At 34.0% G+C, this 119,399-nt stretch overlaps 14 protein-coding genes and 4 pseudogenes across 17 annotated transcripts; 9 read left to right on the top strand and 9 right to left on the bottom strand.

The window, feature by feature from the left end:
- The first annotated feature begins 556 nt into the window (after positions 1-556).
- LOC120161356 lies at positions 557-2,106 on the top strand. 2 transcript variants are annotated; one of them, XM_039171629.1, is made up of 3 exons: positions 557-594; positions 1,092-1,404; positions 1,910-1,997. In XM_039171629.1, the coding sequence occupies exons 2-3, from the start codon at positions 1,146-1,148 to the stop codon at positions 1,942-1,944; spliced, it is 294 nt and encodes a 97-aa protein (XP_039027560.1). In that variant the 5' UTR covers positions 557-594; positions 1,092-1,145; the 3' UTR covers positions 1,945-1,997. The 2 variants fall into 2 exon arrangements, with proteins under 2 accessions (XP_039027560.1, XP_039027561.1); XM_039171630.1 differs by lacking the exon at positions 557-594 and adding an exon at positions 2,088-2,106 and having other exon boundaries at positions 1,084-1,404; positions 1,910-1,978.
- Positions 2,107-4,008: 1,902 nt separating this feature from the next.
- On the bottom strand, positions 4,009-6,721 carry LOC120161161 (zinc finger HIT domain-containing protein 3-like). Its single transcript, XM_039171422.1, has 8 exons — positions 6,626-6,721; positions 6,519-6,550; positions 6,246-6,287; positions 5,671-5,790; positions 5,248-5,334; positions 4,555-4,643; positions 4,411-4,461; positions 4,009-4,263 (listed from the first exon to the last, which is right to left on the bottom strand). Exons 1-8 carry the CDS (start codon positions 6,703-6,705, stop codon positions 4,210-4,212), a joined length of 555 nt encoding a protein of 184 aa, XP_039027353.1. The 5' UTR covers positions 6,706-6,721; the 3' UTR covers positions 4,009-4,209.
- A 1,080-nt stretch (positions 6,722-7,801) lies between these two features.
- On the bottom strand, positions 7,802-11,892 carry LOC120161372 (annotated as a pseudogene).
- Positions 11,893-15,206: 3,314 nt separating this feature from the next.
- Positions 15,207-15,609, bottom strand: LOC120161102 (glycine-rich protein 5-like). Its single transcript, XM_039171381.1, has one exon. It carries the CDS (start codon positions 15,552-15,554, stop codon positions 15,207-15,209), a length of 348 nt encoding a protein of 115 aa, XP_039027312.1. The 5' UTR covers positions 15,555-15,609.
- Positions 15,610-19,798: 4,189 nt separating this feature from the next.
- LOC120161103 (zinc finger protein GIS-like) lies at positions 19,799-20,299 on the bottom strand. The gene has a single exon (XM_039171382.1). It carries the CDS (start codon positions 20,297-20,299, stop codon positions 19,799-19,801), a length of 501 nt encoding a protein of 166 aa, XP_039027313.1.
- An 11,659-nt stretch (positions 20,300-31,958) lies between these two features.
- LOC120161105 (probable serine/threonine-protein kinase DDB_G0272092) lies at positions 31,959-39,092 on the top strand. The gene is made up of 9 exons (XM_039171383.1): positions 31,959-32,222; positions 32,345-35,664; positions 35,736-35,822; positions 36,303-36,455; positions 37,346-37,509; positions 37,593-37,740; positions 38,068-38,190; positions 38,287-38,374; positions 38,696-39,092. The coding sequence occupies exons 2-9, from the start codon at positions 32,791-32,793 to the stop codon at positions 38,893-38,895; spliced, it is 3,837 nt and encodes a 1,278-aa protein (XP_039027314.1). The 5' UTR covers positions 31,959-32,222; positions 32,345-32,790; the 3' UTR covers positions 38,896-39,092.
- Positions 39,093-41,232: 2,140 nt separating this feature from the next.
- Positions 41,233-42,589, top strand: LOC120161326. Its single transcript, XM_039171602.1, has 5 exons — positions 41,233-41,383; positions 41,475-41,538; positions 41,633-42,042; positions 42,161-42,383; positions 42,470-42,589. The coding sequence occupies exons 1-5, from the start codon at positions 41,378-41,380 to the stop codon at positions 42,487-42,489; spliced, it is 723 nt and encodes a 240-aa protein (XP_039027533.1). The 5' UTR covers positions 41,233-41,377; the 3' UTR covers positions 42,490-42,589.
- An 8,543-nt stretch (positions 42,590-51,132) lies between these two features.
- LOC120161040 (cyclin-dependent kinase inhibitor 3-like) lies at positions 51,133-53,264 on the top strand. The gene is made up of 3 exons (XM_039171345.1): positions 51,133-51,711; positions 52,574-52,780; positions 52,859-53,264. The coding sequence occupies exons 1-3, from the start codon at positions 51,323-51,325 to the stop codon at positions 52,926-52,928; spliced, it is 666 nt and encodes a 221-aa protein (XP_039027276.1). The 5' UTR covers positions 51,133-51,322; the 3' UTR covers positions 52,929-53,264.
- A 1,651-nt stretch (positions 53,265-54,915) lies between these two features.
- Positions 54,916-59,264, top strand: LOC120161175 (probable LRR receptor-like serine/threonine-protein kinase At5g48740). Its single transcript, XM_039171440.1, has 15 exons — positions 54,916-55,047; positions 55,183-55,729; positions 55,812-56,381; positions 56,467-56,535; positions 56,607-56,675; positions 56,760-56,828; positions 56,916-56,987; positions 57,061-57,129; positions 57,236-57,471; positions 57,546-57,757; positions 57,965-58,091; positions 58,204-58,272; positions 58,496-58,685; positions 58,783-58,915; positions 59,007-59,264. Exons 1-15 carry the CDS (start codon positions 54,972-54,974, stop codon positions 59,223-59,225), a joined length of 2,727 nt encoding a protein of 908 aa, XP_039027371.1. The 5' UTR covers positions 54,916-54,971; the 3' UTR covers positions 59,226-59,264.
- Positions 59,265-62,353: 3,089 nt separating this feature from the next.
- Positions 62,354-64,077, bottom strand: LOC120161106 (annotated as a pseudogene).
- Positions 64,078-74,149: 10,072 nt separating this feature from the next.
- LOC120161107 (protein XRI1-like) lies at positions 74,150-76,127 on the bottom strand. Its single transcript, XM_039171384.1, has 9 exons — positions 76,108-76,127; positions 75,649-75,704; positions 75,448-75,567; positions 75,218-75,360; positions 75,061-75,124; positions 74,889-74,991; positions 74,773-74,813; positions 74,593-74,676; positions 74,150-74,415 (listed from the first exon to the last, which is right to left on the bottom strand). Exons 1-9 carry the CDS (start codon positions 76,125-76,127, stop codon positions 74,153-74,155), a joined length of 894 nt encoding a protein of 297 aa, XP_039027315.1. The 3' UTR covers positions 74,150-74,152.
- Positions 76,128-80,341: 4,214 nt separating this feature from the next.
- Positions 80,342-83,427, bottom strand: LOC120161108 (annotated as a pseudogene).
- A 3,327-nt stretch (positions 83,428-86,754) lies between these two features.
- Positions 86,755-88,627, top strand: LOC120161253 (RPM1-interacting protein 4-like). Its single transcript, XM_039171518.1, has 4 exons — positions 86,755-86,912; positions 87,419-87,982; positions 88,102-88,296; positions 88,394-88,627. The coding sequence occupies exons 1-4, from the start codon at positions 86,907-86,909 to the stop codon at positions 88,421-88,423; spliced, it is 795 nt and encodes a 264-aa protein (XP_039027449.1). The 5' UTR covers positions 86,755-86,906; the 3' UTR covers positions 88,424-88,627.
- A 3,400-nt stretch (positions 88,628-92,027) lies between these two features.
- On the top strand, positions 92,028-95,020 carry LOC120161252 (FHA domain-containing protein FHA2-like). Of its 2 annotated transcripts, none has more exons than XM_039171517.1 (3): positions 92,028-92,847; positions 94,299-94,453; positions 94,656-95,020. In XM_039171517.1, exons 1-3 carry the CDS (start codon positions 92,217-92,219, stop codon positions 94,863-94,865), a joined length of 996 nt encoding a protein of 331 aa, XP_039027448.1. In that variant the 5' UTR covers positions 92,028-92,216; the 3' UTR covers positions 94,866-95,020. The 2 variants fall into 2 exon arrangements, with proteins under 2 accessions (XP_039027448.1, XP_039027447.1); XM_039171516.1 differs by having other exon boundaries at positions 92,031-92,847; positions 94,287-94,453.
- A 2,656-nt stretch (positions 95,021-97,676) lies between these two features.
- LOC120161255 lies at positions 97,677-100,381 on the bottom strand. Of its 2 annotated transcripts, none has more exons than XM_039171520.1 (3): positions 100,023-100,381; positions 98,287-98,391; positions 97,677-98,021 (listed from the first exon to the last, which is right to left on the bottom strand). In XM_039171520.1, exons 1-3 carry the CDS (start codon positions 100,165-100,167, stop codon positions 97,819-97,821), a joined length of 453 nt encoding a protein of 150 aa, XP_039027451.1. In that variant the 5' UTR covers positions 100,168-100,381; the 3' UTR covers positions 97,677-97,818. The 2 variants fall into 2 exon arrangements, with proteins under 2 accessions (XP_039027451.1, XP_039027450.1); XM_039171519.1 differs by having other exon boundaries at positions 97,680-98,078; positions 100,023-100,373.
- Positions 100,382-104,744: 4,363 nt separating this feature from the next.
- Positions 104,745-105,764, top strand: LOC120161109. Its single transcript, XM_039171385.1, has one exon. It carries the CDS (start codon positions 104,745-104,747, stop codon positions 105,762-105,764), a length of 1,020 nt encoding a protein of 339 aa, XP_039027316.1.
- A 1,837-nt stretch (positions 105,765-107,601) lies between these two features.
- Positions 107,602-110,074, top strand: LOC120161335 (galacturonosyltransferase 8-like). The gene is made up of 3 exons (XM_039171610.1): positions 107,602-107,911; positions 108,075-109,322; positions 109,608-110,074. Exons 1-3 carry the CDS (start codon positions 107,738-107,740, stop codon positions 109,881-109,883), a joined length of 1,698 nt encoding a protein of 565 aa, XP_039027541.1. The 5' UTR covers positions 107,602-107,737; the 3' UTR covers positions 109,884-110,074.
- A 2,051-nt stretch (positions 110,075-112,125) lies between these two features.
- On the bottom strand, positions 112,126-114,106 carry LOC120161336 (annotated as a pseudogene).
- Positions 114,107-119,399: the final 5,293 nt, after the last annotated feature.

Below are 119,399 nucleotides of genomic sequence, written 5' to 3' on the forward strand. Positions count from 1 at the left end.
ATCACTCAACTATTTTCTAACTTATGTTTTGGTCACCAAAGTTTAATTTTTTTAATTTAATTACTTAACTTTCAAATTACTCCTAATTTAATTACTCTAACTTTCAAATTTATTTTTTTATTTTAATTATATATTAATAATATATTTTTAAAAAAATTATGTCAAAAAATTATTTATAAAATAAATTAGAATGATTAAAACATAAGCACTTTGAAAGTTGAGTAGTTAAATTAAAAAAAAATTAAACTTTATTGATCAAAATAAGAGTGAGAAGATAATTAAATGACAAATGTTATAATTTACCCATAGAAACACTACCTGCAACAATTGTTAAGTTTTTAATCAGATGGTACTAAAATGAAATAAAAAATAAATGTCAGTATGATTTTGAAACAAATGAAAATTTAGATACTAAAACGAAACAGAATTTGATAGTTTAGTTACTAAACTTGTAGTTTACCCTAGATATTAAGGCAAACAAAACCCCTAAACCCCCACTCCCATCTTACTTCGCTTTTCTTCCAAAGCATCAACCTTTAGAATCTCTCTCGATACTAAGCTATCAACCTTTGCTCTTATCGATCTGTTGCAAAAGTGATTTAACTGATTGCTTTTGAATCCTTTACTTAATCTTTTCGTTAAATTTTTTCTAATTAGAAATCTTTGAAGCTTCATACTTTGTCGAATCTATCTGCGAATTCAGGTTAGTAATGATCCAAAAAAAATGATAATTTTCCTTACCAAATTGCTGTAACATTGTTTTGGAAGGTTCTGGTTTTGGTGGTAATCTATTAGAGGATTTGGCTTCGTTTAGACCTGTATTAGATTGATGCTTCTGTTTTTCTTCTTCAAAATTGAAATTCATATATCTTCATCATGGTTCCTAGGTTTTGTTGGCATGCTCCCAAATAATTTAGTCAGACACCAGATTCATAGGATTTTAAAGTTCGGTTAGTTAAAATTTAAAAATGTTCCAATCACCTGCAGATTGGGTAATGATTTCTGGGAATTCATTGCCCTTCTGTAATTCATAGTACTGTTGCTGTAATGATTTGTGGGGCTTTCCTTTTAATCAGGTTACTGTTCATCAGGGGATAATATTGTTTGTGATTCAAAAGAAGTGAGATTTTATCTGAAAACCTGTAATGGGAACTGAAGAGACAAAGGACCCTCTGAAAGGGGTTGATTGGAAAGCAATTGGTAGTGAGTTGCAGAAGGATCCTAGTGCTGGTGGTAAATCAGCTGTAAAGAAGCGGCTTCCGAAGAAAATTAGGCAAATTCCAGATTGTTATTTCCTTCCTCGGATGTCCGTTCCTTCTGCTATTGCCTTCTATGGAGCGTGTATTGCCGGTGGCATTGGTGCTGGAATGCTACTCGAGGTCTGGATAAACAAGAAAATTAAAGGTACACACCTGAAGATATATATCTTTATTTCTTGAACAAGTGAGAAAGGCATGAAGCTTCAGCTCTTTGAACTTTTATTTATCATTATCATTGTCATAATATGTCCAAAGTTCAGTTGCTCGTTTAAACGAGACAGTCTAGAGAAGAATTGCACGACTTAAAACAGTCTCCAAGGACTGAGGCCATCGTGGAACTCATGTGTTCAATATTATAGGGAAACATATGATGAGAATTAGGAAATAGAAAGGATCAAACATTATCTTACATTTTCCTAAAAGACTTGAGAGATGGGGAAATGTTGTCCGGTCTGGCTTGCCCCTCATATAATCGGCATACGAAGGGTGTTCATAGAAGTCAAGATAATCTTTTCTTTTGTTGGTGTGGGGGGGGGGGGGAGGCGGCTTTGTGTTTATGATAGTAAGTTCATGAAACATGATTTTCGGTTTGCACAAGTGTGCTCTGGTTTGAGGTCAAGCTTATAGATAACGAACTTTTTTTTTCGCAGAGGACGGAGGTGTAATATGGGAATTCGACAAATAATGCTTCATATCGTTAGAAGAGATCCTTCCTCTTGGTGAGTTTGAACATGGCAGTTATTTTGCCTGAGTTTTCATATGCAAACAGCTAGTAATAAGTGTTGGGCTGTCTTTGTGTGTTGATTATTCATTTGCTTTGTTTCACAGATTGAAAATTATACTACAGGATCTATATTGGTTGGTTTTGATGATCAAAGAGTGAAGAATTAGCATAAAATGGTAAATAATGGCAAAAAGTAAATAAAATAGATTGACTTAATGTGAAGGGACAGTCCATATAAATTAAGGGGTGCTTGTTTTGTAAAAGATGGGGGCGCTTTGTTTCTTATCTATGCTCCCCCAATAATTTACCCACACACTTGAAAATAGTGTTGAGATAGAAAATTAATATTCATATGTAAAAAAATCTTTAAAAAAGTGTCTAATAATATTATAATTAAATATGATATTCAAATCTGAGTATTCGATTCTTAGATATGTATATTCTTACCTTACTAATAAAAAAAATTAAGGATCTTATGGAACAAATATTGATTAAATGGATCATTTATCTATTTTTATTCTCAATTCACAGATAATGTAACTCTTTCAAATAAATCGATTAATTTTAGATATTGTAAGATATGATAAAAAGTAACAAAAAATAATTTTAAATTATATCCTATAAATATATGATTAATTAAAGTTTCTTTTTTGGGATAAGCAATTGAAGGTTATTTTTTAAGTAATACGAGAAAATATTCATTTAACGAAAATCGTATCAACAACGTCTTGACAATTACAGATTGAATAAACACAGTCAGGATTATCATAAAATCTTACAATGATCGTCTTGTAATAGTTTGATAAACAAAAGTATCAACAAATGAAGCAACGACGTATATAAACTGATCACATTAATGGCTTCGAGCACCAACCATGGAAGAGAAAAACTTGAAGATCTAAAATGACAAATGGAGAAGACGATCTCCCCTAAAAGACATTCCCATCCATGGAAGCATGTTGAAATTCAGACAAAGAAATAAACCTTTTTCTAGAAAAATACAGACCAAGACATGGTATAGCAACTATATAATCTCTAAAATTTATATATTTTATTATCATTTGGTCATAATTCAATAAATCTTTAAAATTTAAAATCTTATCAAATTGATCATCATTTTAAGAAAAATATGAAATAAGGCTTAAAGGGGATTTAAACTTTAGATCTAACTATAAACGATCGATTAATATCAAATTTTAAGGAGGATATGGATTGGATTTGGAAGGGAACAAACCACATATCTAAAACTCCATAATATCAAGTTAAATGATTATTATTGGATTGAAAAATAATACTTAATTTAAAATATGATTGATATAAAATTTTAAATTTTTTAATTAAATTTAATAATCCTCTTTTATCATCTTTTTATTTTTTGTAAATTAAGCTTTTTAATCTAATCAATAATTTTGAAATTTTATATTGTATATAAACACATTTCTATGTGTCGTTGAGGTATATTTTATTAAAAAATATATAAGTTTAAAAATACTAATAAAATCCGAATCAATACATTGACTATCATTAATATGCACTGATACCAGAAAAGAACAATGTGTTAAAAAGTATATATTTAAGAACAATTAACCAATGATTATTCGTTTGTTAAAATCTGTGATTGTTAACCGTCACTTTTAACAATTTGATTAATCAAACCGTTTAACTTTAACGGTTTGATTAATTAACAGATAAAAATGTAGTTGTTATATCGATTAACATGTTAATTTGGACAATGCTTTTTTAAAAATGTAGACAATAAGAGTAACGTTGACTTAAAAGACTAGCACTAGAAAGCCCTTAATCAACAATCTTTTACCCGCATTGTTATTAATGTTTATGAAACTGTTGAATGAAGTTGTAACATGCATGGCTTTTACTACAGTATGCATTTGGGTGGGATATGATAGTTATGTTCTTTTGACATTTCATGTAATGACCATTGTTTTATATATCCTACGGAATGAGCTGCGGATTATATTTGACAATATATTTTAACTATGGTAGATGATGACCATGAGTTATGGCATGGTCCCAGTGATGTTCCCTGGTATTCAACAAACAAAGGCCATTGCAGACATTTTCATCGACACAATAAAAATATGTATTGTTAAACTTACAGAAACATCAACCGCTGACCCGGTTCAGATGGCAGGACAGTTCCTCATCTGAACTCACAGCAAAACTTGGATATAACCATGTTGACATCGATTCATTCGAAAAAGAACTTCAATGGCCTTTGTAAAATATCATATGTGGACACGGATTGATCGTAGATAAAATCTGATAATAGAGAAAACAATAGCAGGTTTAACTTTGGATATAACAAGTCCTGATCAGCCACTATCTGCTATTCATATGGAAACCCAAGAGGTGAACAACTGTTAAAGTAGACCTTAAGGATTGCACTGTTTGAAGATAGTATAATACCTTATCACTGAAAATGCGGAAAACATCCACTCCCATAGCTTTGTCGAGTTCCTAACAAAAAGAAAAAAGGCAGAATTATAAGACACATGAACATCATCAGCAAAATGGATTCTCGACTTTCAAAGTACGAATAACAACACTGACATTCAATGCTTCTGGGGAGCTATCGATATTAGAGATAAGTTTTTGAAGATGTTCATCCTTCAAGGCTTCACGGACTTCATTGGAAGAAGCTGCGTGAGGGAACATTGTAGATTTAGTGTGACGGGGTTTAATCAGCTTCAGCATCAAGACAATTTTATCTAATGGTTCTCTGGCTCTAACATAATAATATAGATCAAGAAAACATTTGATCATACAAACTAGTTATCTTAAGCTGGATATAATTCAAGCTTCTACAGTGCCAGATGTAAAACATTTGTGTAAACCAAATCTACTTAAAAGCAACACATTCGGCCTACTATAAAATGCAAAAAATATTCTACTACAAGCCAACCACAATGCCTTTTAATGAATTAAGACCACTGTATTTCTCCCATGAATATTCCGAATTCTGGTAGAAAACACAGTTTCTACCGGGAATTTCAATTTATTCAGCCTTTTTCGTGTTCTTTTATTTACAAGTTAATTATGAATCTGATTAGCTTTCCATTATAGCTTTTGCAATTTTTTTGCGCTTGAAGATCTCAATTGTGTAGGCAACTATCAACAAGATGTTTGTGGATAAACTATAATGAGTGGAAATTTTTTCTTTTTCCAAACATACTGCCCACTGCTGCAACACAGTTTTTGAATAAATATCCGAGCTACGATTAGATTTTGGGAAAAAGAAAATACCAATAGCCTGCATCTGCATTATTTGTAGCACTTCACTTGGGTCATCAACTTCTAGTTTCCTTTCCACTTGAAATCCTGGATTACCACCTAATAGATACGAAACAAACACCATTTGAGATTTTGACCGTTCCAGCAAAAGAAGAAATATATAACAAAAAGCATTTGGTTTCAAAAGCAAATATGATGAAATGTCTTTATGTAGGTTCTTAAGAGATGTTACGACATATTGAAGTTCGTAATTAGTGCATATGAAAAGGAAATATGAATAAGGTTCAAAGGTTGTGGCAGACGAGTAATTCATTAAATTTCTGAAAAACTGAAAATAAGCATATCTCCAAGGCTACACATAAAACGGATTATTTGGATTTTCAAACAAAGGAATTTGATCATTAAAAACATGCAACTGCATAACAGAGTTCTTACTGGCTCTTCCTTCAGATAATTCTGGCTTGACATTGGGGGTCATAGCATCAACGGTGGACTCCGACTTGACAGTAATTGTTACAGCATCATTAACGGACCCTGAGTTCAAACTAGAGGTTCCTGCAATATTCAGACACTCACAATAGTTTTATATTAGGCCACTGTGCAACTATGAAGCAAAGGCCAACTTCGGCTAGGAACCATCAAATTTTCTTTTAATGCTGGCTTCCGGAAATAGACCCCTGAGCTATATTATTTTCTGGTTGAACCGAACTTAAGTTGAAATACATATCACTTATATTTGCAGTTGGTTTCTGATTACATAAAGCTCGGTATGGATTACCAAACAGACCAGAAGAGGTGTGTTGATATTACCAAAGCAAATGAAGAATTCTTGAATTTATCACTTCATAGGAGTTTATAGCATCATCAACACCAGAAAAGCAAGCCCAACGCCACAACCTTATATGAACTAACTTCGTACCTCTCAAAATGTACTGATATATAAAAGGACATATTTAGAACATCAAACATTAAAAGCACAAGCATCCTTGATTAAAAGGAAAAGTTCTCACCAGACTTCTCTTGTGTGGATTTCGGTTTCACACTGGGAGTTTCTGCATCATTCATAAAAGCACTTCAGTTCCAGTAAACCCAAATTTTCCTTCTAATCTTTCTCTACAAAACATGAGACCTTACATCATTGTTTCATTTGTTTTAGGCAACACATGTTGATGGAGAAAATTTCAAGTATTTGCCAACATACATATTGAAATAAAAGATGGGATAGAATAACTAAAGGGGGGAGAGAGAGAGAGAAAAGAGAAAAAAAAAATTGGGTGGCATACCTTTATGTGTCTTGAAACATGGCAGAGAACAACTGATAAATGGAAAGAGTAAAATAAACCCACAAATGATGAACAGTTATAAAGAAAGAGGAAACTGAAGTAATTACTAAGGAACAAGACAAGAGGGGAACTTGTACTTGGACTGAGCTTTGTTGCAAACTTCATACTGCCGTGAAGGACCCCCCATTTATTTTCTACTTCTTATGTTCAGGTTTTTCTTCTTGGTATTTGTTAGAATCGCAGAAGTGTTGTCGACAGACGAAAGTGGGGGTGGGCCTAGGTTTGAATTGTTGGAAAAGAATTGGTAAATTACATCTATAGGTCATTGATTTATTAATTAGTTTGCAAATAGGTCCTTAAACTTTAAAAATTCACACAAATCACAGTTAATTTATTGGTAAACAGGTCATTGCAAGTGAAAGTTAACTTGGAATATTTTAATCATGACAAAATTATGACTTTTAAATAATTATAATCAAATCATTTGATTATTCTATTGTAGCAATTAGATTATGTTCAATATAAAATCTATTTGCCTATGATGAACCACAAATTTCATTACAAAATCCGTCTTATTTTTTGTTTGATTCATCATATTAGGTTTCTGATAATCCCTTTCGAAAGTCACAAATCACTTTCAAAACATTGAAATTTATTAAATCAAATAAAGCCCCTAACATCTAAAACACCCAAAACTCAAATCACACATTTGTAACAAAACTAACCAAGTTACCCAATTCCAATTGGATTAGTTGAAATAATCTGCATCAGACAATTGTCACACTTTAGAGAGATGTTAGACATTAATATCTTGAAAGAGATAATATACCCGTGACAAAATACATAGCAAAGGTTAAAAGAAATAAATAAATTATCGTTTTTTCTTATTTATCGTGACTAACCCATTAGGCCTCGTTTTTGTTTAGTTTTCCTAATACGATTTAGTTGTTATTTTACTTTCTTGCACGTCACTCAACCCAATGTGACAGAGAGGAGACCCCTCCTTCCTTCAAACTCACAAGCGAGCTGCAACACATCTTTAAGCCCCGAGTTCATCTTATGCCGTCTCAAGAAGAACAAATCAATTCTAGAAACCATGAAATTATGGAATACAAAATCGTATCTCAGCATCTACAATACTTCTCTATATTCACATTCCTGGCTAAGATCGTATTTGCAGATTAAGAAGAAGAAAAAAGAAGGCATCAACTCTCAAGACTCGAAGAAGTCTTCTTATAAATGCCTAAAAAGGGTTATAACATTTTTAGGCTTCATGTTGCTATGAATCTAGAATTATAAATGAAGCAAGGAAATACCACTTGAAACAAGTTTTTCTACATATAAAGTCCTTCGGGAACCCCTTCTTTCTTTTTGAACATCACCTTTTCCTTGGCCTTCTTGAAGTCTGCATGTGTCACCTGAAACATGGGATTTTTTAAAATCAGACACTCGTACAAATAAATTACTTAATTTAATATATTGAGTACGACTCGTGATATCAGTTCTCTGTGTCAATGACAAGTTCAGTTCTAATTTTTCCAGAACAAAGAGAGGATAAATAGATCTCTTCACAGATTTTGCAAATTATGGCACCGTGTATGCTAATACAGTGGAACATTGACAGTTATAAGTAGTTTACCGGAAACATAACCCTAAAATTGAAGAATGTGAAGCATTCTACTTGCAGAGAACGGATTTCAATGCAATTTCTTCAAGACCTTAGTATCTTGCAGTGCCAAAGGTTTTGACAATTTAGTTTACAGTTTTTTTCCGCTTAAATATAGCTTTCAGCATCTAATTCTTCAAGTGTAACAGAATATTTCTGCAATAAATACTTTTTGCCACTCACTAATAATGAATATTTAGCATTATTTCTCCATATCCTATGGAAAAACTAAAACGTAAAGCAGAATTAGATGTACGGCAATTTGCAAAAGATTTGCAATTTTAATTGCCATCAGCTTTAGATTCTAATACATGCATATCCAGAATGTAATCTTGCAGTATTGAATAAATCTATCAATCAGGTATTCGGGTTTCAGTCCTATTACCTATGGAGCAAGGGTGTAATTTTGTGCAATTAAGCTTATAAGTCATAAAACATACTTGCATATATTTTAAGAAAAGGGGTTCAAAAATTTTATTTAATATGAATTAAACGAGTCTAACCTTCATGCGTCGCTCTCTTAAAGCAAGCAAACCGGCCTCAGTACATATTGCCTTTATATCAGCTCCAGAAAACTCATCTTTAGTCATCACAAATTCTTCCAAGTTGACATCATCAGCCAAAGTCATTTTTGATGTGTGAATCTTGAGTCCAGAGATTTGAAAGAGCAAAACTTTATGAGTAGACAAGAATAATGAAACATATTTGATGAGATAATCACATACCTGGAAAATGCGCCTCCTTGTTTTGATGTCAGGTAGGGGGAATTCAATCTTCCTATCAATTCGACCAGGACGAAGCAAAGCTGGATCAAGACTCTCAATCCGATTTGTTGCAAGAATCACTTTCACATCTCCTCTTGAATCAAAGCCATCTAATTGGTTCAGCAACTCCAACATGGTCCTCTGAATTTCACGTTCTCCACCAGAATGGGCATCGTACCTGTAGGGCAGATTAATGAGAAGGGTTCCAAGTGTATATCCATCGAGGCATAACTGTTTCACTGACTTACCTCTTAGTACCTACTGCATCAATTTCATCGGTGAAGACAATTGAAGGGGAAAGGTCATCAGCAACTCTGAAGTGTTCTCTAACTAACTTGGGACCATCTCCCAAGTACTTCTGAATCAATTCACTGCCAACAACACGTAAGAACGTTGCTGATGTAGAATTAGCCACCGCCTGAAACAACATATAGACATAAAAAAATCAGATCTAACTTTATACAACAAAAGATCCATTGAAGCGCGGTAAGAGTGTAAACTTTAAACCCGTAGATATAATCAATATAAATACCACTTTCATGGTACATGCAAAATCATATATTTCAAGTTCATGTGTCCATGCTTCTGCTCTGCTCTGACTTTCAGAACCTCATTATGCCCGGAAACTAGCACTTATGTCTAGACTCTCGACTCTAGATATGACATGTTTTGTCTCTTAATCGAAAAAGAGAATAACTTGAAACAGAGGGGTTGGAATAGCACACAGATTAAACCACTAATTACTAAAGACAGATGTGCATTAAAAGAGAATTTTTAAAAATATATATATACATGGCTGGAAATAAAAGAATGCACACCTTCGCAAGCAAGGTCTTGCCTGTCCCTATGTTTTAAAAGGCGCGAGGCGCTCCAAGGAGATTAGCTACCCGAGAGACTCAATTTTTGAGGCGCTTTGAGGCGAGGGATTCACGTACGCGAGGCGCTTCTTTTGAGTTCCACATAACCTTTCCCCCTCTCTTGGATTCCAGAAATAATTGTATTCACACCATGATCCCCGTCACCCCTACTCGGCCCTACAGACTGCCACTGGATCAAAACATCATCCGTTTCAGTTTGCAACTCACCATTCTGCCCCCAATAGACTTCTCATTCACAACCCACTTAACAGGCCTAGTATGGTTGGATTTCCTAATTGAAGTAGGTGCAACACCATAGTCAACCGAACGTGCAGAATCATCCGAGAAGTTTGTATTTCTCGATTCCAGACCCACGTGCTTCCCACTTATTTTTGTCCTATTATCACTGCCAACTGGCAGCCCACTAACTTCTAACATACTTGTTTTAACATTGCGCCCATCTTCTTGATCAGCCTTATCTTGGCCCAAGGTGACAACCCCCATGCTTAAACTCCTTTCTCTCCCATCAATACAAACCCCCGACATAATCTGCTGCCCTGGAACTCCACCTAATACTGTCTCCTCAGAACATAAATGGGTCATTGTACGTGAATCGCTACAAGCATCGCCTCGTCGCCTCTCGCAACCTCCGACGACTGAATCGCCGCCTCATGTACTCGCCGCCACCTTGGTGGTCAGAGGCTTTCTTCTAAACGCCTCGCCTAGCGCCTCAGGAGCGCTTTTTAAAACACTGGCCTGTCCCAGGCTCTCCATACAAGATGACTCCTTTTGGAGGCTTAATACCTATGTCCTCATATAGTTCAGGGTGAGTGAGTGGGAGCTCAACTGCCTCTTTAATCTCCTGTATCTGAGCATCCAAACCTCCTATATCGGCATAAGATTCCAACGGAGCCTTTTCAACCTTCATCACTGATACCATGGGATCAACTTCATCTTGCAGAAGCCCAACAACAGAAAGAACCTGAGAACACACAATAACCGAGCATAAATTTCTTTCTGAGAACAATGAAATTGCAAGAAATGGAAAAAGAAATAACGGCTACAAAACCCTCAAATAAAAGGAATTTCATAGTTCATACTAGTATTTTGGATCAGCACTCTGAGATGTTACACCCCATGCTTGAGCCCGTTGAACCCATTTAAGAATTAAATACCTAATCAAATGTTCGTATTTCTAAAGCTCATCAATTTAACCTAAAGCAACAATGCATGACTAAAACCCTGTTATCACTTATCAATTTCACCAGAATTCTCAACATAAGATATTAACTGCCCAATCATCATTCTAAATTGCATCAGTTCTATCAGCTTGTAGTTGCAGATATAAATTCTCATAATTACCCAGCACTAATTCTAAATTACAAAATTAAAAAATGTCACAATAGTTCAGTGTCCTTTCAGACGAAATAGTACTTAAATTAATTTTCTTTTAAGAATCTCATATGAGAAACCCTAAAGCTAAAAATATTAAAAAAGTAAGGGTTTAATTTACCTTTTTGTGCATCAAAATAGCACATCTCCAACTGATCCTTATCCACAAACGATAAAATCCCAACATAATGCTCCGGCCCAACTGACGACGAAACAATTGCATGATTCTCATCGATCAGCTCTTCCAAATTACCCACACTCATGGGTGATCCTCTCAAATCGTCGACTTTAGACCTATCTTCCTCGGCCTTCTCTTCCTGCGGCTTGAGCCGTTCCTGATTAGCAACGAACTCCTCTTCCATAAGTAAATAGTCCTTGACCCGCTCCAGTTTCAACAGCCGAAGCTTACACTTAGTATGCGGCGTCACAGTCGGGAGCCGAGCTGCAGCTTCGGGTCCTTTCTGTTTTCGTTGTTTGCGACCCACCCTAGCTGGGGGTGCCGCCGGCTCAAATTTCTTCTCCTTATCAGAACCATCCTGTTTCCGGTCCCCAGGAAAGCCTGGCCGATTCAGACCGCCGGGCGTTCCCTGACCCATGATTTAGGGTTCTTTTGAACAAGATTTCGAGGATTTTTTGTTGTTGAAATTATGGTGTTTTCTTATAAAATGGAAAGAGTTCTTATTTGTTAATTCTTCTGTTGGGTTGAAATGGAAAATTGGGTTTGGATAAATTGGATCATGCAATTTGTTCAATTGTTTGGGCCTTCTACTAATAACTAATAAAAGAGTATTGGATCACTCGGTCTCGTCCGGGTCGTAGTTGAGCCTTTTAATTTTTAGAGTAAACTACATGAATGGTCATCAAAATTTTAATATATTTACATTTTGGTCACTTTTTTTTAAACTCTATTATTAACTTTTAATTCATTCCAGTCATTATCTTCACATGTCGTTAAGAGATATTGACACGACGCGATGTCTTTTTTCTTTATTCTTTTTTCAATACGTGACTCTGAGCCTACCACTAACCATCTCATATCCAAGATGAATTTCACGAATTAATCCCAACATAACTCAATTCCTCACCCACAAAACTCTGATACTGTCGAAAGATTTTTTTTTCATGACAAAGTGTTACGACAATGATTTTTTATGATGATCTGTTTTTTTCATACAATTTAATTTTATTTAACAAAATGCTTGTGGTTAATTACTATTAAGCTATATATAGAACTCACCTCACAAGTACCCGTAAAGAGCCCACATTAGTAATTCAAGTACTACCATTTGTAGTACCCATAAAAGTTGTTGTGATTTAGCATAAACCAACTTATTTTTGACACAAAAAGATACATTTTTTATATATTCATCGTCACCCAAATACTACACTTCAACAAAAGTTCATTGATGCTAGAAGCCTAGAACTATTTAAGGAAGTTGTAACTTTCCCTTACTGCAAAATAGGTGTGAATATTTCTGGAGGTTAATGACTTTGAATTTGATATTTCGGCTTTTACCCCCAAGTTCATAACTCGAGGCTATTGTATGAACTACACAATATATTTCAAGAAACAACTCCTTTTTTGTTGTTTTATATTCCATATATTTGCCTTTTTTCATTTTCATTACCATAGTAATATATGATAAAATATTCATGACGATGAAAAAAATCAGATAACTTCATTATCGTATTAATTTTAGCTATTTGATATGAGCCTCTTCCTCTCTTAGATGAGAGATAGACAAAACAATCAATGTAGATGTTTCATGAAAGTGGGGTGCTCAAATACCAATATTTTTGTGTTATGTATATATCTGCGTGTATACATATGTATATATATGTGTATTAGTGCATTTATATATATATAAGTTTTGTTGTTTCATGAAAGCGGTGTGCTAGAATACCAATACCTTTTTATGCTATTTGTAGGGATGGATCAATAAGAGTAATTGAGATAGTTATTTAAAAAAATATTATATAATTTAAATATTTTTTTAATAATTTATTTTCAATCTTAAAATTATATATATATTTTTTTAATTTTAAAAATTCACACCTTAACATAAAATATATCATTTGTCCCCTGTTATGTGTATATGTATAAAAGTTGTTTTAAACTCTTTGGTTTTGTTGTTTGACTGTGACTAGTGATGTCTGTCATCCGGCAGCTGATGAAGTGGTCGAAAATCGAATGTCCATTGCAGCCAGTTCACTTCACGTACAAAAGAAGCTGTTGGTTGCTGTCATTCCGGTGCTGATCTAAAGCCCTAACGTACAAAGATCTTTTGAATCTGCCTGCAAAAGCAAAACCCTAAATTAAATGAAAACCTAACAGCTGTAAATTCAAGCGTCTGCATGACAGTAGGTAAAGACTTGGCTATTCATGTGCTGGCCAGCATTGATATTTCAACCCCCATGCATTAATCCGGTCACCAGACCACTAGTAAATTCGGTTTCAGGTTTTGCTGACAACCAAGCTCATAGTAGGTCACCTCATTAATGAAAATTATTTACTCTTACCACCAATTACAATTCAAAAACCGCTCCTGCATTGAGCATATTTCATGCAGTTTTTTCTTTATTGCTTGCTTTATGTGATCTCTCAAACTTAAGGATTTAAATTATAGCGGCAAACGTTATGTTAATTGTATTTATCGTAACTGTGAATATAACCAATTACACAATTGTTATTTTAAATAGTATTATTATCGATGTATACCAACCATTATTTTGATAACGAATTGTTATTTAAATCTTTACTCGATACTTTTGATATATGAATCCAAAAAGTTTGAATATCAGGATAGGTACATGCCCATCTCCAAGTTGTGGCTCTGCACTGTTTTGAGATGATCTCCATGAATAATTCCATCTTCACAATTCGTTTCTGAAAGTTGCCAATAAGACTTTGATTACGTTGGTAAAAGTTCAAATTTTAGAACCTTCAGTCAAGTCGATGGTATAGTTAGTGGGGCCTTGCACCCCTAAAGAAATGGAGAGAAATGTTTTCAGTCCTCTTAAAAGTTACAAATTTTTAACTAAATATTTGTAATTTCATTTTGATTATAAAAAATTATAATTAAGAAAGAACACATGATTTTATGTTTTGGGTTTGAATATTTATAAAGTATATTAAAAATCTAGGGATATGAAACTACAAAATCTTAGACGGTACAAAATTAGATAATCACAAGAAAATATAAAGAAAATATCTAAATCATATAAGAATTTGAAAATTTTAAAGAGTATGATCGTCCTATTATCCTATCGAATCATCCATGATTTTAACTTCGATCTTACAATATTGAATATCTATCTTCATTCAAATTTCATCAATGCTAAATTGATGTTTAAATATATTCTAAATATTGGGATGATTGTTGTTTTTATTACTATGAAAGGTATTGTTGTTATTTGTTACTAATATTCTTTTTATGTCCTATTAAAATTATTTTTATTGATTTTTATAAAAAAATATAACCTTGACCTTTTATTATTTAAAATTTATTATTAGAAATAATATGGAAACTTTATTTTAAAAACATTTAATTAAACATTTTAAATATATATTTTTATAAATTTTAATTATTTAATATAATTTTGATCAAAAATTAAAATAATTAACTAAAAAATCAATAACGTATAACTTTCATGAGAAGGTGACATTGGTTTAAAGTTGTCATGTCACATTTGAGTGTAATAATGAAGTTAAGTTAAGCAGTCAGTGAGGATAAATGGATATCCCACAAATATACAATTTAATGGGACGATAATTAGAATTTATGATATAATAATTGGATGAGATTAAACGCATTAGAATGATAAAACTATCTCAGATTTAGGGTTGTCAGACCCCATAAATCAAGAGCTAGGAGAAGATAAGAGAACATTAAATTCATATGGTTAAAACTAAAACACACATTAACAAACAAAACATAACTAATCAAAGAAGACTATCAATGCTGGCTCACACAGATTAAACTATTTATGGTAAAGCGCCAGAACTATTTCAGGGTAAAGGAAGTGCACCACCGCCAGCTCCTGCTCCTGCTCCACCGCCAACGCCACCTCCTACTCCACCACCAAGGGGATTAGTAAACACACCGAGACCCCCAACACCGCCGCCAAGTCCACCTAGACCACCCATACCGGCACCAACACCGCCGATTGGCAAGCCATTAGAGCCGAGCCCCGAGAAGCCTCCAACGCCACCGAAAGTGACGAAGTTCTTCTTGTCTTCAACTGACGCACCACTAGGACCGGTCGTGGCAGTCATGGAAGTGGTTGTGAGCACATTTCTTGCAGTGGCGTGAACCACAAACAATGCAAGAACGAGCAACGAATACCACTTCGCCATATCTCTTTATCACAACACTCTCTTTGGTGTGTTTCTTGGCACCTGATATGTGTGCATGGAAGACCTCCTTTTAAAGGCTAAGGAAAACAAAGGTGTAGTAAGGGGACAGTTGTGAGCATTGAATGTGTTTTAAATGCGCAGGTACATAGCTTTTGACGTCTTAAATTCTTCAGCAAACGACACGTCCTAACAAATTTATTTATTTTTAATTAGAATCAACCAATTTTTGAATAATGATTTTATTGAAGGGAAAAATAGAATTATGACAGTAGTAAGTCATTCATCTCTTTTTGTTTGAATGGAGAGTCACAATTAGTGTTATTGATAGGTTACAAAGAAAGACTCACAGTGTGTATTGTAAGATTCGAAAGAAGAAGAAGTCTCTTTTTTTCCAATCATGTATGGTAGTTTATACAAAGACCATCAATATTGGTGTGAGACCTAGAGTTATAATAGTTATTTGTAAATTGATATAGCTTATAGATATTGTTTATAGATAGCAAATTTTATTTTGAGAGATAATGTTGAATAGTCAAATAATCATTTCAGAAGACATGTAGCTGTTTAGAGGAAATGGAGCTTTGGAAACTTTGAGAAACAAACTTTGAAGGCCTCAAGACTTACTAGGTGGAGAATATGACACCAGTGATCGTCCGGATGACATCGACCATTAAAGATTTCTTTAGGAACTTCAGAGAAAATATAACGAATTTTTAATACGCTATTTGATCAATTTCGTTATAGTAAAAGTGTTTCCAATTCTAACTTTTGAATGACAAGCCTGATAATATTAGTTTAAGTGGTTGAATGTATGGGAAGAATTTAATTTGGGTAGTTTTGATGGGATTTTAGTTAGGGTACCACAACAGGCGTAGGACTAATATCGGGTATTATAGAAGCGATGATGAACCTCCCAATCTAATTTGTTCCATTTGTAATCATTAAGATTCGAACTCCTGATTTTATTTAAAGGATTTAATGTTTTATCCTACTAGACCAACCAGTTGTTGCCTTGTTTTAATATATTAACAGTAAAAATAATAATTTCACGGATAATACTAAATTCTACTAAAGTTAGGATTTCAAGAATATATGCGTATGCAAAAGTGTAATATTATGTACATCTTAAATTCGTACAGAAATTATATAATGGCAAAGATATTATTGGATAAAAAAATTATATTATATGCTGATTTTTTCGATTTGTACCATTATTTTTGTTATAAAGTGAAATTAATTGGTTATACTGATTTATAGGCAGAATTTGATAGACAGCATTGAAAGCAAATAATAGTAAGTTAATTATGACATGTTTGTAATATTTGAAGGAAACGCTAATTGTTATATTACACATATATTATTGCAATATCGGTTGTATTAGTACGATATAATTTAGGTTTTATATTAAAAAGTAACTTACTGGAAAATGAGATGTTAATATTGGTTGAAATAAATAAATAAATAAGTAAATAAAGGTTAAATAATTTATCGTTTCGTGTAGTTACTGTCTATTGTATTAATATTGATTGAAGTAATTTTGTTCAGATTCATGTAATTTCAAAAATTAGATATTGTCCTTAAAGTTAACATAATCTTTCAAATTTCATATATAAAAAAATAAAGTGAAATCATGCATGGTGTTGTTATTTTTCATATATATATATAAGAGAAAGCTCAAGCAGAAAGGATCAGAGATTGCTTTACGCATAGATAAAATTCTAGGGACCATACACTGAAACAATGTATTTCAGGGAAGAACTATGCGGTAGCAAAAATATTACCCATAATCTTAGAGAAACAAAAATGAAAAGTAAGGTAGCGTCTTTTAATAATGGCAACTGTATATATTCTTAAGACATATGACATGAGACAGTGAGAGACTGAGAAAAGGTTAATGGCGATTGAAATTAAAAATTTAAGGTAGCTAATTTGATAACTGTAGGAGGGTTTTGAGTGTTTTATTAAAGTAAAATAGAAACTGAAATAAAATTAAAAGAAAATTGAATATTGGATATCGAGTATCTGACCTGCAAATTCAGATGTTTTCACGAAAAATATCAGATAATTTTATATTGAGTCAGTGAATCATTGAATCGGGTCATCTGAGTCAAATATTTTTAAACACTCCCAATTATAAACGAGTGGATAATATATACTAGGAGGAAACTCTCCTTTTATAGCTGAAAATCGAAGTAGGGTATAAGATTATTTTAATTTTTATATATGTAATTGCTCGTTTAAATCTTGACACCAAACTTATTGAGGATTTTAATTATGAGGGTATATAAGATAAATATTACATGGACAATATGTATTCGTAGTTTAGGATTTATAATATCATCAATTGAACGAGTGTCAACTCAATCGGTCAATTATTAAATAATTTTTTTATTTTTATACAAATATTAATATTATATTTTTTTCCTGAGAATTGATTTCATTAATTAACTATATCTTAATTTAATTAATAAATACTTGAACTATCCCTACTTCTATATAGATGCCATATATTGGTAGGTTAAAATATAATATATCAGTATGTCGTATATCAACTTAATTGATGTCTTCTTCAATTACCCCTACTTCTGTAATATATATCGATATAGGTAAATTATATTAATATTTGATGTATTGATCAACTAATTTAGATATGATATTATAAAAACTCATTATGATAATGATTTTTCAATTAAATTTGCTTCAATTCATAATGTAAGAATCCAATATAAATATTATATATCGATAGTTATGATTTAAGATATCGTTGATACATTAAATCTTAATTCATTGGATAATGTATCGAATTATATCTACTTTTTTATAAATGTAATGTCAACATTTTACTATTTAAAGGGTCGTTGATAAATGGTATCATAATTCAGTCTAATCAATTTTCTTATATGCAATAATGATTAACATGAAGTTTGAACAATCATTATTGTTAAAAAGGAAAGATCAAAGAGATTTCAAATATTATCCAATTATTCATCTCCAATAACTTGTCCCATCATCCACTTATAAAATTCAAGAAAATTTGCATGTTTGGTTCTCATTTACGACAAGCATATTAACTAAAGCAGATGAGAAAAAAGAAGAGAGAAATTAAGAGTTTTAAGATGGAATTCGTTTTAGTGTTGGTTCTTCTTTTCCCAGCAGGTAAAAAATTCATTGATTTATCGGATGAAACCCAGTATATTTTACGTAGCTTTTACCTACATATATATAGGGTGTCCTATTTAAAAAAAATATATTCGAGAAGGAATTTGGTTACTTTTATTATGTATACTAGAAAAGGAAGTAGCATACAATGCTAATTGTATGTGCATATTGTTTTTTCGAATTTTAATGCATGTAGGAAAAGAAGCAACATGAGAGAGAAATGCCAATCAACTATAACTCTTGAAGGTTGCGTAAACGGTCTCTGCTTCGAATAGTGCATTGCTACGTATGGAGATAAAGCCGGAGTTGTGTTGAGCTAAGAAAGGAGTGGGTTGGACTATTGTTTCTAAAATTTTTAATTTCTTTTTATTATTATTATTATTATTATTTTATAATATGTTTTCATCATCTTTTAAAATCTTAGAAGTTTATTCACTTTAACATAAATCTTATGTTCGTCTCTTATTGAACCTCCTATTACTATTTGCCCGAACTTGTGCAAATTTAATGGGTGATATATATTGGATAATACTCGGTGATATATTCAAAAATATATTTTAGGGTGGATGTACATATGTTATCAACATAAAATTTTTAAATGGAGTAAACTCGAATAAAATTTCAGGGCAAATACCATTAAAAAATTAAATAAGTAATAAAAATTTTTGACTTTCAAGATGAACGCGTACCCATCCTTAAAAAATTATAGATCCGTCGTCTATAATACATTAAAATAATATATTAAAAATTTAACAAGTCTAATTATGTTTAATTCGAACTTTAGATGTGAGAGATTAAACTCAACTTGTATTTTGATTTTTGAACGGACTTAATAATTTTATCAAAGTATATTTTAAAACGTGTAATAGATTAAGAATCAAAAGCAATATTGGCAACTCCTATTCTCAAATTACAATCTCTTTTTGTAGGAAGAGTACAAAATCACAATGAACGTAGTGAATCGATGAATGATGATCCAAAATTTATAGCTACTTCATTTCCCACACCATCTGCAAAAGAATCTAAGTCACGGTATCTTTTTATTGTAAAAAACGCGTAGACAAATTGAAATCGAGGGAATTTGCTCATAAATGAAGAGATAGATCAAGCTTTTGATATTTGCCCTTGTATTCACCCATTCCAATGGACTGATCGTCACCCTGATGAGCCAATCCTCCATTGCCCCGTATGCTCCTCTGCCAATTCAAGTACTCCCGCTCGTCTTCCTCTAGTCGAATATGATGATTTCCATTGCCGTGGAACCCGGTAGCAGCACCGTTCGATCCGAATCCATCCGCGAAATACCGGAAGTTAGCAGCGTGAGCTGCTATGTACATCGGAGAGTGTAACAGGCCTAGATGGTGGTGGCTCGTAGGGGGTGCATCATAGAAGGCCGGAGAAGACGATGAGAAACTGTTATTCGGTTCATTTTCGAATGCTCGTTTAGCCTTCCTTGCAACGATTCTTTCCTTCTTGTGAGCGTTTTGATGGCCTCCCAGGGCCTGAGAACTGTGAAACTTTCTTGAACAGAAGAGACAAGAGAAAACCCTCGTTGTTTCTTGGCTTTGTTTATGATCATCTTCCATGGTCGTGGACACACTGAAAGAAGTGGGATAAACAAGTGTGGGAAAAGTGAAAAAAGAGTGATTATGTAAGAAAAGAAGTGGGAGTTGGAAAACGTGAAGAGTGAGATGAACATAATATAATTGTTGAATGGAGTGCTGCTTGAGCTTGACTGTACATGGGGACTGTATGGGCTTGGGAACTGAAGAGATAAGCATGGGGGTGGGGGAAGTATTTTCCATGAAGTTTCTGCATGCTGAGACCAAGTATGGTATTGGCGGGAATAAATGTTTTTGGATAGGAAATATCGTAATATTTCTCCTCTTCAACACCATTTCCCCCTCATACTCTCTATCATTACAATTGGATTAAATTAGTCCATTTATTATTAAATAAATCGATTTGATTATTCTATTATAAGATTTGATTTGTTCATCATTCAGTGGTGGGGTCTGTTGTGAAATTCGGGTTAATTTCCACCAATAACAGATTCACCTTGAAAACTATTATCTAGGTGACTAGTGTGAAAACGATTGTACTAAAAATCACCCCAAGGTAGATTCCCAGGAAAGAGGAGGGGTCACAATGGTCCCTCTTAAAACCCACTTTCCTTAGACAGAACTACCAAGACAAGTAATTTTAATAGGACAATAATTGACAACAACTATACCCGACAATAGCTATTAAATAGACATAAAAGAGAACACCAAAATATTTCACTAATAGAGGAAATATTACAAAGAGAGAAAGAATACAAATAGCCTTTAAAATAGAAGAAGGCTTATATTTGTGGGATGATTAACTAAGGAGGAGGAGGGCTTTATTTATAACAAAAGAATTTCCCCTCCTCCTTATACACAACCAATGTGGGACTTTTGCCAAAAACCAACAAATCTCCACCTTGGCAAATTCCACACACATCTCTAAAAAACAATCTTTTAATTTGTAACAATATTGACCAAATCTAAACAATGTTTAAACTTGACCGCAGTTACCACTTTTGTCAACATATCAGCAGGATTCTCAGTGGTCCGAATCTTCTGGATTATGACTCCACCTTCTTCTAGAATCTCTCGTACAAAGTGATATCGAACATCGATGTGCTTCGTCCTTGCATGGTAAACTTGGTTCTTTGCTAAATGAATAGCACTCTGACTGTCACAGTACACTTTGATGTGCTTTTGTTCCATTCCCAATTCACCAAGCAACCCTTGAAGCCAAATTGCCTCCTTCACAGCCTCTGTAACTGCCATATACTCTGCCTCTGTAGTAGACAAAGCCACTGTTGACTGTAAGGTGGACTTCCAACTGACTGGTACCTTTGCAAATGTAAACACATAACCAGTAGTTGATCGACGCTTGTCCAAATCACCTGCATAGTCTGAATCACAATACCCAAATACACACTGACCATATTGTTTGTCCTGCTGAAAGACCAAACCAACATCTACGGTGTTCATAATATATCGCATAATCCATTTCACAGCTTGCCAATGCTCCTTTCCAGGATCATGCATATACCTGCTCACAACCCCAATTGCCTGTGAAATATCGGGTCTTGTACACACCATTGCATACGGAACCTTTGACATGTATTCCCGTTCTGCATCATCCTTAGGTGACATGGATGCACCGAGCTTGAAATGAGGAGCAAGAGGTGTACTAACTGGTTTTGACATCTCATTTATGCCAAAACATTTTAGTACCTTCCTCAGATATTCTTTCTGAGACAAACAAAGCATCCCCAATTTCTTATCCCTTGATATCTCCATGCCTAGAATCTTCTTCGCTTCACCAAGATCCTTCATCTCAAACTCCCTGTTCAATTGAGTCTTTAGTTTCGCAATTTCTGTCTGACTCCTGGAAGCTATCAGCATATCATCAACATAAAGAAGAAGATATATATAGGATCTGTCTTCTAGCTCGCGTAAATACACACAATGATCATATTTGCTTCTTGTGTACTTCTGCCCTATCATAAACTTGTCAAATCGCTTGTACCACTGCCTTGGAGATTGCTTCAATCCGTACAACGATTTTTCTAATTTGCACACCATCTCTTCTTTTTCAGCAACTTTGAATCCATCTGGCTGAGTCATGTAGATTTCCTCATCCAAGTCTCCATGTAAAAATGCAGTTTTTACATCCATCTGAACTAGTTCCAAATCCAACTGCGCTACCAAAGCCAACAAAATTCTGATGGAGGAATGTTTTACAACTGGAGAAAATACTTCATTATAATCAACTCCCTCCGTTTGAGCGTAGCCTTTAGCCACCAATCTTGCTTTGTAGCGGATGTTATTCTTGTCAGGAAATCCATCTTTCTTTGCATATACCCACTTGCACCCAATTGCCTTCTTTCCCTTCGGAAGACTAGCTAGTTTCCACGTCTGATTCTTTTGAAGAGATTGCATTTCTTCATTCATGGCAATCCTCCACTTTTTATGTTCTGAACTTTGAACTGCTTCATTAAAAGTGGCAGGAACGTCATCAATTGCAATTGGTGATGCAAAAGAGACCATATCAGCATAACGAGCAGGTTGTCTAATGGTCCTCTTTCCCTTTCTGAGTGCAATTGATTCATGTTGTTGTGGAGGTTCTTGGGCCTGAACCTCTTCTTCATCTGACTCTTCTTCTACCATAGGAGAGTCAACATCAGTTTCTTTACTGGTTGGGACAAATTTGCTTCCTTCAAACTCCACCTGTTTGGGAGTTCCATCTGTCTGCTCCAATTTTTCTGAAGTCACCTTTCTCAACATGGTAGATTCATCAAAGGTAACATCCCTGCTGAAGATTATTTTCTTTGTTTATGGACACCAAAGACGATAGCCTTTCACACCAGAGGTGATCCCCATAAAAATCGCCTTCTTTGCTCTTGGATCCAGCTTTGACTCCTTAACATGGTAGTATGCAGTGGAACCAAACACATGTAAGGAATCATAATCTGTAGCAGGTACTCCAAACCATTTCTCTAATGGTGTTTTACCACCAATAGCAGTCGATGGTAAGCGGTTGACAAGGTGACAAGCATAGACCAAAGCCTCAGCCCAAAATTCTTTGCCTAACCCAACATTAGACAACATACACCGAACCTTCTCCACTAATGTCCGGTTCATACGCTCTGCCACTCCATTCTGTTGTGGTGTACCTCTGAAAGTGAAGTGCCTAACAATACCTTCCTCTTCACAGACTTTCAGAAATGAATCATTTTTGTACTATCCACCATTGTCTGTACAGAGACGTTTGATTTTTCTGCCTGTTTGAGTCTCCATCATCTTTTTCCATTTAAGGAAAAATCCTAGCACCTCATCCTTTGTCTTCATTAGATACACCCAAACTCTCCGGGAAAAATCATCAACAAAGGTGACATAATAGTGTGTTCCTCCCAATGAAGTTGTCTTGGAAGGCCCCCATACATCTGAATGAACATAATCCAAAATACCTTTAGTATCATGGATTGCTGTTCCAAATTTCACCCTCGTCTTCTTCCCTTTGATGCAATGCTCACAAAAAGCTAATTTGCAAGCCCGAGCACCCTTCAATAATCCTTGATCTATCAGTAATTTCAAGGATTTTTCACCAACATGCCCCAAGCGCATATGCCATAACCTGGTTGCTTCTGACTCCTGTTCATCAGTAGAAGCTGCCACTGCTGCTGTCACAACAATTGTACTACCCAGAAAGTAATACACATTGTTTCTTTTTCAGATTCCCTTCATTATCACCAGTGCACCAGAGATAATCCTCATAATCCCATCTTTTGCCCTCACTTCTAAACCTTTTGACTCTAAGGTTCCCACAGAGATGAGATTTCTCATTAAATCTGGTACATAATGGACACCTGTTAAGGTTCTGATTGATCCATCCTGATTCCTCAAGCGAATTGAACCAATCCCAAGTGTGTCAAGAGGGGAATTATTTGCTGTGTAGACAATTCCACCTTTTAGTTCTTTAAAATCAAAGAACCATTCTCTATTGGGGGTCATATGGTGGCTACAAGCTGAATCTAACAGCCATGAACTGGAACAGCTGGTTGATGGCGTAGCAGCGAATGCGAAATCTGAATCTCCATCATCATACTCGACCACATTTGATTCTGAGACAGCCTTCCCCCTTTCAGGTTTACCTTTATTCTTTAGCCTGGGACATTCTTTCTTCCAGTGCCCTTTTTCTCGACAAAAGGCACATTCATCTTTGCTCAATCTGGACTTTGACTTCGATCTCCCTCTACTTCCTTTATTCTGACTCTTGGAACGGCCTCTAACAACAAGAGCTTCTGCTTCGACACTTGTGTTTTCTTGTTTGTCTTTCTTTCTCAATTCATAACTATACAAGGCAGCAGTTACTTCACTGAGAGACACATCAACCTTCCCATGAAGTAGAGTAGTTTCAAGATACTCAAACTCATCAGGAAGTGATCCCATCAACATCAGAGCCAGATCTTCGTCTTCAAAAGTCACGTCCATATTCATCAGATCAGTCACCAGCTGATTAAAGCTAGTAATGTGATCATTCATAGTGGTACCTGGTACATAGTTGAAGCGGAACAGTCTCTTTTTCATGTAGAGTTTGTTCTGACCGCTTTTCTTCAAAAATTTCTCCTCCAGTGCCTTCAACAATTTACTTACAGAAGTTTCCTTAGAAAATGCATACTTCTGCTCTCTAGAAAGACACGATCGAATAGTACCACATGCCATTCTATTGATATTCTTCCATTCTTTCTCCTCAACATCATATGGTTTCTCTCCTTCAATAGCAATGTCTAGACCCTGCTGAAATAGGGCATCTAGAACCTCGCTTTGCCACATGCCGAAATGACCGGTGCCATCAAAAATCTCCACTGCAAATCTAACATTTGTCACAGCATTTCTTGCCAAAATTGAAGATGAAGAAGCGTCTGCCATTTCTGCTACAAATTCTATTTAATAGCTGCCAATGCAGAATGTCAATTATCCCAAGGAAATTTTTCTGATGTGGAAGATCAGCCTAAGCCGCAACCACAGAGCATACTAAAATAAACCAAGAGCTCTGATACCAATTGTTGTGAAATTCGGGTTAATTTCCACCAATAACAGATTCACCTTGAAAACTATTATCTAGGTGATTAGTGTGAAAACGATTGTACTAAAAATCACCCCAAGGTAGATTCACAGGAAAGAGGAGGGGTCACAATGGTCCCTCTTAAAACCCACTTTCCTTAGACAGAACTACCAAGACAAGTAATTTAATAGGACAATAATTGACAACAACTATACCCGACAATAGATATTAAATAGACATAAAAGAGAACACCAAAATATTTCACTAATAGAGGAAATATTACAAAGAGAGAAAGAATACAAATAGCCTTTAAAATAGAAGAAGGCTTATATTTGTGGGATGATTAACTAAGGAGGAGGAGGGCTTTATTTATAACAAAAGAATTTCCCCTCCTCCTTATACACAACCAATGTGGGACTTTTGCCAAAAACCAACAGGGTCTTCATGGGCCAAATTAATCCTACCATATTTAATTCATATATTAGTACAGATGGATGAGGGTGATGCGGTATGATTTTATTTTTTAACAGTATAAGGTGATTATAAAATAATATATATTTTTAGAATATTTATTAGTCATTAACAACACATTAATACTTTACAGATGCAATTACTCGAATCTGAAACCTTTAAGAAGAATAACAATGATTTTTACCTTAATGGATTTAGAATGAATTAAAGGGGTAGGTTTGAGTTTGCAGTATATTAATGAATAGCTTTGGTTTCATTTCTCAAAACTTATGAGAAAACACCCCCACATGGTGGAGAGCGAAGAGTGTGAGAAGAGAGATTAGAAGATAAGTCATGTGAAATGTTGGGATTGGGTGGCTTAAAAGCTAAAAGTTGTACTTTACCCACTTGATCTCTGAAACTGAGTGGGGGATGGAGATGGCCTTTATAATTAATATTCAACCCTTCTCTCTGATGTATGCATGCATATTGGCTCAACTCTCCTACTGCTGCAGGCAGTGAGTGAGTCAGTGGCACTAGTGGTGCGGTTCTCCACCGCCAATCGCATGCAAATTGTCGCATTTCATCCATACCTACCTTTGCTTTTTTCTGAACCAACTGTGGACAACCCAATGCTCTTCAACTCCTCTATAATTTGGTCCCCCGTGTGTTTTTTGGTTGGTTCTATACTTGAACGCAACAAGGAGAACCCATCAATTATGGCGAGTTATAAGATTTTTACACTTGAATCATATGTATTGGATTTCACTTTTACCTTAATATAAAAAAAATTCATTAACTATATATCTTTTTCCCATTTAAACATTTAAATTTCATTGAATCAATATAGATGTCTAACATTTCTGGTATATTTTTTCTAAAGTAATCCTCAACCTTGTGTCATCCCCTGTCCCTCTGTTGTTCTTGGCCTTTTCCCAAATCGACAAACGGTCAAAGGTCAATGATTGGCCAAAAGACCGATTACCACGACCAACTAAAGAAATTTAAGGGATATTTAGGAATTGGGAGACGATCAATCATTGGGTGGACGACGACGATTGAGGTGGCTATTCATCGATGACAAAGACCAAGGTGGTGACGATGATAATGACAACAATTGGTGTTTGGGGTTTGAAATTAAATTTTTTAATGTTATGAGTTCTTTTTTTTTAATTTAACAAAACTTTTAATTTTTTAATTATATATTTTTAAGGTTTTATTTTAAATTAAATTTTAAAACTCTATAAATGTGACATGTGTCAAATAATATAATTTTTTTAACTATTATTTCAAACCAATCACTTAAATGATAATTTTATAACATTGAACACTCATATTAATCAAAAAAAAAAGTTTAGCTACTTAAATAAGAAAATGAATATAGTTTAGACATTTTTTTATATTGAAATTCACTTTTTTATAAAGTTCCAACACCTACAACTTTTGTTACCGCATCGTACTAAAATTAACCCCTTATGTTATTAAAATAACTATTTTTGCTCTATTATTCTTTTAGCGTATTTTGATCTCTAAACATTTTATTTTAATATAATTTTTTTTATATTGTTTGATAAATAATTATTTTAACTCTTATTTATTGTTTTTAGAATATTTTATCCCATATTTCATTTTATTTAACGATACGAGTAAATTGGTACGATCCGTGTAATATAGGGTACCTAGAAGATACATTTCATGTTATAAATTAATTAATATTTTTCGGTCTATGTATAATTAATTTTGAATTTTTATTAATTTAATAATTTGAATCGATTTAATTGTCGCATTAATAAAAGGTTAGATAAGGTCTGGCCCGCGTAAAGTAAGAGAAATGACGTGTCGTCATTTTCAGGCCTAGTAAAGCGATGAGAAAGTGGGCATTGGCCCAATTATTTATCATTCTTCCATTTTTCCTTTGGCTTGTTGAAAAAATAAATATTCAAATTATAGTTTTTATATTTTAAGAATTTTTCGCTTAATAGGTGAGTAACCAATGTTATTTTGTAAGTGTATGGTCATTAGTAAATATATTATTTGACACGTATCATATCTAATTTTAAAATTTTCATTTTAAAATAAAAAACTTAAAATTATAATTTATTTTTTGAAAAATCAAAATGTTCTTAATCTAAAAAAACTAAAACTCAATAAAATTCTAATTTTATATCCCTTCACCTTTGTCGTCAGTTACTTCACCTAATCGGATTTCAACACACAGTGAGAGGAATCGTCGCTTCAATTGTTGGAATCGTCGCTTCAATCGTCGCTTCACCTAACCGATGATAAGAGGATTGAAATTAGATTATTTAAGATTTTGGAGTGTTTTTTTTAATTTAGGAAAAAATGTAAGTTTTTTAAATAATAATTTTAAATGTTGTTTTCAAATATTTAAAAAAAAAGTATAAGCATAACATATGCTAGATAATAATTTTTTAAAAGATCATCATAATGTAAATGGTTAAAAGAATAACATTGAAAAGATTAAATAATACCTTAAATAAAAATTCTTTAAATATCTTAAATTAACAAAGATTATAGTTTGGATATTCATTTTTTTTCATTAAACTTTTTATTTTCTAATTGGAATGCGAGGAGGACGTGGGCAAGCAGATGTAGATTCTAAGAAGCACTACAAAAAGGAAGGAGCAAGACATTTTCGTATAATAAATAAATAATAAGGTATAAATTTTTATTTTCTCTATTCAAGTTTTAAAAGTAATAAATTAATTATTAATATTATCGATTTATAACAAATTAATAATATTAGTTGACCCTTATTCCAATTTACTATAAATTTAACTTTTCAAAAACTTTTGACAGGTGTTATGAAAAAAAATTGACAAAAAATATCTCTTCTTCTACTCTCTTACCTATCTACCTAAAAACCATGATAGCTTCCAACCGCCTTTTATTACCTTCCCTCAGTTCATCCCCATGGCACGTTAATTATTTTGATTCTCTTCTTTCTCGTTCTTCTTCTTTTCTCTTACCTCTTTACTTAGAAAGATTGGGGAATGATCCCATCAAAATCCAAAATTGTGAACCTTGAAAAGTTTCCAAAGTTATCTTCGAAATTGTCGCTCAGTCGGTTTATATTCAACATCTAGTTTTCTCAAAGATGAAAATGCTACGAAACTGGGGCAAGGAACCATTGAATCGATTAATACCCGGCGTCAGAATCTAAAGAGAATCCTCTGTTGGTGATACTCAATCACACATAGTATTGAAAATATTAATGGAATGGGTATTTTTGATTTGGATTATTCACTGAGTGAAAGAGAACAAGGGAGACTCTCATGCACCGCCGCCGTTGCCGTCTCGGCACGGCCCTTCTTCGACACGTCCGCGCGGATACTATCTTTTTAGAGAAAATTCTTAAAGAATTTCTCTTTGAAAGAAACAAATGGAAAAATATGAAAGATTTCAACTGATATTTATAGGTTGCTGAGGACTTTAAATTCAAATGATAACAACTGGTTTATGAGAGCTATCAGAAATTAAACAACTTTTCCTAAATTAAATAAAAAACGTTAATATGTATCTGGACTGATTTCCAGCTTTGTACAAGGAGACAAACTGTTAATATCAGGAGTTACAGGAGTTATTTGATTTAATTTCATGGGTTACATGATATAATTTCGGAAGTTATAACAGCTAAATAATGATGCAATAAACCTGGACTATTTTTTAGTCATGTTCATCTAGACTTTTCAGCTATTACAAAAGAAGAGATTTAATCCTGAAATTTTATGGACGATTTTAACTCTATTTCTAACCTATAAATAGAGGGTTATATTCAGCTTCTCAACTCACTATCAACATTCAGAATTCACTCTCCAAGTGTTTTCTAAACATTCTCTCTGTGTGCTTTCCGATAAGAAAAGCAATACCACCGACAGTCCACACCGATTTCGGATGTACGGAATTTAGAGCGATCGTGTTAATCTCGGGGGACGGTCCGTCTACTGCAATAATTACACACATCGGGACGAATTCGTTTCTAAGGCAGTGGTTATACCACGACACGGTTTACGAATCTATTCCTTTTAATTACTGTTTATATTTCCAGTCAATACTAACTGTATAATTTTGCAGTTCATATATCCAACATCATCCACACATCCACGGTGAGAGCTCCACTGCTCCACTGAGCTTATTATCCCCCAAGTATAATTATTTTAAACTGCAAAGATTTCCCAATAATTTTGCTATTTCACCTTCCAGATGATTTCCCATGAAATTTATGCGTTCAAGATCTGGTAAGTTGTCAAAAGAATCTGGGATCGAACTCAGCTAATGATTATGAGAGAAATAGAGTTCAACCAAGTTGTTAGTTGTTACTTATATTCAACAGCAGAGGAAAAGTCGAATGATGCAAAGGCAAAGATGAAATCAAGTGAAGAGCAAATAAACTTTTCAAGGCTCACGATTTTGGATTTTGATGGGACCATTTCCCATGGCAGCTTCCCGCCGCCTTTTGTTTCGTACACGTCTTCTCTCTTACCTCTCGTAACAATTCCTCCAAGAGTTGTGGCTCCCCTGGTTTTTAATTAGAGAAGAAGAATGGAGAAGAAGCTTCAATTTTTTTCCTTAAACGCCGGTCAAAAGCTTTGGAAAAATTTAGCGTCAAAACGCCGGTGGAAGAGAAGAAGAGCAATGGCAGAGAAAAGAAGAAGAACGCAGATGAAGCTTTAATTATTATCTAGACAAATTTAATGTCAGTTTTTTCTTACGTCTCGTAATTTTTTCTTAAACGCCAGTTAATTTTTTGTAAAGGTCAAAACGCATGTCAAAAAGCTTTAGAAAGTTAAATGTATGAAAAAAATAATCTCACATTAATATTTAATTAGTGTAATAACGAAGGTTAAATATGAGTGACTAATATGTTATACATCGATAATATTAACAGTTAATTTATTACTTTGTGAAATTTTAGTGAAGAAAGTGAAAAATTATTCGAAAATTAATAACCGTTTACGTAGTTTACCCTAAATAACACTCTAAACTAAACTTATGAAGGGCTTGGTTTACTGATAACAGTTGAGACCACTGATACGATTAAAATCTTTGCAACAAAGAATTAGTGTGTATTAATTTTTCTAGAGTATACCAATGATTATGATTTCACGGTTGTTTCATTGAGTTCTTCGATTATTAAAAGTTATAAAATAGTTCATCGATTATATAATGTTACTTAATTGAGTCTCTTGACTAATAAATGTTATAAAATGATCATCCGACTACTCATATGTTTCAAACTCATAATTTTTTGTTAAAAAAATGACGTTTGTCTGAACTAGACGATAAGCTGCTGTTAAGATATGATAAAATTTAATTGAGGAATCATTCGATTAAATTTTATCATATCTCAGTCAACATGTTAACGTCTAACTCAGACGACTGTCAAATCTTGAATAAAAAAATGACGAGTTTAGAAAATATGAATTGTCAAATAATCATATAGATTTTAATAGTAAGTCGGGGGTTATTTTATAACTAAAACATCTTAGAGGGTCATTTATGTATTTTACCTATTTTTTAATGATGAGTGAGTAAAATAAAACTAAAACATAATTTCATATATGATTTTTTTTTTTAAAATAAGTAGGTAATTAAAACAAAAATGTAAAAATAATCAGATATTAACCAACCAGGTTTATTTAAATGGTAAGCAGCTTGATATCGCTTAAATAGTTCTTGAGTTTGAAACCTTATATATGCAGAAAATTTTCACCGAGAGACTCACCCGCCAAAATAAGATAGATAATATGGATCGATCTGAATTAATTAAAATAAAATTTTAAAATCGAAAAAAAACAAATTCAGATATTTAAATACATAATTTACCTTAAAATTTATTATAAAATATATATCTGCCAATGTCAAATTCGAACATATATATTATATAATCACACATTACTATCCAAAGTAATCAAACCAATGAAAAAGCATGCTCGAAAGTGAATAAAGAAATAATAAACTTTAAGATAAAAATTCAAAAAGTTTGGGAGGGTGAACGACTGAAGGCGAAAGGAAAGCAAACTTTACCAAAATCCGAATACCATAACTCCACGTAGGATATAAAAATAATATTTTATTATAGAAGAAAACCGTTACAGTTACTTAAAACTGAAAAAGGTTAAAAGAAAATAATATTGTAACCCATTAGTATTTATTTATTTTAATAATAATTTTAACGCAGAGCTTAATTATCGGCAATGTCAGGTCTCGCAGGCTCGAGAATCGAGATTGTTACCAGCTGCAGCCGTAAGCCTTGCTCTCTTCTCCACCATTTCCAATTTCTTGTCTTTATCAAAAAATTTCTTCATTTTTTCTCTCTTTTCTTTTTCTTTTTTTTCCTTTTTCTTGTTAATGTTTGCCTCTCTCGCTCCAATCTAAAAAGATTGTCAGATCAAGGACTCAGACATGGATTTTATAAAGCAGATCAATAATCAGGTACTGTTTTCTTCCTCTATTTTGTCTGATTTCGTTTTTATTTTAAAATTTTGATCGACATGGTTTGACGCTTTGCTGATTATGATTTTTTTTTTATTTGTTTTTCTTTTTCCTTTTTCTAGGTTTCGGTATACATAATCCTGAGCGACGATCATGAGACATAAGATTTGATTCTTTTGTTTTTCTTTTTAGATTGGTTTGCATATTCTTCGTTTGGATCTATGGTGATCTAATTGGTTCTGGAATCTGCAGAAGAGAGAGGCATTTGTATTCTTAGAATTGTAACTAAAATTTGGCTTTGGATCGAGATATGCTAATATCTTGTGAATAAATTGTACCTAATTTTTGTAAAAGTGGAAGCAGTGACATAAGTGTTGGATTTGATTGAGTTAGCCTTTGTATGCATAGGGGAATAGTAGATTTTGAATGAGAGGTTGTGAGTGTTAGTTGATATGAGAATAGCGTGATTATGAATTATCAATTGGTGGGTTGAAGTGGAAAAGAGTGGCTCAAGGAGCTAACACATTGTTCATGCAAGTAAATAGACACAGGAGCTTGTTTGTGGAACATGATCAGGGAGGCGCCTATCGCATTTGATAAATTGATTCAGCAAGAATATGCATCTGTTGCTCCTTGTGCAAGAAAAAATGCACATAATAATAATATCTCTGTACAGACAGGGGAGGAATTCGCTATGGAGTTTCTTAAGGAGTGTGTTGGCACAAGAGGGATTCCTGCTATACCAGAAGCAGCTCAGATATATGAGACGAGAGTTGGGATCAATCAGAACCAGAACCAACAGCTGGTGTATGAGGACCTAGCCCAAATTCTTGGGTTGCAAAGAATGAATTCGGAGTGTGTTTCTGATATTTCTGATGTTGCTTCTGTGCAAGGGTCTTGTAGAGGGAGTGAAAATGGGTCTTGTGTTGAAAAATTAAGTAAATACCAGAAGGAAGATGGTGATATGGGGAAAGTGGAAAGGAAAGCTTTTGGTGAATTGAGCTGCGATAGGAGCGATCTTAATGTTTTTGCACCAGCTACCACACCCACTTATGGATGTGACTTTCCTAGGTCCAGCAACTTAAGTGGGCAGGGAGCTTCTGATGGATCTCAATCTGAGAAAATGAAACTTCTCTGTAGCTTTGGTGGAAAAATATTGCCCAGGCCAAGTGATGGCAAACTCAGATATGTTGGGGGAGAGACACGGATAATTACCTTTCAGAAATGTCTTTCTTGGGATGAGCTTGTGAGGAAAACGCTAGATGTTTTCAACCAACCTCATGCAATCAAGTACCAACTTCCAGGTGAGGATCTTGATGCCCTTATATCTGTTTCTTCTGATGAAGACCTTCAGAATATGATAGAGGAGTACAACGGGCTTGAAAAGCTTGTGGGTTCTCAAAGACTGAGGATATTTTTGATTCCCTTGGGAGAGCCTGAAAGTGCATCTTCCCTTGAGGCTAGCACCATTCAGCAGAGCAATCCTGATTACCATTACATGGTAGCTGTCAATGGGGTAGTAGATCATAGTCCTAAGAAAAATTATGGTGGGCAGTGTTTACCCAGCGAAGGAAGTCAACCAGGACCTGCTTTGGATCATAACCCTAGTTTTCGAAAACACTGTCCAACTTCAATACTCCCTTTGGAGACTATAGGTTGTCTTAATGCATTCCATCCCTCTCAAGTTTTCCATGATTCCCAATATACAACCAGATCCCCATTTTTATCTCCGCCTATTTCTCCGCAACCTTTCCAGCATGGAGATTCTAAGAGTGTTTGTGCACAAGCAGTTGGTGGTAAATCCTGCAATGAAAGCAACAGTTCCTTCATTACAGCTCAATTAAATCCTGAGAACTGTGGCATAGAAAATCCTAACTATAAGCAAGTTCAACAGTTTCCACCTGCTTTGATGAATTATAATCTTCCCTACGTAAAGGTTGACGCCAGTCAAGCCTTCCAAGCACATAAAGTGCTGTTACAAATACAAAACCCTGATCCCAGCAAAAATCCTGCGTCTCTTTCAGTTTTAACTAAAAATAATAGTGTTTGTTATGGTGTGTCACATGAGAGGCCTATCTCACTTGCTGCTGACCCATTGACTCTGTTGTCAGCATCTGTTGATCCCATGGACTCTCACCCAGGCATGATACATGCATTTTCAGATACAAAGCTGCTGGAGCTTGGAGGAAGGTTCGATTACTGTTCACAAGAAGGAACTAGTCCATCTCCCCCTTTAAATTTTGCAACTACTCGACCACCTTCAAATTTAGTGCAGGAAAGGTTGATGCAACAACAAGATAATATTGGTCTACTGAAGTCCAGGGCACAAAATGATTTGTTAGATAGTGATCCTACATCGGAGTCAACACTGGAGTTGCTGATACTTTCTCCAAATCCTGAAGCTTCATGCAGGAATAAAACTATTCACAAGGGTGCTGGTGATAGCAATGACAAGTGCCAAACAGCTAAAATTAATCTGAGTAAAACCATTTTCACGACACCTGATAATTATGATGAATATGCTACAAGTTTGGATGCCAGTAACTGGTCTGGTAAAGTTGATCCAGTTTTGCATCAAGGTGGAAAGCTTTATGAGTGGAGATCCCCTGACAGCAATATGGTATACAACGACAAATTGTCTAATACAGACTGCAATCAAACATTTGGTGCTGCTATTGATACTTGGAAAGAAGATTCACAGGTCTCCCGGCCTTCATCCTTGGATATAATGGATAACATAGAGCATCCACAGACCTTGGAAAAAGCCACATATGGTACAATTGAATGTTGTGATTTCAGTGGGAAAGTAACTGCTGGACAAGGGAGCACTACTTCATGCACTGACAACCCTAAAGTCACATGCATATTTCCCAAGAACGTGGAAAACATAAGAGGTGAGAGCTCGGTGGGTGATCTTATATCTGTGTCATTGAATGGCCCAATGTTGCTTGAACCACAACAAGTGGAGTGTGTAGCAAGTCAAAAGGATATATCTAAAGAAGATATGCTGTCGAGCTCAACCATTTTGCACCTATCTGCTGTTCATGTTGTCTCTGGTCTGAGCTCAAACTTGCACAAGAATGACCTTCATTCTATGTTACAGAATCCAGAAAAGGATGCTTCTTATAGGAGACAGGTTTCTCTCATTGATGATGACCTTAATTATCCCAATCAGAATGCTGGAAAGATGGTTGCCACTGGATCTGTGCATGAAAATTCAATTGTAGTAGAGTTTACATTTGGTCAGACAGAAACCTCAAGTGTGAATCGATATCAAATCCAGCCAGACCCCTTAGTTATTTTGGATGATGCGATCACAAGTGTGCCTTCTGGTATTGAAGGTTCATCTGAAATGGTCCCACCTGTGGATGTGACTGACAATGATACTGTATCTTCTATTGCTACAGATTTGGTGGATGTCATTCCAGAACCCGAGTCTAAGGTAAGGCGAGTTAAAGGTCGTGTACACCTAACTTGTTTAGATGCTAATTAACTTAATTGTTTTGTCCATAGGCTGCTACAGATGATGATCAAGACAAGGATGATCCCTTCAGTGATGCCATGATAGCTGAAATGGAAGCCAGCATCTATGGCTTGCAGGTTCCGTATCGAACTGATTTATACCTGTTTTCAATAAAAATTTCTTGTATGATAGATGACTAGTTCATGCAGTCTAGTTTGGTGAAAGATTCACCGTTAAATTTTCAACTGAAATATTTAGTTCCCCTGTTTGTTAGTTGAGAAAACATACTTTTTGTTTTATTTGAATAAGATTGCGTTTAGTTAATCCATATTGAAATTCCAATTATGTATATGATTATGGTATCCTCACGCTTTTAAACATGGATAACATGCAAATAACTTATGCATAAGTTTGTGATTTGATCTTCTTTACTGAGCTTGTCCTTTTTTTTTCTTTTTTCCATCTCCTGTCCTTGCCATGATAGCTTTCTTCTCTCTTTTTTTTCCATTGAAGTCTGGTGAACAAATTATCTGCCCCTTGTTAGTCCCTCCCCCGTTTGGCTTTAATCATCGGTTGTAAAATTAGCTTCTGAAGGAAATTTAAACTTTGGTGTACAGGTTATAAAAGATGCTGATCTCGAAGATCTGAGGGAGCTAGGATCTGGTACATATGGTACTGTTTATCATGGAAAATGGCGGGGAACAGATGTTGCTATAAAGAGAATAAAAAAGAGTTGCTTTTCTGGGAGATCATCAGAAAAAGACCGACAGGTTGGTCTCCAGAGATATTTTTCTTTCTTTTCTCCCCTTGTCTTTCAAGTTTGTGATCTTAAAAGTAGGAGAGCTGTTATTGAATCTCATAAGAAGCTTCATAATGATTTAGGGTTCAGATTCGAGGATATATGTCTGCATTAAACACTATACCAATTCATCTTGAAGCTAGTTTGTTGTGTTTCCATTTGTGCTAGTTATTCTGTTCTACAAATTTTGGCTGTCGGAAATTCTAAAGAGGAAAAAATGGAATATAGTTTGCTGGTTAGATAGCTTGGGTAGTGCACTTGCATTTTGGGTTTCAGTAAAAAATCAATAATAAAGGGGATGCGAAATATTAGTATTTTTGTTATGTTATGGAAGTCAAATTCATGGGGTGTAACCTTGCTCTTCTTCCTATTGGTCTATTTTCAGCCATCTTTTCTTGAATTCTGTTGAAGTGTCCTGTTCTTATTGCAATTGGAGATTTATAATCTGCTTTTTTCATTTTCATAAGCTTGTCAGTTCTTGAGTTAAAGTTGTTTTTAGCAGCTATGATATTTATTACAAAAAAGATTAGCTATGATATTTAAACTGTTCTGCTAATCACATGTTTTTATCAAGAAAGGTTAGCCTGTATTTTTTCCATCATTGCTTCAAAATTTAAATAGTCTTGGGAGGAAAGTAGAAGATGACTTCTTTTTCTATCCTCCAGGGTGGGATTTGCGGTTGATTGAGCAATATTAGGGCAACTGACTTAAATTTGAAAGAAACAACTGAAAATATACAGAGAGATTCGAGTCCTCTGGGCATTTTGTAGTTGTTAGATCTTTCAACCAATTTTGTAGTAATGTTCATATCAGTTTGAGTTATTTGCATACCCAAAGCTGATAAATGTTTGGCTGTACCAGATTCAAGACTTTTGGAGAGAAGCACAGATCCTCTCAAATCTGCATCATCCAAATGTGGTCGCATTTTATGGAGTAGTACCAGATGGAAGTGGAGGAACATTGGCAACTGTAACTGAATATATGGTAAATGGATCACTTAGGAATGTCCTAATCAAGAAGGAAAGGTAATATTGATTCTCTCTCTCAATTTTATCTTCCTTCACTCATTAATAATGCACTTACTGGCTGTTTTGGAATTCTTATACAGATCACTTGATATTCACAAAAGGCTCATAATTGCCATGGGTGCTGCTTTTGGCATGGAATACTTGCATTCCAAAAACATTGTTCATTTTGATCTGAAATGTGAGAATTTGCTTGTCAATCTAAGGGACCCACAACGACCCATATGCAAGGTACTCAATCTGTTAAAGACAAACACTGTTCTTGTGGGCATTATGATTTCAAGGTGCCTCACGTGATATTATAAACCATAAATGACCAGAAAGAAAAATTCTTAATTCTTTTTACCCCAAAATTATTTTTGGCCCAAGATGATTGGTGATCATATGCATAGAAAATAGAATTATAGAATAATCTTAAACCTTCATGTTCCCCTCAAAATTAGTCTATATGCTGTAACTTATCAAGTTATCATGTTAGGAACTAGGACGGCTTATGTCGCTGAAAGGTTTTCATTGGCTCTTAACTTGAAGTATGGTTACCGTGTGTTGTTTCTGCAGATCGGAGATTTTGGATTATCAAGAATCAAGCGCAATACTCTAGTTTCTGGAGGTGTGCGAGGAACCCTGCCATGGATGGCTCCAGAACTACTAAATGGTAGCAGCACCAAGGTTTCTGAAAAGGTCAGTAAAGCCATATTCAAGTATATATGTCTTGCCACTGTGAAGGGAAAAATGAGTACACGTTAAAGCCAAATTTATGAATATTTAATTTGACAGGTTGATGTATTCTCATTTGGAATTTCAATGTGGGAAATCTTGACCGGAGAGGAGCCATATGCTGATATGCATTGCGGTGCCATCATTGGTAAGATTTTGATTTACCAATATGCTAATAGCCCTGATTAGTGATTATGATGGAAAAGTCATTGACATGTTATGGCATTGATGATCAATCAAATGTTGTTTTGTTAAAGATGAAGATCACAAAAGGTTTATGTGAGTTTTAGGGTATAAGACTACATTTGCTCTTGCTCTGTAATAGTATAAAACAACATCCCAAACAACTCGTGTATAAATTGAAGCCATATAAAAAACTGCATGCACTTAACCATCTTTCCTTTCCAGTTTTTCACTGTCTGAAAGCTAAACAAAAGCCTTCTGTTTGATTACTGAATTATGACTGCAGGAGGGATCGTGAAGAACACGCTTCGACCTCCTATTCCAGAATGTTGCCATCCTGATTGGAGGAAGCTAATGGAACAGTGCTGGTCTCATGATCCTGAATCCAGGCCATCATTTACCGAGATAACAAAGCGGCTGCGATCCATGTCCATGTTGCTTAAGCCGAAGGGAGCTAATAATCAGGCGAAACCAACGGCCCCCTAAGGTTACGGTACGACTCATCATTTTACACTAGCACCGATTTTGTTATTAGGTACACCTGTAAAGCGTTGGTCATTGATAGCCAAAATTTTCCAAACTTTTCAACATTTGTTGATAAGTATATCTTCATTTGTTTATTCTTTTTGTAACAGAGTAAATTGGGGTCATAGTAGTGAGGCCTGAAAGAAAGCATTAATTGATCTTTCCGACTACTTTACTATTCCTGATTTTTGTTGAAAATAGTGTGTATATATATATATATATGCATATAATTGAATTCTTCTTCTTCTTTTTTGCCATTAATTCATTCTTATTTCTTATTTTTCGTTCATAATCCTGGCCTCTTATTTCATAACCAGCTACGTTGTTATTTTTACCTTATATATATATATATATATATCTAAAGTTGTTGATTGATTTTGATATAATGAGTTAAATGAAGTCATCTCAATTACTGAAAGTATGAGGACAAAAAAGGTAATATTGCTATTTTAAAATTTTTATTTTTGAAACACTTATTTACCTATTTAATAAAATCATCTCCTCTAAAAAAATTTAAACAAACTTCTCATCATTTAAAAAAGAAAAAAACCACACTATTACTTATCAGAATATAACATTTATATACCTGATTTTTTTTTAACAAATTTCATTGTATATATACAATATTGAGCTTCTCTCGTAAAATATACTGCTTTATTTGTTTCCAATCCTCGATTAGATAGTTGTATTGTTGTACGTAGTTTTGAACTTCTTTGGATATAAGAGTTGGATGGGCTAGTTTTCTGCATGGCAAGAATCTGTTCTTTGTCTGCATGGCAAATAGTCTATTTATTCTGCAATATGTTAAATACACCATAAATAATAATAATAATAATTATTGCATTTCAGGATCTACATAATTGTGGGCAGAGAGAGTCTAAAGTATTGTAACATCTCCCCATCTCCCGACCAAAAACATATTCCCATAAAATAAGAATATTATACTCTTTCACATTATCTGTAATATGCCTCCTCCAATCATTCCATTTTACAAACTAATTTCACTTGTAATTTTTTTTTTTGGTATTCTATAACAAGGAAACACCAAGACATTTTAGATCATCTTCTGCCTTCTGTTATGCATTCTTTAATAGGCTACACTCACTAACAGAACCAATATCCCGACGACGGTGTTTCTCCGATGTTTCCGTTCCTTGAAAGTAGTGCTTTTCCGTCGAACTTGAAAGAAAACGACCTCGAGTTAAATGCAGTCCGGACAGTAAGCCATGGATATTTCTTGCTAGTTTCCAGCCCTTTGAGAGAAATAGTTTTAATTTTGTTATGAGTTTAAAACGAACGTGGCCAGACATTCCACCTCACAATCCCATACAATGAGGGAATAAAACAGGGGGGACAAACATATTCTACGTTATTCCAGGGGATTCCATCGCCACCTTTTACGCCATGGACAGCACAGTGACACGTCGTTTCACCTGAGTTTTGAAGTTGAGAAGGAAAGGTGAGGAAACTTGAGACACATGCTTCAACATCTCAGAGATTATCCTCAAAATTTGCTAGTACAGCATTACTATCATACTTACACAAACAGCCAACTATTATGAGCTTTTGTGGCAATGTCTGTCGAATTGTTTTCATGTCAGACAAAACCAGTCATTGTCTTTATCCCCATTGTCATTAACGCTTCTCATACCATTCCTGCATTTAAATGTCCTAAATTATACCTACAATCATCCTTCATCTAAAGGTTTATATTTTATATGTATTCGTGTCCAATATATATCCATATATGGAATCAAATACATTTAAACTGTCTCGTTGTCTAACTCCATCCCAAAGGATCAAATACCAAGCCTCGATTTCACTGTGGATTAAGGATGGACAGAGGGAGAGTGGGTAATGTCAGTCATCCACTTAAAATTTTTAAATTATTATATATTTTAGATTTTTTTATCTTCGATTGAAAATTTATTTTTATCCCTCTAAAATTTTATAAATTAATTCGCTTAATATAAAATCTTAAATTCATCTTTACGAAATCAATGGAAAGTGTCAGTGAAATGTAGTCGTACAAGTGTATGGCAAAGACAAATGCCAACACACACATTCTCGTTCTTAATTAATACTGTTATAAAACTAAATCGCCCCTCCAAAAAAAACTCCTTTCACATGAACCAATATGTTCCTTTCTTGTATAAATAATCCTCCCCATGTTACTATGAAATCTCAACCCAAAGTACCCAACACTTCCCCACTATCTGCTTTGTTGTCTCTCACCATCTTCCTCAAAACCCTTAAATTTCTTTGTCTTCATCTCCACAAGTGCCTCACTTTTTCTATAACAAAGAATCTTTGAAAAACACATACAGACAGAACCAGATAGATCTCTTAAAGCTGTCTATTTTGACCAAGTTTTTGCTGTCTTTCACTCGATTCAAATATTATATAAAGTTCCCAGTTTTCTTCCCAATCAAATACAAAAAACATGCAGGTGAGGTTTGAACTCAGAATCAGATAACATAATCGAGTTGCATTGTCCTGGAAAAGCTTATATAAAATCCCTCATTGTGAATTTATACCAGATTTTTCAGTGGCTCTTTAAGGCAGCTGATGAACAAGGAGTTCAAAATCATACCACTCGTAAAGGTAGGCAAAATCATACCAGATTTTGCTGTCTTTTTTGTTGCTGTAATGGCTGGATTTATTGATTAACATATGTTGTTTCGTTTATTTTTTTCAGATAAAGATGATAAACCCAAAGATATAGTTCCGTCTAAGAATAATAATAGAAGATCAAAGAGTAAGAAGTTTAAGCAACTTATATTTCTGTGCATTAATGATATTGCAAAGGCTTGCTTTTACAGTACTATTTATTTGAAAAAAGTCGACAGCTCTCGTTCAACACATCACCGTCAACAACAATCCCATTCCCAATCCATCATGAAGATGAAGAAAGAAGGATTCGTCGTTGTTAGTCAGAAATCGGATTCGAGCAAAGTGTCGCCATTGAGTGAAGCTCAAGTTGCAGTATCATCGTCGACCAACGAGAAGAAAGACAAAAAGTCCAAACCCATTTCTCATATGAAGGAGTTGTTGAGATGGGCTGCTTCGGCCAAAAAGGAGAAAGGAAGGGGAAAGATGAGCAAAAAGGTAGATAAAAAAAAAGAAGAAGAAAAAGAAAACTTGGGGTTTCGTTGGATCTTTGTTGTTTTTGTGGCTTAGAATTTGAATTAATGAGAACGTTTCCAATTTTGTTTTTTTTTTCCAGGTTGATGGTCGACGACTCAGTATCAGTGAGTCTCCAAAGATTAGTTTTAGATGGGATGCGGAGAGTTGCTCCTCTATTTCTTCTACCATTTCTGGGATTTCGATGACTTCTTCGTCAAGAAACGGTGAAGCCTACAACTTGGTTTCGTTGAATTCAACTGTTATACACGGCTTGAATCGTTGCTCTAGCAGAAGAGGGAATTGGATAACTACAGACTCTGAATGTAAGGCTCTTCCCTCACACACACATATATATGTAACTATGTACATATATATATATAATTTATAATGTTTATATTGTTTTGGACAGTTGTGGTGCTGGAGCTATGAGGGTGATTGAAGGGAGAAGATGAAGCTTGCAGGGTTGAATATGTCCATAGCCGCTATTTTGTATACTTAATGTTCAGGATCTGAAATGTTCAAGTTTAACACCACAAGCTAATGAAGATCACTCTCCATTTTGACTTTTATTTCATTTTCCATTTTACTTTAAAATTAAAAATGCATGTCGATAACAATCACTATCGAATTTTTTAAGGGACCGACCACAATCTGATTTTATATTTTACAGCTTTTTTTTATATATGTTTCAATTGTTTTATTAAGATCTGAATAAATTAAAAGAATATTATGTGCTTAAATATATTAAATTTGTATCCTTTCATAAGTTGAAACAATATTTTGATTAAAATGGTTTGGTTTAGTAACAAAACATTAATTATCGTTATTTACCATAAAATATTTAAAATTTCAAGCTATGTAATTATTTTAAATTCAGGAAGTAGCAATAATGGTTGGATGGGCAAAATTGACGTGACGAAGGTTTGAAAAAAATGGTTTATATGGGTATTGAAAATTTTATTTTTTTTAGAATGATAAATGAATAGTGCAAGGAGAGTCGACCGGAATATTTGACATTTTCGGGAAGTATGCCAGAGTATTTAGCGTCTCTCAGTCAGTAAGTTAACTTTCAACTCAAATAGTCGTCAATTTTTTTAGACGAAAATGAATAAATTTAGAATATATGAATAGTCGGATGACTATTTTATAACTTTTAATAGTAAAGTGATTCAATAAAATAACGCCATATAGTAGGACATCATTTATGTAATTTATCCTAGATTAAAAGACGAAATATTAAGTAAGACTATAACAGAGGGACCAAAACTAAAATTTGTCTAATATTGAGAATAACACATCTACCGTGCTCTTATGTTTTTACCTATTTTATATGTAATAGATAGATGTTACTGTGTCACAAGAGAACAGAAAAGAATCATCGTAACCTTTTTGGACCGTATTTCTGCATCACTTTCCTGCCTCACTAGCACGTAATGTTCCGGCAGCCGTAATTGCAGCAAATCCACGGCTGATCTCTTCTTGGACCTTGGCTCGAGCATCCCCGAGAGGGTCTGCTGATTTTTCTCGTGCTCCTGTCAGTTTGGTAGATACCGTCCCTTCCGAAGTATTTGCCTCCGAATGGTTTGGTTGCTCATCAACCTTCGACTTATTGTCAACCTCGTCAGTCGTCTCTCTTAGCATTACCAGCGGAACTGCTAACACTGGCACTTGAGGGCTGAGCAGAAACAGACGGCCTGAATTGATGAGCTTGAGGAGCAAAGCCAGCCCCCTCTAGATTTTGTATCATGGGCGCTGTATAATGAACATGCAATACATTCTTATCAGCATTGCAAGTCTAAAGTCCAAACTTCAAACCTCGAAAAGTAGCTCCTAACACTTTTAACTAACCAGCAGGTAGCTAAAAGAAGCACCCACTAAGCCAATTCCACAATATGAAAAGTACTAATGGTAGTAAATTAGTGTTGCCGCCAGTTAAACAAAAAAAAAAAAAAAGGAAAAAAAAAACCCTATTAATTGTTGTTCTTAAAATGATACTTGAAACATTACATTAAGATACAATTAGAATTTAAGCCTTTTTTATTCAATTAATTACTTTAATTAGATTTCTTAGGTTAAATTAGGGTATGAATTTAACTTATTTTTATCCAAAATAATAGTTATTGAATGATTTATTGAAATCAAATTCACTTATCAAATTGGTAAAAAAAAATTAATTTTATAAAATAAGTAGATCAAATCAATTTAAGTATCAAATTGAATCTTGAGACTAAGTTCAGATATATAATTGAACAACAAAATGATAATTTTAATCTAAGTTCATGTATTATATTTACTCTTAAAATGATTATGTAATTTTTATTAGTTTGATGTGAATATAATATATTATATGTTTAAAATTGTTTAATTATTTGATATTGAACGTTTATACCTCTGTATACATGGTGCTTGAATCTGAAACCTTAAAAATAACAATAATTATTTAACCATTGATATCATATTATGTAAATTTTTTAAACTACTATTTAGTTGCATGTATTATTTCGTTCGGAGGAAAAGGCTGGTAAATTTTGGCATTGGGCTTCGGCTTTATGTAATGTGGCCTACATGGTTGGGGGACATTCATGGCTCTTTTTCTATTACCGTACCTATAAAATCTTTTGTTTGAATCCGAATTTTTGTTTTGGGCTTTACTTATGTGTGTCCCATCTTGTGGATTCTTCTAAAGGTATAATGCCAAAATTAGCCACCCAACATTTATTAAAATGGTCGTTTTGCTCCTTATTCAACTTTTTAGAGCATTTTGGTCCTCAATATTTCATTTTAAGGTAAAAAAGGTTCCTTAAAATTTGATAAAATAATCACTATCTCTTTTTTTGGGGGGCATTTTAGCCCTCAATATTTTATTTTAGGTAAAAAAAGACTCTTATTTTAAAATGTTAATTGTGTGTTAACTAATGATTTACATTTATAGAGGGAATTTTTTGCCCTAAAATAAAACGCTGAGGGTCAAAATACTCTAAAGAAAATGAATAGGGATCAAACTGACCATTTTGATGAATGTTGGAGGGTGTTTTCGATATTATGCCTATTTCAAATCCATAATGTATGCTCTTCCCTCACGCGCTCTTTGATTGGTGAGGGGAACCATAATTCTGCACCAACCGTGGAGGAGGTGTAGTATTTAATGGAGTTGAATTAAGTGGAAAAAAATAGTGAATTTTATTATTATAGATTTAATTATAGACTGTTATAATGATTATTAGGCATTACAAATAAGAAGCTATCACGTATATTATGTGATGGAAAGAAAAATATCATCAAGTCTCAGTATCTCTTCTACGACTACATATAGGCTAGCTTGCCCAATATTTCCAAGGTGAAGTCTTTTTTTATTTGCAAAAAATGTGCAATTTTGGTTAACATGTCTAATATCACTCACATTGTGTCATGTTTACGTTGAGTTATAGGCTTCATTATCTGTACACTCCTGTCTCATTTTTATTTTTTAAAAATGTACAGGGATAAATATGTATTTAGGTCTCCTAATTTTAATTTATTTTATTTTTTCTATTATCAATTACACTTTATTTTTTTAAGTTGATATCCCGACCCTATCTCTATAAACAATTCTATCACGAAATCCATTATCACATAATCTTATTTTTATCATGAAACACGAGTAGACTAAAGTAACCCTAAAAATTAACACTGATTTTAATTTAGACATATACTCATCATATACACATCTTACTCTTAGCTATCAACACAACTAACGTATATTTATACTTGCAATATATTTAATTTAAATTTATTAATTGTCAAAAGTTGGAATATGTATATATACTCAAAGATGATATATATAGGATTTTATAGTTAATTTTTAAAATTTTAAGAAATGACGATTTTATAAAATTTTAATAAAAAATATGACGATTTTATAAAATTTTAATAAAAAAATTAAAATATATAATAATTTAAAATTTTAAAATAACGACTACCCACTATGTATCGTTACATCGTTGTATATACTAGTACTGCTTCCCCCATGAGAAATCAGTGTTATGATTTGAGGAGCGCCAAATATAAATTCAATTTCGTATATAAGTGTAGCATATATGTTACCATGGTTTTCAGAACCGGACCTGTTAACGAACCGGTCATGCTATCGATTCATTGGTTCAACCAGTCGAATCGGTCCGACCGGTCGGAAGAACCGGACGACGTCATAATTACTTAAAAAATTAAATAAAAATACCAAAAATATTTAATAAAAAATAATTTTTTATATCAAAAGTCATATTCAAAGCAAGTCATAATATATATAAGTTAAAAACCATAAAATCAAGTGAAACAAAATGATTCAAATTAACCACAACATAATATTTAAGGTAAAACATATTAAATAATAAATATAATTATATAACTATAATTAAAAAATAAATTTGGGGTTAAAAAATTCATAACAAAATGATATTGTTTGGTTTATTTAAAAAAAAAATAATTCCACATGGCTAAGAAACATAGAAGAGCATCCCAAAAGTCTAAAGAGTAAAAATATGAGAACAAAACAATCTCACATTGCTAAGAAACATAGAAGCACATCACAACTAACTTCTATAAATAATAGAGGTAATTTGACATTCAAAATCATGGAGCCTTTTGGTGAGCACTGAGTGAACTATTCTTTCACTTCAATCAAACTCGAATTTTAGGCTTCAATCGAGCTTCTAATTTTTATTTGAGTTCAAGCCTTTTTGAGTTCAAGTTTCAATATTATATTTCGAGTTTGAGTTGAACTTGATAATTTTTAGCTTGTGAGTTTGAGTTGAGTTGAGCTTACTTTTAAAGTTTTCAAGTTCGAGTCGAGCTCAGCAATACTTGAGTTCGACTTGGCTCGTTTAACAAACGACGTTGTTTGGTTTAATTTTTTTTTAAAAAAAACAAAAATACTGATTTTTTCCCATTTTTTCCGATTTTCAGCCGATCCAGTTCAAACGGTTCAACGATTCTGACCGATTCACTAATAACGATTTAACCAGTTTAGATTAAACTGGTCGGTCCGGTCTGGCTTTCAAAATAGAGGGAAAGACATGAGAGAATCTTTCGAATAGTTGATTTTTTTCATGATTGCATATAGATTTAAGGGTAAATTACTTAAGTAGTCATTATCCTATAGTGGGTTTTATTTTGACTATTAAAATGAAAATTTTATTAATCGAACCGTTTAACTAGTTAAATAATTAATGAAAATATCAATATGTCGGTTAAATAAACTTGTATAATTACATATTTATTATTTATTACTTATATGTTATATCAATTCAGTCTTAATTTAATTTAATTTAATAAATTTATTCGATTAACCGAATGTTTTTTTATTTTCATTAACCTAATGGTAACGCATGTTAATATGATGACCTGTGTCATCATCTAATTAATATAATTTTTGTTAATAAGTTAACGAGAGTTAATGGTTGAGGGAGTAACTTTTTCATTAAGGAGTCAACGAGAGTTAACGGTTAAGAGACTAACATTTTCATTAAAGAGTTAACGGTTAATAGATTAAAATCGAAGGAAACGATAGCATAAGAGATCAAAATCACTATTTTTTTGAACCGATGAATAAAATCGTTCAGATAAAAAATATAAGAAATCATCCACATAATTTATCCAAAAATAAAAACAAAAAGCTATGCAGAGGTTAGGTATAAAACGAGGAACCAAATCCAAATGGCGCTTCTCCCTTAATCGGTGGGGGGTTGCCTCTGCTCTGTCTGTTGCCTCCTTTGGAGAAACATTAACTTCCAATAATAAGGGGACAAAAAAGTCATTTTCTCACATTATTTTTATTTCATACAAAGATAATTTAAATATAAAATATTTTAATTTGAAAATTCTAAATTATGAATGAGTTGTTATATAATATTAAAGTTTTTAATTCGCATGGTTACAAAATATTAATATTTACTTTTAACTAATATCTATAACTAATAATTGATAAAATACACTTTAAAAATGTATACTATATATGTAACGTGAAATATTATAAAAAAATACAAATAATAATTTGAGTAATCATATACAAGGATGGATCGAAAGAGACAGTCGATCAACCTCTAAAAAATTTAAATTCTTATATATTTTAGATTTTCTTTATCTTTTTATGGATAATATATTTTTATCCTCTAAAATTTTATAAATTTATTTTATTTTAAACTTTTATAAGTATATCTTTTAACATAAGTATATCTTTTTAAAATATATATTTTCAATGTTTATTAGGTTAAATATCATACACTCGTATTATTTTACACAATCTTATTCTATTATGTCTATATTAATTTAATAATTAATATCATCTATATATAATGAGTAAACTATACCATTCTTCACGAAACATTACTCTCTTTCGTTCGAATTTCTCATGTTTTGATCAATACAAATTATTTTTTTATTATTATTATTCTATGATGTTACATTTATTATTATTATTATTAAAATATAAAAAATAATTTAAAATAAATAATAAAATAATATTTTCACTTTTCCACCATTTGCAACATCATCACCATCCTTTTTTGTCACCGTCGATCACTATCGGACTTCACAACTGGTAACCGTTTGATCCCAAATTGTATCCGAGAGACTTGTTTTGACATGATGAGTTTGAATGTAATAGTTGTTTAATCGAAAAATGTCTTAAAATCTGTGAATATCGATTGAAACATTTTGGTTTTCTCACTGTTGATCTCCTATTTGTGGGCTTCGGATCATGTTCCAACAAAATGGATGTCAGATTCACACTTATGGGTCGAGACGAAGCGACCCTTGAAATATGAGACTGAACGACCACCATCTAAGGTGGTTGATGATAGTTGACATTTCGATTTTATCACATTTGATCGGATTCAGAACATGTTTCGAAAAAATAAAGGTCGGAAGCGACCGATAAAATCTAAGATCGAACAACCACCATCTACGACCGTCAACAGTAACATCCAATATCGAAAAACAGTGAACGACCATCATATTTTTTATTTTTTATTTTAAATTATTTTTATATTAAATAATAATAATAATAAATGGCGTGTCATACCAAAATAATAATAAAATATTTCAAAGTGACCAAAACAAGAGCAATTCGAAATTTCAATGAATAAATTAGAAAAAAAATAAGAATACAATGAATGAAATAAAAGAAAAAGTAAATTGTTGATGTATTGCTTACTGATGCCATTCATGGATAAGTTGTCTAAAGAGAAAATAATTTCAGTGACCGAAAATGCCTTATAATATACGATTTAAACCAAATTTTTTTGGATTTACGAAAATAACCAACAAATTCGCAACGCGAACTCAAATTTCACAACACAGTTTCCAATTTCGCAACTCAATTACCGTTATAGGTCAACACAATTAGTTTAATATGATTAGAAGATTTTTTTAGTTCAATATGGTGGTCACACGTCTCACCAAAACATCTCAGTTGCTAAGTCCACGTATAAATCACTCAGCTAAACCTAAGTCTATAAATGAATTGAACAAACACGAGCGAGGGTATGTTCATGTTCGTTCGTTTGTTTAACTTTAACCAAGCAAACGAACTGTCGAAATGATTTTTTTCTTTAAGAGGCGAAATTTTACATTTCGCAACACGAATTTGTCAAATTCGCAACTCAGTTTTCAAATTGGCGAATTCAGATTTTTTACCGGATTTTTTTGCCCTGTTTACCTATATCGGTAATTGAGTTGCGAAATTGACGAATTCGAGTTGCGAATTTGAAAACTGAGTTGCGAATAGTTGTGTTTACCTATATCGGTAATTAGCGTTATGAAAACGTTTTGCAAATCCAAAAAAAATTGGTTAAAATCGTATATTATAAGACATTTTTTATCACTGAAGTTATTTTCTCTTGTCTAAATATGGTTTATCTATAAAAAAAATAATATACAAGGCATGTTTCACTTATACAATTTTATTTTTTCTTTAGTTTATACAATTTTAGGATATTTAAATGAATGAAAATAGACAATTAAGATTAAATGTAGAAAATGAGAAGATATCTAATGAAAAAATATAAGAAGATAATCCCAATAGTTTGTTTTCACTCATCCAATGATACTAAAAAATACGTAAAACTTAAAAAGTTTCGTATTGTATAGGTGACTTTTATCCCATATTATAAATTTAATAGATTTTAAGATAAATATAATTTTAATATTTAATTTGAGTATTTATATACAATGCGGTATTTTTTTTAAAAATAAAACTAGATATATAAATTTTAATAGTAAAAGTATATACTTATTTTTTCCATTATAAATATATACACATAAGCCAAATAATTCAGTGGCTAAGAGATTTATTATTTTCTCATAAGGTCTCAAATTCGAGTATCATATATTTAATGATACGAGTGTTCATCATTAAATGATTGAGAATTTTTGAATATATATTACTTTATATTTATTATATATTTATAAAAAAATAAATATAAAATATAAAAATATTAAGTAACTAATTGTAAAAAAGTTGAAGAAATAATTGTATAAAAAATATTGGATACAAATAGTTTGAAAGTTTTTTAAAATCAAATAAAGATCATGTTAAATAAAATAAAATAAAAAAGTGAAAGGGCCCATGGGGTGGCTTTTTTGGGATAACCGATTTTTGTTTAGTTCATTACGATATCTCGGTTTATATTTTGAGATCTACAGTATTTTTATAGTGTTATTAGAACTTATTATGTTGAGGTGGCGAGTTTTAATAAAAAAATTATTTTTTATTTAAACTCGTCATCTTAAAATGATGAGTTTTAATAAAATATAATTTATTATTAAAATATATCATATTAAAATAAAAAATAAAAATAAATTTTTATTTTATTAAAATTCGTTATCTCAATATGATGAATTTAATGTAACTTTAAACAATATTATAGATCCAAAATAAAATTTTAATTACCTATTAAGCTAAATAAAAAACCCATATATGGGCCAACTTTGCCCACATATGGCTGCCAGACTAGCCAATCCAAATATCATTGATTGAGAGAAACTTAAAAAGAAGTGTCAGCGTTTGCCTGAACCAAATCCTAATATTTTCCCTCTTCCTCCCCTCCTTTTCACTGTCAGATTACTAAAAAATTGGTCCCTCCATTTCCCCCTCCTCTGTTTATGAAGAAGAAAGCCCCCTCCTTTTTTTTTACATTCCCCACGTTCCCATTACAAACTCCTTCGGAGACAACATTAAACTCCATACTTCTCACTGGAAAAAAAGTGTGGGGGAAAAAAAGGTTCCATGAAGAAATCTAAGATAACAGGTGACATTGTAGTGATGGAAGTTTCTCGTCAGCCGACAATGGGGACACGCACCAGAGCTGCCAAGACTCTAGCTTTGCAAAGGCTTTCGAAAACAGCTCCTTCTGGTTCGCCGGCACATGGTGTTGGTTTGAACCCGGATGTCTCTTCGTTTTCTTATCTTCAGTTGAGGAGTCGTAGGCTGGAGAAGACGGCTTCCCCTGTTTCGAATAAGACGAAACAGAGACAAGAGGGGAAGGAAAGTGGTTTCGGGGAAGGGGAGAGGAAGAAGGAGAGTGAAGGGTGTTTTGGGAACAGTGAAATTGTTGTTGGGGTGGGGAATTGTTGTGGAACAACAGAGGAGACTTGTTTTAGAGAACACAGAGACAGGTCTGCTTTTCTTCTTCTCTTTTGACATTTTCTTTTAAAATGGTTTTTTTTCCTTTTGGCTTTAGCGCTTGGGAGCTTGTCCAGCATTGTTCCGATTTCTGTTATTCTGGAAAAATCCCTCAGTTGCTTAGCTTACACGAGTTTTCTTTGCAGTTTCAAAGTTTTCCCCCCTATATTTTTTGAACATATTGGCTGTAAGGTTCTCTCTGTTGTATGTTCTACTCGTTTGCTTTGTTTTTAAGAATAGGGTACCTTCTTTACGTTAAAAAAATCCATAAAAACATGTTTGTTTTCTGGTTTTGCTTTTGATTTATGAAAATAATTTTAAAAAAGTTCAAATATTGACTGATTTTTTGCCCTCAATTGAAGAATATTAGGTGAGCAGGTTAGGTTTCTATAGGGGAAAATGACAGTACATTGTACAAAGAGGAGAAAAAAAATACATTTTATTTGATCTTCCGGATTGCAATCCTTTGCTTGCTTGTGTTTCTTCTGCTAATAATGCAGTCTATGAAAAAATAAAAAAATCTTTGGCAATGCTGAATAGCAAATCTGTCTAGTTTTTGGTAGTTTAAAAAGATGGGATATAGCTTAGGTGTTAGCAATGGAATATTGTATTCACGGGGCCTATTTCCAGACATGAATGTAGGATTCTCTGTGTAGCAGCAATAAGTGACAAAAGGTGGCGAACTTGTCGCTTCTTATCCCGTGGTTCTGGTCTGTTCCCTGCCAAACCTAAGCCAGTCTCCTCATTATATGAGGGTTTTTCTTCCGTTTTAATGATAATATTACTTCGCTTTTGTTTATAATCAAGTGGTAATTTGTTTTTGCTTACATAACTTGTACTTTTCTTTTCATGCAGGAGCACTAGGGAAAGCTCATCATGTAGTTTGCTAAATGACTTCGAGACCGTTGCAGCTCCGGGTTCGACCACTAAACCAAGAAGCTCCCTTTCAACTCACCGAAAAGGGCCGGGGAACAATGCGCAGACATTCATCCCGACGGCACAGGAAGTGGAGGAGTTTTTCGTCTGTACAGAACAGCAACAGCAGCGGCAATTCATCGAGAAGTAAGTTCATTTCAGAGTTCGTCTTAATCATCTAAATTTGACCGCCGTCTTATGAACATATGTGCCGGTTTCCTGCAGGTATAACTTTGATATTGCGAATGATTTGCCCCTTCCCGGGCGTTACGAATGGGTGAAAATAATCCAGTAAGCCGAGACCCCCATTGATGTAAGGATTGATTGAGCCTTGACTAAGATGTATAATTTAAAGATCTGCAACATAACAGAGCTGACGAGTTACACTAGCCACAAAATTATAAACCTCAAATCTAATGTTCAAAGAGAAAGAAAAAAAGATTAGTCAGCTAGTAATTTGCTGCTCTTTTTCATTATTGTAACTGGTTTAGGAGTACATTAATGATCAATGTCTCTGGGTTTTCGTTTTCCTGTTCTTTTTTCCCATCCCATGTAGTTTTCCTTCACTTTTGTTTATATTCTTGTTGGAATGGGCGTGGATGATCTCTGGAAATAAATGCTAGTCATTAGTAACTCACCTGCAACTTGGATTAAAGATTGGCTGCTGTTCATGCATCAAACTATAAAATTTATTTCAAAACACAAAAGAAATGAAATTTGTCTTTGCTGAATCTGCTCCAATTCAATGTTTCCAAGACAACTGAACAGGCTAGGTTAAATTTCTAATACAAAGAACCAGACATGTTTCCATATTGTTTCCAAACATTATGTCCCAGAAATGGACTTAAATTATCTTTCAACCCCATTTTAGATTCTCTCTGAAACTTTATGGGTGAAGCACTAAAGGTGCTGAGTTTGTCAACTGAGTGAGGCATTAATTGAGTGGTACATCAATGGGAGACGGAAGAAGACCTTTGTTGTGTGGGAGTGTGCGCGGCCATATTCACATGGGTCACTGTACGTTTTTTTTTTTACAGAGTTTTCAGTGTAACAGGTTTCTCTAACATCTTCAACCTTAGATTTGGTGGTCTTTTTTCATTTATATTTTTGGGTGGTTGTGTAACGGAATTCGAATCACTTGCTTGAGAAATAGTATACTACTACAATTTGACGTTGACGTAAGCCTGAAGCAAGTATGTCAATGACAGCAATGCCAGATTTGCAATTACTGGTGGGTCTATGGGATGACTTAAAATCCAAAATGAAAACATGGTATGAGAACATCTGATTCAGAGCTCCTTTTTCATGACCGACTTTGAGTTGAGAATCAATCTGGAAGCAAAGGTTGAACCGAAAGACATCATTTGTACTACTGACGTGGGTCCGCCGAGCTTTCTTTTCGGCATTACATGGCCCACAAGTTTAACTTAATTGGACCCTTGTTTTTGCTTTAATACTTCCCCATATGAATGCATCTCTACTCATACGGTCCCAATATTTTACTAGTTAATACTTTAAAAGATTTTTCAACACTGTTTATTTATTCTATAAAAATTTTACAATATTGAATTAATAAGTTTAAAAAATATTGAATTCGACTTATCAAATTCAAGTCTTGAATTCTATTAGTTGTTATATTTTAAAAGTGTAAATATCTTCTAGAAAATATATCTAACGTGACATATTTTTGTTAAAAATGTTTTAGTCCAGAGATTAATATAAATTTAAAAAATAAATATATTTTGGGCCGACTTAGAGGACAAAGATCAATCCAGAAGAAATATAGTGAAAGATAAATAAAATATAAGTGTTGACTTGTTCGTTAACTACGTCATTTTCCATTTTAAATTGAGTTTTGGCCAATTTTTTAATCTGCTTTTTAACACTGTTACAGTGATTTTATTTTTTTTATATTACGTTTATCACGATTTTAATAATAATAAATATTATTATGATTATTACAGATATTATAATTGTAAAATAATAATTTTAAACTATATCTTTACAGTTATGTAATGCTCATTATTTTGATGACGACCGTATTTAAATCCTGGGTGCTAATAGTTGCATCGATGGTGGCAGTAGTGGCGTTAGATGGCACATATATCATACCAAACAATCATCACCGATCCAGAACCTTTGGCATTCTTGACTTCTTCAGACCCCTTAATCATCATTACTTGCAGTCCTATTTACTCAATCACTTCCGCTCCTCAACTTTTACACCCCCTACCAATGATGCAAACTTGATAATTACTCTTATTAATCCTATTCCCATTAAAGCTTCCAACTATGTTTTTACTCAAAGTACGGTCACTTCAGGTTCTTAGTAGATTCTATGGCCCTGAACTGCTTCTGTGTCAGCTTGATTTTGTTCTTTGGAATTTGGGTTGTTGTTTTCTGTGATCAAGATGGTATGTGTAATTTGGTCATTTCATGTTTGTGTAAATGCTCAGCTGAATTTATCCATGTTTCTCGCTTTTTATGTTTAGCTATACTTCCTTTTGTTTTTAAAAGCTTTTATCTACATTTGATTTTCTACGAGACAGGTTTCTTGAGCTTAACTTGTGGTGGAGCAATGACTTATGTGGACTCATCTAAGTTAACATGGGTCTCAGACGATGAATTCATAAACACAGGCAATGTGACTACCATTGACTATGTTGAGGATTTGGGTACCTCTTCATCCAGTGTCCCACTTCGATTTTTCCCCGAATCTAAACTTCGCAATTGCTATAAACTACCAGTGGAAAATGTATCATCCGTGGTTCTTGTTAGAGCTCGATTCATGTATAAGAACTATGATGGACGTTGGAAGCCTCCGGCTTTCTTAGTTTCTCTTGGGACAGCTATAACTAGTACTGTGAACCTAACTAACAAGGATCCCTGGATTGAAGAGTTCTTATGGCCAGTGACTAAGGTAACACTCTCATTTTGCTTGCACGCTATTCCGAAGGGTGGATTGCCTGTTATTTCTTCGCTAGAAGTTCGGCCACTTCCTCAAGGTGCTTATCGAAGTGGCATGGAAGGTTTCCTGAACAAATCACTTCGTAAGCGCTATCGGATCAATAGTGGTTACACCAATGGATCACTGAGGTAAGAATGTTTAACAACCCTTCTCAATCTATAACTGCTGTATTCTGTTACAATGTTTTACAATTAAATTCGGTAAAAACAGGTACCCTGAAGATCCGTTCGACCGCGTTTGGGATGCTGATCAAGGTTACTCACCCTTTCATGTCTCACCAGGCTTCCACATTCCTCTTGGCTTGAATTTAACAAGTCTAAAGGAGAGCCCTCCTTTGGACGTGCTGCAGACTGCTAGAGTTCTCGCACGAGAAGATGTCTTACATTATAACTTACCTCTAGATATGTTTGGGGACTACTATATTGTCCTCCATTTCGCTGACATTCTTCCAGTTTCTGCTTCTTTCGATATATTAATCAATGGGGTTGTTCAGCAATCAGAATTCACTATAATGACCTCGGAAGCCAGTACTCGATATTTCACACAAAAGGGAATCACCAGTCTGGATATTGCACTTAAGAGAATCAAATTCTACCCTCAAATCAGTGCAGTTGAGGTCTATGAAATTGTTGATATTCCACCAGAGGCTTCTTCAACTACAGTTTCAGCACTTCAAGTTATTGAGCAGTCTACCGGTCTCGATCTCGGGTGGCAAGATGATCCATGCTTCCCAACTCCATGGGATCATATTGACTGTGAAGGAAGTACAATAACATCATTGTATGTGCAAACTGAACTGTATTCTTATGGTTTTCGTGTTTTACCTCGGCTAACTACTCATATGGGCTTATCATTTTTCTCTTAGGGACCTTTCAGACATCAACTTGAGATCAGTTAGTCCAACGTTTGGTGACCTGCTGGATCTAAGAATACTGTAATATCTTGAACTTTCTTTAATTCTTAATAATACGGCATTCTCTAAATAAATATTTCATTCTCCTCCAGGGATTTGCATAACACATCACTTTCAGGAGCAATAGAAAATCTGGGCAACATGCAGCATCTTGAGAAATTGTAATTTTGGTCAAATCATTCACCTTTTATTAGTATCTTCATTCATGTAGCAAAGACTAATATATATCTTCACTAAATTCTCAGGAATCTGAGTTTCAATCAGCTAACGTCCTTTGGTTCCGATTTAAACAGTTTGGTTAACCTTAAAATTCTGTAAGTTGCTTCCTCTCTAACTATTGATTGAGATTGTACACTCCAAGGTTATTATATTTTCTCACACAATAATTTTTCTACACGCAGGGACTTGCATAATAACACTTTACAGGGAATGGTTCCAGAAATCTTGGGAGAGTTAGAGAATCTGCATTTGCTGTAAGTAACTTCCATAAATACAGTTGTAATTTCTGAAGAACTGAATGAAAAACTGTGTTAATCCATTATTCAGCAACCTGGAGAATAATAAACTGCAAGGTACTCTCCCCCAATCTTTGAACAGAGAAAGCTTGGAAGTTAGGTATGGCTCTGATATTCTTTTTCTTTTATTCTCTGATATATATATATATATATATATATATATATAATATGTATTCATGCGTCCGAATGGATAAACATTTGTGCAGAACATCAGGGAATTTGTGCCTTTCCTTCTCGACAATGGCTTGCAACGATGCCTCATTGAATCCTTCAAATGAGACACCACAATTTACTATTATTAGCAATAGGAAGAACACTCGACATACACATTTGGCCATTATACTTGGTGCAGCTGGGGGAGCTGTATTTGTTCTGCTTCTCACTTCTCTTTCAGTATTGTTCTACATAAAGAAAAGGAAAACTGAAGCCGCATATACTACAAGTATGTAACTGTTATTTACATCATTGTTACCATGAAAATTGACAACATGGTTTATATATGCACATTTTTCTCAGATTCAGGTGCAGAAATTGATATGCGAAACTGGAATGCCGCGAAAATATTTTCCTACAAAGAAATAAAAGCAGCTACAAACAACTTTAAGGAAGTCATAGGACGTGGTGGCTTCGGATCTGTTTACCTTGGAAAGCTATCAGATGGCAAACTGGTGGCTGTAAAAGTGCGGTTCGATCGAACTCAATTGGGTGCAGACTCTTTTATTAATGAGGTCTATCATTAAACTTCTCTCTGATTTCCTTGCCTAACCCATAAATCAGTGTGAGCTCGGTAAATTTCTAGGTATTCATTTGATGAAACTTAACTGAAGGCTCTATGCAATCATCTAGACCATTGATAAATGATCATATTTAAGTATTATTTCAGTGTGACTCATTTTTCCTTGATCCAGTAAGAGTTGTTATTCTCATGCCTGCAGGTTCATCTCTTGTCGAAAATTCGACATCAAAATCTTGTATGCTTGGAAGGATTTTGTTATGAATCAAAGCAGCAGATACTAGTCTATGAGTATCTACCTGGTGGATCACTGGCTGATCACCTCCATGGTATGCCTTTTTCTTGAATAAAAGACTTAACATGCTCATGCTTATCCTTTAAATATGTTCATCTCATCTGCTAAAAATACACACTGGTTCGATCTTGATGTTTTGTTTCCAGGTTCAAATAGTCAAAAGGTTTCGTTAAGCTGGGTTCGGAGACTGAAAATAGCTGTTGATGCTGCGAAAGGTATGTCTGGTGCTTTGTCTAGCAATGAGAACGATTCATGTTTTACAGTTTGAACATTTCATATCAGATGAACTGGGGTAGATATAAGATCTAAAACAGAAGCACCCGTTTCAGGGAATTTGTGGGCCTTTTTAGATATTAATGATGCAATGCTCCTAGCATAACCTTCTTGTTTACCACCGATGGTATGTCTCTTCCCATTTATTTCTGTGCCTTTTTCAAGGGCTGGACTACTTGCATAATGGGAGCGACCCCAGAATCATACACCGAGATGTCAAGTGCAGTAACATCGTTTTGGACGCTCAGATGAATGCCAAGGTCTGCGATTTCGGCCTCTCTAAGCAAGTAACTCAAGCCGATGCAACTCATGTAACGACTGTTGTCAAAGGCACCGCAGGCTATCTAGATCCCGAGTAAGTCTTGGTTAGTTTCATTAAATCAATGCCTTCAGTGCACCAAACTCAATTGACGTTTGTCTGTCATTGTACCATCAACTCCTTTAATCTGCAGGTATTATTCCACCAAACAGCTGACTGAGAAAAGCGATGTCTACAGTTTTGGTGTTGTACTTTTAGAGCTCATATGTGGAAGAGAACCACTGAGTCATTCCGGAAGTCCGGATTCCTTCAATCTAGTTTTATGGGTAACCAAGTTTTTTGTCCGATAACATTAAACTTATAGTTCAACACTTAGCTCTCTAAAAAAACTGGTTCATATACTTGATTTCATTGCAGGCAAAGCCATACTTGCAAGCAAGTGCATTTGAGATAGTGGATGATAGCTTGAAGGGAACATTCGACGCGGAGAGCATGAGAAAGGCAGCCTTAGTTGCAGTAAAATCTGTCGAGAGAGATGCGTCATTGAGACCAACCATCGCAGAGGTATTGGCAGAGCTGAAAGACGCATACAGCATTCAGCTCTCATATCTTGCATCTATGGGACACTCAGGTTAAAGCTAGTATATATGAAATCAAAAAAAAAAAAATCATATAAAGGATATGTCAAGGGAGAGTTGGTTTTTGAGGTATAACTGTTTCAAGAACAGGCCTTGTATGAGGTAAAATGAAGATTAAGTTATGGATCACACAAGGTTTATGAGTTCATTCGTATTCCTACTTTTACATGTTTAAAGTGCTATAAATTTATATCATTTTTATATGATCATAATTTATTTATATAAATCCTTATGGTTTTAGATTTGTGTCGTGTTCATATTGTTCATGTCGAGTTGTGTTTTAATTATTATTTTTAAATATTTGTGTTGCATCTCAATTTGTAGTATTAATATAAATTTATTACTTTAAATTTAAATATATATTTTATTTTATTCAAATCGAGAAGAACAAACCACCTAATCTATGGATAAATCATGTTTGAAAAGATTAAACTGACATAAATTCTAAGGACAAACTCGTCCAAAATTCCATGTAAATATTATATTACTGAAATGTAAATTACATTATCCGTGTACTCCGAAATGGTGATTACTATTAATAATCTTATATCTTCTTCATCAATTAATATTTCGAAATCGAACAAGATAACTATCATTTTGATAATCTTACATTATCGATGAGAACCCGAACCAAGGGACCCCTAGTCATTCCATATAGAATTATGTAATTTAATCATTGTGTATTTGATTCAATATCTGATGCAAACTAGTAAAACTGATGACACTGTTCATGAAGAACCATCTAAGTACTGACACTGAACATTTGTAATCTGACTGTGCAAACCTGTAGATGAGCTAAAGCAACTTTAACACTCAGCAAGGTGGGATTAAATTCGAGGGAATCGATACATTCATGGTATTCTTCGAGTTTGAGCTAATTGCTGCTTGCTAAACTCCACAAGTTGTAGTAACCTGTTCCTTTGTCCCTTGATAAAATCCCATCTAAGATTCTTCTATACCATATATGCATAAATTTCATAATTGAAATCATTTTTGCATAAAACACAGATAACCAGTTTTAATTTATTGAAAATTTTAGGTACATTATTTACATGACAGTAAAATAAACAAATATGAAAGCATGTATGCAAATTTTACATTAAATGTAAGGGGGTGGGGATTGTTTATAAGTGACACTTGCCATAACTTCGCATCATAATGCAGAAAACACAAGTAAAACATGAAATGATATCTTACTACCCCAAAGTTCTCTGCACTTAATTGTAAATTGTTCACCTCAATTACTGGGGGAAACCAAATTAGATAAAAGGATGCGCTAGAATGAGATGCAATACAGTTTTTGTGGAGTGCCCATAGACGATTGGTTTGCTCTAAATTCAAAACAAATCATCAGATCCAGAGTGCATTTCAGATGGCACCAAAATTGTGGGTTTTAAACCTTCAGACAGGTCAGGACCAGCGTTTTACATATAACTACAATAATCCATTAAAGATACACCAGGCCCAGGGCTTTTAATTAGTATATTTATTACACAAACAAGGCAATAGAAAAGGAATGGCATCAATGGTTTACAAGAGGCTGCTACCTAGGGATAGCGAAAAACACATATAGTGGGATTCAAACTCCAGACCTGCTGAATTTTACCCTTTATGAGTTTACTGCATGAACCAACTGCAAACTCCGGGGTTCAAATGCCTGTCATTCTAATGCCACCGGCCATTGTGTTACCAGAAACCTTATATATCCACAAAATTTCTAAAGGTTTTGGTTTTAAAAATGGTTGCTACCAACTTTGATCTGAAAGGAGAATAATACATTAACTAATCTTAGTGGGGCAAAAAGAAATAAGGCCCCTTCTTCGGAGACCATGGAAAAAGAGGAAGAAAGCACCATGAAAATGGAGATTTGGCCTACTTACAAATGTCTCTATATCTGTCTCCGTCTTCTCTATACTCTAACACAGCCATATACATTATCCCCCAAAACCCGCAAAGGAAGTGGAGACAAAAAAAAGAGTCCATTTTAGTGAATTTCTAACCTGAAAATAGCAATGACCTATTTCCACAAATGTTATCCCCTAATGGATTAACCTGCATCATCTGCACAAAACGCACAACTCAATTAGTGTTCACTTTCCATTCAAGTTCAAGAAAATTTAGATGCCAAAGAAATAAACAAAAAGAAACAGGAAAAGCGACAGAATTACACAAATTCAGATAGTTACATGGCCAAGTACCCACAACTAGCTAGCTGTATAAAGTAACTATCCATAAAAAATTGAGGCCTCAAATCAAGTGAAAGGTGCAATGGGAGGGAGGGAGGGAGATAGAGAAAATCTTTAACAAATCTCTTAACAATGAGGATAATTTATCATCATTGATATATCACAAAAGTATGATAATTCTGCATGTTTTAGTTTTGCCTATTATGGAAGCCTAAAATATAGTAACACTATCAGACCTGCCTAAATTTGTATATTGTCATTACCTGTACACTGCTGTTACAAGAGCATGCAAACCCAAACCTACCAGGATCAATCACTGTCATCACTGCACCATTAGCAATATTATTTCATTCCAGCTTAGAATTAGAAGGCCTGTGATACAAGCTGCCCTGTACTGATTGCAAATGCAGAGTTTGGTGTTGTGCTTGTGGCTGCTGCTTCAATGGCAACTGTTGTGGGGAAGAATTATGCTGATCTTGTTGTAATTGCTCATGTGGCTGGTAGTGTTGTTGAGTTGGTGGCTGCGTGGTAGATTGTTGTATCTGTAGCTGTTGCGACCACTGTACTCCAGCATTACTTCCACAAGGGGGTAAGCCGCCTGCTAATTGTTTCTGCCCTAGCCCTTGGCTGACAGAAGGTCCTGGACCACTACTAGGTGACTGTGTAAGAGGAGTGCTGCCTATGGATCCCACTTCAGTGGACAAATTTGGCGTACCAGGATCATACACTGGTTCTAGTGATTTCCACTGAGAACGAACAGGAGAAACAACAGGTACCATGTTATTAACCAAATCAGTGCCAGACTGATCCATTGTTATGGTTGGGGTTGCACCCATCTGTGAAGCATTATTCCTCGGCTGTTGACCAGCTTGAGATTTTCTGGAAGAATCAGAATTCACTTGTCGTTTCTGTTGAAGCATCTTTTGAACACTCGGTTGGTTTTGATTAGCCTGCTTTTGGTTCAGCTGTGATTGTAGCTGTAAATGCTGCTGGTGGCACGGATTGATGCACAGCTAATATTGTATGACCAGAAGGCACTGGGGACACCTGGCCTTGAGAACTATTATCAGAATGGGAAGCCATCTGCTGGAGTTGCTTTGTAGAAGGTGCTGCTGCCCCAGATATTAGCTTTTGCTGCGACTGGGAATTCTTCAAAGGTTGAGAAGAAGCAAGGGGTTTACATGGTTGGACAGGGCTCACACCTGGCACAGAATACAAGCTGTTACCTTGCATTAATTGCATCATATGCTCTCCTTTCTTGGCACCTTGGTTGCCAGGGGTCATGCCAACACCATCCGGAAGAGCAAGATCAGCCAAAAGGTTCTGATGCATCAGCCCTCTTCCCACTCCAATCAAAGGTTTAGCTTGCTGTTGAGACTGCATCTGTTGACTTTGCTAAGGGTGGTGCCTGCTAGACTGTTGAAACTGTTGCTGCTGCTGATAGGCTGCCGCTGCCGTTGCTTTCCTATCTGATTGTTCAACCCACTAGCACCAAGTTGGGGGTTCCTACCAAGCCCTTGAGAGGACAAGTTGTGTTTCTCTTGGTTCTGCATTGAGATAGGAGCCTTTGGTGAAGATGACGTCAAGGGGAGTGATACTGGCTGATTTGAAGCTTGAGATTGAATCTGGGAACAATTCTGAAGGGAAGAGATGGGAAGTTGGGTCTGAGGTTGAAAATGTGGCATTAAAGTGCTAGATGCAGCAAACTGTAGCTGTTGCTGATGCATATGAAGCTGGTCTGGCTGCATATGCCTTTCTTTAGCAAAGCGCATGGCATACACTTGCTGCTGTGACCCAGTAGCATGATGAGGTTTACTCGGTGCATGGGGCTGCTGTGGAGGCATTTGCTTCTGCTGCTGAGGATAATTAGGGTAAGCAGCATTCAACCCATTGAAAGCAGGAATTCCCTGACTGTTTCCTTGGGCCTCCATTTGGAGCTCAGGTACCATTAATTGCCTTTGATGCTCTGGATTGTGGCCAGGCTATTAAAAGGGGGGGGGGGAGGAAAGAACGTCGTCTTAATTTAAAGGCAAGCTGATAAATGTCAAATCAAGTGCATTCTGTACCCAGATTAATACTTTTACGCTTAAGAGATGAGAATAATATAAAATCAAATCATACAAGTGAAAGGCCTAATCATATCAACAATTAATTCCTGAATGGGTATTGCTTATCAGTCAAGCCAGAATACCATCCAATTTGATTGCATTGAATTCAACAAACACATAATCCAGCCTGTTAATTTCTTGAATTTCAGCAAGTTACATCCAACCTGAAGCCATTGAAGCCTGCAATCAAGCCTATACCTACTTCCTGAATTTCAGCATGTTGTTAAATATAAAGAAGTGTTTATTTAGATACCCAAAATCCATTCTCTTTCTGATAGTTAACAAGAAAACCATCATAAAAGAAATTTTAGGTTTACAGTCATCAAAAATCTATTTTGATGGGATTTTTAACAGGAAGCGGTCCTCAAACCCAGCAATCAACGATAATATATAAACTAGTTGTTGGGGTAAATATCAAATGCTGACTATTTGTATATAAACAATTAACCATTTATACGGAAAGTAAATAACTTACTCGCATCATCTGCGTGGTGTCATGAGGTCTCAACATCGAGTTGGCTTGGCCAGAACTTGAAACAGAGTGCACTGAACACATTGAGAAGTTCACAAGATTATTTCCCAACGGTGACAAATAATGATCACGATCACGATCACGAACACGACCACGACTACGACCACGAGACGAGACGGACGGCGGCGCGCGAGAGTCCCCTTGTTCTCTATCACTCAACAAGAAAGTGGGAAAGCCAAACCTTAAATACTATTCCCAATAGTGTTTCCAATACTATGTGGGATTGAGCATTACCAACACTTGTTCCCAATACAATGTGATTATTCAGTAAACAATTAACAATCATGCACCTTAAAACAACTGAACCAGCAACCAATTGCATTAGTATTATACGATTAAATATGTCATAATTAAAAGTCAATCTACAATCGCGATTATTGCAATTTTAAGCAAAATATTCAAAAATAATATCACTATTTAAGGTTCAATCCCACATAGTATTAGGAACAAGTGTTGGTAATGCTCAATCCCACATAGTATTGGAAACACTATTGGGAATGGTATTTAAGGTTTGGCTTTCCCACTTCCTTGTTGAGTGATAGAGAACAAGGGGGACTCTCACGCGCCGCCGCCGCCGCCGTCCGTCTCGTCTCGTCGGGTCGGGTCTGGTGTGGTCATGGTCGTGGTCATACGTGTCTTCGACACGTCCGCGCGAATACTATCTTTTTAGAGAAAATTCTTAAGAAACAAATGCAATACTACCAGTCGTTGCGATTTTGGACTATCGCAACGAATTTGGAATAAATCGCAATGCGATAGTCGACTATCGCAATACGAACTTGGACTATCACAATGCGAACTTCGACTATCGCATTGTGATTTACATATTCGCATTGCGATAGTCCAAGTTCGCATTGCGATAGTCCAAGTTCGCATTGCGATAATCGAAGTTCGCGTTACGAATCTGGAAACTGATTTACGATACCGGAGATCGCATTGCGATTTAGTTGGTCATTTTGGCAAATCCAAAAAAAGTTGGTTAAAATCGTTTATTATAAGACATTTTTGGTCAATGAGGTTATTTTCTCTATATTTTTTTATACTTTAGAAACTAAAATAGAAAAGTTAAATTTACAAAGATCAAAATGTTTTTTTAATTTAACCAAAAAGTGCATTTATAGCATTTATTAATCTGGTTATTTAAACTATAATTATAATATAAAATTTTAAAAGAAAATTAAAATTAAAATAATTAAAATGATATTTTTAATCAATTTTGTAATCAATTCTACTATAATTAAAATAATGGAATATTCAGATTCCATCCAAGGTGTAAGAGGATCTCTCTTACACACTTGTGTTTTGCTGATGATTTGTTATTGTTCTGTCATGGTTCTTTGGACTCAGTGATGGGGTCCTTAGCATTTTGGATAAATTTTATGATTTGTCTGGGCTTAAGCTGAATGATTTGAAGACTGAGATTTTTACTTGTGGAATTACTGGGGGTGAATTGGAGCAAATTAAAAGAGCAACGAGTTTTAGAGTTGGTCAACTCCCTGTAAGGTATTTGGGGTACCTTTAGTGACCAGGAAATTATCTGGGACAGACTGTAGAGCTCTGTTGGAGAAGATCAAAGGCAAGCTGAGACAATGGTCAAGTAGGAAGTTGAGTTTTGGGGGAGGCTACAACTAATTAAAGTGGTTTTGTTTAGCATTTTCAGCTATTGGATTAGGCAGCTCATTTTGCCTAAGGGTGTCATCTAGGACATTGAAAGAGTGTGTATGAAATTCTTTTGGAAAGGCAATGATTCCCCTGCTCATGGTGTTAGAGTCAGATCTGTTCACCTAAATCAGAGGGTGGTTTGGGGCTTAGAAGCTTGGCTGGTTGGAACCAAGCTTGTTGCTTGATGCTTATTAAAAATATCTTGGCTGATGAAGGTTCCCTGTGGATTGCCTGGATCAAGGCTTACTGCTTTAAGCATGAAGACTACTGGAGTGTTGAAAGTAAACCTCATTTCAGCTGGACTCTCAGGAAGTTGGTCAAGATGCGTGTACAAGCTGGAAATTTGTTTACTGCTTCTGTTAATTGGTCACAAGCTAGGGGAGGATGGATATGGGATAAAATTAAAGAAAGGAATGACAAAGTTGAGTGGCATCGACTCATCTGGTTCCCTTCACACATCCCAAAGTTTTCTTTGATTTCATGGATGGCCATTCTTGACAGGATGCCAACTAAGGAGAGATTAGCTCGATTTGTTATTGTGTCTGATGCTCTTTGTGGTTTCTGTGATGATGATCTAGAATCAAGAAGCCATCTCTTCTCGAATTATGGTTACTCGAGGGAGGTATGGGCTTCCATCTTGCAATCATGTGGATTGCAACAACAGTGCATGAGCTGGATCGACTGGCTGTGTTGGTTGAATAGAAACTTAAAAGGCAAGTCTCTGTTAGTTCATATTCTGAAATTAGCATGGACAGGGTATGTTTACTTCATTTGGGAAGAGCGCAATCGTAAAATTTTTAGAGGATTGTCGCGTCCGGTTGATGTCATTGTAAATACAATCGAAGAGGCAGTTAGAATTAAATTGTATAGATACAGTATTAATAGGTCGGATAATGTAAATAGTCAACTTTGTATTGATTGGGGGCTGATTTAGATGTTTACTTGTAGCAGTTTGCTGCTTTATTTGGATGAATACAATTGATTGATTATCCAAAAAAAATAGAATTACAATATTTAATCATTTTTTTATAATTAATATTATAATGTTTTGTTTAAAAATAGTTTATATATCTCAATTGTTTTTAATGAATAAATATGGTTCAAATCTAACTAATTACTTTTAATTATTGTATTCCTTTTGAAGAATTGCAGCTATTTCTTCTTATGGCTACAAATAAAGGTGATATCTCTCTATCTTCCGATCAAGCGAGTTTAGACATGCCGTCCGCACTCCCATTTTCTTTCGTGAAACACGTGTTCTGTTTTCACCTCCCACTCTCTTAGTTGTTTCTAATTAGCATCACTTACATTAGTTATAAAAAATAGAATAATTTATTAAATAATAAGATATTTTATAATAATTATAAAATAGTATATATTTATAAATTTCTTAATCTATTTACAACGTATACACATCGTACAAATGGGGCGGAGCTAGAAAAATTATTTTAGGATATCAAATTGAGAGAAAATTTATTTTTGAGGTGTCAAATTTAAAAATTATATGAAGAAATTTTTCTTAAGTTGATAGAAATGAATAATTGGTGTCAATTTATATTTCAAAGTGTTAATATTCTTTTTAATATATATTATTTTTAGTTTTTAAAAATTAATTTTATAAAAGATTTTTTTCAAAACATGACACCTCGTTAGAAGCTGACTCGAACGATGCTTACAAACATAACCGTTTAAACCCAAAATTTTTAACGAAAAAAATTATTTTACCATTAGAAATCACTCTATACAGATTCATTAAATAATAACATAATTAAACACTTATATTCATGTACAACACGCATAATTAAAGAAACTTAAAAAAAAGTGATTTTAAAGTTCATGCTAAAATAAAAAAACATTATTATATCCAATTACGTGAAGATATATACGGTTAATCAGACTTGAACATTGATATTCAAATATAATTTATTTAAGTTTGATTAAATTAAATATATTGAAATGTAATTAACTAATTAAAAATAATTTAAATGTTTTAATGAAATCATGGAACTGCTTCACAAAGTTGGAACAAGAAAACCAAGCAAAAAGCTGGGAAAAGGGAACTGGTAATCAAAGAACAGTTGTTTACACAAATTTTCTCCACAATCAGAGACGGGAGATGATTCTTTTAACCTACTAATATCATAAAACCAATTAGCAAAATCGAGAAGAAGAAGAAAGCAGCAGGAGCAAAGATTCGAGATAAAAAGGAACATTAGAAGATCTGAAGAATTTCCGAGACGTAACCAGTGCAAAGCGGGCAGCTCCCTCGCTGAACCGAAAGCTCCTTCGAGCAAAGCCGGCAAAATGTATGAGCACAAGGCATATATGCCGAGCTCGAAATATTGACATTGCAAATGGAACATGTGAATTCGATTCCCTTCGATTGCACGATTTCTTCTTCTTCCTCCTCTTCCTCTTCCTCCTCCTCTTCCTCTTCATCATCTTCTTCGTACTCGTCACCCAGCAGATCCATCAACGACATCTTAACAGGTTCCTCATCCTCGGGTGAACTGTTATTTTCTGCCTCTTCTTGTTTCGCGATGGCTGCAGCCGCTTCCGCTGCTTCCTGTGAAGCAACTGCTTCCCTCGCGGACAATGACCTCTCCTTCCTGATCAAAGAAGCTTCACTAAGAGAGTCATCGTCATCTTCTTCGTCGTCATCATCATCGCGATGCGCATTTTGTGGCTTAATTGTGGCATCCGCGGAATCATGGTTATCAAACCGTACCGAAGTCCTCCGAGCCATCTGCGGCCGGGGCTTCCCAGCCCGGGCACGTTCACCTCCATCGTCAGTGTGATTCACATCGGCAAACGAAATGCCTCGCCTCTGTGATCTATTACCTTGAACATTAACATCGGATGCCGGGATACGAATCGATGAGGTCCAAGTTGAACCGGCGGCTTTCTTGAGCAGGAACTTCTCCCGAAATAATTTCCAACCCACCTTGTCCTTGGTACTTGTATCATCTGGTACAGTATCCGAAATTGTACGGTTCTGAGCCGGCGGTGGCTCAGATTGTTTAGCTTTTTTCTGAGTCAGCTGTGGTGCATATTGTTTATCTTTCCTTTTTTCCGACGGTGCTGCAGATTGTTTAGCTTTGTTCTGAGCCGGTGGTGGTGCAGATTGTTTAGCATTGTTCTGAGCGGGCACTGGAGCAGCTTGTTTAGCTTTTCCCAAAACGTCGTCGAGAGTTAAACCGGCCAGACTACTGTCAACGGCCGATGTATGCTAAAAAAAGGGTAAGCTCCCATTAACAATTTGCATTGTAGTAATTAAAAAAAAAAGCCAAAAAAATTACCTTAATGGGGAAGTTTACTGGCATGTAGTGTAAATAACAGAAATAACCCTGATGATTTTTTTCTTTTTCAATTATTCACCTGTAGAACGCAAAAAACAATTACGATTTAATGTATTTATTACGCACACATTTATAAATGGAAAATGTTTGTGGAATTTTGGGTTTTGTTTTGTTTTGTTATTACTCTCATCGGAAGAGTTTGGAAGGAGGAGCCTAGAGGAGGAAGAGAGAAAGGTTTGCGATACAAGGAATGAGCGAGTATTACGGGTAACTGATGGAGTAGCCTTTTACTCGTTTTGCCTCTTCCTCTAAATTTTTTGGAATTTTTATTTATTATAATCTATATATTTTATCTTTTATTCTATAGCAGTTTTTAATTAAAATAAATATTACAACTTTTATTTCACTTAATTAAAAATTTAGTATTATGTAAACTTGTATTTAATATTTTTATTATAAGATATAGAATATTTGTTTATAATTTTTCTTAGTCATTGACAATGTACACACATTACAGATGCAACTATTCAAATCCAAAACCTCTAGGGAGAACAACATCCTTTTAACCATTGAAGTGAAGTCGTTAGATGGGTTCATTTAATATATTTTCATTATATCTTTGTTTTCAATTTAATCAATTAATTTTTGTGACAATGGCCTATCTCTTGGACTCTCGCGACACTCTTGTGGTTAGAGGGTGTCTTCACTACCAAAGTTCTCTTCCGGCCTCCGGTGCAGGTTTGGTTCATCGGTCTCCTTCGATCCTTCGCTTGTCTCTTGTTTCTTTGCTCCCATAGGACGACCAGCTCTTCTGTTGGGATATTGGGATTTTCTCTGATATTGTTATTCTATGTACGACTTTTCATCCTTCTTCTCGGATTAGGCCCACAATCACTGGTTCCTCTCTCATTCTGGAATGGTTGTATCCTTTTGATGGCAGAGGCATTCCAACCGCTATCGAAATCTTTATCTATTATTTTCCTTACGGAGTTTGTTTCTTCGGGTGGTAATTATTTGTGTTCGGTCGGGATGGTGCGAGAGACGTAATTCAGTTCTTTTGCATGGCACATGCATGGGTCTAGTTCTTTTCCTGAGCACGTGGCCACTAGCTATTGGTATTACCAGGGCCTTCCTCTCTATCATACTGGTAGCTATGGTTTTGCAGCGGTTTTTAGTGTAGTTCTTGGGCTTTATCCTTCTTCTACATGTCTGTACTAGTGTGTTTTCCTCTTTCACTTTCATCTCGCATTTTGGCCAATTTCTTTTGCTTCTATGGCTGATGATGTCCGATATCTTATGGCTAATCTCAGGTTTACAAAGGATGAAACCAGTGACGTGCTCTCTTCTAGATTCCATTTGTCTCGAACGACTTAACCCTTTCTGGTGGTGGGCTACCTAGCTACTCTATGCTGTCCCAGTTGATCTTAATTCTGTCATCAGGGTTTTTCGCAACATTTAGGGTCTGGCGTTTGTCGATGATATTGCTCATTTAGGTGGTTAACACAACCTCTTTAAGTTTGATTTTGTATTTGCGAAGAAGTGGCGGATGCACTAAGCCTACATAGGGGTTAAGTGTATCACATTATTTTGGAAAAGTGGTTAAATTTAAATTAATGTGTTAAGGAAAAAAGAAAAAAAATTAAAATTTTGGACCTCCATTCTTAAATTTATGGATCCGCCACTGTTGCGAAGGACACAATCTTACATAGAACACCTTGGCTATTTAATGGTGATATGTTGGTTATGATGTCTTATATTGCCGAGAGTAGTCTTAGTGATTATTACTTTAATCTTCATTCGATTCGGGTATGTGTTTATGATGTCACTCTAGGGTGGATGATTGAGTCTATGGGTACATTAATTGGTCTAGGGGACCCTCTTGCCATTGATCTTCGCAATGGGTTCGTTTAGATGGGATCCTATCGTCGCCTTCGTGTTCCTATTGATATCCAAAGGCCATTACAAGATTGTGTTGTTGTTGGATGCGGAGAGAATGACTGGTCGCGTCTTTGCTTGTTGAAATATGAATGTCTTTTGACATTTTGTTTTGATTGTGGTCTGCTCGGCCATACAATGTCAAAGTGTGCTTAGTGAGACAACGTTGCCACTTATGCCTCTCAATTTGGTGATTGGCTTCGTGTTCAACATTTATCAGATGCTGGTGCCCAGCCTTGACCTAGGCATGATATTGTTTCCTTTGCGCATGAGCGTATGGCTTCGCTACTCTTACGATGGTCGAATCGTCCCCTACTACCTCAATCGAGAATCCTACAGCTCCTGTGCCTGTTATGGTCTCTTCTCTGGCTGTTGCTCCCTCACGCGCTATGGGCGTTCGTTCCTATAAGCGGACACAACACCATCTGATTAATAGGCATTGGTTGACTACTCTGAAACGGTTCGTTTATCCATCTAATTTTGGACCAATTAATTTTCCGACTCCTGACATTGTTACTAATCCATTTTATTGTTCATCATCGAGAATTAGATTGAAGACCCTCATTGAAATTTGTACTCTGTTGGCCGTTGTGCTCAGAGAAAAGGTTCGAGGCTTTATTCGTTCATGAAAAGTCATGCATAATAGAGGGAACTCTTCTAATTTGGCTGACTCTACTACGGATATTGGTTTTTAAGTGCTTCTAGATAACTAGTACAAAATTATATATAATTGTTCAATGTTATTCAATACATCGATAATTGCTCAAACTTTCATTCTTACTATAATTAATGATTTACAATTTCATTTCTACATCAATGACTTTCCAAAAACAAGTTATCTGTATATTAGTAATTGTTTAAACTTTCAATGTAATTACGATTGTCATCTTTATACATGTGAGGATCTAATAACTCATTTTTAGATTAAACGTAATGAATTGAATTTTGAGATAACATTTGAGTTTTGACTCAAAACATAGATTGGTCAATGTGATTAATTCCATTAAATAATGTTTAGATTTAATTGGGTGAGATTTGGGCCCAATTGATCACAAAAAGATATTTTGACAAAAAGATTGCATTGATGATTGTGTTAATGAACCATTAAGGTATAAAAAGTTGGAGATCATTAATAGTAACACAAATATTTTCAGAATACCTTCTGCTCATTGACGAGTTCTAAAAAATTAAATATTTTGAAATTCGTCAAAACAAAAACATGTCAAATTATAATAAAATAATATTTTTTATAAAACTCGTCGTAAAATCATGACAAATTCTACTTACTGTAGTATTCACCGTAGTTTATAAAATAAACTCTAAGTTGACATGTTTTTCTAATAATTTTGGCACCATTAATATTTTCCCTGATTTTATCAATAATTTACCTAATTTATAATTATATAAAAGTAGGCCCAAATTAAACCGCCCAAATCCAAAGATCAGTAGAACAAGCAGTATAAAATTCCTCCTTAAAATCGGACGTGAGATTAAACTTAAACTCGGGAATCCATTTTTTAAGTAAAAATAAATCCTTAAATTATGTTTTTTTCCTTTCAAAATAAATTTAAAATAAACACCGTTGTTTTCAAACATTGATTCAACGATATAATATTTAAAGCATTAACTCAACAACATAATGTAAACATATAATTGATCTATAAAATATAACTCAAATGATTATGAAATCAGATTTTATAAAATATTAGTCATGGGTGGAACAAAAAAATTATTAAGAAGGGGATTACAATATTTTTTAATTTTTTCATAAATATATATATTTTTTTAATTGAGGGGGTTAAATATTATTTTTTTATTAAAGTGGGGGTTAATTTTTTTTATAAATATATTTTTTTATTTGAGGGGACTAAATAAAATTTTCTTTCTTTCTTTATTTATATATATATATATATATAATATTTATTAACAATTAAAAAAATTGGTGGGGTCAAAGCTCCATTGGCCCCATGAAGTTCCGTGATACAAGTCAACATGTTAATGTTCGATTTAGATTGTCATCAATTTTTTAATTTTTAAATAAAAAATATCGAGTTTGAAATATATAAATAGTCACATGATCATTTTATAACTTTTAATAATAAAAAAATTAACAGAATATTATTCTATAATTAAATAATAATTTTATAATTTTAAATAGTCAAAATATTTAATAAAACAACAACCCATACTATACTTATACTTTATCCTAAATTATAAATAATGATATAGATAAACAATGATTTCCTAAATTATAAATAATGATATAGATAAACAATGATTGAATAATTTAAGTAATTAATGATTGATTGATTAATAAAATGGTAAGAACAGAATAAGTGCGGCTTCTCGAGTCTTCCAAAGATCTGGCATTATAAGATATCTCCTTTCTTCCTCAAGTCCACGCCTTATTTTGATTCTATCAAAGGACATTTATTTCTCACCATAGCATCAATTTCATCTCGTTTCTTGTTTAGTGTGTAGCTGATTTATTTTCTGAGAATCAACAATATCTCTCATATCCTTCTATTCAGTAGGATTCATGTGATATAATTCATAACTTGGTTTTTTTTAGTTTTGTGTGTGTCCATGCTTTGCCTTTTTCTCCTTAACTGAAGCTAACGGGGCAACCAGAGAGAACGAGATCGAGAGAGAGGGAGGCAAGAACTCCAAGGACGATGGGTTAACCCCTGAACAACGCCGTGAAAGGTTGCCTCTTTGTTCCTTTAATTTTCTTTATTTTGTTATAAATTTTGCTCCTTTCTTTACTTCAGATCTTTTGGGAATTGTGTACGATGGGCAGATATGCAAAGGCCTTGCAAGAGAAGGCAGCAAGGAAGGCGGCACAGGCGGCGGCCGGAGGGAACGATCAGGGCGGGACTAAAAACAAGAAATAACAGTGGTCTTCGTTGGGTTGGAAAAACCATATCATGTCTGTATCATTATTTAACAATCGTTTGGACTGATTTGAAATGAAATTGATATAAAAAAAGACTTTCAATTCAAAATTAAAACAATAAAGATAGAAACTTTATTCTGAAAGATTTGTTACGAACACGAACAAAACATTGGCAAAAGGCCGTTTTTACTTCCATCGATATACATTTACTTATAAACCGTAAAAAGCCTATGCTACAATACAAAATTTCTGCTTGTATGAGATTCTATTACCAGTTGACAGGCGGGAATAATTAAGAAACGTAGTTTTATCCTTTGGTTCTCATAATTGTGATGCTGCCTTTACCTCCTTCGGTCCGGATTTTAGTTTTGCCGACGATCGGCTTCCTGGAAAATGCGGAAAATGGCAGAGCATTGCTTTCTTTTAGTTTTGAAGGTGGGGGTGTTTGGATTCGCTGGTTTATAATGTCGAGGGTAACATCTCCATGGAAACCACAGGGCTTAATGAAAGCAAATGGATAGGCAATAGAAGACTGTAGCTTCGAGGGAGGGCAATTCAATGACTTTCTACCTAAATCAGCCGCCAAATACAATCGGAATGTATTTTGAATAGACATAAAAACAATCCATTGTACGGCAGAAAGGGAAGAGAATGTTCATATAGGTTCATACTGGAGATGAAACATGAGCTAAAGTGGAAAACCAAATTCAACAGATATGAACACTGGAAAAAGAATAGATAGTTTACTTTTGAAAACTACATTTTGAGAGGTTTGAGTTCCCTGCTTTTGAACAGCATCAGGGCCAGGCTCGGGTGGCGCATTGTTCAACTCTGTGAACAGAGAATCAAGTTAGTTATGAAGTACAGATCGGAATAAAAGATGAAAATAACAAGAACACAGAAATTTACTCAGAAGAAGAGTCATACCTGTAATATCAATATGAACATCAGATGCTGCAGTAAGATTCCTGAATATTATAACGCAATCAGAATATATTAATATCACGAGGAAACAAAAGTGCTGAGAGTCCACAGATGCATACATATCATCAGTGCTAAGAAACATATCAGCATCATTAAAATAATCAGCAAGCCACCCTTCACACAACTGATCTAGGCCCTCATAACTGGAAGCTGATGCATCCTCTGCAATATATTGTTATGATGAGTATGAATTTGATTCAAGTTGATTGCTAATTGTATAAAAATGAAAACCTGAAAATCCAGCACCCCATTGAAATGCATCGGGTAAAACCTCTTCAGTTAAATGATCAGTCTCCTATTGGAAACAAACAAACAAAAACTTCGTAAAAACTACGACATTTAACCTCTATTTTGTATTCCATGGATCCAACAAGTAGGCAGAACTCACACTTGATTTTAGGAATGTAGATGGCGTCTCTTCACAGAAAAGCGAAGACTCTACGTCATGAGTGTCAAACCGAAACATCCTACACCTTTTTCTAATTTGAGAAGAGGCTTCCCTCTCATCCTCTGGTTCCTTTCTTATATTATCTGAAATTCACAATCTATTACCTTAAAAGAAAGAGAAGAACAGCTGTTATAAATACGAGAAGATACAAAGAAAGCGAAGAAAGTTACCATTATGTGTAAAATAGTATGATAGATCTCCACATTCCTTAACAGGGGTTGTTTCATCAAACATGTAGGAATGGTCTTCCTCATTGAAGGTCAGTTGAGTCCAATCATCTCGTGAGGGATCTGCATAAATGTTATTCAGATCATTTTGGTTACTTTGAAGGTATTGGCTTGAAATAAACAGCATCCAAGGAAATAATTTACCAGAATCAGAGTTGTTTTGAACACCAAAATTCTCCCCATGCCAATTCCAAGTATTTCTGCCACCAATCAAATATATTAAAAAAACATAAATATACAACATTCAGGCCAATGCAGATGGACATCACAATGCTTTACCTAAAAATGGATAAAAGTAAAATCGAAGCACTGGATCCAATGACAGTGACTCAAACAAACACCACATGTATAATAATGAAAAGGGACATTTGTGCCATTTGGATCTAGCAACAACGAAAGGGGATCATACTAGATGCAGTGCACAACACAAATTTAGCATATCCACACAAGGTAAATTAAAGGGGAGAAAGAATCAAAGCAAACCCATTTCCACACGCAGCATTTAATCCATAAAAAACACTTAAAATCAAAGAAAAACCAGAAACAAACATCGGAGACACAAGAACTCTCAAAACACAGGGCAGCAAAAGAGATGAAATTTACTGATGACCGTTGTAATCCATATCTTCTGCCTCCCTTCAAAACTGAAACCAAATTGACCCCTCTTTTTTGTTTTGCCTTCACAGTCTTCAGTTGTTCAACAACGCCGCCAAAAGTAGCCGTTAGACAGAGAGAGACAATATTTCTCTCGTTCTTCAGTATTTATCGAAGGCAAGGCGAAACTAACCCAACACACCAACTGGTATATCTTTTTTCGCTTTTGACGAGGGGCGTGATTCACGGGATATTGGGGTAAACTTGAATCACGCGCGTGGTATTCGGGATTCGCAGCAATGGCATATATGTATATATACATATACTGGTAATAGAACGTGAGGAAGCAGGACGCTGCGAGTAAAGGGTCGTGCTTTTTTAGTTTGGGGAGGAGAGTGAGGTGGCAAACTATGGGTCCCATTATTTTCTTGCATTAATTTTTTTAATTATTTTTATATATATGAGTAAATTATGTATTCAGTTATTTAATTATTTTTGTGATTTTATTTAATTATTTTTTTAAATCACACTTAAAATTATATTTTAATTCCGTTTTTGATTACTCATTATTAAAATGATGCTGATGTAATAATTCTTTTATTTTTTTAATAATAATATGACATTACCTTTTAATATGAGTGATTAAAATGAAATTGAAATGTAATATTAGATATGTTTTTTTAATTTAGTTGGATGGATAAAATAAAACTACAAAAATGACTAAATATATAATTTATTATATATATATTCAATATACATATATTTGGATGAATTCTTTTGGTTGGTATTTATTTTTATTTTATGTTCTAATTTGAGGTTATTTTTTATTAATTTAAAGTGATTACAGTGTAATATTTGTTCTAAAAATTCTTTAAAGTTAATCTTTTAGTTGTCTTTGTTAGATTAATAAAATATTAGATGAATATCTATCCGAGATAATATTATGTTTAAATGTTCTTAAATTTATACTTTTATGTTTTTACAATAATTTGTCGAAAAAATGTTTTTACAATAATGATCAATTAAATTATATTTAATTTATATAATTTATTACATATAACTGAGATTGAAAGTTTAAATCTTATTAATTAGGCACGAATCAAATAACCTCAATAATAAAGGAATTATTGTTATTCCTTGAGAGTACTACGAATGTTAAAAGTACGAGTGTTTAATATTAAATGATTGAGAGTTACCTTTAAATAAATACTGCTTTGCACTTATCTTAGATTAATTAGAAAAATCCTATTAATTAGAATAGGATAATAGCTTTTATAAAGCTACATTTTTATCACATTTCTAATGTGAATAAAAAATATTTATTAATAATATGAACTTATACAACCATAACTTATTAATAAAAATATCAATTAAAGTTTGACTCATAAATACCAACAACCAGTTGGTCTAGTAGGACGAGACACTAGAATTCTTAAACAAGATCAGGAGTTCAAATTATGACGTTTGTGAATAGAGCAAATTGGATTGGGAGGGTCACCCTTGCCTTTACAGTACCCAATCTGGATTAATTAGCCAATAAATTGTATATTAGTAATTAATTCAAAAAAATTAACTCATAAATAAATTAATTTTTAATTTTGAAAATAAAGTGGCACGATGACAAGTATTTCATATAACTTTAAAATATATTTGAATCAACGGTTTAAATTACACCAAATAGTTAACAATTAATTCATAAACTTTTAAAAGTTAAAAAATGCTGATTTTGTTTTTAGAATTTTATTAATAAATTCACATACAAAAATACGTATCTCATGTCACTATAAAATTAATTTCCCCTCGGCCAGTATCAAGGGTGGAGGTTAAGGAGGCAATGTTTGCACAGAATTTGGACAAAAGCCCTGACCCTGATGGTTTAACGGCTTACTTCTTTAAATATGCGTGAAATATTGATTTACGGGGGACGATGTGATTAAGGTAACTACCTTGGTCATTGTCCCTAAAGTTTCCGATCCTTCTCATACGAAGTATTATCGGCCCATTTCTTGTTGTAATGTCATTTATAAATGCATTACATGTATTATTTGTGTAGAATAAAAAATGTGATGTCGGAGCTGGTGTCGCTTAGTCAAAGTGCCTTTGTCTCAGGTAGGAGTATTATTGATAATACTCTGATGACTCGTGAGTTGGTTAAACCCTAAAGGCTATAATTATTAAGACTGCTTTGTAGAAAGCATTTGATCTTTGAATTTGGGGTTCATTTTGAGGGCGCTTGAGGCTCTGGACTTCCCGAGAATGATGATTAGATGGAGTAGGGAGTGCATCACCACTGCTAGGTTCTCGGTATCTTTGAATGGTAATTCACTAATTTGGTGGATTCTTTGAGAGGGCGAAGGGCGTCAGGCAAGGAATCCCCTTTCCCCATATTTGTTTTGGCGATGAACTTTTTATCCCCCTAAATGTCTCACGATTCGTCTTACAAATCCCCATTTTACTGATGGCCTTTTAGTTTTCACTAGAGGGGATTTGGATTCAATTTTAGGGTTTGGCGGGTTCTGGATTTGTTTCATCAGTTTTTCGGGCTGCAGGTGAATCCAAGAAAACTGTGTTTTTCTCCTCGGGAATGGATGTGGAGCTGATTCATTCTATCACTGGCATCAAAAGTGACAGGTATCTTGGCATTCCTTTGATCACGAGGAGACTTACGATCTGTGATTGTGCGCCTCTCCTTGAGCAGATCTCTCGGAGGTTGCAGAGTTGGAGGGCTAAGCAGCTATCTTATGCGATAAGGTTGCAGCTCATTCATTCGATTATTTTTAGTATTCAGAACTATTGGAGCAGACAACTCGTTAACAAATCAGAGCATAAGTTTTGAACATTATATCATAGTTTCTTTTTCTTATTCGAATCCAATTACACAATCCATTTTCTGGCGTAATCGAATTTGTTTAATATTTTCGGCTTTCAACATATTTTTGTTACCTTGATTAATTCCTTTGACTCGTTTGCTCAACTCCAGTAACAATTTCGGTCAAAACCAGATTTGTTCAAGCAACTTATAACAATATCGATCTCAACCTACTTTCTTTGTGACTGTTAATATTCTTGAGCGCAATCGGATTTGTTAACATGATTGATAACATTTTTCGACTTTCAACTTATTTTGTTACTGTGGGTATTTTGTTTAACCCGTTCGCTAAACTACGGTAATAATTTTGGTTAAAATCGAATTTGTTAAAGCAACTTATAACATTCTAAATCTTAACCGAATATCTTGGCGACCACTCACATTCTTGGACGCAACTAGATTTGTTAACGCGACTGATAATATTTTCAGCTTTCAACTTACTTTGTTACCTTGGATATTTCATTTGACTCATTTGCTAAACTCCAGTAACAATTTAGGTCGAAATTATATTTGTTAAAGCAACTTATAACATTCTTGATCTCAACCTAATATCTTAGCGACCGCTCATGTTCTTTGATGCAGCCGGATTTGTTAACGCCATTGATGGCATTCTAGCTTTCAACTTATTTTATTACTGTCCTTATTTTTATGAACACATTTTCTAAACTTCGTAACATTTTCGGTCGAAATCAATTTTGTTAAAATAACTTAAAACAAATTCGATCTCAATTTCGTTTTTTATCGACCGCTAACACTCATGGACGCAACCAGATTTATTACCACAATTGATAACAATTTCAGCTTTCAACTTATTTAGTTAGCGTCTTTATTTTGTTCGCCCAATTTTAGAAAATTGGATAATATTTTTGAGTGCAACCAGTTTTGTTATTACGACCTATAACATTTCCAGCTTTCAACCTAATTTCTTACGTGGGATTTTTTGTTCGACACATTTTACATACAACAATAACATTTACAAGTGCAACCATTATTGTTATTTTAAGATTTTATGCTCCTTTTCTAACATTATGTGTTCCATTTTTTCCATTAACCTTATTAGCTTTAATTTAGCCGTCGCACAACAGAACCTTCCATATCAATTTCAGACATGGAAGCTCGGTGGAGATAAAGCTTGTTCTGCTCCATAGAGATTTCCAAGTTTTCCCTCATATTTCTTTCACTGATTTCGGTGCCATACATGATTGCAAACATTGGTTTATCATGTAACTATGTTACTCTGGTTTCAGCTATTACAACAACACAAAAGGATGAACAAATTAATCAAAATTCTAGATTCAATAGTATTACAAAATTTTCAACAGTTTACCTTAGGAAACACCAATATCGATGGGTACATGGAACTCGGGGTTCTTTTCAAGATTTCCTCATCTCGTGTCCTAGAGCTTGATTCTGAAGTTTTTGGTTATTTTCCAATAAACGGTCGTACTCGAGTAGTAAATCTGCAGATTGTTTTTGGAGGGAAGCAATATGAGCTTCAGCAGTTTCAATCTTTTTGTCTCTCTTTGGATTCTGACTTCAGCTTCTTCAAATTCCGTGATAGGGTTGAAATTTCTTCTTTCAGAAGCTTTAGCTCCATGGAAGCTTTGTCGTCTTTCTCTTTAAGCCGCATTCTCTCTTCCTGAAGACGTTGGACTTCCTCTTTCGAAGATCCAGTGCTACTCCTTAACCCAAAAAGTTTTCTAATGTAACGGTGCATAAGGTCGATTATGAATCCTAGAAATAGGGTGAAACCTACAAGATCAAGTTCAGGCAGTCAAACACGAGCTATCGAGCTAAAAAAGCGGCTAGAAATAAATTAATCATCCACTAAGTATTACATTATGAAGCTAATTCAATTTACACTCGATGTTTGAGCAATTCTCTTCATTATCAGCTCAAGCAATGGCATAGAACTGAGTAGCATACTAGCGTTCACTTGCAGTAAATTGACGAGTAAGTCGGGAAGGGAGATGCACTAACACATCTTCATACTTCCAAGTTCGTACAAGTAAAAAATGATGCATGGACACCATTTGACCGCTAGGACTGAAGCTAACAGAGAGTAAAGGAAACAAGAAACCAAGGCATCATCAAATACCTCAAAACAATGTAAATAATTGGAAAACCAGATGCCAGACACCTTCAGCATTTTTGGTTTATCATACGTAGCATACAACCTTGCCATAATAACCAAGGCACTTGTGAATCAATAGTTCAGTACAATAAGAAATCCCACCCCGGCTTCATATAATCAACATTACAGACCCATCTGATAACGAATGAAAGTCGTCGACTCTCAACCAAAAATGGTGAGCTAAATTTGAGAAACCTCTTTCAAATCCTTGATAGCAAACGCCTTGCACCAAGCACATTGCAGGGTAATAAAGCTTTGAACTGTTTAAATTTATCACAAGACTATCCTAATCTTTAATTTTGTGTTCACTGTAACTGTAAGTACAACCTTAGAGGGTTTATGACATGAGAGCACACACATAGCAGACTGTTTCCCGATGCTTTGCAAAGAAGAAAGAAATATGCAGCAATGTTAGATTTGTCGAGTTATATCGAGAATGTACCAATAGAAGATGGTGTTACATCTATAATCGGAAAGCCAACAATTATCACTCCATGTATTTCTTATATTCCATATAAATCCATTAAACCTAGACAACGGTACCAAATAAAAAGATCCACCAACATGGAAGCTTGAAGTATATAACATTGATGTAATTGACATAAAAGATATCTACTACATCATTGTTGCCTTGTTGGTGCATATGCAAGTGGGTGGAATGCAGAAAGAGAAGGAACATAATGATGTTCGATTCTTCGTTTATTCTTGAAGTAACGTAATTTACACATTCGGATATGGGTACAAGAGAAATTTAAAATAGACGCACTTGTTAAAGAAATCATAAATGCAGCACGATTTTGATTTTTTTTTTTTAAAAAGGTTGAAGGTCTCATTAAAAACTCCTTTCGTATTCTTCCACATACTAAGAAATATGTTGAAAAATATTGGAATAAAGAAAAAAATACCTCATATTTTATTAAATATAACACTCATTACATGTAAAAACATCGAATACCCACATACGGGAATATACACCATTACAAAAACCATATCACCTAAAAATCTACCGTCGTCAACCATGAAACCCCAAAGACAATAATCCTAATTCTAAAATACACCTCAAACAAAATGAAAAAACCAACGCAAAAGATCATATCATAACAAAAAACCAACGCAAAAGATCATGTCATAACATAAAACCAACACTGTCAACAATGAAAACTGAACAAAATGCCTGTGCATAGAGCTCTGAAAAGTTACGGTCCAATTGAAGGAACCATTTCTAATGAATCATCGTGAACTTCAGGGATCCAAGAATTTGGATTGAATGAGGATCAATTTCATGCACCCTGATTTTGAAGGAAATAGGAACTACCTTCAACTCCATCGACTCATCAATTCTCACCTGAGACTTTGTGAGTAATTGAATTTTAACCCGATAAAAAGACGATGGAAACTCGCAACTCACCACCAGAGTCTCTGACCAAGCTTCAACTCTTATTACCTTTGATCAACTTCTGCCCTTTACTCCTTTAGAACAAGCTACCTTTCCTTTCATAATGAACATCAAAGGAGTGTTTGCCAGTGTGAAGCTAATACTGCATTTTAGCACCAAAGAGAATAAGCTAATATTAAATCCGAAAGCACCCAATAAAAGCCTATTTCCTCTATATGACTACACTGTTACCAGGCAACACTGTACAGGCTAAACAAAGGCAATGGTTTAGAATTCAGCTGAAATAGTAGCATAAAGATGCATAAACCAAACGACCAATAAAAAATTGAGCAAAAATCATACCCATAAGTGAAGCTTCAAGCAAGTGGGTTCTCCAGAGAACTTGATCCATGGGTGACATGGTACCAAGCTTTGCACCTTTGTTCTGGATCTTGAGATTGCTCATGAGACTCGATAAAAGAATCACAGACATGGTGCCGGCAATGGTTTTCATGGTTCCCGGGCCTTTCCCCATCTTCAACTGATCTAAGCTCTTTATGACGAGCTCTCTCAGTGGCCCAATCTTTACCAGCAGAAGGAATGACATTACGCCCTTCACAAAAAGAACCAAAAACAATAACTGAATCATCACGGAACACTCAGAAAAGACTTTATTTTGACACAATGGCTAACCATCTTTGTTAAAGAGAGGTTTGGGGGGATGAAAACGTTCAGCAAGAAACTACTAGGAATCTTTGATGTTGTTGATTTTGGGTTTTAGATTATTTCCACACAAAAGTATCACTTCAGTGAAGTAGGTCTCAACTGAGGAAAGCTGAAGCCATTTCTTTGAAGAAACTCTATTTTTGTTTCCTTTTCAGAAGCTGAATTAATTAATCTGAGGGTGAAAAAAGCTTGGGGATTATTTGTGTATTACCAGCAAATGGAGAAAAAAAAGGTATTAAAGGGGAAAATGGGGGTACAAAAAAGCAAATTAATTTAGCAGACATGAAAAGAATACATATTTTTAGGCCAAGCAAAAATTATGGTAAGGCAGTGTTTGGAACTTCATTTTTTTTCCAGTTTTGTAATGACATGAAAGATACAAAGATGATCAAGAGGGGTAATTCATTGAAAATTTTAAATTATTATATATTATATATATTTTTATTTTATATTAAGAATTTATTTTCATCTTTTAAAATTTTATAAACTTATTTCTCTCTAAAACTTTTAAAAATTATTTTTTAAACATAAAATTTTATATCGATCTGTATAGATAATACATAATGTTGTTGGTATTTTTTTACGTTTTGTCCAACATGTTGGGTATCGGATTTGCTAGTATGCAGTTCGAGCGTTGAAAAACTGGAGTTTTAGGAGATGAACTTCAAATTCCTGCACGCTTCCCTATCTGCACGCTTGACAAAGCTTATTACTCGCACCGCATTGGGACTGAATCACCCAATTGCCCTTCCCAGAAAGATTGAATATTTTTTTTATAACAGATAATACATGAGGTGTTTATTGATGATTAATTTTTAATAATGGTTATTTAAATTTATATTATTAATATTTACGAACATAATTACGCTTACAACTTAAAAATAAGGTAAATTATAAATTTACTCACTAAATTTTACTATCTCTTTTATTTATCTTATTGTATTTTTAATTTTTTTCAATTTAATCATTTAACTTTATATATTGAATTGTTTACCAGTCTACCGTTAAATTTGTAACGATGTTATGACCTGACATTATTAAACAAATTTTTAATCAACAAAATACAAGTCAGGAAAAAACTATCTTCCCTTATTTTCTCTTTTTTCTTCTTCTTTTCATCTTCTTTTCTCTTCATTTCTCTACTCAATCGGAATGAACCCAGATTTCGGTTACCATGCAAGTCGTCATTCTGACCATCGTCGGACATCGTTCAGATCATCGTCGTTCAAGTAAATAAAAAAGAAATAAAAATAGTTTAGTAAAATAAAAATAAAAAACTATAGAAAAATGACACTTAAGAACCTAATATAATCTCACTGTTCTATCATTTTCAATAACCTTCAACCATCGTTCGAGGGCCCACTTTACCTCTACCCTAATCTCCATCAACCTTTTATCATCTTCATCTTAAACACACTCATTAAAATCACCACACCCATTCGCAATGCCATATTACCATCTACCCAAATAACCTCCAAAATCACCATTTACCCTCTACCCAACACAACCATCATCATCTCCATCATCACCTTGAAGCCACCAAAACATCTCAATTCCTAAACCTCTTCATTGATTTTTTTAATCCAAACAACGAATAACAACAACAAAAAAGAGGGAAAAAGAAAAGAGAATGAAGAATAAGTCTACCCACATTTGACTAAAAGTAATTATAGTGTTCAGAGGTTTATCTTCTAGATCTGAATGACGAACGAAGGAGATCAAAGGAAAAATAATCAACAATTCTCAATCAAAATTCATGGTGTTGAACCAAATAAAAAAAAGGAAATAAAAAGTTACTTCTCCGATTTCAATCATTTATTCATTACGATTCTTTCTCTCCTTGTTGCATATTCAGATTCTCATCTTGATTTCACCGATCATCTACCTTAACTAAAGCTTCATTTCTCTATTTTAAAAGAATTGGAATAAGGAATTGGAAAAATATTAAAAAAATAATATTAATAAAATATTAATCAATGCCTATATGGCAGTTAAAAAATTAATTGAAAAACCCATTTCATCGCACAGTTAAGAGAAAAACAACAAAGTGACAAAAATTCTAATATATAAAATTTAATGATTAAATTGAAAAAAATTAAAAGTACAGTAAATAATATAAAAAAAATTAAAATTTAACGAATAAATTTATAATTTACCCTGAAAAATAATCGAAGAGATGTATGAAGAACAGAAGCCAATAGACAGAAAAAAATGATTTTAAAAAACTTTTTTTGGGGTTTTATATAAAAAAATTAATATAATTCAATTAAGTGTGGAGAAGGACAGAGAAGCTGTCAGTTTTTTAAGACAAGTTTACTAGTCGGCCGCCAATAGAAGTAATCATCGTTAAATTCAAGGCTAAACTAATTATTTAGTCACCTAATTATTACTTTTGTTCTATTTTGGTCAGTTAATTATTTTGTTATTTAAAATCACATATGTTGAAACTTAAAAGCACTTTAAGTGCATTAATGCATCGGTATGAATAAATGAAGGTTTTCAAATGACTGCAGTAATGGAATCAATTTTATTTATTTTCAAAAAAAAAATATTAGAAGGGGAAATTATTCATTTAATCTCTAAATTTTAGGCTATTTACAAAGTAGGTCTCTAAAATTCAACTATAAATAGCTTAGCCATTTATCATTTCTACATATCCAAATCACTCTATTATTCTCTCATACATTAGATAAATTTAGAGAGTTTGTATTAAGTTGTTTTTTCCGTTTTATTGAGAGATAATTGTTCTTGTTTTCGTTTTGTTAAATCGAGAGAAGTTGTAACTCATGTTTTCTTATAGTGAAATTCTTCTATCTTTGTATGTGGTTTTTACCCCATATTATTTATAAAAAATTCTACGTAAAATTTGTGTCTCCTTTATCTTTGTTGTTATTTTATTAAATTATCAATTATGATTTTGCTCAATTCAATGATAGTATTCCGCAACAATATCTAAAGTAAATTTTAATTTTAAGCTTTTTAACAGTAAAATTTTAACACCCTTCATCTTAGACACTTAAAATATAATATCGAAAACGTTAAGTATATAAAAGTTTCACAGAAAAAATATTAAATATATATTTTAACGATTTTTAACTCTTAAACTTAACTTTAAATATAATTTAAATATTTATTTTTATATTAATTATTTAAAATAAAATAATAGTTGAGTGATTTTTTTGAATTATAGTTCAGTGATTAAACGAAAACCAAAACGGTATTTGGCAAGGAAAGCCTTTTATTTTAAGACTACTACTTTCCCCACCAATATCATTCTTCCACTCCCCAATGATAGCACTCAATTGGAGAAGGACGCTAGTGCATTGGCGTGGAAGGAGAGAAAGTTTTACCTTAGACACCCAGAAAATAAACGACGACTTTGAGAGAGAATCTGAAACTAGGAAGAAACAGAGATTTTTACAGAGAGAATGAAGAGTCAAACATTACCAATGGCGTGGGTCAACGGTTGATAAACCCCCCCCCTTTCTCTCTTTATTTTTTTAATCTCTAAATCCTCTAGTTTTCTTACTAAAACCTCTATTCATCTCTCTCTCTTTCTCTTGATGTCTTCGAATTTTAGTTGAAGGGTTCTTATAAAAAGTTGTAATATTTATTTATCTGGGTTTGTTCTGCAATTGTTTGATAAAAAAGAAGCTTTTTTTTGTTCTTTTGGGAATTCTGAGTATTCTTTCTCAAGTTTGCTGATGGCAGTAAGTAATTATCTTTTTTTTCGTTTCACTATAGGTTATTTTCTGTTTGTATCCGAAGAAAATTTTAGAAGAAAAAAAATTAAAAGCTGAGAATTTTGGAATTTCATTTTGCTTTTTTGATTGTACCGAAGTGATAAAGCTAAGCAATACTGTAGCTTTTTTTTTCCTTGTTAGTTCTTTAATTAAGTTTATATGATCTATTGAGATTCTGTATTGCTAACTCTTTTTTTAGGTAATTGATTTAGAGATATGAACTTGGGATAGTTGAGATTCTAGTATTTTATTTATTGGCTCATAATTGGTTGATGAACTTGCATATATCATTTGGCTTTGAATGTTCTGATCTGGGATTTTGTTGTATTCTTTTCCCAATTATGCATCAAATTGCCTTGTAAAAGACCGTTGTTTTTTAGTTTAATAATGCAAACAAAACTTAAAGCATCCAATTATGTGTACAAGTATTTCATATTCTTTTTTTAATTTTGATTGATGGATTTCGGTTTTAGCAACGATCTCATGTACCCAAGTTTGGCAATTGGGAAGGTGAAGAGGATGTTCCCTACACAGCTTATTTTGACAAGGCCCGGCAGGGTCGAACAGGTGGAAAGATTGTAAACCCGAATGATCCCCAAGAGAACCCCGACTCGAATCATGATCATGTAGCTCCGACTAGAGCTCATCCGGCTTCAAAAACGAAAGCTGAATTGGATGAACAGGTAGGACATGGACCTGCTGGAAGGGGACATGAACGTGGAAGAAGCAGGGAAGAAGGTGACCTCAAACAATATGTAGACTCTCCCGTACGTCACGACAATCTCAACCACAAAGCTTCTGGGGACACTACACCTTCACGTAATGGTCGTGAAGCCCCAAAACAAGTTACAAGACCAAGGGTTGGATCCGAAAACAGCATAGATAAATCACCACTCCATCACCATGCACGGGTTGCCGGGATTGCGGGGAGAGGTAGCATGGCCTCACCTACATGGGAAGGAAAGAATAAATACGATAGTAGCCATGGCACTCCCACGAGGTCCAGAATGAGGCCAAGTACTCGAGGCGATGACAGTGTAAATTCTCTTCTTCATGTCATTTCATAAATCGCATAAACTTGAAAATAAGTGGATTTCACTTATTTGAAGCTCATTATTGTATTAGAACTTGTTGCTAACAATCTGATTTATGCCAGCCCGATGAAGGTGCTGCTGTTCCAAAATTCGGTGATTGGGATGAGAATAACCCGGCATCAGCTGATGGTTATACTCACATTTTCAACAAGGTGCGAGAAGAGAGGAACAATGGGGGTAGGGTACCAGGCATGCAGGGTGAGCAATCTCCATACCGCACTGCTCGGAACCGGAAACCAACTAACAGCAACGCTAAGGTATGTTGTTTCGGGAATCTGTCCAAGGACTGTTTTTGCTACAAATCTTATATAAATTCCTAATTATATACATTTCTTGCATCTCTTTTTCCTCCAGAGTTGCTGCCTTCCATGGTGCAGGAAATAAGAGACTGTGAATTCATGGTTTCATTATCTGTGTGGAATATTATTGTAAATACATTGAAGAGGCTCCTTCAAAGCATAGTAATTTCTGTCAAACTCCGGTTTATTATCACCACTTGTGTGCTACTTTTCTTTGATGATAAACTTTGTATTCTATTTGGTGAACTTTTTTTCCTTGCTCATGTTGTCAATATCGAACTTTGTTTTTCCTTTGGTATGTTAACCGCATCACACACTTACCCGAGGTTCGAAGAATGTAGATTAGGGCGAACAATTCTCCAAGGATTCATTTCATATTCAAATCCGAGAATTCTGCTTCAGCATCTCATGATACAAGACTGTTATATAGACAAATGTGATTATATATAATGTTTGAAGACGATGTTTATGATCCAAAGTGGAAAACACATGGAAGGATTATCATCTGCTTCTGCAACAGGTTGTAGTAGGGAAATAGCATATTGCAGCTTTGTGCTCCGTGCCCCTTATCAGATGAATTTGAAGGCTGAGCCTCGTCTAGTAGGTTTCTTTCTCCATTCTGCTCGACCTCGGTTTATTTCCTGCCCCTTACCAAACCATCTCAAGAGATGCAAAAACTGAAGGCAGTCTGGTTGGTCTTCTCTTGTAGTTGCAGTTGAGGACCCATTTGTTCCATGAAGCACTGGAACTGTTTCAGTAGCCTCTGCTAGTTCCGGACTGGTAAGCGACTCAACCACATCATCTTGTTGGCATTCATGCCGGTATCTCAACGTGATAGTTTACAGTTCATGCGTGTTGATGATCTTTTAGCCCTCCAGGTAAGGAAATGCTCCTAAGTGGGGGGAAGGGAAAAAGTTCAAGATGCTCCTTGTAGCTAACTTCAAAGGGGGGGGGGGGGGGCGTCCTTTCTGGTTCAAATCATTCCCTCATTTTGGCACCATTTTTCTATTTCGATCACATCACTCCACCACCACAAAACCAACATCTAATTGTCGAGCATAAACTAGGAACGGAAAACCCCGAATAAATCTTGATGAATTAAGGTCAACAGGCCCACCAAGCAGCGTTTCTGTATACTTCAATGTGCAATCACCCATATGAGATACAATTTTCTCATGCTAGAAGTGGTACCAAACCCACTTGTTGAAAATCCAATTCATCTGCAATACATAAATCAATAAAAGATATTTTAAAATTATTTTAAGTATTTTTTTGGGTTAAAGCCATTATTTAACGTTTTTTAAATTATTATTTTAAGATCCATTCTGTCACTATAATTATAAAAATTAACTAATCACATGATATTGTCACATTTATAAAATCTTGAAAACATTATTTTTTTTAAATGTTAAAATTATAGTTTTTTTTTATTTTAGTTTTTTTTAAAAAAATCAAATTTCTTTGAAAGAACTCTTTAAAATCTCTATTCCTAAAACTTACTATCATTGTTGGCTATCACTTTCTTGTCAGATTCCATTGTTGGTCATCCCCTTACCATCCCCAAATTCCTTAAGGTAACGGTTAATTCGTTGGAATGTTTACGAGGGAATTAGAATATGTGAAGGAATTAGAATCTGAATGAATTGAAATCTGAATCTGAAACATGTTTGGTTGGCAGGAAATTAAATTGAAATCCAATTACATATTATGTTTGGTTCGCAGACATGTCAGATGAATTTGATTTTAGTAATGTAAAATAACAAAATTGCCTTCTTATTTTTTTTGCTTAATTTTAGTTTGTTTTATAACTTATATGTAACAATATATTATAAAAATTTAAAAAATATTAAAATTTCATTTTATTGATTGATTATTCATTTCAATAAATTATAAAAAATCATACTAATAAACATCATAAGTTAAAATCATCCCAATTAGGGATGGTCATGGGTCGGGTTTTTGGTCCACCCAACTCGACCCAAGAACAAGGGAACCTCCACCCGAGACCCGACCCGACCAAAATAAAGTTTCACCCGATCCGACCCGAATATATGAATTAGAAACCCGACCATACCCGACCCGAAATAATAATAAAATTATTTTTATTCAATAAAAACAGTGACTTAATTGAAAAAATATATATAGAGGTGTATTATTGTAATTATTCCTAAATATATAAGGTAAAATTATATATTTTTTTTCGGGTCGGGTCGGATATTTTTCACCCTAAACCCGAACCCGACCCAAATAGCACACTTAAAAAAACCCGACCAGAATATCACACTTAAAAAAACGGACTTGACACGACCCGAATATCAAACTTAAAAAACCTGACCCGAACCCGATTTTGTAAAAAAAAAAGCCCAACCCGACCCCGAATATCAAGCTTAAAAAAGCCAACCCGATCCCAAAAATTTTAAAAAAAAACCGACCCGAATACCAAAAGATTAATGAGGGTAGTATGATCAAATTTCATATTTCCTCCTCCAAAAGATTTAAATTCCATCGTGTTATAGATGAAATTTACTTTCCCTCCCTTAATGGAATTGGATTCCAATTATCCCTTTGAAAACTTAAACCAAACATGATAAATTGGTTGAATTGGATCCCAATTCCCCTAATTCTAATAGATTTCAGCGTTAAATATAAATTCCTAAATCTCATTAAATTCTAAATCCTTAATCTCAAAGTCTATTATCATTGTCAACCATTATCATAGTTGTCAAACTCCCACCTACACCTCCATTGACTATCATTCCTCTTGTCATCACCTCAATCCTCTAAATTTGTAAACTTAATTCCTAAATCTTTCTAAATTATTGGTAATATTCAAAATCTAATCCTAAAATCTATTATCATTGCATTGTCGATCATCACCGTTGTTGTTGAAAGCACACCTGTCTATTACCAACCGTTAATATTGATCACTTTTTTTTGTTTTTGTCGATGCAGTCCCTAAAATATTTAAAAATAAATAAATAATATATTTTATAATTTTTACAGTATTTTTATGAAAATATAAAATTTTAAGATTTTTAATATTTTTAAAAATTTATTTTAAAAGTAAGAGTAAAAGTAAAAAAGTTTAAATTTAGATTATATATCAAATATTAATTGATTGATTAACATTTAATCAACTTTATAATAATAATAATGAGAAAATTAATTTTAAAATATTAATTTTAAAAACGTTAAATACTTAATTTAATAAAAAATATTAAACACTTAAAATAAATAAAAGTATAATTTGAATACTTTCATTTTAATAAATCCTAAAATAAAATATTAAATATTTATTGAAAAAATAAAATTTAAATATTTTTTACAATTAAATCATAATTATTCTAAGTAGTATTCGTTTTAAATATTCTTAATCATTTAACAATGAACTTTCAGACATCCGTACTGGTGACTTCTAGAAATAATAACAATTTTCTTAATCACAAAGTTAAATTAATTCGTGCAAATATTTTTTACAATTAAACCATAATTATTATATGAACCTTCATGGAATTGAAAAATTTCACGAGTGATCACACTCTCTATATAAATTATTTTTTGATTATACACTCTTATTATTTTTAATTTTTCTAATAACATTTCTAACTTCTTCATGTGGAGTTGCATTTATAATTAAATTTCTTTTATTTTTTTAAGTTGAAATATGAAAATTAAAACCAAAATCGAACAGCAATAAAGTTTTCTTTGGAATCAACAATACCCCTCGTAGCCATGGAAGATCAGACGAAGAAAAAGGAAAATTTCAAGTAAATCCTAAGAAAACCTTCTTCCAGATTCCGACAGCCTTTTTCATTAATTCAACAATATCCATCGCCCATTCGATCAGTCAATAATTCAATCGAAAATCAAAATCGGCGATGGGAACGACAGGTGGGAGCGACGTGGAAGCGGGGTTCGCGAAGCTACAAGGCGAAGACTTCGAATACTACATGCAAACCTACTCCATAATGCTCGGCCGCAACTCCAAGAAATCCACCGTCGACGTCGACTTGGTCAGCCTCGGCGGCGGCATGAACATTTCCCGCCACCATGCCCGCATCTTCTACGACTTCACGCGACGCCGTTTTGCTCTTGAAGTCCTCGGAAAGAACGGCTGCCTCGTCGAAGGCGTCCTCCACCTCCCCGGGAACCCTCCCGTAAAGCTCGATTCCCAGGATCTCCTCCAAATCGGTGACAAAGAATTTTACTTTCTTCTCCCCGTGAGGAGTATTCTCGGGGGAGTCCTTGCGCCTCGGCACCACGTGTCAATTTACCAGGCGGCGGCTGCCACAGCTGGAGGGATGCAGCATCATGGTTACCATGGCGGGACAGAGACAGGGAGATCAGTGGGTTCTGAGGGGGTGAAGAAAGCGAGGGGAAGAGAGTATTATGAAGATTATGGTGAAGAAGAGGATGTTGGGAGTGGCGGGAAGAAGGTTAGGAGGGAAGAGTGGTATAGTGGGGTGGAGGCCGGCTCCGTAGGAAAGGCAGGATTGGCGGGAGCATTAGGTTAGCAAAATTAGTTTTTGGTTTTCCTTAAAGATTTATCATTATGTGATTATTTGATCAAATTTGTCTTCTTTTGTTTTCAGTCGTTATGAACTTATGATCATGGAAATGTAGGAAGAAAAATGGCCGTTATTTATAAACTGCTTTGGAAAGTTTATGAAATTTAAGCATTTAGTTATTGATATATACTGTGAATTGGATATCTCTTGCTGTTTTGGGGATTATAATCCATTCTTGTATGCAGTTATATCATGACATATGTTAGATAGCCAAAAAATTTGTCATTTTAGTTAAGAAAAATGACAAATCTTAGTTTTCAAGAATGTCTATGTTTGAGCTATGCTATCGCTTGCCTCTGAGTGCATTTTATCCTATGTCATTCTTGTTTTTTTTTATTTTTTGGAATTATAGTTGCTGGCATTGATGATTTCTTGTGGTTGTAGCACTCAAAATGCTTTGCCTCTGGTTTTTCATTTGCTTAGCATAACCATCTTCAGTTTAATGGTTTAATCTGTCATCATCTTTTCGGGGTGTTCCATTTTGTTTCATAAATCATTTTAAATGCCCCTAGGATTTCAATCTCTACTGATCCATTTGCAGTTGATATCGTATTCTCATTTGTACTTTTTTATTGGTTGGGAGTTGCTTCTTGTTATAGGATCAGCCTAGCCTTGAATTTTACGGGACCTGCCGGTACTTATTTTTCTGTTTCTAGATGTCTAGTGAATTTTGATCCACTTTTTGAGAATTTGCCCTATCGATTGGTTTATCACCTATGTTACTCGGTCTCAGGTGTGAGTTTCGGATATGGGTATATTTCCCACATGGGCATGGTTAAGACTTTTCTAATGTTTTCCTGTATTTAGAAGATTCGTAGAGGTGATATCCCCATTTCCATGTGTATGACATAGATACTTTAGGAAAAATGAAGAGCCCAACAACATAGCTTATAACAGTTCTGAGAAATTTCATTCCTGGGTGGTTGTTAAAGATACTCCTTGAAATTGCATAATCTGTGCTGTGGAACATTGAATGTAGTCACCTTCAAGCTTTTAATGAAAGTAATGATGATACCTCATACCTCCATAAGAAAGAGAGGCGATGAATGATAGATGAAGTATATTTTATAGTTATCATGTTGTCTAAGGGGTTTTTGGCATATAATTTATGACAATTTGTGATGCATTGCTCTCTCTATTATTTCAAAAAGTTCCTTTTGATTTTTATGGCCGTGATATAATTTGTATGATCTCATTGGACAGTTTTATTGTTCTCTGATACTCTTTCTCACTTACAAGTTTTTATGCTGCTGACTTGAACATTCATTCCTTCAACATTTTCTCTTTATATTTTACCTACTTAGCAACGAAAAAGCACATCTTTCTTATATACTTCACGGATTGTAAATTTTATTTAATTTGGCATTGTAACATCCACAGTTCCGGCAGAGAAGAAGGGAGAGGGAAGATCAAGAGTTGATCGTGAATCCGATAATCAACAACTTATGCAGTTGGAAGAAAAGAATGTGGTGTCATCTGTAGCGACTGTGCTTTCTGATCTTTGTGGTCCAGGAGAATGGATGGCCATGGAGAAACTCCATGCTGAGGTTAGTTCCAAGTTTACAGTGACCTAAATCCCAAGCTATTTTCATTTTGAGCTCTTGACATAGCATGTTTGAGTCTTAATTATTTTCTTATGATGGCACCCCTGCCCACATGAGACTAGTCCTCCTCATGCTTTATTTTGATTGAGTTTGAGTGTTTTATAAGATTTTGATCATGTCCTGAAATTTCATCTTTCTTCTTCAGTTGGTTGAACAGTTTAGTAGTATCTGGCATCACAGCCGAGTTAGAAGGTATCTTACATCCGAAGACTGGCCGCGTCCAGAATCGAAGGGGAAACCATGGTATGGTCTGCTTATGTTGTTAAGAAAATACCCAGAACACTTTGTCATCAACACGAGATCCAAGGGCCGGATAACCCTGGAGTTTGTATCCCTTGTGTCTTTGCTTTCATAGGGTAATGGTCATCTTAAAGTCAAAGAAGTTGTAGGGTGTAGAAAATGATGTTAATGTTTCTTTTCTTGAGAACCGCCCACTTTGAGCTCTTAACTGTCTTGTTGTGTAAATGTAGCTCGGTAGCTGAATGGCAGAATTGAGAGTTTTTTCTGTCATTCCTTTTTTTTCTTTTGAAATGAATCCCTGACATTATATACTGGCAATTAAACAATGCTCGTTAGAAATTTTACCCTTTTGAAACTAATATCTTTTTTTAATGAAGAGTTAAGTGAATGATACCAACAGTTCTTTAGTAGGTTACCCTGCATATGGGATCCTTGTTGGGATATGCTAATCCAGTTTTGTAGTCACTAACCTAATTTTAAGCATTCTCCAAATCCAAACTAAACATATTTGTGCATATTTTTACAAGGGAAAATCATAGGTGAAAGCTCTAAGGTAAAATTTTGTAATGATAAATGGGCAGAGAAGAAATTTCAAAAGTGAGGCCTTTACCGGCTGTGGTCTCGGATGATGTTAGTGTTGATTAGTTAATTGACTGGGCTATCCGCACATGGATGGAGGATAGAGTTCTCGTGGTCCTCATACAAGGTTTGGTTGCCTATTGTTAGAACAGAAAATAGCTGCTTTTAGTCTCTTGAGTCAAATAGTTCCTTAGACGTAAAATCTGCCTATAGAGTGATTCATTGGAGAAAGTGTTACGAAACTAGAATGATTAGGTCTTGGCTGCCAAATGTTGGGCAATTTAAGGTGTCACAAATGATGGAGGCGCCATGGGTTGAGATTGAAAACGATTCACTAACCAGAGTTGAATATCTTGCAGGCAATGATCTTATAATGTCCAGCTTAGGAATTGTTATGTTCGAATTTTGATGCCATTAGTTATGAACATGTATTGCCTAGTTGAATCAGTCGCCTCCACACTCTTTTGGGGTGTCAATGGTTAAGGCCTTTTGTTTGTGCGGCTGCGGTCTATCCTCTGTGAATATTGGAGGTTGAAGATCTGTGGGCATTTGGACTTGTCAAATGGAGTTTTTGGCTTTACATATCTTGTCTAGCTTTGCTCTGATAAATATACCAAAAAAAAAAAAAAATCAACCGATTCACTATCTTAGCTGCATAATTAGGAAGTGAGAGTGAACGAACTTGGTGGAACCAACCTAGTTTTATGCATCACTGGTTTTGTATAATAATTTAATTAACGAATGATCTAATAGGTATATTCGTTTTTCATTTGGTTTAGTTGTCTTTAGTTTTCAAACTTTTTTTAAAAAAAAAGATTCTAGTATCCCTCTCTATATACATTTTCATTCATTAGTTTTCACTGCGTTTATGGGTCAATGTGTCAACGGCTTCTACAACCCTCTCCCTCTATATGTTCATTCAAGAGTTTTAACTGCACCAATAAATATATTTTTTTGTCCTTTAATTTGTGTAGAAAGCCTTTCAAACTTTGAAAACTGAAGAAAAAAATTTGATATTTTCAGTAGTTAAGTAGGTCAATCAAATCAGCACTTCTAATTTGGAAAATCATGTAGCAAACAATGCAATATCAGAGGTTAGAGCTTAGATTCTTTATGTTTTTTCCTCTTCATTCACTTGTCTGTGGATATTCATAGCTAATATTTCTTTATCTATGGCCAGTACATTCTAGACCCTAATGGGTCAAGTAAACCGGAAGCATCTAACGACCATGGTGGTGTTCAATGTTCATAACCACTGCAGCACATTGAGATGTATGGTGGAGGAAGAAGCAATCAACATAACATGGTCAATGAAGATGAAAGCTCTAATGTATCATCTAATCTCAATACATGTTGCAGAGTATGCAATTCCGAAAGCCTGATGAAAAATTTCTTAATCAGTTATAAATGTGGATGATGATGAGGAAGATATTATGACCATCTAAAACTAACTCTTATTTCTCTGATTCAAGCACCTTTACACCTTCAAGGGGTGTCAAGAGATCAAAATGGACCCAAAGACGATAATAGGGTTCGAGATCCATATAGCACCATTGAACAAGACGTTGAGACCTGCAATTCAAACCTTACTAACTACGATGAAACTGTCAGTAAAGAAAGAAACAATCAACACAATATAAAAGAAAGAAGCAATCAACATAATATAGCTGCATACGAGGGCTTTGAAATGCCTTCTAACGAGAGAAGCAATAGACATAATATAGTCATTGCAGCCACGGGTTTTGAAGTGCTTTCTAATATCTTGCTAAAGAGGATTTAATTCCACCAGTAAAATCTCTCTCTTAATCATTTATTGATGCAGAAAGTTAAAAAGATGCAAACTAATCAGTTTTTGTCTCTGTTTCAGGAACTGCTATATAATGATGGAATATATAACAGATTATCGCTTGATGAGTTCTTAGCAGTGCCAGAAACAATTAATAGCTCAAATTGGATTCAAAATCAATATATCACCAACAAAGAACAGGGCGAGTTCTGAGATTCAACTTTTGCTGATAAAAATGTAGCTTACCTTCAAGAAGGAAACACACAACAATGCTAGGCAGCTGACAATGAAGGCTTTGGCTTGCCCTGCATAGGCTCGGTGATGTCATCGTCAAATTCGATTGAGAAATATAGGAAAAGACCACGACGAATATGATGAATTAAAGCCATCTATAGCAACTGTTGACTTTCAACATCGGGGGAGAATACCCTCCAGTAATAAGAAATACCTAGAGATGCTCAAGAGTCGAGAGAATGTTAGAAATTTTCAGATATCTCAAAGATCGTAGAAATGAAGAACTTTTTTCTTTTTTAACCATCTAAGGGTATTTAGAATCCCAAATTACAGCCGATGTAACAAAGAATATTATTAGAATATTTTGAAAGCAAAACAAAACTTAATCCCCAGCAAATACAAGCTGAACTAGCACTGGCGAAAATCATTATCATTGATGATTAAGAACAAAAAACTAAATAGTTCACCCTCATGAAGTCATCATTCTTCTTTGCTTAAGAGTTTTTCTTTGTCTGTACAGTTTCTCTTCTCGTGCTTGTTTTGCAGCAAGGGCTTCATCATCGAGCACTTGCATAGGAGACCATTCTGGCAATTTCAACGAACCGCTCTTATCAAACATAGATTCACTGATGTGGCGTAATTTGGGTCTTAACTTTAGAGCAGTAAAATCCGCTGCTGTCCCAACAACAGCAAAGATGAGTGAACAGCGATAAGCACCAAATTGACCACCTAAAATGTCACAGAAGAAGACTTTTAAAAGAGATGTCATATAAAGTGTGACAATCAAGCAAATTTTGCACTTTAACTGCTTAAAACAACAGGGTTGCATGCAGAACTCAGCTACACTAGCAGAATCACACAATCACAAGGATATTATATATATATACACACACACACACAAACACAATATGTAGACAGAGGGACTGATAAAATTTACCTTGAAGACGACCCAATATAGCACCAGTGCCGAATCCAGCAATTGCAGTATTCAGTAGATCACGGGGTCCTGTTTTACGAGTTGCTGTTACGAATTCACGAGCTCCTGTCAAATTACAGGTGTTATTGCAATATCCAATTGAACAGTTTGCATGAAATGTGGTGACAATGATACCAATTACCAAATCATCAACTATAGAATCTGTCTAGTTGAAAAAGTTTATATTTCCTACTAAGTTTGATTTCTTGAGAAGAAAACCAAGTCAGCAACAGCGAGGCTCAAAAACAGCAGAAGACATGTGCTCTCTCACAAGGAAGATGTGAAAGGCCATATTAAGGAGAAGGAAAAGGTTCAACGAAGCAGTGTCTTAATTTATAATTAGATTATTTGAGGCCTGTTACAAGTTTAATGCATTTCCCTATGCGATTACACATTGCCTAAAATTTCTTTTAGGAGTACCATCATGTTACGGTCCCGAGATACAGATTGACTCACTAGACAATTAATGGGAACGTTAGAAGCGATTGCCTTCCCTTTATTACTATTCCTTGAACGACCTAGGGTAATTGACAACTAAACTTGTTGAGAGACTACAAACTCAGTACTCGTTGAAAGAGAGACCAATATGCTAACTTTAAATAAAGGTTACATAACTTATTAGAATAAAAGACTTGACTAAGCCAATTAAAATAAGACTCCTATCGACATAAAGGAAGGCAGTCGCTTCTGACGTTCACATTAATCGTCGACTGACTCTACCTGTATCCTAGGACCGTAACGCATTGACTAAAATCATCCACCTAGGTTGACTTGCTAATACCAAACCTATAATTTTCATACAAGTCAAAGTTGCATTAACCTTTAGAGTATCATATTTTTATCCAATAAAACTACTTCAAATCAAGATGGGGGAAAGAGGGTAGTTTTTAGTATCCACTACGAGCTTTATCTTGAAAGGAGTTTGCATTCAACACTATTATGCTAACTCCCACATGAACATGAGAAATGAATTCAATGTGCCTAGATAAGATACTGAGTTATGTTATGAGAAGAGAATGATAACTTGATTCTTATGACTCTAACAAGATGAGAACATACAAACTCTCTAATATTAATTACATTAAGGCATCAAATCTAACTTCCCAGGTCTAAAATCCTAAAGATGATACTCAAACCTTGTTTGGTTCCTCCCCACTACACCACTCCATGGTGCCAAACAACCACCTAGTTATCTATGTCAAGAAAGCCAATCCCCCAAGTTACTTTAATTTTTCCACCAATGTCACTCCCATTAATAACAATGTCATGGATATATATTGCACACTTTATTTTGAAAGATCAAAGCGAACTTTCCCGTGATATAAGTACAAATGAAGCCACTCAAAAAAATGAACCGCTTTCACAACCAATAGCATAAAAACTAATAGCAAGAATTCTAGTAAGACCCTTTTTGATTGCTCTTAAAGCTGTTAGGTGCAAAATAGAGTAAATACTTTGGAATAACTAAATACTGAAGATGTGTGGCAGTTATGGATGATGAGACTTATGGTTTCTCTTCTATTCAAATCATGGTTGAATTTACGGTACAATTTTACATTTTCTGTACAAATCTACAATCGGAAACTACAAAGATTTTGGCTTTAGTAAAATACTGATTTGATGCAATTAAATACTTCAAAAAAAGCTAATGGCTTGAAACTAACAGTGATGAAGAGAAAGCGAATTAAAATAAATACCACAATAGCAGCCGGTGACAATAGCAAAATTAATGGCATAAGTGGCTGAAATATTAGCCAGGCCATGGACTTTTGGATGCTTTGAAACCAACCCAAATCCTCCACCAGCAACCCTTGTTTCAAACAAAGAGAACCGCGCAAACATTCATGATTCCTGGATGTTTCAGTGAAAAAAACAACTCTAACAGAGGATGAGGGAAAAAGGCAAAGTACCTGCAAGGATCGTAGGGATCAATATTCGACGTCGCCAGTCCTCGGAGGTTGATGATGGCGACTCTCCTCGATTGTTGGGGGATGCCATTGTTTCAGTTGGGAAACTTTTTCTGGGTTCAACAATGCAGATTGGTGAGAGTTTATTTCCAGAGATGTTTGATGAATAAATTGACCAACAATATGTGTTTTAAATCGGCCATTTACAAACTAGTAGAACTAGGGACAAACCGTGGACTAGGAAACTTGCAGACTGTTAATGGGTCGGATCCCGAAAATGTATTAGATAAAGGGCCAGGTCAATCATCCACTGAGAAGACCAAAACGACCGAATCATAACAGATTTATGGACGAGGCCTGACAAAAGAACCCACAAATACTGGAAGGTGTCGATATCATGGCGGTTCAGTTTCTTAATAAACAAATCCTCACCAAGCTAAGTTATAGAAGTTGCGAGAGTACTGCGTGAAGGTAAGCTAGCTAGGGTTTCCTTTGAAAAAAATAATTTACGACGTCAATTCTCCTCTCTTCCGCTCATTCCTCAGCCAGAAGGGTGGCTCATCCGACAAGAGGTTCTCTCTCTATCCCTCTCTTGTTATCTTTCGATGTGATTAGCGTGAACGATTATATTCGTTGGGCACTGGAACAAAGTATCAAACGATGATGTGTTTGTTGATTTTATGATTGTGAACAACACAAATCTGAAGTTTATGATAAGATGTATTGTTTCTAATTTGTTGAAATATATGGTTCAATTTACACAACGGTTAGCTAGTTGTTTTAAACGCTTAATAGAATCATGCTTAATGGAACTCAATGGTTGAGCTAGGATTTCTATATAGGACTAGGACCAAATACATATGCGAGTGCACGATCATTTATATAAACATATTATAATACAGTTATGAGTAAATCATTTTTGTAAGGAAAGAAAACCCCCCAGTCTTTAAACATATATTGAATTAAGAAATTATTTTGTATATATAGTTTTCGTTTCTAAAGATTGAAAGTAGCTTAAATGTTAAACTTAGAGAACTTTTAATACATTTTTAAAGATTCAGCGAGTTAGAAAGTTACAGATAAAAATTGGAGCTTTGGACGCCTTCACTTTATTTTGGGAGATATATCTAAAAAAGCCACATGATACTAGGTATATACCTTTATCAATTCTTGCCCCTTTGGTTCCGACGTGATTCGGCCACTGCTGAAACGGGTGCTTCTAATTTCATAATAGTAGGATCCTTAACTTGTAGTCATTATTTTGTCTTATCCAACTTAGGATGCTTTTATTGCTACTCTGTCTCTATTTCTATGAACACGCACTGAAGCATCTTTTCTGGCAAGAGTGACTAGTTTCCTTTGTGTGGCTGTGTTCACAATTTAGAGGAATGTTCTGTTTTTGTTTTGGTAGTTTTGGTTTGCTACACATTTTTAATTTCTTATTTCCTCTTCCATGTATTTGTCCAATGATTATATCAAGGCTTTCTTATGGATCTTTTACAACCTGCTACCTTGGGTTTTACCTTGACCTGCTGCAATCTTATCGTAAGAGAAGTTTTTGTGATGATGACATACTTTTGACATGTTGATGTAACTGTTGATTGATCTTTCAGGAAAATGGAGGAGCAGAAGCCAAAGGAACAAAAACCCAAAGCAAATGAGAATAAGCCAATCATGACAGAGTAGTAGGTGCTTTTGATTTAGGATTTAGTATGCTATAGAATGTGGGAGCCAAGAGGGTATTGGATGTTCTAAATACTTGCTATGAAAACTCTAGTTTGTTGTGGATCTTTCAAAATACCATAATTAATGGTTCTTTTTGTTTGCTTGAGTGGAAAGACCTGTTTTCAAGCTTCTAATGTTTTTAATTTTTTTTAATTTCAGTTGAATGTCTAGAAATTCTGGCTTTAGGATTGACAATGGTTCTACACATGTCTTGAGATGATAACCCTCATGAAGTGTGTTGCACACTTGTCCATGGATTTAATGCAAAATGCTTCCTGTTTCAGATTATTACAGCATAACAAACTAAGTTTGAGCTCAGCTGTGCAGGGGCCGATATCTGATCTGGATACAGTCTTTGCAGTAGCTTGGACTCTATTCCAAACAAAAACAATGATGCTCTGTAAGCTGATGAGGTTAGTTTAATGGATGATATGATCATTACTTCCAACTCTAAACTAATTATCTACATGGCTAGTATGGATATTTTATGGATTGAATATCCTTGAGAACTTTTTTTGTTATGCTAGTACTACAATGCAATTAGTTAATACTATAATCTTAGCTTTTGATCCTTCGTAATTGTATTACTTGCATAATTAATAAACTTTTTCCCGGGCAAAAATTCTAAGGGTGCGTTTGGTTCACGGAATGTAAGATTACCAGTGGGAATAAAAGATTACAAGGGAATAGGATTACTGAGAATGTTGTATTTTGTGTTTGGTTGGTTTAGCAGGAATATAAGATTACCGTGTTTAGTTAAAGAAATAAAAGATTATTAGAATATATATTTGACCAAATTATCCTTATTATATATTTGTTTTTTAACAAGTTGGAAAATATATAAATTTTTTCTTTAAAAAAATTAAATTCATAAAATTTATATATTTTTTTACAAAATTAAAAATATAAAAAGGTTTAATGAAATGGTAAAATTTTATTTTAATCCTTAAACTTCATATAAAATTTTAATTATAGATTTTTTTTTGTAAATCTAAAATAGTTTAAGGATAAATTTATAATTTAACCTCCGTAGAATTTTTATTATTCAATGATAGAATAAGAATATTTTTGAAAGAAAAAAAAATTAAGGGCATTTTAGTCAAAAATGTCGGTAATCCAACAATACCTAGAGAAAAGAAGATAATGACATTCGCGATGATATATCCCAAAAAATTTACTATTAATAATATAAGATTATCGATAATGACATTCCCAACCAATTAAATGAAAGAATGAAGATTTTATTACCATGAAAATTTCACATTTCCCTACCAAACACATTCTAATGCTAAATGATAACCATTCTCTTCGTGGAGGACATATTGACAGTTGGTCATTGGGTCCCAATTGCTCTCATCATAACGTACGAAGCCATCATGAGTTTTATTGACCAACTTGGCTTTTTGGTAGTACAGTCGGAGATCTTAATCTTCCTACATATTTCTATATGTATCTTTGGTTAATGGTTTCATATTGGGGAATCCAACGCGTTGCTGAAAATTGATTATTATCGGTTATTTTCGGAGATGATTATCATAATGTTAGACATAAATTATTGTTTGAGCTGATCGCCTCAAATGTATGTGTAGATAGATATATAGTATACCTATGAGGGACCGTGTTTGTCAAAAAGCTCATCGTATCCCTTAGTATCTTTCCACTCCGACAAGATGAAAAAAGAAATTTCTTTTCTCTTGTCAGAAGCTACCATCCTTTTTTCACTTTAGCTTTTTCGCCAAAGATTGGACACAATGTTTTATCGAGTAATAAACAATGAAAGATTTTCGTAGTCAAAGGGAAAAAGAATTGTATTTACATTAGAATGTCCATTACTACGGTGGAACCACTTGAGTGCCCATTATTGCCTTCGCATGTGCATCTACTCCAAGCTCCTCCATCAATCAAATATATACCTATATTTGTTCTGTAATTTTTAGTATATATCTCGAAGATGTTAAAGGATATATATAATTTATACTTCAACTTAAACCCAAGTGATTTGTCTAATTCTCATATTGTGAAACACCCTCCTAGTGTTCAACCTAAAACTACTATGTGATACGTAAATTATTTACTAATCACATCACACAAATATGATTGTAAATGGAACACTACAAATCATGAGCTATTCGAGTTTGGTTTGATCAAAGTTTAGTCGGCACTTGAATTAAATCGACTCGAATTGAGTTTGAACTCAACTCGAGTTCTTAACGAATTGAAATGAATTATTTGATATTTAGTTTGAAAAATTCACGAGTTCAATTTTTTTTTCAAATTTCATTTACTTACCGATTAGGTTGGAGTTCGATTTTGAATCGAGTTCAAATTTCAATCGAACTAAGTCTAAGATAGTTTCAAAATTTCAATCAAATTAAGTCTAAGAATTGTAAAATTTAAATTGAATTGTCAAATTCTAATAATTTGAATGGAATGAGAATCTCTTTTAAGAAATTGAGTAGGATACTAGTTTTGCTTAATGTTGATCTTCATGGCAGATGTAAATTCCTTGGCAATTATATACACGAAATTATAGCCGATTAGACATGAGAAAAAAATCAAGATGGTTGGTGATTATAGACATGAAAAAAGTTTCCGAAGTAGCTTTTGTTTCTTCTCAATCATACTTAAAATCTCTCTCTCTCTTCCCTTTATTCACGCCACTCTCACCCCCCCGGTTTCATTCACTTGTTTTTTTTTCCTTTTGCCACTTGCTTAACCAGATCAAACAAAACAAACCCAGAATTCTTTGTGTGTGTGTTCTTTTGCTATCTAATTTTCATAAAAAAAATGTATGTGTTTCCTTTAGCTTCAACCACTGTTGTGAAGAATAAAACCCAGTTTTCAAGCCTTTTGCTTTCTAACTTTATGCTCTTCTGCTCTTACATTGTTTATAATCCTCTCTACTTCTCTTATTTCATCTTCTTCTCTCCTTATCTTTTCAAGGTTTTCTCTTTTCTTTCACCACTCTTTGCCACCACTTCCCTTTCGGTTCTTGCGTTTTTCACAGTATTAAGGTCCGAAGTGTTCGACGATGGAGGTGATGGCTTACCATGCTTGGAAGAGCTTGAAGCGTACAAGATCATGTTTGAAACGTCAACCATCGGTTTGGATATGGAAGAAGCCACTGTTGATTGCTTACAAGCTGTTGAAGAAGCTTTGGTTCACCACCCTGAAACATTGACGAGTAGTTATTTCGACGAAGAATCGGCGGAGATTTCACGTCCGGTAACTGTTCAGGTAAATGCTGTAGTGAAGACCTTTGAAGAGTTTTTGCAAGAAAAAGATGGGTTCGAAAATTTATCGTCTGAAAAGGGAGAAAAAGATGAGGAATCAAAGGCAACGGTGAGTTCCCAACGAGTGAAGGCTGCTGCCGATGTCGATAATGACATTAACAAGGAAACAACAGGATTAACTTATGGGAATTTGGGATCAATGAGGAAAGAAAAGGAGTGGAAAAGGACATTGGCATGCAAGCTTTTCGAGGAGAGATACAACGCGACGGCTGCAGTGGCGGATGGTGTTGTTGAAGGGATGGATTTACTATGGGAAACATATGAAAGCAGTGATTCTACTAAGTCGAAGCTGAAGAAAGGAAAGAAGGGTGGCAATGGCATCGAAGACGAAGACGACGAGGACTACGACTACGAGGAAGAGTTGGATGGTCACTTGTGCTGTTTACAGGCTCTCAAGTTGTCGACTGGGAAGATGAATTTTGGAATGAGGCCCCACTTCGTTAAGATCTCCAAAGCCCTCAAAGGGTTTGGGTGGTTGCACCATGTTAAGCATGCTAAGAAAGGCTACCACTGAATTCTTACATTTTACTTTTTATTTCTTTTAATATTTTATGTTTGATGACATGTACTCTTTCCAAAATCACAAGTAAATATATATGCTTTTTGAATTCACATGAAAAATTACATACTTCCTCCTCTTACTCAGGGTGTAAAATTGATTTTATTAAAAAAAATTAATTTTAAGTTATTCAAATCAAATTAATTTTAAATTCAATTTATGAAGTTCAAAAAATAAAAAAATTTAGTTGAGTAATTTGACATTTTGTGAAGTTCAATTAATATACACTTTCCCTTCAGATTTTTAAAGGCAGTTCTCATGGGCCTTAGTCCAATCACCATTCATAATGTCATGTGTGCCAAAATGCACCCATTTGTTTCTTCAGTTGATAGTCCACCACCTAAAACACCATGCTTCACTTTGACATAATTAAAGTTGAGTATTCGATTGAAACGAATTAAGTCGGGTTAAAAATTTTTGAGTTAGTAAATTTGATGAGTTTATAACTCAAAAATTCGAATCAAGTTTATGAAATTCAAGTCGAGTCGAGTTGTTCAAGTTTATATTTAAATTCAATTATAAATATTTATCATATTATACTATTAATTGATTCCAATTTAAACACCCAACTATAACCATATATGATATAAATATATTTTTTTCATATTTTTTCTTATACGATATAGATATATAATGTGTATTTGATAGATTTGATTCAAACTTGAAATTTAATCCTCTAAATAATAAAAAAAAATTGAGTTATCCAAGTTATTTCAATCTTATTTTATTAATCAAACTTTATTTGAAATTTTTTCGATGTAAGTCGAGTTTATAAAATTAAGATCGAGTTAAATCAAATAGAATTTTTTAATGTCGAATCGAGTTAAAAGATTTGATTTTTTCCAAATGATTTTGCTATCAAATGATTTATTATATCCAGTGTAAATAACTTAGTTTGGTTGGTTCAGGGAGTTGAATAGCAAATTGGTGTGGTTTCCTTTATTTATAATCCACTTGAGTTACAAAACATATATGTCCAAATGTTTGGAAGACGTTGGATTTGTCATTTATGAGAGTTTCTTTGTCTCTAAGATTTCCAACTCTTTCCGTTAATTACGCTCATTCACAACTATCCTAATCAAATCTACTTCATGTTATCTTCCTTATTATAAAATCTTTTTATTGAATTAATGGTATAACTAATCTAAGGATTAGTATTTTATATTAATAATGAAACATATTGTATCAGATATAATTTATTAATATCTTTTATTTTATTTAAGATTTAGGGTTATAGATTTTAACTTTAAGTTTCGTTTTAATTTTTTTATCCATTCTAAATATATTAAACATCATTTAAATAAATATATTTGTGGGTCTTAAATTTATCACATATTAAATAATATTTTTCAATTAAAATAAATACATGATTATTGAATTTAATTTTTTTATTAATATGATGTGATTATAAGATAATATATGTTAATTTTTTTTAACTTATTGATAATGCATACACTTTACAAATACAATTAATCAAATTCAAATCATTTTTAAAATTATATTTACTTCTATAATAAAAGTCACTTAATAAATTTTAGTAGATTTAAAGTCAAATTCTTGAATAATGTTATTATCCTTTTATAAAGAAATAAAATATTTGTTTATTTAATTCCATTTGCAAGGCCACGATTATATAAAAACAAAATGAGAGCGTTCACACAGGATCCTGGTTGCCGGCAAATTCCAAGTAGCACGAAGCTAGCCTTAGCTCATCACCGACTAAAACGAAATCACAGCCGTTGATATCTCGAAACCCATACTCTTATCATAATCTCTGTATCAGCGGAAAGTGTAAGATCCCAAACTTAGAGCCCAAAACCAACACAAACAAACATCAGTGAGTGAAGAGAGTGCGGTTTTGTTTTGGCCAGCTTCTTTCCATTTCCTTTTTTCTTGATTGTTTGATGCGCCGGTGATTGATCGGAAAGATGGCAAATCCCCGTACAGCAAGAAGCGACGGCCGCGGAGGGCCACTGTTCGGAGGTTTTGGATCTACACTTAGATTATTGGCTTCTGCAATTGCGGTTGCAGTCTGTTTCTTCTTTGTTCTATCTTTCTTCTTCACTTCCCACTCTCACTCTCCTCATCTTCAAACCAACTTTGTAAGTTCTAACTAACTTTCTCCTTATTTTTAACTGAAAATTAACTCAACTCTCCTTCGGCTCATTTTGTTCGTTAAAGCATTAATTAAAGAAGGAAAGTATAAGAGATATGAAAATTGTCAGGATGACTGATGGAACGGTGTCGTTTCCTTTGTGTTTCCAGGGTTTCCCCACTGGTTCCTTTGGAATTGGATCCACGAGGAGGTCCGTTTTGGCGCTTAAATCGGATCCGCTCAAGCCCCGACTGGATCAGATCCAGAAGCAAGCCGACGACCATCGCTCCCTTGTCCTTGCCTACGCCTCTTACGCTCGTAAATTAAAGCTTGAAAACTCAAAGCTCGTTAGGGTTTTCGCCGATCTATCACGAAACTACTCGGATCTCATTAACAAACCATCTTATCGGGCTCTTTTCGAGGCCGATTCACTCTCCATTGATGAGTCGGTGCTACGACAATTTGAGAAAGAAGTCAAAGAGAGGATTAAAGCCACCCGCCAAATGATCTCGGAAGCAAAGGAATCTTTTGATAACCAACTCAAGATCCAGAAATTGAAAGATACGATATTTGCTGTCAACGAGCAGCTGACAAAAGCGAAAAAGCAGGGCGCATTTTCCAGCCTCATTGCTGCCAAATCAATTCCTAAAAGCTTACATTGTTTGGCGATGATATTGATGGAGGAACGGATCTCTCATCCAGAGAAATATGCAGATGAAGGGAAGCCTATTCCTCCTGAATTTGAGGACCCTAAGCTATATCATTATGCCATTTTTTCTGATAATGTACTTGCAGCATCGGTGGTGGTGAATTCAGCCACGAAGAATGCGAAAGAGCCATGGAAACATGTTTTCCATGTGGTGACCGATAAGATGAATCTTGGAGCAATGCAGGTTATGTTTAAATTGAAAGATTACAATGGAGCACATATCGAAGTTAAGGCAGTTGAGGATTACAAGTTTTTGAATTCATCTTATGTCCCAGTGTTAAGACAGTTAGAATCCGCAAACTTGCAGAAGTTTTATTTTGAGAACACGCTTGAGAATGCCACTAAAGATACAACCAACATGAAGTTCAGGAACCCCAAGTATTTGTCTATTTTGAATCACTTGAGGTTTTATCTACCTGAGATGTACCCCACATTGCATAGGATCTTGTTTTTGGATGATGATATTGTTGTGCAAAAGGATTTGACAGGGTTGTGGAAGATCGATATGGATGGGAAAGTGAATGGGGCGGTGGAGACTTGCTTTGGGTCTTTCCATAGATATGCACAGTACATGAATTTCTCGCATCCTTTGATTAAGCAGAAGTTTAATCCCAAGGCTTGTGCTTGGGCTTATGGGATGAATTTCTTTGATTTGGATGCTTGGAGGAGGGAAAAATGTACAGAAGAATATCATTACTGGCAGAATCTGGTAAGCTTTACTTACCACTCTTTGGTAGTTCGATCGATTTATTATGCCATGCTTGTGCTATTTTTGGTGATTGATTTATGCCATTGTTGGATGATGCAACTTTTTTCATATTCTAGCTTGTAGCTTGATTGTCCTGTTTCAAAGCTTAAAGCATATGAAATGAGAATGAAACTGTGGAAATGCCTGCAGTAGTTGTTCTTTAGGTTGTTGTTGAATGACGTTGTACTTTATGGCTGCCTGTTGAAATTGGGATACAGATAATTGATGTATACCTGGATTTTGCAGAACGAGAACCGGACCCTGTGGAAATTGGGAACGTTGCCTCCCGGTTTGATCACATTTTACTCGACAACGAAACCCCTACACAAGTCTTGGCATGTACTTGGACTGGGCTACAATCCAAGCATTAGCATGGATGAGATCAGCAACGCCGCTGTAGTGCACTTCAATGGGAACATGAAGCCATGGCTTGATATTGCCATGAACCAGTTCAAGCCTCTTTGGACCAAGTATGTTGACTATGATTTGGAGTTCGTGCAGGCATGCAATTTCGGTGTCTAAATAAAACGTCATCGTTGACACTGGTAATATGGCATCAAATCTAGTTTTACAGCAAGAATTTCATCTCACCATCTGCATTTTCTTACACGTTAAAATCAAGTGTCCGTATTCTGCGTGGAAGAAAACTAGCATCTATTCTTAGTGTAGCATACTTTATATTAATTTCAGAATTTCATGGTTTAACCGTTCTTTAAATTTAAATTATCCTGCAATGATCAAAGAGTTTTGTTTGTTGTTATCAAAAGCTTTATTTGATTCGGAAGTTGAACCAAAATCAATGGCGTTATTCTGCAACACTGGGAAAACTGAATACATGTTTGGTGTTTCATTCTAACCAGAGACGGTTCTTATATAGTTCTTCAAAATTAAAATCTACTTTTTTTTAATAATTAGAAAATTTAGTATATTATTATAGTTAGATTCTCAATATGAATGAATTTAAAATTGGATGAATATTTAAATTAAATAAAATGGTATTTAATATTAAGATAATGAAAATTTCATATTCTATAAGTTGATTCGCTATAAAATAATTTTATTTATATTTCGCATTTTAAATATTTGCCTAGCATGCGTGTACCTTAGTACATGGCACAAATGTTACGTACATGGATGTGTATGTAGACATACTATTTGATTGTAGTGATTTATATCTGTAAGATAAACTTGATCATGCTGCTGTTAAATTTTCGGTTTAATATTTAGTTTTGTATCCAAATCAATTTAAAAGGGAAATGGATTCCTTTTTTCGATAATACTGAAACAACAAGATTATGATATGGGATCTACGTTCCTAGCAACTAAGTCAACCATCTCAGGTGGAGGATCACGATAAGGGATTGGCCTCTCGCCGTTGCAGCTAGCTTATCCGCGACCTTATTAGCCTCTCGGTGAGTAAACAATATCCTCGTCTCCCAATCTCTAAGACGTAACTCATGTATCAGTGCGATAACACACAAAAAAGTCGGTTTCCACCACCACCTTCCTAACACCCATGTTCCATGCAAGCAACAAAGTGTCGTGTATGGCCCATAGTTCAGCGTTCGAGGTTGTACGAATGCCTATGCTTCCTGAAAAACCTCAAATCCAATTATCTTACGCCTCTCTCACCACACAAAAATCAAATGACATAATTATCATTAAGATATTGATTTTGAAAATAGGTTTTGAGTTTCTTTTTCTACTTTAAATGATACTGATTAATTCAAGAAATCAAGTTGTAAATTTTATCATAGAGGTACAGTATAAAAGAAATTTTCTTTTTATATTAAAAAGCCAAAGTTTAGAGCTCCATTTGTATATTTAGGATTCACAAAATAATTGCAAGAAAAGAAAAATTCTATTATGGATCATTTCCACCGTATCATTTATGGTTACTATTAATTAAAGTTTATCTATAACATCATTTTTTTCATATCATATGTATAATAATATCTTATTTTTCAAATTATCTTCTTCCCTTAAATGTCAAAATTAAAAAAAAAATCAAGGTTTATTTATATTCCCATCATATACCCCTTCACCCAAAATCCACATAATTGCACCACCAAGTTAATCCGATTCTCCAATCAATTTTTTGAACACCTAACGAATTGCAGCAGCTATTTGATCTATTTCTCCAATCAATTTTCTGAATGCCTTCACTGAAGAGAGGTAAAGTATCATGGCAGTAGCTGTTTACCTTTCTTTTGAACTCATTCCTATCTTAAGAACTGCAAGAATCGATCTCCCCCGCTCTTGGACATAATTTTCTTCCTGCTGGTATACTTGAAAGCTTCAACTAAGTTTTAATATTTTAAGTTATATTAGAGAGTAGTTTAAAGGACTGACTATGAATTTTTTCAAGCTTAGCGAAGTAGCAATCACTTTTGCATAAAACTATTTGCTAAATAGAAACCGAAAACAAATATTAACAAGGACCATAGATGATCGCTACTTCGTTAACAAGCTTGAAAAAAGTCATAGTAAGTCCTTTAAATTATTTTTTAATGTAACTTAAAATATTAATAGGGATCATAGATGACGTAGTGGTAAGGATCCGTGAAATAATTTATCCTTTCGTACAAAAAAAATATTTGGAAGTCTTTCTAACTAATTAGACGCGTATTTTCTTAAATTATTCATATTACTTTTATTATCATTTCACTTACTGCCGTCACTAGACGAGAAATTTATTGATAAAGATATTGCAGCTTTGGCAATTAAAATATAAGATTAGAGCATAGGTTCACATGTCCAAGACACTGACATAAAAAGCTAAATCTCTAGTACTTATTTAAAGTCCCTCATAAAGTTCCGAACGAAGGCGAGGGCTTAGCACAACTTCAAGAGGATTCAACTTGGGTAAGGCAAGCCCCAAGCCTTCTTCCATGTCCACTGCCATCCCATCAATTGTCCTAATCTCAAATCCCTGAATCAATTTAGCCGCTGTCAAGTGAACCACTTGCAGTCGAAACGTGATTCCAGGGCACGATCTTCTACCGGAGCTAAACGGCATGTACTCGAAATTCTAACCCCTAACATCCAAATGAGTATGTGTTGTCATAAACCTCTCTGGCTGGAACATATTGGCGTTTTCCCACACCCGTGGGTCTCGATGTAGTTTCCAAAGGTTGACGATTAACCGAGTCCCTTTCGAGACATCGTAGCCAGCGATGCGACAGTCTTGTGTGGCCTCACGGATTCCAGTAATGGGACCTGGTGGGTATAAGCGTAGGGTTTCCTTGACAATGGCTTGTAGGTATTTGAGGTTCTTAATGTCTGATTCCTCCACCCACCTTTCGGTTCCAACTTGGCGGTCGAGTTCTTCTTGAGCAGCTTTTAGAACGTTTGGGTGATTGAGTAGTAGAGAAAGTGCCCATGTGATCGTCACTGATGTGCTTTCTCCTCCGGTCAGTGTAAGAATCTGCACACAACATTAGAGATTCATTGCCAAAAAAATAATTACTTTAATTTTTATTTTTCTAAGCAATGTGACGCCCAATATTTTTTTTGGAACCAAATGTTTCATGATTAGATGAAAACTATTAGTTGATTAACAATTAACACTTGTTGATGTTGTGACAATTCTTACTTATCCAAAGTGATGATGTAGTATGTTTTACGTGTCTAAGATAATGACATGATAAATATTACGCCTATAAAATGATGACGTGAAACATAGCACATCATTACTTTGAACATACATGACTTACAACATAATCGATAATCATTTATCGCTAGTCAACTAATGATTTTTATCTAATCAGGAATATTTTATCTGAAATTAATTTTTACCATTGTTGTTGCTTTCACAATGGTATCGCGGGTATGCCCTGAAATTACAGTTTCCTCTGGCAGGTGAGTTAACATGACGTCCATGAAGTCACTTTCACAGGTACCTTGGTTTTCTCTTCTTTTCTTGAGATGCTCCTCCAGCCAAACACTGATTATCAACTTCTTTGGCTGTTCGCTTCATGGAACATATATGACCTTGAATATCCATGCATTCGAGGTACGGCAGAGCATCCGCCAACACGAAAATGCCGAATAGATAAATCGCTTGCTTTATAGCTTTCTCGTACCGCCGCGGCTCGCTGTTTACTTCGGCGTAAGTGCTGCCGGAGAATCGCTTTCCGACGAGCATCCTAAGGTTTATGTTGAACGTGAACTGTTCCAACGCCTCGCTGATTGTCACTTTGGCGCAATTCCCAGCACCACTTCGTGAAAGGCCGTACAAGTCTTTGATATAGTAGTCCATCTCGGAGAAACGTATGTGCTTTATCTTCTCCAAACGGTGGCTCGAGAGAAGCTCAATGGTGACCATCTTTCGGATATTACGCCAATATTCTCCGTATGGGGCGAGTGCAAAGATGGAGTTGTTGTAGCCCATATGCCGCCCGCCTGCGATGCTGGCTCGAGTGGCCAGTGTTCTGTCATTGGTGGGGAAGCAGTCTTTGGCGATTTCCCACTACTTACCACCAAAACTCGGTGGGTTCCGAGTTCCGAGTTTGAGTGAGAAGAGTGGGCCGTATTTGTCCGCCATTGTTGCTAGCTTCTTGCAGACTGTTTCTTTCCCACTTAGGAGATGGAGGTGGCCAATGAGCGGCAATGATACAGATGGTTCGGGAATACGATTTTTCATGGGAGTTTTTGGTGTAATTTTCGAGAAAATAAATAGAAACATCAACAAGGATGCAATTGATTGGAGAAAAGTGTAAAGATCCATGGTGATTGTGGGTGGTATTGCTATTCAAGTTTTATGTTATGTTTCCGACTAGCTATTTATAGCAAGCGACCTGGAACAAAAATCTTCTATGTACCCCACCATTATGTTTCTGACAGGTGGATTAATGACTTATGGGTAAATGAACAGAACTTTGTGGTATTATTTGTTTCATTTATTTCCTATCTCAACACCAGTGAATTCCAACGAAAACCAATGGATTTAAGATGAAAGAAAACAATCTTTGGAAGGACCCTTTTGATTTAATCAAATCATAATAGAATCAACGACAATCCCTCCATCGTTTAGATCATTATATCAGATTACAGAGAATCTCTCAGAAGCCATAAAATCACCTTAAAATTTTCAAACTTCTTGAATATTATTCTATGTTATCATGTCAAATGGTTTTCGTTTCAAGATATGCTCTTCCTCTCACCAACAACAATCCCTCCATGGTTCAGATCATTGAGTGGAGCATCAAATATTTGAGAAGCCCAAGCCTAAATCACCCATTTGTAAAAAAAAATAATAAACAAAAAAACCGAATGAATTGATTATAACTTTTGGAAATATGATGATTCATTTGTAAATTTACTAATAATACAGTGATTTGTGGTGTAATATAACCAATAAAAATTAGTTATGTGTTTTTTTTACATAAGTGTTTTCTAATATACCTTTTACAGCCTGCTTGAGATTTAATGACACAGTAATATGATCATTATAATCGATTAAATGAATAATTCAATTGTGATTTTTTAAAATATAATGACTCATTTATAAGCTTACTAAAATAGGGTGACATTTGATATAATTTTCCACTTTAAATTTGTTAGAAATATGTCCACTCACGTGGTGGATGGAGAGAAGAAAATATTTTTAGATATCTTTTAATAAGTTATAAATAAGGTTGTGTATTTGATGAAATTTAATTAAAAAAAAACCAAGTTAATCTAACAAGAGTTCTTTTATCATCTTAATTTACTTTTATTAATCAAGTTAAATAAATTGTATTAAAGTTATTCTTTTAAATTTCAAATTAAAACTTTTTTGACAATATAATCAAATTTTAAGTTTTAACAAATAAATTTAAGATTATATAATCTGTAAGTTATAAATGTTCAAGAAAAACAATCTTGATTTATGAAGCACGCTTGAGATTCTCTCTTCCTGGTCTCTTTTATGCTTGATTTTAAATGATAATAAATTTGGCTAAGTGGAATGAATATATATAATACTTCCAAAAGTTATCTTAGTGTCAATGTATATATCCTAATCTTTATTTTCTTGTTTTTAGTACATGACATGAACCACGCAAAGTCATGAAATGATTTAATGTGAAATCTTGGGGAAATTGTTCCTTACCCATGTATTGAAACATCAAAAGTTATATTACTTTGACCAACGAACCTATTAAAATTCAATGTATGTATTGTAATGATTTTTATACATAAATATGTGGTGAATATAAAGTAATATCCATCCGAATACTCTCAGTCATTTGACAATAAATGTTTACCCCCTGCATAAGCGGTATTCGAACCCAATACCTCATAAAATAATAACAAATTTCATAATCATTAAGTTCAGTTAATTCATGACTACATGAAATTGGAAGCCGTGCTTCGTTGGAATAACTAGAGGTTTCTATTGGACTTCTAGATTATGTGAAAACTTTTAAATATAGTCGATGTTAAGAAAATTCAATGAACTGTTTATTATATCTGAAGACGAGGAGATAATGATAACATGACCGAGTTGAAATAAGCGTGGTGGAGGGTAGAATTTACATAAATAGGTTTGAGTTTGAAAGTTTATTCATACTCATTTGACTCAATAACGATCTATTTTTAAACATTTGAGTTAAAAAAATCAAACTGAAAAACTGGTAAGTCTAGAAAATATTTAAAATAAAAAGAAACATTAGTAATTAATATAGTGGGAATTATCCTGATGTTAAGTGAAATCGAGTTTTCCTCTTTCATTTATGTCTGATTGCGGCATGAGATGAGATAATTATACTATTATTATTGTTGTCATAAGTGAGCGTTGTGTGAAATTGTGATCATTATATATATATATTGTGTGATAAAAGAGGTTAGGAGGAACCAATTTATGAATGTGATATCGGTCACGTTGATAATAACCAAAATGATTAGTATATTACGGGTGGAGTTTAAAAATTATTTTGAGGCGTCATATTTAAAAAAAATATTTTTGAGTGTCAAATTAAGAAATTGTATTAAGATTTTTTTTAATGGGCGGAAATGAATAATGGGTGTCAATTTATTATTTAAAGGTGTCAATAATTTTTAAAATATGTATTAATTTTTAAATATTTTATATTAAATTTATATTAAAAAATTCCAAATTTTGTTAGGATGTAACACACACATATATATATATATATATATAACTTGCCCTTATTAATGATATCGCGTGTTTAGACTTTTACTTTTTCTTTTATACTTTTTAGCATACTTTCGTTCTCAGTGTGATAACAGATTTCAAGATTATGCTTTGAATTGAGATTAAAAATATAAATAATTAAATTATAATATAAACCAACAACTTTTGTATAACACGAGAACTAATAAAAAATTGATATTTTTAACATGAGAGGTTATAATATGTCGATTATATTGTGTTGGATTGACGAGTGATTTTTAAGAGGAAACAACTCCCAGATTTTAATATGGTTCCAACGTGGCATGGTTTCCTTGCATCAATGGCCGACGGCCAACCAATTACATGTCACAGAGGTTCTGTAGTGAGAATGACACTCTGACGGCTAATGTTAGAGTAGTATTAAGGACATCTGATGATCTGGAAAGGCTACGGAAATATGTGGTTTATATTATGTAGGAAAATCTGGACCCATAGTATTGGTGTGTAAATTTGGATATTAGATCCGAAAATTTAAATATTTGAAATTTCATATAATTAAAATAGTGATCTTAATCCGATTGAAGAAAATTAGGTCTCCGAGTTTTTAATATCTAAAATTTCAAATTTGATATCCGAATATCTAAATTTGAACATAAAATTTAATAGTATTTTAAATCATTATCAGTTGAAATTTAAACAAAATTAGGTTTTTTTTTTCTTTTATTTTTTAAATTAAATACATAATAAATCATTATATTTTATCTCTCTTAGTATTTGATAATAGTTACATCCCTAACAATAACTATCTAATCTTGAATCTCCCCACCACAAAATTCATATGTGGCTGTTACGACTGAGTTTTCTATGGGGTTCTCCTATAGTCATCAATTGCTTTCACATTTAATGCTGCATTATTGGAGTAAAAAGCGTACCAATTATTTTCTATGAGATTCTCCTATTACTGTTATTATTCTTTAAAGTTTCGAATTTGAATACTATAAATATTAGAAGTATGAGTATTTAATGTTAAGTTGTTGAAAGTTATAATTGAATAGATATTATTTTATACTTACCTCGTATTAATAAAAAAAATCATAATTTATTTGTACCGTATGAATTAAGATTTTTATGTTAATTTACTGATTTGTAGTTTTTTTACATTTTAATTTTTAAAATTTTAAATCGGTTAAATTATAGTTGTAATGAAAGTGTATCTTCATATATATATATATATATATTTATTTGTATTATGATCATTGACGAATCCAGAAAGATATTATTGATTGGACTAATATAAATATAATAAAAAGTTTATCTAATATTTCTCATATATATATATATATAATCTTTCAATTCAAGAATTTAATAACTAAGACTAGTATAATTACATGTTCTAACAGAACTTTAAAATTTATGTTATCAAAATACATAGTTCGAAATATAATATTCTCTTTTTCATAGAACCAAAATCATATGTGATTGAGGCAAAAAAATAATGAATAATTTTGATTGAATAAAACTAGATATGAGGAGCATCTTTTAAATTTTTATTATAATCTTGTAGGTGATGTTGAAAAATTGCTAAACAAACTCTAATAACACCATAAGTTCATAAGTAATTAAAGAACAAAATAAAAATAAAATATGAAAATTTAAAAAAATTTAAAATTTTAGTTAATATACTCGATCAATTTCATGTTTTAAAAGAATTATTTGAATTTGAAAAGCATATAATGAATATAAATAAACAAGTAAGAGATTATAAGATTTTGAAGAGATAAAATTGTAGTTAAATTTAAAAATTAAATATGATTCTAATTAATTTAATTTTGATTAAATAAAATTATAAATAAAATTAAATTTAATAAGGTTATAAAATTATATTTTTTTCTCTTACTATAAGATTCTTGAAGAGATAAAAGTACAGTTAAATTCAAAATTAAATAAGAATTTAATTAATTTAATTTTTATTAAATAAAATTGTAATTAAATTTAAATTTAATAAATTTATATAATTATATTTATTTTTCTCTTAGCATGGCCTCGGTAAGCCCAGGCCTACCTCCGCCCCTTATTGTGATTTCATAACAAAATCCTGATTATGTTAACCAAATCATATTATGATATCATAACCAGATCCCTAGTTATGTTAATCAGGTTATATGAATATGTTTTAATTAATTTATTTATAATTTGATTGATTTTCATCGATTAAGTTAATCAGATTATATAAACATGTTTTAATTAAAATTTCCTACCTTTAATTGATATTTATTTTATAATATATTAAAATTTGCCTATACTGTTATATTGTTTTTTATGTTTGATTGGAGTATAGTGTCGTAGGATTATTATTATCTCCCTAAAAGACATATGATAGGATGCATAACGTCATTGTTTTTTCAATCATTTCAATTTTTCTTTTTGATGTGAGATTTATGACCCCACGCTTCAAGGTGTGATATTTTCTCCATTCAATCTTGTGATACTCTCGTCACAAGTTATCATTACAATTATCTATCATGTCTATTCCATTCACTTGAGAGTTCAACATGAAAACGAACAGTCAAAAACTCGTTCTAATATAACTTTTCATGTGAATATTATTAATTTCTCGAAGACATATCTAATCGGATATAATGTGACATCGTTTATAAATTATAAAACCTCTATTTTTCGCATCTTAAAGGTGTGATAATAACATAAAATGAAAAACTTTGTGATAATTTTTTTAATAGGACTAGGTATTTTTCCATTAAATCACGCGCTCAAGTCTAGCCCATGCATGATTTACAATCAAGAAAGGAATATAATTTAAAGGATAATATATATATATATATATTCACTAAATTTTAAAGGTGATTTATTTTAATTACTAAACTAAAAAATTATAAATTAAATTATTTAACTATTTAAATAAT

This window comes from Hibiscus syriacus, unplaced genomic scaffold (genome assembly GCF_006381635.1).
Source record: "Hibiscus syriacus cultivar Baekdansim isolate YM2019G1 unplaced genomic scaffold, ASM638163v2 tig00111398_pilon, whole genome shotgun sequence".
Taxonomy (NCBI): Eukaryota; Viridiplantae; Streptophyta; class Magnoliopsida; order Malvales; family Malvaceae; genus Hibiscus; species Hibiscus syriacus.

What these genes read in the sequence shown, in the direction of transcription:
- LOC120161040 (XM_039171345.1), top strand. Translation starts at nt 51,323, where the DNA reads ATGAAGAAATCTAAGATAACAGGTGACATTGTAGTGATGGAAGTTTCT. An exon ending in TTTAGAGAACACAGAGACAG is followed by an intron (nt 51,712 to 52,573) that starts GTCTGCTTTTCT and finishes CTTTTCATGCAG; the next exon opens with GAGCACTAGGGAAAGCTCAT. An exon ending in CAGCGGCAATTCATCGAGAA is followed by an intron (nt 52,781 to 52,858) that starts GTAAGTTCATTT and finishes GGTTTCCTGCAG; the next exon opens with GTATAACTTTGATATTGCGA.
- LOC120161175 (XM_039171440.1), top strand. Translation starts at nt 54,972, where the DNA reads ATGGCCCTGAACTGCTTCTGTGTCAGCTTGATTTTGTTCTTTGGAATT. An exon ending in ACTGGCTGATCACCTCCATG is followed by an intron (nt 58,092 to 58,203) that starts GTATGCCTTTTT and finishes TTTTGTTTCCAG; the next exon opens with GTTCAAATAGTCAAAAGGTT. An exon ending in AGCTGTTGATGCTGCGAAAG is followed by an intron (nt 58,273 to 58,495) that starts GTATGTCTGGTG and finishes GCCTTTTTCAAG; the next exon opens with GGCTGGACTACTTGCATAAT.
- LOC120161109 (XM_039171385.1), top strand. Translation starts at nt 104,745, where the DNA reads ATGTATGTGTTTCCTTTAGCTTCAACCACTGTTGTGAAGAATAAAACC.
- LOC120161161 (XM_039171422.1), bottom strand. Translation starts at nt 6,705, where the DNA reads ATGGGGGGTCCTTCACGGCAGTATGAAGTTTGCAACAAAGCTCAGTCC. An exon ending in ATGTTTCAAGACACATAAAG is followed by an intron (nt 6,288 to 6,518) that starts GTATGCCACCCA and finishes TGAATGATGCAG; the next exon opens with AAACTCCCAGTGTGAAACCG. An exon ending in TCCGCATTTTCAGTGATAAG is followed by an intron (nt 4,264 to 4,410) that starts GTATTATACTAT and finishes CTCTATTATCAG; the next exon opens with ATTTTATCTACGATCAATCC.
- LOC120161356 (XM_039171629.1), top strand. Translation starts at nt 1,146, where the DNA reads ATGGGAACTGAAGAGACAAAGGACCCTCTGAAAGGGGTTGATTGGAAA. An exon ending in GATAAACAAGAAAATTAAAG is followed by an intron (nt 1,405 to 1,909) that starts GTACACACCTGA and finishes TTTTTTTCGCAG; the next exon opens with AGGACGGAGGTGTAATATGG.
- LOC120161335 (XM_039171610.1), top strand. Translation starts at nt 107,738, where the DNA reads ATGGCAAATCCCCGTACAGCAAGAAGCGACGGCCGCGGAGGGCCACTG. An exon ending in CTCATCTTCAAACCAACTTT is followed by an intron (nt 107,912 to 108,074) that starts GTAAGTTCTAAC and finishes TTGTGTTTCCAG; the next exon opens with GGTTTCCCCACTGGTTCCTT. An exon ending in ATCATTACTGGCAGAATCTG is followed by an intron (nt 109,323 to 109,607) that starts GTAAGCTTTACT and finishes TGGATTTTGCAG; the next exon opens with AACGAGAACCGGACCCTGTG.
- LOC120161252 (XM_039171516.1), top strand. Translation starts at nt 92,217, where the DNA reads ATGGGAACGACAGGTGGGAGCGACGTGGAAGCGGGGTTCGCGAAGCTA. An exon ending in AGGATTGGCGGGAGCATTAG is followed by an intron (nt 92,848 to 94,286) that starts GTTAGCAAAATT and finishes TAACATCCACAG; the next exon opens with TTCCGGCAGAGAAGAAGGGA. An exon ending in TGGAGAAACTCCATGCTGAG is followed by an intron (nt 94,454 to 94,655) that starts GTTAGTTCCAAG and finishes TTTCTTCTTCAG; the next exon opens with TTGGTTGAACAGTTTAGTAG.
- LOC120161326 (XM_039171602.1), top strand. An exon ending in AAATCATACCACTCGTAAAG is followed by an intron (nt 41,539 to 41,632) that starts GTAGGCAAAATC and finishes TATTTTTTTCAG; the next exon opens with ATAAAGATGATAAACCCAAA. An exon ending in GGGGAAAGATGAGCAAAAAG is followed by an intron (nt 42,043 to 42,160) that starts GTAGATAAAAAA and finishes TTTTTTTTCCAG; the next exon opens with GTTGATGGTCGACGACTCAG.
- LOC120161253 (XM_039171518.1), top strand. An exon ending in GTACTCGAGGCGATGACAGT is followed by an intron (nt 87,983 to 88,101) that starts GTAAATTCTCTT and finishes GATTTATGCCAG; the next exon opens with CCCGATGAAGGTGCTGCTGT. An exon ending in CAACTAACAGCAACGCTAAG is followed by an intron (nt 88,297 to 88,393) that starts GTATGTTGTTTC and finishes TTTTTCCTCCAG; the next exon opens with AGTTGCTGCCTTCCATGGTG.
- LOC120161255 (XM_039171519.1), bottom strand. Translation starts at nt 100,167, where the DNA reads ATGTTTGCGCGGTTCTCTTTGTTTGAAACAAGGGTTGCTGGTGGAGGA. An exon ending in TGTCACCGGCTGCTATTGTG is followed by an intron (nt 98,392 to 100,022) that starts GTATTTATTTTA and finishes GTAATTTGACAG; the next exon opens with GAGCTCGTGAATTCGTAACA. An exon ending in TATATTGGGTCGTCTTCAAG is followed by an intron (nt 98,079 to 98,286) that starts GTAAATTTTATC and finishes GTGACATTTTAG; the next exon opens with GTGGTCAATTTGGTGCTTAT.
- LOC120161102 (XM_039171381.1), bottom strand. Translation starts at nt 15,554, where the DNA reads ATGGCGAAGTGGTATTCGTTGCTCGTTCTTGCATTGTTTGTGGTTCAC.
- LOC120161105 (XM_039171383.1), top strand. Translation starts at nt 32,791, where the DNA reads ATGATCAGGGAGGCGCCTATCGCATTTGATAAATTGATTCAGCAAGAA. An exon ending in CCAGCATCTATGGCTTGCAG is followed by an intron (nt 35,823 to 36,302) that starts GTTCCGTATCGA and finishes TTTGGTGTACAG; the next exon opens with GTTATAAAAGATGCTGATCT. An exon ending in CATCAGAAAAAGACCGACAG is followed by an intron (nt 36,456 to 37,345) that starts GTTGGTCTCCAG and finishes TGGCTGTACCAG; the next exon opens with ATTCAAGACTTTTGGAGAGA.
- LOC120161103 (XM_039171382.1), bottom strand. Translation starts at nt 20,299, where the DNA reads ATGGAAGATGATCATAAACAAAGCCAAGAAACAACGAGGGTTTTCTCT.
- LOC120161107 (XM_039171384.1), bottom strand. Translation starts at nt 76,127, where the DNA reads ATGGATTACAACGGTCATCA. An exon ending in TCAAAACAACTCTGATTCTG is followed by an intron (nt 75,568 to 75,648) that starts GTAAATTATTTC and finishes ACATTTATGCAG; the next exon opens with ATCCCTCACGAGATGATTGG. An exon ending in TTTCTTAGCACTGATGATAT is followed by an intron (nt 74,814 to 74,888) that starts GTATGCATCTGT and finishes TATAATATTCAG; the next exon opens with GAATCTTACTGCAGCATCTG.